General features: G+C 38.1%; 1 protein-coding gene across 1 annotated transcript; it reads left to right on the plus strand.

Annotated features, from left to right (window-relative positions):
- Nucleotides 1-64,546: 64,546 nt before the first annotated feature.
- CNGB3 (cyclic nucleotide gated channel subunit beta 3) lies at nucleotides 64,547-118,223 on the plus strand. Its single transcript, XM_072851163.1, has 18 exons — nucleotides 64,547-64,592; nucleotides 66,403-66,514; nucleotides 83,031-83,185; nucleotides 84,641-84,826; nucleotides 85,395-85,607; nucleotides 87,472-87,518; nucleotides 89,475-89,561; nucleotides 90,841-90,905; nucleotides 94,792-94,914; nucleotides 102,021-102,162; nucleotides 104,135-104,294; nucleotides 104,698-104,795; nucleotides 105,911-105,994; nucleotides 108,106-108,224; nucleotides 112,820-112,966; nucleotides 116,624-116,888; nucleotides 117,024-117,076; nucleotides 117,992-118,223. The coding sequence occupies exons 1-18, from the start codon at nucleotides 64,547-64,549 to the stop codon at nucleotides 118,221-118,223; spliced, it is 2,334 nt and encodes a 777-aa protein (XP_072707264.1).
- Nucleotides 118,224-121,896: the final 3,673 nt, after the last annotated feature.

Below are 121,896 nucleotides of genomic sequence, written 5' to 3' on the forward strand. Positions count from 1 at the left end.
AAAGAGAAATGCAGATAATTTCATCTGAGACTGAAGAAGAAAAGTCTTGCCCCAAGCCCTAACCTGAATGACTTCAGTAAACACTTGCCAAAACACAAGCAGAACTGCAGCTCCAAGAGCTCCCAAAGATGCACCAATCCCTAAATGATTTTTTTGGCCAGTTATCCAGGTTTGAAGTCCAGCTTAGAGGCTGAAACTGCTAGGAAGAATCTTTATTGTTAAATACATTTTAATAATTTACTTTAGGAATTTTTTTAATAAGTTTGATTCATTTTTCTAAGTCTATGGTCCTAAATCTATTTTAAATCCAGTTACATGTAACATGACTGAATAAACAAGGCAGTCCTCCTTACAGAGTTGGCAATTTTGTAAAACATCCTGCATCATCTCTTCCTGTTTGCCCTGAGTACCAAGTTTTCCTGTCTCCGAGCTGCACAGCTAGGCTCTGTACAGATGCCGCCATCCCCAGGGATGAAGGACCAGCAAGGAAAGCTGCTGCTTGTAACAAGGCATGGCAGGGGAGATGGGGATTTCCTAAATCTCAGTGTGCAACAATTCAATGTAAAAAGTGGTATCTCAGGGAAAAACAGAGGGAAAAAGTGGCTCTTTGCTAACCCATAAAAGCACCTAACATAAATACTCAAAGAATAGGACGGAGGTTAATAAATAAAATACTGCAGAGATGTTGGCCTTTGCTACAGACAGCTGTGGGAGCGGGGCAGGAACCACACTGCACCTGACATGGACCAGGCACTGATGTTCTCCAGTTTAGCCGGCAAAACTTCCTAAACTTCCAGGTACTACTCAGCTAATAAAATGTTTGTCTGTTCTTGTAATCTTTACAAATCACTAATCCCTACTCACACGAGAGTCTTGGCTTTGATCTCTCTTGTCTCTGAACAAAGAGCAGTTCTGTGAAAGTAAACAATTATAGCAGAGAAGCTGAGATCATAATCAGGCCAATTAATGTGAAGTTCCCATAACTTCCATCAAAGTGCCAATCATGCGTTGCTAATGACTGGAGCCTCATTCTCCCATTTGTATCTTTTTCTCTTTTTTTCTCCCCCTTGGTCTTTATTACGTGCAATCCACTAAACATCACCCAAATTTCTTAATCATAACACATCTCTTAATTAGACTTCATCTTAAAAAATTATATTCTGCTGTGATATTCCTGAACACACCACTAAAATGTTTGTAATGAAGTCAAACACTTTGCTCACATCATTGCAGGGTGGATCCAGGCTCTGTCTTCTCCCTGTTATATTTAATTTCAAAGGACTTAAAGATTCCCAGTGTTATCATGGAGCGTCTCCTCCCAAACCACAGCCAGCATCCTTCACTGGACATCTTCTAGGATGTCAGAAGCAGAAAATGCTTTTATTTTAAAGCCTAAAGAAAATGGTTACCCTTTTTGGACATAGGTTTAATGATAATGTACTTACACATACACTTAGAGCTGCATAATTTTTTTCATAGTATTTACCAGATAACTGATGTAAATGACTAAACAAATTTTGAAGAATGGACTTGAATTTGTGTTTACAAAAAAAAAAAAAAAGAAATTTCATTTTCTCAGCAGGAGAATGGCACTTTCATTTAGTCTTTTCATCTTAACAATCCTTCATTTTCTTTATTTTATTATGGAATAGAAAACACATATTCCCCATCCCATAACCTAATGGATAAGGTAAACTCACAGAAGATTTGAGTTTGAATCTCCTGACCAGGAGGAACTGAAGTTCAGTCTTCTTTGCCCTGAATGCTTTATATTCCTGTATGCTTTATATGCCGATCTCCTGTCTATAAGGAGTGATATCCCTAGTGACATACCTCAAAAGAAAGCAGCTGCCATATTTAAATCTTGTCCAAATTGATACGTTTGGCATACACTGATAACGCTTACTAGATTTGTATCAGGGGAGACAGACAGAGACATACCTAAGCTCTGGACCTTAACCAGACATGAAACCAAACTGAAGTGTTTGGTCTTACTAAAACACTGTGTTCCTGTGCATTTCCAGACAAGCCTTTATTAAAAAATGGTGCACCCTGGAAACTTAAGTATCACAATCCAAGTAAAAATCAGCTAGGATTTTTCAGTCACAATATTTTGAATCGAGATTCAAGCCATAGGAGTCTCAATTTATGGAAAGGTTAGGATGTTGGTTGAGGAATGGCATAATTAAAATCTAATATATTCTTTCACAAAGGAAGCTGCTATGGATGAACAAGAAAGAATCCTTGATGTCAGAGACAATAAAATATAGATTATTTTAGAAAGTTTAAGGCTTTTCTTTAGCTATTTTGAATTATAAAATATCCTATATACCAAACATAAACATTAATTTGTAGAAAACAGTTTCAGCAGAAGGTGAAGAAGCACACTGCGATTATAGAGCTGAAGAGATCTAATTTCTCTTTATCCATTGCTCTAGAAGGTATGCATCATAGAATTGTGCAAGTTATGTTTAACAGAAGCCTAAAGCTGTTGCTATCAGAGGGGAATTTAGTCTTTTCCAAAGCAGCTTATTGTAAGTGAAATTGGTAGAAGAGTGGAAGAAACCTGATAGGTTTTCCCTGGGGGTGGATCTTTTGGGGCTTTGGAGGGGGGTGCCTTATGAAAGTCAGGATAATTAAATTGATCCAAAAAAAGGTGAAGTTTTCTGGACAGTCTGGTTCATTAGGAGTGTTTCCTCTAGAGGTTTTCATTCTGCATTTGTTCATAAGTCTGACATGAAGACATCATAATAGCCTCAAAGCAGAAACATTCACTTTTTTATTTTCTGTAGTATCTCATGGCCAGGAAGACAGAGCTCCCGCACGGGTAAAGATGATAATGCAGGACATTTTACCCTGTGAAGTAGGAAGATATACGAGGTATACACTGCCTGTAAAAGAAGGTATAAATCTCATAAATAAATGCAAGAGAACTGGAGGGGAAATCTAGAGGAAATAGAATTAGGTACTGGGTTTTCAACTCATTCAGTTTCAGGCCACAAGGACCTTTCTCACTGTGTCAGTAACAGGAAAATATCCTGGACATTTTGCTAGCATTTCAGAAGATTAGACTGAAGAAAGATCACAAATACCTTATAACCAGGAATCCCAAAACACTATGGTATAATTTGAAAAGAGGTCCTAAAAATGTACAAATATATTTCACAAATTTACCAATATCCTCGTGCTTGTGACTTGTGTCACAATTTAACAGAATAAGCCTGTTCTAGCCACTTTTAATAACTATTATTAAAATTTAGGAAGCAAGTGCACTTAAGTAAGCATGTTACTATGCTAATTGTGTTTGTTAGTAAAGTAACTAACTTAGTCAAAGATAGACTACAGTTTCAAGGTAAGGTCATAAGGAAGACTACATTCATAAGTTCATAAATAAATTTAGCAGATAATCAAATTAAATTGTGAGTCTGATGCTACAGGGCAAGGGATCCTGCTTTTGCAGTGTACATTTTTCCATCTACTCTGCCTCAGGGACCAACTTTGTAGCTTCGGATTAATCAAGTAAATGCAAGTGGTTTTTTTTTAAAAAAAAAAAAACACAAATCCAAATCCTCTTATGGCTTAAAGATTGTTCCACTGAGTCATACTGAGAAGTTTCATAATTTGAAAAAATCAATTAAGCAACTATAGATTAAGGAATCTTTGGAGAATACAAAATCTGAAACATAGCTAGGATACATTCTTGGAAAACACACCTTCACCTTCTAGCAGATTTTAGTGATCCACAGTCAGTAGTAGCAGTTCATTATAGAAAAAATACTTTGATGAATGCATTTTCTCTGCAAGTTTTTAACATGTCTGTTAATGTTGGTGTTTTCAGCATTTCCTAACATGATCTGGATTTCTGACTGACAAAGAATAAGGGAAATAACAGTAACAAATTCATTACTTCTCAGGATGGCATCTGTCCTGAAAATACAAGCTGCCTTTTATATTTTATCAAAGTAAAGTCTATGCATAAACAATTAAAGTTTTCCCAGGTTTAAATCATATTGGCCTCAAATCTCACAAGGGTATATATTAGTACTAGAGTGGCATATGGAATACTATCAGCACCTGGAAATTTACAGAGAGAGAACATTTTTTGAAAAATATCCCTTGTATAATATAGAAGACGGATGACATTCTCATCATAAGCAGAAACAAGCTGAACAGCTGTCCACCCCAGAGAACTAACTTCAAGAGACAGAGACATCAAGACATAGTTTAAAAAAAGTCCATTTCATGAGTCCAAAAAATATTGTATGCCAGCTACAGATAGATAGGAAACTCTTTCAGAGGCAAAAATCACAGCAAAAGAAAAAACGTCAATACTACACAAAACACCTAAGCTATGACTATATTTGTTTATCATTAATTATTACATTTCTCTCAAGTGTTTCAGGTTATTTCCAAGCCTTTCATTACCTCCTTGGGAAGGATATCTTTATAATATGAATATTTAAGGAGCCTAAAAAGCTTCTTGGAACTATTTGTTCATTTGGCAAGGCAAAACCAAAACTTTTTATGCAATGCTTCCTATGTCAGACATAGCCTTTTCTCATAATACAAAACATATTAAAGATTTGCCAGCTTACTATGTATCCAGGTCAGAGAGTAAGAATGAACAAAATTACTCTTGCTTTGAGAAATAAAAGTTTGTAAGAATTAGAAAATATATATTAAAAATGAGATTTTTATGTGACTCTTTGGACATATTACATGACTTTGGTATTATTCTTCCATGAGAAGATTATGGCAGCCAAAGCAGCTATCCAGCTGCACACTGGGGTTAGTATTATCAGCATGTGAATTAAATGGTCTAAAAAGCATGACTTTATCTGTCTTCTACTGGACAGACTTTTCTTGACAAAAAGGCACCAGAACAATCTGTTTTCAAGGAGCTTTCAAGAGAAACTGTTACTTTTATAACAATGAGCAATAGTGAAATTTCACAAGCAATAAATTGGGTTAGGGAAGAGGTGATCCCATCCCTGTATATCCTACAGGGCTAGTTAAAACATTGTAATGGAAGACAATCCTACCAATTTGGAGCCCATGGTACAGAGCAGAGCAATCATGACACCAGCAGTTCCAGCCATCCAAGCTCCTGCAATCTTGGTGTGCACTGAGCAAGAGAATCTAGTCATGGATAGCATGAGTGCCTACACATCAGGTGTACCTAAGCATGGCATAGGGGAAATATCTTGTTCAAAAGTCTTGTACCCCCCATCTGTAGGATTGTGTAGCTGTCTCTGCTCCACAGTTCTCCACACAGCCACAGATGGTCAACTGTACAAACCCTACAAACTTGCAACCCCATGCAGCGGAAAAATGTTTTACTCATAATAATGCTACTGCCAATTAATAGTAAGTGCATACAATGACCTCAGACAGCTCTGGGGGCACCTGTGAAATGCTCACAAAAGTTTAAAATGCTTTACAACAACTCTTGTCACAAATGGCAGACCAAATTTTACAAATGTGGAGTTAAAAGACTTTCTGAGCAAGAATGAAACTAAGCAAATTCAGAGGTGTCCATATATCTGAAATTCAAATAGTCTGGCAGAGAGAAGCCTAGGACTGTTTAATTGAGCACAGTGTAATATCACAGGGAATACCTGAAGCAGTATTCAAGAAGTACTGAAATAGGATCAAAGACTATAGAGGGATTACAAGGAGCAACACTTCATAAAATGAAGTGCAACATTTAAGAACCAAGTTTCAGGAATGAAACTCATAAATCCAAATTAGGAGCCTAATTTCCTTCTTTGTTGAATAAGAAGACATAGATTCTTCCAAATATGGTTCACAAAGCACATTATGCTAAACAAGATGACATATCCCGAGGCAAATGGAAATGCTGGAAAGCTGTCTCACCTCTTCCTGTATTTAGAAGACGTTCTTTTTTCCTGTTTCACCTGTCAGAGCCCAGACCTGGAACTAACCAAGACATGGCAGAAACATTTGAAGTGAAATTCATGTTCACTAACTTGGGAATGTATAGCATTTTTATACAGGCCTGTTTAGGGGCCTGGTTGACAGAGTCCCCTGGGAGGCAGTCCTGAAAGGCAAAGGAGTACAGGAAGGCTGGACATTATTCAAGAAGGAAATCTTAAAGGCGCAGGAGCAGGCTGTCCCCAGGTGCCGAAAGACGAGCTGGCAGGGCAGAAGACTGGCCTGGCTGAACTTTGTCTGGAACTCAGGAGAAAAAAAAAAAAAAAGAGAGTTTATAACCTTTGGAAGAAGGGGCAGGCAACTCAGGAGGACTACAATGAAGTTGTGAGGTTATACAGAGAGAAAATTAGAAGGGCCAAAGCCCAGTGAGAACTTAATCTGGGTACTGTGGTAAAAGACAACAAAAAATGTTTCTATAAATACATTAACAACAAAAGGAGGGCTAAGGACAATCTCCATCCTTTATTGGATGCGGGGGGAAACATAGTGACACAGGATGAGGAAAAGGCTGAGGTACTTAATGCCTTCTTTGCCTCAGTCTTTAATAGTAAGACCAGTTGGTCTCGGGGCACCCAGCCCCCTGAGCTGGTAGACAGGGACAGGGAGGAGAATGGAGCCCCCATAATCCAGGGGGAAATGGTTAGCGACCTGCTACACCACTTAGACATTCACAAGTGTATGGGGCCTGATGGGATCCACCCAAGGGTACTGAGGGAGCTGGCGGAGGAGCTCACCAAGCCACTTTCAATGCTTTACCAGCAATCCTGGCTAACTGGGGAGGTCCCAGTTGACTGGAATTTAGCTAATGTGACACCCATCTACAAGAAGGGCCAGAAGGAGGATCCGGGAAACTATAGGTCTGTCAGCCTGATCTTGGTGCCAGGGAAGGTTATAGAGCAGATCATCTTGAGTGCCATTACACGGCATGTACAGGACAACCAAGGCATCAGGCCCAGCCAGCATGGGTTTAGGAAAGGCAGGTCTTGACTAACGTGATCTCCTTCTATGACAAGGTGAACCACTTAGTGGATGAGGGGAAGTCTGTGGATGTTGTCTACCTAGACTTCAGTAAAGCCTTTGGCACCGATTCCAACAACATTCTCCTGGAGAAACTGGATGCTCATGGCTTGGACAGGTGTACTCTTCGCTGGGTAAGGAGCTGGCTGGATGGCCGGCCCCAAAGAGCGTTGGTGAATGGAGTTAAACCCAGTTGGCAGACAGTCACAAGTGGTGTTCCCTAGGGCTCTGTGTTGGCGCCAGTTCTGTTTAATATCTTTACCAACAATCTGAACAAGGGGATCGAGTACACCCTCAGTAAGTTTGCAGACAACACCAAGTTGGGTGGGAGTGTTGATCTGCTTGAGGGGAGGAAGGCTCTGCAGAGGGATCTGGACAGGCTGGATCAATGGGCCAAGGCCAATTGTATGAGGTTCAACAAGGCTAAATGCAAGGTCCTGCACTTGGGTCACAACAACCCCAGGCAACGCTACAGGCTTGGGGAAGAGTGGCTGGAAAGCTGCCTGGCAGAAAATGACCTGGGGGTGTTGGTTGACAGCCAGCTGAATATGAGCCGGCAGTGTGCCCAGGTGGCCAAGAAGGCCAATAGCATCCTGGCTTGTATCAAAAATAGTGTGGCCAGCAGGACTAGGGAAGTGCTTGTCCCTCTGTACTTGGCACTGGTGACGCCGCACCTCGAATACTGTGTTCAATGTTGGGCCCCTCATTACAAGAGAGACATTGAGGTGCTGGAGCGTGTCCAGAGAAGGGCAACGAAGCTGGTGAAGGGTCTAGAGCACAAGTCTTATGAGGAGTGTCTGAGGGAACTGGGGTTGTTTAGCCTGGAGAAAAGGAGGTTGAGGGGAGACCTTATTGCTCTCTACAACTACCTGAAAGGAGGTTGTAGCGAGGTGGGGGTCAGTCTCTTCTCCCACGTGGCAAATGACAGGACGAGAGGAAATGGCCTTAAGTTTTGCCATGGGAGGTTTAGATTAGATATTGGGAAAAATTTTTTCACCGGAAGGTTTATCAAGCATTGGAACAGGCTGCCCAGGGAAGTGGTTGTATCACCATCCCTGAAGGTTTTTCAAAGACAGGTAGACATGGCACTTAGGGACATGGTTTAGTGGTGAACATGGCAGTGTTAGATTTACAGTTGGACTTGATGATCTTAAGGGTCTTTTCCAACCTAAATGATTCTATGATTCTAATTGTATGCGTCCTTTAAAAGCAGTAGAGATAAATAGGTACTTAGAAGAATGTTTCACTGGACTCATTTAAGACATCTATAATAGCGACCTGTGACCCATGTGTTAGAGGTCAACCTAGACAATTAGTCCCACTAGAAATATCTCAGGCTGGTTGAGATGAATCCTACATCCACTATCAAAACCAGTGTGTATCTCTCATATTGTCTATGCCCAAGTAAAGAAAGTTAGTGAAGTAGCAAAAACTAAGTGATGAGTAATAGTATCAACTTTCCAATTAGTAGATAGTTCTGAGATTATTCTTCTTGTCCATTAATTGTTGTGTTAATTAGACTGCTGACAGAGTTCAGAAAGCCAGCAATTATGGAGCCTGAAAAGTCTCAGGAGGAAGAAGTGAACCAAGGAGAACAGCCAGCAATTTTTTTTAACCAGTCTGCCTTAGTAAAGAGGAGCATATTAATTTTCCATACCTTTACCAAGTGGCAAGCTCAGGCATTTATTTTTTTTTCCCACTGACCTGTTGACACACACTGCACCAAATTCAACAGAACCTGGCAGTTGTTTAGAAGAGTCTGAAACTCCAGTAGCACAGCTGGAGTCCTGGATTCTGATTGGGCATGATAGAAAACATAAGCGTCATCAGGTCTCTGAGTAGAAGCTTCTCACCTAACAACTCCTTTCTAGACTTAAACAAAGAGTGACACCAGCAAGGTAGTGTTCCCTAGGGTCAGCCTTTCACATAGAGGCTTCTTGTTGGTGAGTTTGCTCAACGCCTTAATGTTTAAAGCTACTTCTCACCTGTGTCTTTCATGACACAAAAAAATACCTTAGATACAATATTGGGATAGAAGCCATTTATACCTTCTTGCTGAAGCTGGGTGACTATGTTAAAAGAGATTTACATGGTCAGATACAATTAGTAAGAGGTTGCTAGACTCTACAGCTCTACAAAGCTATCTTAGACTCTCGTTCATATTCGCATTTTGATCTTTAATGGAATAATATAAAAACTCATCACATAATGCCTTGTAAACCATTTCTTTCAGTCAGATACTTCAAAGTATAACCTTGTCTCTTTATGAGAAGAAAAAATATTGTGAAACCACAAATTTTTTATGTAACTTTTGGACTAATTGCAGGAATTGACAGAGGAAGTTCACTGCAAGACATAAATATACACATTTTGGACATCCTGATCATATAAAATTCTCAAACCCCTATGTAGTAATGAGAAAACAGATCAATTATTTATCCTCTCTCCTGGCTATACACACTGAAATTTCTTAATTAAAAACAAACAAATGTATTGAATCTATACCAACCTTCACTTTAATTGACTGTGGACATTAAATGATTACTGGGAAAATACATTGCAATTTTGCTTGTATGGATTTTTTTTAAAAAAAGTAATTTCTTAGTATTTCAAGTTCAAGGTTTCTTTTGGGCTAATTAGATCCATTTTGAGAGAGTTCCCTTCTTGTCATGATACTCTGAGCCAGCAACTAAAGAAAACAGTAGAATTTGTTAATGACAAGACAGAAAACTCAACAAACACTTTTTGCTACAAAAATGGAACTCGTCTTTTCAAATTTTTTGCCACTCTGCTGTGCATGGCAGTAGAGATCAAGAAGGCACTTACAAATGATGGAAAACAGAATGTCGGTAGGCAGTGAATTTTTACAGACGTGCTTGACTAGAAAGATTAATTTATGACTAAGGAACCTTTTCCTGGGTTTGTTCATCAAAGATAGCTGCAAGGTATAATACACAGGAATAGTTGTCAGTAGAGGGGTGAAGCTGCCTAAGTGTTATTTTAAGAACAAAATTGAAGTGTTTCATGGTAAAAGACTTAAAACATTTTATGTTCACTTAGAAGCTTTTCCAACATTATAAAAACAATGCACAAAGGAAATTTTTCTATCAGAAAAAGTATTAAGGCATAAAGTCTCATTCATGAGTGTTCTGAAGATACTTCATTTAAAGTCTAATAGTTTAGCCTAAATAATAGAGAGGCTATTTTTAAAAAATTGAAAAAAGATTAAGAGGTACATTCCAATCTTACTACATTGCAATAGAGTGAACTAACTGTCAAATGTCCTCATGTAGATGAAAGATATGTTGAAAGATAAATTCCATCTTGAAAAAGTTCTTTAATGTAATGAATATCAGGATTTTATGCATATGGTAATTGTGTAGTTTAAGCATAATGAAAAACCCTTGGGGGACAAAATTTTATGAGACCAATGAAACCTCATTTCACATCTTAAAATTGTAGTTATTTTCACTTATAAATTATTCATTGTGAATACTTTACATCTTTGTTAAGCTGTTGGAATATGGGAAGAGGATTTTTTTCTTTATGAAACTTCCCATGACAAGCACACACCCAACATTACACCCAACATTACCTTAAATAAATATATTTATTTAAATAAATATATTTAAATATATTTATTTAAATATATTTAAAAGAATATACAAAACAAGTGATTCACAGTGCAATTGCGCACCACCCGCTGACTGATGCCCAGCCCGTCCCTGAGCAATGATCGCTGTCCCCCAACCAACTCCCCCAGTTTCTATACTGAGCATGACGCCATATGGTATGGAATAGCCCTTTGGCCAGTTGGGGTCAGCTGTCCTGGCTGTGCCCCCTCCCAGCATCTTGTGCACCTGGCAGAGCAGGGGAAGCTGAAAAGTCCTCAACTAGTGTAAGCATTACTTAGCAACAACTAAAACATCAATTTGTTATCACCATTATTCTCATATTAAATCCAAAACACAGGACTATAGCAGCTACTGGGAAGACAATTAATTCTATCCCAGCTGAAACCAGGACAGAGTTATACTCACCTAAACTAGGGTCAGACTACAGTTAAGGGGTGATGCTGTTACATAATACTAACCGGTGGACAACTCTGGTGGTCGCACTTCTACACACACACTCCCCTTTTGTTTTTCTCAGCTTTATAATATGTCCGTTATGAACTGCAGTGGGTCTCGATGATAAAAGTATCTGTGTAAGAGGCTGACACTGAGCAGGAAAGCATCAGTTTTGAAATGCAAGGAAAAAAGTCTTTGTTAGATTCTCTGCATTCAAACCGTATATCCCATGGGCAGTTCATTCCCATATTTCCAAGATGGAATTTGAAAGCTAGTTCTGAAGCATATGTAATTTCCTCTAGGAGCACAACAAAATTAAAACAGAAGAAATGTCCTGGGTACCAAAGATCACTGGCTTTGGCTACCCCTAACCTTATATATAGGCAAATTTCTTTGAAAATCTGGGAGATGCACAAAGAGAATTCAGAGTCCCAACAAAGACCATGTGGGATGGATTGTCTACTGTTACTGGCTAATGTACTCCACTGCCTTATATCAGGTCCCCGCCATGTAAAATTCAGCCTGTGTTGTCACCAGACAAAAAAAGAAATATAATGTGGGGCTTGTACAATTGCCTTGATTCAATGGGCTTGTATGCTTGGACATTTTTATGTTCTCAAAGAATTCCTGTTCACCTCTTAGTTTCCATCAGGAAGAATGAAATAACAATGAGGATATTAGGTTTTATTATTTTGTGTATAAATGCAACAAATACATTTCCACAAATAAATAGTTCAAAAGCACCATTCACAACTGGCTTTCGGCATGAAATAGCAGAACACACAAAACATTTTGGAACATTAGTCTGGTTTCACACAGTGCTTTTCAAATGCTGTGATAAGAGGTCTTTTCAAAATAGAAGACTGAATGATGGAAGTGTATTGACTGAAGGCAAGATCTGCCTTTTTTGTTATTCCATATGTCGTTACAAGCTTTTGACATTAGAACAAGTTTTATATAAATGACTCTGCAAGTACTCTGCAAGAACTGCCTTTACTCTAAGAAAAATATCAGAAGCCAGTCAAGATAGCAAGGCAAAAAGCAGCCTAATTTAAAATCTTTCAGAAATACAGAGCCCTCCTGGTGAGATTCTCTATGACAAGGTCTTAGATATGTGATCACATCCAAAGCCCAAGTTCTGTATAGAAGTTACAGCTTCAACTCAGTCACCTTTATAGCCCTTCTCTTATACCAGAATTGAATTATATCTACTAAAGAACAAACTTTATCTCTGTCTCTGGCTAAAGAAGCAAGTGCTGCTGAGTCATACAGAGACTTAACCAAGACAGTAACAAGGGCAATTCACTTATAAAGCATTCACTTGGCAAAGGCAGCAGAATACCGTAATCAAATTCAATAGGATTACACCAGCAATTAGGCCCAGAGGTTTAGATGCTCTGCCATGCGATACCCTGTAGATTTGTACATCTACAAAATGCCTACGTGGGAGATTTTAAACACGATCAGAATTGTACCATTTTACATTGTGGTATAATGGCATAAAAACTACATTACTGTAGAGACTGGATTCCCTTTTGTATAGCCTTTCTGGTTTATAAATTTAGGCCTCCTGGTTGAACCTCTTGCATCATGGAGTCCAGTCTGCTGTCCAAGTCAGCCACTTATCACTCTATCATTAGTGTATTTAGCATCATCTACAAAGCAGCTAGTCTCTTTGCCCCAGTGCTGTGATCAGAGGCAATTCCAGAACCTCCCCGTCATTGCAAATCCAAGTTTGTTCATGGCCAGTCTACACCTAATATCAGGTAAGGTAAGATAGCACAAACACACAGATACCTTAATGATCTGTCTTATGTTTAACAAATATTTATTATACACAAAATGCTTTTTGAAAATGAATACACATAAATCCAGGTTATTACATAACTTCCAAAGCATCTGAGGTTCATTAATGGCTATTATGAGTTCTGCTGCTCTTTTCTGTTGGTATCTTATCACGTGGGTACCAGAGCCCAGAAGCTTCCTCTTCTATTCTGTGGTAGAGCACAAGCATTTTTCCTTTATAATGGAGAAAGGCAATCATTTCAATGATACACTAGAGACCACATGCTGAATCAACAGCAGAGAAAAGATGAGCTTTCCAGCATTCACAGCCAATCCTGTTTGATCAAAAGCTCTGGAGAGCCCCGCCACTTTATAAGTCCCTCATAAACACTAACCTCATTGCACCATCTCTCATGAGGATTAGTAGGGTGCTGGAGAAGGACATCTTGTTCTTTCAAGATCTTCAGAAGTATCTTGCAAAGTGGAAGGGTACCTTTAATCATAAGAACTGTCCATCCTCAGATTTCTCATCTCATTTCCCTCTGAGCTCAGAGGTGGTATGCAAAGCATTCGTATAGGTGGCCAGTTTAGAATGGTTGCCTGAGACCTCAGAACTGTCCTTAGACAAAGAACAATCCCTCGAAGTATAACTTCCTATCCTCTAACACAGAACAAGCTTTCAAAGTACAGGACAATCAACAGTTTTCAACTTGTGAAGACATTAAGGGTACAAAAGAGAAGGCTTAATGACATCCCATGCTGATTTACTTTTGAGGGAGATATATTAAATGTTCATATATTAAATGAAACTGAGGAGATTCACATCAGCTAACTTCATACACTTAGACTGGTATGCATTTAAAGTAAGTCATCTGACCTGTTTTAGGAGATGAACTGGCCTGTAAAGACCCTTGGTTCTTTATTTCTGTTTCCAACAGGAGTCTGATATGGTAATCTAAGATTTAGATGTCTAGGCTTTAATTGCCTAAGTTGTAAGAGGTGACTCTCACGGGCAAAGTACTGACACTCAGAAGAAGTGCCTCCAATGGTGGAATTCAGCATCTCTAATAATTTGCCTTCTCCCCAGTACCACTTAAGGCTACCAGTAACATTGCCTCAAATGCTGCATATTTGAACCTGGACTACCAAAAAGCATATAGGCGAATTAAGGGCTTATGGAAACAAACACTAAACCCAGTAATAAACCAGATTTCTTCCTTTCTTCAGGTGTTTCTGTGCATACTATTGTTGGTCTACAGGCTTCTCAACTCTGCTGTCCCTAAGACTTTTTACAGGTCTGAAGATTTTAGTTCGGATGTTTCTTCCAATCAACCGTTTCACGAGCATAACATCTTCAGGAGACAAAAACCCAAGTAAAACCTAGGGTTGAAACTCAAGTCTCTGGAGACAACAGGCTTCTGTGCCAAGTTTTACAGCACCACAGAGCAATCCCATATTGTCATCACTGTCAACAGCAGACAGTGGGGGAAAACAAGGCCCTACTGTCTTCTATATCATGAATCTGTCCTCAAACTTAATACCACAGGTACTGTCACTCACTAATTTTAAGACACAGAATAAACCATAAACCAGGATTCTGGCACTGACAAGAGGAGTAAAAGAGCATCTCAGATCTGAACAAAGATCTCCCTCTTTCTTGTTCTGGATAAGAAGGTGTTTGTCCCTGTATTTTCCCCATGACAATCACTGATTTTTCCAGTGGAGCAAAGGAAAACAAGGAGGAGAACTGAGGAGAACAAGTCTAACCCCACTGTACTCAGACAACACCTTTTTACCTTATTTTTACAAGACTTCTAGGTCAATCCAGATCCCAGCATTCAAGTCCAAGAAATTGCATAGATGTTGAGAAGGATCAAGCAACCTGCATGGTCATGTAATATTCCCAGTGTACTTTGAATATAATTATAAGCCCAGCAGGAATTCATAAGGCATTGCACAGAACAGCAACAATTATTCTTAACTGTAGGCCCAGCTGGCTCCCAATCTTAAACCAGAAAGAGTTTTGCTAATAACCATAGCAATAGCAGAAAAATAAATACCTTTGCTCAACACAATCATTGTTTACTTGCATCCTCTCCACTGGTGTAATTTAATATGAACTCTTTATTCTATCTGCTCTCCTCACGTCTCCCAACCAGGATATCCAGGACGTATGACACTAAGGGATATTTTGAATAACTGCTCTGCTCCTGCACTGCAGAAGATTCACAGAGCGGAGCTGAGAACACTGAATTAAAAAGAGACTCATGAAAATCTGTACAGGTGTCTCTTATTTAATTAGTTTACATTATAGATTGAATATAAACTTGTGTATCAAGGTAAGGAATATCATCAGCGATGACAGCAATGGGGACTGTGATTTGTGTTGGGAAAGAAGATTTCAGAGAAGGTATCTAGAATTTAATTTTTATAAAATGAATAAAAAAATACAGTTTGCCAGTCATAACAGTAAAGTTTTTAAGGAAGGGGGAAAAAAAGACTGAAATTTGAGTGCAACTGAGTCAGAATGTGAAATTTGAATGTCTCCAGGCTGTTAATTCAGGAGAGGGTGTAGAATGGCAATTGCTAGAAATTAAATGGAAAGTAAGTTGTGACATTCTGTCAAACTTCACCTGCAAGTGCGGAACATTTATAAAAATAAACTCAACTCAACCCTTCTGTTTCCACAAAATATGAAAAATAGAAGACTGAGGTTATTTTTGCAGTGTAATAAAAATGAATCTGTTTAATAGATCCAAACTGAAAAACATGTTTTGCAATTCTAACTAGTGTATTTATCACACTTACTATATTCAGGAACATGGAGTAACATTTTCAAAAGTGTCCAAGATTTTTCACTGGCCAGACTTTGAGTTCTCTTGAAAAGTTTGGTTTTAGTTTAAATGAAATGTGCAGAACAGCAGTTCCCAGCCATCACTGGTCCTTGAGTAACAATTCTGAGAAAGCAGTATTTTGAAAGCAGCCCTGTATTGTGTCCATCCCTCTGTGATCAATTTTAACCTTTCAGTTCCCTCTGACTGTGAGCAACATCACAGGATCGTACACGGTATTCCCCCGCAAGGTATGAATTAGGACTATTGCTCTGAACTAGCTTCAAGAGAAATAAGTGTTAGATAGGTTAGTTTTACTAAAGATAAGTTAGACTATTAAAACTTTACTTTTGCTATTTACATTTGAACAATTTATATTAATTGTTCAAAACCCAGTCCTGCAAGCTAATACATGCAGATGGATTCTAGTTCTTATATTAAACCCCATTGAATTCTGTGAAGCTTTTTTCAAGCATATAGTCATATGACTAACACTGACTTAGAGCTCTTTGCACCACATTCTTTCTGAAGCAAAAACAGACAGGCAAGTACCATTTGTCTGTGTATTTGTCTTTTATTGGCTCTAATGTAGCAACATTACTGTCTAGATTCATTGTATCACCTTATGTTTGTTTACATGCAAAAAATATATGTACTATAATGGAATTCTTTAAGATAATCATCAACATGCTTCTCTTCATATAACACATCTTTAACTCACTCTCAATCCTCCTTAGTGCTTTTTTCCCCAGAGTTTTGCAATAACACATTTTAATTTTTTTGATATAATTATTTGGCAGAATACCATTGTAGTGACTTCTGCAATCTTTGCAAGATCTTTGGAAAGTACTATTAGTTCTGTAAGACAGGGCTTTTTGTGACCTAGGGTGAAGATCTCTTGTTTGTTTAAAAGTAAAACACATTTTTTCAGGAAAAAAAATATTGCGCTTTGTTTCCCATTCAGATTAGGGAGGAAGGGAGCACCCAGAAAGGATGTTTTAGAAGTTTCCCTCAGATGGTATGCACTTTGCAGCCATTTCTGGTGAGATGTTAGTATGCAAATCAATTATTAGTCAAGCTTTGACCCTCCCTCTCTACTTAAAATTTTCCTGGTACGATCTTTCAGTTATAAGTATAATGTTTTACTGAACAGAATATGGGCACATGTCATTGCATATATCTTGCATATAATTATATGCTTATAATGGGGAAGAGGAATTGAGATGAGGGAGTGGACTGGTTTACTTACTGCACCAATCTTAAATCAGTATAAATTTCCAGTGTAGGCAACACCTTACCTGGCTTCGGCAATCGCACTGTAGTGTGTAGGAGCTTTTCACACTGCAGTAGGAGCCAGACTGCTCTAAACTCTTGCAAGCTCTGAGAAGGCTTTGGGAAAACTAGGACTGAGACTGAGAAAGCACAGCAATGAGCAACACTTGAACTTTATGAGCAACCAGCAAAACCCTTATTGAAAAAGACCAGTCAGTGGAAGTAGACTACACAGCTAAAATACCTAGAAGGACTTTGGCTTTGTGTGTAAGAAGAGTATAACCTACTTCCATATTCTAAAAAGAAAAAAATGCATTAAAGGGGCTTGTATCCAAAAATAAAGACCTGTCTTTCATTTACAACACGAGATCAGTGTTGCAACTCAGCTATATTCCTAAACGATGATTAGATCAAATGCCAGGATCAAGTGATCTAAATCTCTGTGGATGACGCAGAAAGCCAGAATTGCACTACTGAACAGGAAACATATCCTAATCATGCTAAATTCGTGTGAAATTAGGCAGGCAAACAGCCACTGCTATTCCATTTCTTGCAAATAGTCCATTAAACTGCTTGTAAATAGCACCCCACCTCCCTTCAGAAGAAAAATGAAAAATAAAAAAAGTACATTGAAATAAGGAAATGACAGAATTAAGATTGCCCATAAGATCTTGATAGGCTTCCCTGTGCATAGTCATAAGACTTCTTGGTCCTCAGGACATCGGTCTCATTCATCCCAAAAACGACAGTATTAAGTGAATGAGCTTATATACCATGTCTTGTTTTGCCATAACTGAAAAATATTTTCTAACAATTTTTAATTCACTAACCTTAAAACTCTGCTCTAAAGGGGATTATTAAATTCTTCTAGTCGCCCTGTGATGCTCTTCCTTCTAACAAGTGTTTGACAAGTAATATTTTGTTTTCTTAAACTGTCCCTGACTGACGATGAATGAGGATAATCCCCATTTTCAAAGAGAGAAGGCAACGAGATATCCCAGCCAAATCTCCCCAAATCTGCATGCCTGGTTTGAGGTACTAAACATTTGACTCACCTCTTAGCAGCTTCACTGAGCACTGGCCTGCTCAGTCTGTAGCCATCAGAGGGTTACAAGCTTCTGCAAACTGGAACCCAAGGCCTTCAGTCAGGCTCCCAGGAGACAAAGCATCAGACATTTGGGGATCAAAATGATAAGACTGTTTTTACTGGTTTGCTACTATCAAAAGGAGCTCTGTGGACAAGGCAGAATCAGCAGTTACTTCTCCAAGGTGGAATTCATGTCATTTGGAAGGGGGCTCCGTTTGCAGTGCCATCTGATTCAATACTTTCCTTATAATCAAGGTAGGGAAGCCATAGACTGCAGTCTCCTTCACAGACACTACAAACCTGAATCATGACAAAATTAGCCACAACCCTATACTACACACTGAATAACTAAAAAGCAATCTTAATCCTGCCATATTCTGATTTACAACTGTGTAGCATTATAATCTCCAAATTTAAGACTTCAAGCATGAATGCCTAGGTTAAAGACAAAAACCCCCAACAAACAAATCTCACCATGTGCCACCATGCATAGCCTTTTGGCAGTATTTTGGAAATGCATTAGGACTTGCATGGAGTCCTGTATTAAAGTACTCTCTCTTTCCAACCAGCCTAATATATTATTCACTATCCCTCAATGTACAGAAACAGCTTTTCTAAAAGATATGTAGAAGTGTTGTATATAGGTTTTATTTGATATAGGATTGCCTAGTTGAGGAAATGTGAGTATCTTTAGCTGCTCCAAGCAGGTTTGGAGTTAAGACTTTAAGGCTTCATAGTCCAGAGAAACATGTCTCCCAAACTTTTCTGGTCATTGCTTAGATCTATTTTGTGTCAAATCACAGAGACAGTCACTTGAAATGGTCTCACCACAGCCTCAAGTTACTCTCCTGAAATATGCCTAAAGCATTTTCTCCAAGGCTGGCCTCTAACCCTCCGACCATAAAAATCCCTTTGAAGCTCCATAGGAGGAACTACGGAGTCTCTTGCTTGTGTTACTCAGAAATCCAGTAATTAGAGAAGCAGAACTTGAAAGCATCTCTGTAAAGCTTCAGACGGCTGCTTCATTTTCTCCCAATGCAGCTTTATTAGGCATGTTTGCTGCTCATAGATTCTGTATGTTCTGTTCTGATTTTAGGACTAGATTAAGGACTTCTTGGGACCATTAATTATTTCAGATAGTACACAGAGATGCAGGCATATTTTCTTTCAAGTAGTATAGCAGATGCTGTCACAAACATGTTGCCCAGATCCCCTGCACAACAGGGGATGACAGCTAAGTTGCACCCACACAGTCAGTCCTCTGGCTGAAGATGCTAACACACAGTAGAGAAGGTTAAATTTCTTTTCAGAGTGCTTTCCATCAACCTATTAAAGTGGGTGACAAGATCTCCTGGAGGCAGTGGTAGAAGGCTATATACCCATGCAAAAGGGCAGATATCATGTCCAGGAGTCCAATTTATCGATTACACTCAATCAAAACTAACTCATTTTCCACTACTCTGTACCAATATTTGGGATTTACTTTCTTTATGTCTTGGTACAAGGTGTTGGTGTGGGATCACACAGGATCCTGTATATCATATTGTTTAGAGATGGTCACAGCAAAACAGTATTTCTGTCCTGTTCACCATGGCATTTATTGGTAAAAACCATGTCCCACTCCAGACTGACAATTATCTGAAGAAGTGACAAGGCAAAGTGAATTGATAAAATGTTATTTCTAATTCTTTTTGGGGAATCAAATCTGTCTCAAATCATGGTAATGTAAATTACTGTGGCAAATGTGACATCTCTGTCTGAGAGCATGTTAATGTAATTTACTGTAGTGAATATCACATTTCCATCTGCTAACGCAATCTGTTAAAATTCACTAAGATTATTATCTTCAAGAGGCAGAGGTTTTTAATCTTTCAGGTTGTTGTTTTTTAAGTTCCTTCTGATGGAAATAGTATCTAACATGTGATGCTGACTGACAACATTTGATTAAATTAAAAATGGAGTATGTAAATTCCTAGCTCTTACCAGCTCACTGTAAAATAGCAGCTGGTGGGAAGTTAAGGCCAGAATTTCAATAGCTCAAAACATTCTGTTTCAGCCAGGATTTCATCATGAGTGGTAGATAGAGACCAAGATTGTGAGAGTAATATGATAAATTTTATATTTGCCTAAATTATGTCAGCTTTTAACAAGTCTTTGTTTATTATCAGAGATCAAAAAACCTGCTCCCAAGTAAAATATCCTACCTTGAGAAGCTATGTAAAACTAAAAAAATAAATAAAAAGTAAAAAAGGAAAAAAAAAAATTTAAAAAATTAAATTAAAATAAATAAATTAATACAGAAATAAATAAATAAATAAATAAAAGTAATAAATAAAAGTAAAGAAAGACTTCAGTGGTTACAACTATTTCATTATTATGTTTATGCAGTGCTTAAAACAGTAGGATACAACCTGTAGGTACTACCTCTGCGGAAATCAGGAAAAAAGAAGCTGAAATATCTCAAGGAATCACATATCTTTCCTAAGAGCTACCCATTCTGTACCCATAATGCTTAATCTATAACAATATGGAAAGATGGATATTTTTACTATTAATTGAGTTCCAAACCCTAATCTAGGGAGGATGTGTCATGTAACTACACAAAACATTACAAGATTCTATATCACAAAAGTCTAAAATGGGTCCAAAAAGCATTACGTACACATGACCATATAAATGCTGAAATTTGTGTTGAAAACAAATTTCACTTAAGATTTTTTCACTTTAGCAGCTGACAGGTATTATGATCTTAAATAGAAAAATATCCATTAATATGTATTAAATAGCACCTTTAGGAGAAAAACAGATAGGGTGCAATAGCACTTCAACAGCTTTGATTCGTGTCCCTTGCACAGATTAAAACAGCCAAGTATCTCACTCTTAGCCACTTTTCCAGTGTTTGTCTGGTTTCCAGCCAGACTAGCTAGGGAGCACAGAGGCCTGAAGGCTGAAGTCATAGACCACAGAGCTTTGGAGTTATGGGGACGAGGAATAAAAATACTATTATTAAGATCAGTAGGAAAAGAAACTAAGAGGTACCTCCTTTCTGGATGGAAAGGTTGTTTAATTTCCCTTCCCCCTTTCCCTTCAGAAGATGGCTTCCTTCCTGGTGGTGATGAAGCACAGAAGAACTTCACAAAGTCAGCTTTCAAAGTGAGACATCCAAAATACATATACTCCCTGTTCCAGCCTCACTCTTTCTAACTGTATCTGGCTGCTGGGCAGCTTCTTCACTTTGGGGTATTGACACCTGCTGGCCGGTATAAAAATAGCAAACCTTTTTCTCGGGAACACAGTCCCAGTGCTGGATGCGTATGGTTTCATATTCTTTCTCTGCCATATGGTAGAAACTTTCTAGTTCAAACTGGTTACAAGACAAAATCATAATTTTAAAACTATTACATCTTTAAAATATATCTGTTTTGGAATTTGTTGTACTACTAATGCCAAGACACCCTGAACAATGCAAGTGTTACCAAGTCTTGCCAAATACTCCAGTATGCTATAAACAACAAAAAAGTTCCTTGGTTTCTGATTTTCACGGATTTCAATAAATCCACAGAACTGTGTACTCCAGGCTTTGCTGGGAAATAATTTGAAATAAAAGAAAAAAATAAAGCTCCATATATTGACTCTATAGATTTCTGTTTTTCCTATGTATATGGAAATCTCAACATCCACCTTTTCAAATGTTTTTTAGGTGTTTAGCTGTACAATCTAAATGATGGACAGCATCCTTTTAAACATGTACACAAGTTAAATATTTTCAGTAGAAGACTGGAGAGATTTATGAAAGAAAAACCACTGAGGGTCAGTAATTGCACAGGAATGACATTTGGCTTAATCTAAAAAGGTTTGGAGTTTGAGAGATCATCAGGGGAAATGCAATATACTTGTTCTTTCTGTTTTCACTCTTCATACAACTTTTCCTAGGCATCTGCTTTTGATTATTCTCAACGACAGGATATTGGGTCAAACTGCCTTTTAGTACGATCCCATATGAACATTCTTAAATACTGGAAAATGTCTATTAATGAATACATGCTACAATAGATAACTGCTATGACCAGCGTCCTACTCCTTGCAAGCTGGGGCTTACGGACAGATTCATTTGTATTCCTTTGTGATCCCACTGAAGTCTGAGTGAGGCTCACAAGAATTTTCTACTTAACTCTACATAAAATAATATCTCAGTAAGTGCTTTCCCTAATTATAAAAATAAACTTTACATTAGATATTCCACTATTGGTACTTGCTCACTTATACTTTACAGACTGCATGTTCAATATTCAAAACTGTAAGGCAAACACATTAAGGGTGTAAATTCGGTTCTCATCTTTAGCATATGTTAAATCCCTGTACAAACTCTTTTACTGAAGAGATTAAAGATTAAAATTGTTTTAATTAACTGCAGAATAATCCTTAGAACATTGGTATTGACTTCACGATCTCCATCAGTTTTCTTCAATATTTCTGAATGTTCCTGTATAAACACCCCTAAGAAGGGTTAACTTTGTTTCTCTCGATCTCTATTTTGGATAAACTATTGTATTCAGAGAGTATAAAAATTAATTACCCATGCTGATGAGGAAGACTGTAATCTGATTGTCATCATATTTTCACTGCAGGCAAGATGGAACCACTCGTTTTCACCATTTCAGCTCCCTTCGTCTCATCCAAACAGTCTGAGCTACTGTAAACTGGAATGGCATGACGCATTACTGAAGGGGCATTGCAATGCAATACATTTTTAATGTCAGCTATTTTACATTTCAATTTATACAAAATCTTCTCTACCTTCTCTAGCATTAGTAGACCAGTTTCTTACTCTATTTCATAAGAAGAAAGAGGAGGAATTATAGTCATTGCTAGACGAGAGGCAGGTATTGAAACATTAATTAGAATGAGAGAAAAGGGGGGAGGGAAGAAAATCTCTTTGTAATCTTCATAAGTGATAGTAAAACATTTAAATGAGCAAAAAATGTAAATCTGCACTGTAAGCAAATAGAAGTATCATGCTTCTCATTGTGAAAAACTCAAAGACAGGACAGGACAAATAAAAACCAATAATATGCATGGGATATTAACAAGGTGAGGGAAAGAAGAATGCTAAGAAGGAATAGTGGTCAGGAGTGGGTGAGCTGACAGTCAACATCCTGAACAATCAAAACCACTCTGTGTTTTGACAGACTTGTAGATGGAAGAAACATCCTTTCAATACTCCACAGAGATTGAATAAGTTTCTTCATCATCACCAAGAAGATCTGCCCATATAAACACTCTTACAAATAAAAGCATAAATAAAGCTCAGAAATTAACTGATTCCTTGCAATATCTGCTCATGTGAAGGAAACACTGATTAGTAGCTTAGCAAAAATACAAACAAACAAAAACCTACAGGGGTGGTTGACTTCGTAAAATAAGTACAAATCTAGAATACATCGTGATAAAAGTGACTGCAAACCACTGTGCCTGGAAATACAGATTGTAACTTACATGAATCACTCTCTTGTTCATGATGTGCTTCTCACTTGCCTTACTTTAATTTGCAATTCTTTTACTTATATGGTCAGAGTATAACACTGTTTCACCCACATAGTTGGCACCAGTTTCCAGGTCTTGCTGAAGCCAACCAGAATTGTCAGAATGAAGGTAAAAGAAAGTTAATACAACACCATGACATCTGGGGAGGTAACTCAATTTCGTCTGGTTTTAGAAACTCTCTGAACAATCAAATGCTCTTGGTTATCTTTCCCTGCTTCTTAGCTCTACCATTCTTGCACTAAGAGGACAGGAATGGCATTTGGTTGTGTGTCATAGCTGGAACGGGCCCAGACGACACTTAAATATTCTCTCTTTAATCAAAAAGAGTTCTGGGAGCATTGTTGATTTGCTAATGTTTCTATCATCCCTGTTACCCCTACTGAGACAAAGGAACAAGGAGTGAGCAGACACATGAGTTTAATGCACTGATCTAATCCAATGCTAACATACCACCTGAAACCTGGTAGCTCAGTTTGCAGCATTTATTTCCACAACACTCGCAATGGGAGAATAGTATTCCTCACATTATTCTTCACATTCCTCAGGGTGAAAGCAAACACGTGCACTGTTTGTAATTTAAAAAAAAAAAGAAGTATGAAGCACTGGGTGACAATTAGCTGGTATGGAAGCACCTAAGAAAGAAATGCAAACTACTAACGTCATACCTTGAGAAGCATCTGCATACGTTAAGTTTTGCTAATGCTTGTGGTCAGAACTCTTGGTTTCCTATCTGTGCTAACAACTGTGCTCCCTGTTTCACATGCAGGCCTGTTTGGCCTTCACAAGCTAGGCATCCCAGCCCCATAGAAATGCTAAGAACACAGCATCAGTGCAGAAGTTCGTACAAAGCATAGCAGTTTCAGTTGTTCCCATTAAATACATGGCTTGAAGAGAAAGGAGCGCTGCCAGACTTATGCTCTAGCCCAGAACTTTCCTCTAGGGAGCAGGACACCTGGGCTTTCCAGATATCAAAGAGAAATGAAGTCCATATTTTCCATAAGAGTATCCTAACCACCAGACAAGTAAGGCTAGGGCACTACCCCCAAAAATAAAGATATGGTTACCAAACTCTGTTCTCATGAGTATATGGGGGCTTGCTCAGTAACTGCTTGATTTAAAATTTGTACAATAACTTTAGGAGCAAGGACTGGTGCTCTCCTGTAACACGGTAGATGTGTCTAGAACACACAGTACCAAGGAGTGCATAGACCTTAAACTGACTGCTTTGTTTGGTAACCACGAATCTGTTACATGCCCTGAATAATATCACTTTGGTTTGCATTAAAGGAGACAGGGATGATCCAGCCAGTCCTGCACAAATGCATATCCTCAGTACCTAAACTCAGGTAAGGCAGAATGTCAGCATCAGCAAGCTGCTACTGCATGGCACAATCTGTTGGCCTATTTAGGCACCTGGCACTTGGCATGTGCTTGTGAATCTCAGGCTAGGTCTTGACTTAACTCAGGGTTGAGAATTTCACTGTTGGATCCAGCCTCCAGGCTGAGTTTTTGGAGACATGCATCACAGTACTTAAGTTTCTTTTTGTGTCCAGAACTTCTGAAACGTTTACCAATATCTACTTATCTGTATCATCAAGCTGATTTAAAAATCAGAGATATTAATTTTAACTGCTTGGTCCTACAGTAGACTCTGAATTATCCTTCTGTTTCAGTGGTTCAGAATTTTAAAACTTGATTTTAATTACCCTTAGATTATAACTTTCATATCTCTTCTAACATTAACAATTTGAAGAGACATGAGACTGCCAGAGGGGAGAGGAGAAAAGAATGGATTTACAAAACGCAATAATAGAACAGCTTATGAAGTAAGAAAGGTCCTTTGTTTAATTTGTATTCTGTATTTGATTACATATCTCTCTGCATGCAGGCTCTGCTTTTTACCTTTCTGGATTTCCAGGAGAATTTTTTTAATAGCACATTGACCTTTTGCATATAATATCGAGAGAAAGAGGAAAATGTTTAATTAAAATATTAATTTCAATCACTACAAAGGTTTCATGCAGCCCACAAAATATATATTAAAATGAAGGTTGTTAGTCTATATGGGTGATGTGGGGTGTAATACAATAGCTATCTATAAGCCTAATTTATAAAATGTGGGCCTATAAGCTCTATTTCTCTTTTCTCTGATAAAAAATACCACTTTAATGAAACAGGAACTTTTCATATTAATTTGAAGTTCTTGCTTTCTGAAGAATTTTGCATGTGGTAAGGGAGAGAAGAGGGAAATAAAAACAGAGGAAGCTGAAGTTTAACCCTGAGTTTTCAGCATGTTGAGACAACGAAGCTGTCTTTGCCAAAACTGTATGAAGAGATGCCTAATGGCCTGCACCATGTGGGTCTTGGCTTTGGGAGTGTCACAGGAGGCAAAGTTCAGTATTCACAACAGAGCTGCATTTACCTCTAACTATAAGCCACTGAAAAATTGCACAGAATCTGCGTATGGAGATTTAGGGTAATTTTTTCTATTACAAGGAAGTTTCACTTAGAGTGGAACATTAACTTTTTCATGTTCTGACATCACACAAAACCCTACACTTCTGATTATGGCATTTTAGTGTTTGTGAACTCAGGTTAAATTAAGTGGTTTAACCACTACGCATGATCTTCCTCTGCAAATGAAGGGGTAGGACAGAATTATGACTATGTGAGTGTCTTGGATAAGTGTTTCTGTATTGTTACACAGCTGGATCTAAATTCATTCCTCTCTCTGAACTCCCTGGATAAACAACATTTGGCTTCCTAGCAACCTCATTTGTCCTAGATCATTCAGACACATTATTAAAACTCAGTTCTAAAACAGTTTGGTTTGGAATTATAAAAAATAGCTGTGTTGCAGATGTATAGTTTCTTTTGCCGTGAAACTCTTGCACTAAGCAGCAGAAACAAGCTGGAAGAGATGCTTCAAGTACTGTACTCTGTTAATTTCTCTCCTGCTCCTTACACTCAGTGAAAGGATGTTGCAGATATAAACCAGAAAAACCAAAACCATCCCTTACCCTTTGTGTATAAAAGAAACTTAAGGGGGGGTACAGAGATGTCATACTGAAATCAGTCCAGCAGAGGTTACCCAGATGGACAGTGGGCTGAAGCTCATGGCATGCAGAGTGAAGCTGAGAGCCAAGTTTGTTCAGTTTTCAGCGAGAAGGCTAATGGTGATCTAGCTGGAGATGCTGCCTAATGGGGCAGCTAGACAATAAAGTCAGACTGTTCTTGGTGGTGTACAGCAATAGGATGATGGGCAATAGACATCGGTATTAGGAAAAAACATCACAATGAAGCCACAGGAACAGCTTACTCATCTGAGTAATCTTCATCCTCGAAGGTATTCAAAACTTGACTGGACAAGGTCCTGAGCAAATGTCCTAGGCCATCCCTAATTTGAGCAGGGGTTGGATGAGATGACCTCAAGAAGTCCCTTCATTATTCTACAGTTCCAGCTTCTGTACATGCTACTGTTGCTGAAGCAGGTGTGTTTCAACTACACAGATGTGCTAGGGGATGCCTACTGTACAGAGCAGGTCCCAGACTCACATCAGTAAAGTTAGTTTTGGATTCTGCAAGTGACTTCAGCAGAAGCAGGCCCAAGGCTTCAATTCCAACTATTTGCATTTATTCATCAGTGCAAGTTTACAAGTTCTGATGCTCATAAAGAAATGCTTGAAGTTGCTTCCTAACAGTTCTGCTTCATTTAAAGTATATGCAAGAGTAAAGTAATCCAAATTCAAGTGACTTGAAACTACCATTAATCTCTCCCCACGATGAAATATTTTGTTTCATTTAAAAAACTAGTTTAATAGCTTTGCTTTTCCATCCTGCATTTGCATCCATCCTTATACTTCATTTTTTCCATGGTCTTTCTCTGACACTTCAAAGAAAGAAAATAGAGCATGTAGTGTAATCAGACTAAGTTTTTCTTGGGTACGTACTCTTCATTTAAAAAAAAAGAATTGGTGCAGAATTTATGGTTTCCATGGATGCTACTATCCTATTGAGTTCTATACCCCAAATGATCTCTTAAAGCAGCTCCAAGAAATAGCCAAACGCAAGAGCCTATGTACTTCTAAGTTGGGTTTATTACATTTGATATTGCAATTCTTGGATTATTTGTTGCCATCGTTTCACACAGATATGCCTCAAACCTTAATCCAACCTGGAATGGACTTTTGCAAGCCACACAGACTTTAGGATCCCAATTTTTTATGCAATGTCTCTTGCATCTTTTTGAAGACCTTCAATTCACTAAGCTATACAAAAGAACAGATGATAATTTAGACTGTACTGACACAAAAAGACCTGAAATTTCTTCCTACAATCACACACAAGGAAAAGGAGAAGAACAAAAACGTGGGCACGACCAGCACAGAAGCATTCCCCAGGCATGGTGCCTGGTGATCAGAAGCAGCATCAGTGTAGAGGGAGTAAGTTGTTGTTCCAGCACCTACAAGTCAATGGGAATATCACCAATTATTTTAGGCAGAGGAAAAAGTGGCATAGCTACACTGATGGTATTGCACTCCCTTGTAAGCAGTATCTCATTGATTGCAAATCACTGGGTTTCAATATATTTCCAAAGTAGCGTTTATGTAGTGGTGCCCAAGCTTCATATTCATTCCTCTCCAGGGTACGCTGCCACTCTGAAAGACTGAAGAAAATCTGCTTTCTCCCTGTTTTTCAGTGTAAAAGATGAACATATTAAGTCTGTTAGAATTTATACAATCAGATCAGGAAACATTTCCTGCCTGCATTTGGACAGTGTAATTCCAAGCTGGCTTTTGTTTAAGCCCAGTACTATTTTCTATCTGAAAATGTTAGTAAATAAGGTGTTTCTGCATGTGTAATGTGTTATTTACATCAGTTAGTGACATTTTTAAGTGGCAGGTAATTTGTTTCTGGTTTGTTAAATTGTTTTTGGTTGAAATTTTGCAGTTCAAAATTTCACATTATTTCCCTAAAAAAGAACACTTTAAGAATACCTATGTAAACACTTTCTCACTACAGCTAAACATCATAACTTCTGGGAAATTATATGCAAACATCACAGGTGTAACTATGGGTATGGTTCTGACTAGGCAACTAACGTGCTACTGTCAAGGACAAGGATGTAGTACAAGCTAGATGAGATGGAGCTTTGCAACACCAGGTGGCTCAGTGTGCCTTATGGATGTACATCCAGCGGAACATCTGAGGTAGAATTTTCTAGCTATCTATGCATCTGTGTTCTCTGCAGTCCAGTTTCCCCAGCTGAGAATTCAAAACCTGCTGAATTTTACTGCTTCCAGTAACTTACCCAGTCTAGTTCCTCCACAGATATTTTGAGTATTTCTAAATTTCACTGGACCCTGACTTACTGGTGTGTCTGCAGCTGGACCACATGCTACTGGAGCAGGAACTAGCACCATTCAGTTTTAAGGATGAAAGTATTATTACTGTTTCTACTTACATAAGCCTATTCCAGCACTGGGTGGAGCTTAGGTAGAAAAGAGAACCTGGGCCAAACTGTAATGATATCAAATACTACTCTAGTGGCAACTGATTTTTTTATGGTGACAAACTGGAAATATACACATTTTTTCAGATGAGAAAGCAGAGCAATTACACTACTCACACAGTGCAAGGAAAATCGAGAAATACATCTGAAACCCTGGATGCTGAGGTACATGACCTAACTGCAAGACTACTGCTCTTCCCACATTAAAAAATTGTAATGACCATCTTTCAAATACAGAGTTACTGGAGAGACCAAGGGGAAGCTGTCCCAGCCTGAGCAGGACTAAATTTTCGCTGATCTTACATTCTCTTTTTCTCACTAAGATGAGTGAGGAACTTCATATGCCTACCTGCCATCCTTTGGATCTCAGTATGCAGAGCTGCATAGCTCATCTTTAAATGTTTTGAACACTAGAAACTCAAACTGCTAATAATTCCCTTAGGTAAGTATAATTTTCAGAATGTGACCAATGTATTTACTCTATTGAATGTACTCTCTGAAGTAAAGTGTGGCAAGAGAGATATCCTGCAGAGACTAAAGTAACTATATCTACTTCCCATGGGTAAAACTGCCATCATCTTTTCTGTATTGCCACTAACTGGCCTGATTATCCTCATGACAGAGTCAATTTTACACTGGAACAATTCCACCATGTTCAAAGAAGGTTGTCTTCATTTAAGTTTAATCTGAGGACTATCAGGCTCCAAACATGTATAGGATGATTTTCTTTTAATCCACAAAAAATTATAAGAAACTTAAACTAGGTCAGTTTGAATCTTAAGCTATTTGGTTTTGTCTCTTTTAAAAGGAAAAAAATAATCTTTTAGCACTGAAGAAGCAAAGTCAAGAGGTTTACCCATCATAATAATTTGCCTTAGACAGACTGTCTTGTGCGCCCTTTACTCCAATGTTTCTAATTTCTTCCAGTTTCCTGCTTTTTTACTCTACTTCAAGGGAAATGAAATTAGCACTGAACAAAATCTGTATTTTTCAGGCTTGAGGTCTCAGACACATAACATTTTTGAACACTCAGCAGAAATTTTCCAGGGTTATAACAGGTATTACAGTAGTTTATAAAGGCAGAACTGCAAAACAACTAGAAAGGATTATTCAAAATAAATTAAAATGAAACATGAACTGTAGTACTGGGATATACCTTATATTAGATACACTTCTTAGACTTCCAGGGCTTCCTTTTCTCTTTCCAAAATGGTGATGTGATTTTGTACGTGGAAACAGTATGATTTTGAGCTTTGAAGACACAACACTTGATCCAAAGCCCAAATTATTACAAAAAGATAATAGGAATTGGATGAAACTCTTTAAAAAAATATTTCTAAATACATACATTTCTATATTTAATTGTTTTTCTTAAAAAAAAAAATAGTGTGGCCATCACTTGCCTTCCAAGTTATTTTCTAAGCAGAAATAGCAAAACTCAGTGATCTCTGAATGTGTGTCCCACAGCACCTCTCCCAAGGACAGTAAATTATCTTTTCCTTTCCTCCTCCAGGTCCCAGACTTGTCCTTCATGGTGGTGTCCTGCCCCACCACTGTGACCAAGCACAAGCCACCATGCAGTTGGTTGATTCAGAGCTATGGACAAACTGGTAAGTATTCATAGACTTCTTGGCTGGCTGATTTCTCTTTCATCAGCTCAAGGCTAACATCTACCTGCAGCATCAGCAGGAACACAAATTCAGATATCTAGTTTTGTGGGAGTTTTATAACTTTCAGTTTTTGTCAGATTTGGCTAAACTGGACAACATAAAAAAATTATTGGGGTGAACTAAAGACAGGTAACATGACTGGATAAGCCTGATTTTATTAAAAAGTGAGGCTGAAAGCATTACCACTTTGTTATTGCAAGCCATGCTGTTCTGTTACACTTTGAGTCACATTTGTATTGGGTAAAGAATTGCAAAATCACAGAAATCTTGAACAAGTATATGCTGTAAATCCCAATAAAAGATTGTTTATCATCCTCTGGAAGTACTTTCATCTTCTGGTTCTGTGAAACCTTTGCATGATGTTGTAAAAGCTTAATGCAATGCTCCATGTAACTTTGACCTTAAATTAAAGCAGAAAAATGGAAATGCTGTGTTTGCAGTATTATTTATTTGACCTGAGAATGCCTTGGGATTTATTGTAAATTTGGAGGCTGCAGAGCTCTGGAAGAAGCTTTTAGCAATTTAACTAATTTCCTGTCTTTCGACATATCCTGAAAGGTAGAGATACTCAATTTATTTTTTTTTTTTTGCCCAGACTTGAGCCCTTTTATGCTTACGTTGGCAAACACAAAACCATTTATAAGCAGAATAAAGAACAACTTTCCAAGAAATTAGTGAGGCTCACAGATGAAAGGGCTAGAGCAGTTACCTATAAAGGATTGCATGTAGGATTATTATTACTTAATTTCACAGTGAGTGATGTCTTCAGAAAAAAAAAAATATTGTTCAGCATGAGAAAATAGAATAGTACACATGAAGAATATTTAAACCTGTGGAAAAAGGAGTACTGAAGAACAGCTACCCTTATATAAAGTAATATCCTCCTTGTCCATGAGCATGTCTGATGGTCAACTGGCACACATTTCCCATGGGAACTGCTACCATCACTTTCTTAATCAAATCAGTTTTATGGTTGAGAGTACTTTTCTTAAAATTTTGTATCATAACTCAAGGAGATTAACCAATTTGAAAAAAGACTGAATTATTCCTGACATAGACTTTTTGCCATCCAGTTCTGATATTTATACTTGTCCTGGTTTCAGCTGGGATGGAGTTAATTTTCTTCCCAGTAGCTGGTATAGTGCTGTGTTTTGGATTTAGTATGAGAATAATGGTGATAACACACTGATGTGTGTTAGTTGTTCCTAAGTACCGTTTACACTAAGTCAAGGACTTTTCAGCTTCCCATGCTCTGCCAGGTGCACAAGAAGCTGGGAGGGGGCACAAGCAGTACAGCTGACCCCAACTGGCCAAAGGGCTATGCCATACCATATGATGCCTTGCTCAGTATAGAAACTGGGGGAGTTGGCCGGGGGCAGTGACCATTGCTTGGGGACTGACTGGGATTGGTCAGCTGGTGGTGAGCAATTGCATCGTGCATCACTTGCTTTGTATATACTTTTTTTTTTTTACTTTATTTCAATTATTAAACTGTTCTTATCTCAACCCACAAGTTTTCCCACTTTTACTCTTGATTCTCTCCCCCATCCTTAGCAGAGGGGGGGGGTAGTGAGCAACTGGCTGTGTGGTGTTCAGTTGCTGGCTAGGGTTAAATCATGACAGTTCTGATATTTATACTAAAAAGTTGTGACAGTGTGCTTCCCCCGCCCCCAACCTTTATCTCCTGAAACCCTGCTCAGGTGATAACCACCAGTGGTGATTGTAATGGATGCATCTGGTCACAATGGCTGCATCGGCTCAAAGTGGATTCAGGAGACAGATAACAATGCAACAGCCTAGGGCTATTGTGCAATGTGCCCACCGAAGAAACTAAAATCTGTGGTCGGCATGCAAATATGACTATCGGTCAATCATCTTATCCCCCATAAATAGTGAGCAGCCCAAGAGTCCTTTGAGCTCTCCTGCACAGCAGTGGGCTGTATGCCAGGATCTCCTCTTGAGCAGGGATACCTCTCAAGGTTACTCCTCGAGGTTGAGAGATTCCTTGCGGCAACAGATCCTCGGTAAGTGACTAATAGCATGCTAAACTTTGAAATCTTAGCTAAGTGATATAAAGGATTGATTGCGCATATATAATCCTTTAGACATAAACCATTGACCAGGTCTGGCACTAGGATTGGATCCAGCTGCTCCTAGACTCCTCTCTGAGAAGGAGTTTAGAAAGCAAGGGGGTCCTTTTCCAAACCTCATGACTCAAGGGGAGGGTCTCCCTGACAGTTTTGTCTGACCCTGTCCTCTATGCAGTAAATGATCAAGTGTACCTTGCCATCGAATCTTGTTAAAACATTGTCGCATTGAACTTTGTTAACTCCCTATTCTATATCAATAAACTATATTTTCACTTCTCTCTTGCGAGTGAAGTGCACTCTCACTCCATCCACGACAAAAGTTTAACTGTACTGTGAAAGTTTTAAATATTTTTTTTTTAATTGTAGCAGGAACTCCTACTTCTAGAAAAGTGTGAAAAATCTGCAGCTACCTTACAATAACCAGTAGCTGAGCAGTTAAGGTGCAAGAGGTGTGTGTGAGTGTAAAGATTCAAGTTTCTGCATAACATAGTCTGAAGTTGCCCCCAAATCTCACTGACAGAAAAATTGGACAAATGATTGTCCATAGAACTGAATGATTCTACTTTCAACTGCCTGTCTTCCTTGTGTAGCCCTTAGTACTTTTATACAGGTTACAAATCAAGATACAAACTTAATCCACATAACCACAAGCAACCTTTCTAACATTAAAAATAAAAGTAATTTAAAAAAAGGTCTCTCTCCTGCTCTTTTCTTGTTGAAAAAATTCTTCCCTCACTTGAAGAGAGTTTCCTGTCATATTCTGTATGTTCTTTTCCAGGAAAAGTTCAGTTTTGTGGAAGCAACATGTTCTGATGGAAAAAAGCCTTTTCACTTGAAAATTCCCCACTAGCTCTAATTCAATTCCCTTCCTTGAGGTCATAATGAGAGTTACAATATTCATTCCTGCAATGCTTTCACCATAACTTCAAACTGGACATGCTGCCATTCTAGAAGCATTATCCTGGGTCCCTTAAATTGCTGCCCCAGAGGTATTTTGCCCATCTAAAAGCCAGTTAAAGCTGAAGCTTTCACTCTCCCTGTACTAAAATGCCTGCTCTTGAAGCTGATGTGAGCAGCAGCCACAGAAACCGATTGACATGGCAAAGGTTTTAAAGCACTCACAAATCTCAGATGTGCTGCGTGTCCTTCAGTGCCACCTCCTGCCACGCACCACGTTTATCACTATGCAGAAATGCAGAGGGTCTCAGAGAAGCCACCCCCCACTCTCCCCAGCCCTGAGACCACAAAGCGGTAGCAATGGGGCTGATGAGACAAGGCACAGCCTGTTGCTATCTGTCCCCAACTGTGGTGCCTCTTGCAATGGAACACAACCATCCCATGGATCTGGGGGAAGTCACAGCAGTGAAAGATTCCCGCTCACCCCTACTTGCAAGGCAGTTTTTCTTAGTGCAGAAGCTGCTGCAAGGCAAGACACTGAAAGACACATTTCTTTTCCTCAGGGCCTGCTTTCCCTCATACACTGCTTCATTACAGCTTAATTGTGACTTTGTGCCATTATAAGCTCTTACAGGTTTGTGCTGCCCATATACACTAGGAAGTCTACATGCCCCTAGAGGTAAGCTGCAGAAGAAAGACGGCTGGGCTTTGTCTCTCCAAATTTGTGGCATAGTTATAAGAAAGAGTTCTACAAGGTACTTGTTCCAAATTCATAATTTTTCATTGTTTCCCATTCAAAAAAAACATCTGGTGTGAAACTGAACAGAGACATATCACCATCCAAGTTCAATCAAAACCACAAGAAATTCAGCATACAATCAGCAGCATTTTATTACTTTGCATAGCTGGGAGATGTAAACCATTGCAAATACAGTACTCGATATATATGGTATATGTAATACAATGCCATGTAAAAGCTTATTTATGTGACAGTGGCCTTAACAATAAGTAAAATGGACTTGACAAGGACAGACTTAATGATGTGGCACTCTCACTTCAACTCCTATTCTGTCTCAGGACAGTGGGTAAGAATTCACCCATTCTGAAATGGGTTCTTCTAGTAAGAACTCCCATTAACCTCTTGTGAACCTTTTATAAACTGAGGAGTATTGAAAATGTTCTAAACCAGTAAATGATGAAAATATGAAATAAATGTTGCAGAAACACAAATCTGCTGGCATTTGTTCTTTGAAATCTTTCACCTTGCATGGATTTGAAGACAAGGACTTTCTTTCCTTCATAATAGGTATAATTTGAGTGATTGATTGTGTGGTTGAAAATTGAATTTAGTATTTTTTAAATATGCTCTGTTTAAGAACCCAATATATTTGAGCCTCCTTTTGTTTATGGCTCAGTAACTGCTCCACTAACTTGCTTTAAAAGATGCAGCAATTTTTTCCCTTTGCTTATTGTCAGTTTCTCTAGAAAACTATGTATCTTGTTTAATGATTTTCTTCTCAAAATGTCTTTCAAGTAATGTAAAACTTTTTCTTTCAAATAAACAAACCTATATGAAGAAATCCTAAAAAAACTCTTATCCCAAGGGACTGCAAGACTTATGTTCCTATCCAAATACAAATTCTCATCACAGACTCAGTACAGTCCATGATTCACAAATCCTATGGGATTATTGGAAAGCACTAAAAACATACACACAGGCATACTTTTTGTCAGTAAAAACAGTGTGAGAGGAAACTACAGAGAACAGAGATCACTCTAGACAAGGACGTGACTCCAAAGTTTATGGCTTCACAGAATGAAGCAGAATGCACAGAGAAATAAAGAAGTGTTTTATTTTCTTAATATGTTTTTACTCCCAAGAAGACACTTACTGAACAATTAAAAAACCCCAAAACAGTGGGAGAACCCACTCACTATGACTAAAACACAGCAGAAATGGAGGGACAGTCTTCAAATTTAAGACATATTTCAGGATTAAGATGCCACTGTAAGCAGGTGAGAAGGTGAAGCTTCTTCCCCTTCTTCTCACCAGTAGAGTTTGGGGCATCTGAATTCATCATGACTGTGACATCAAGTCACATTTACCTGTTTATCCTAATGTCCAGCCATGTATAATCATCGTGTGCTGTATAGAAAATTCTCCCCTCACAATATGCAAATATCTCAGTATTTTTACCTTCAAAATTCTGTGGAAATTGCTCTCTCATCTTGGATTTTTTGTACTAAACATCCAAATAGCCTCTTGGCTCTTCCAGTCTTAGCAGTCTCATTTTCAATAGCTTATTTAATTGCTAATTCTATTCCCCTTTTAATCATTCATGCCATGTTCAATCCATGCATGGAACATAACCTATTCTCTTCAACTAAGCCTCTGTTAAAATCCTATTTCAAGTGAAAACACTTCATTAATTTTTCCACATATGCACATATTTCTTGAATTTATGAAAATATCCTGCCTTCTTTGTGCCTATCTTTTATACCATTAACTCTTCTTAGCAGAGACCATGTTTAATTTGTCTATTCAGAGTTATGGAGTCAATTTCTGAAACTGAATAAATATTTGTACCTCCTGTAAAAGCATAACATCCTTTATATATGTTGGATCATAAACTGAATTCTGTATTTTAGCATTGCATGGATTTCATGTCTTTTTGAGCTTCATGTATGTACTTGGCACATTGATGTTAGGAAGTATGGGTCTGTTAACAAACATGGTGCATTTTGAATAGCTGGTCAAATGAGAAGATAAGTGACATAACATGCATGCATATTATGGAGAATTTTTTTAGTTCAACTCAGACAACTACCTTTTGGAATTCTAAGATAGACAGCCAGTTGAGAGCTACATAAGCAAAAGAGGTAGTCATCTAAAACAGCATGGCACTGCCAGCTACCCTTCCTACACTAAGCTGTCCTGACTTCTGCATCTGAGGAAGTAATAAGGATGTATGTCAGCTACTAATAGGAGTGAGGAGAGATATCTCCCAGTGGCAACCTCAACTCTTCCATCTGTTCACAATGTAGGAGCAGCAAACTCAACCATCTAGTGTGCTCTCATCCTAGCTCACAGCCTTGCCATGACAACATGGAGTAGATCCTCTTCCTAGAAGAAAAACTCAATTTTAACAACATTTCTGGTAGACCATGAGCCAACATTTTCCCCCCATTCATAGTACCTGTATCTAGTAACTATGTCTGGTACCTGGAGCATATCAATTCATTAGATTAATCTAGCATCCAAAGTCAGCAACCATTATAGAAGTATTCCTGTCTACCTTAATAGTCCATCTTTTCTCAACTGAGAGTACAGGAAAAACAACAAAAAACCTCAATGCCATGTTATTCTTTGAATTACCTGTGCAGAGGTAAACAAACAAAATATTGAACAGCAGCCATGGCCTTCCACTATACAGAAAGGAAAAGGCATATAAAGATGGTACAGGAGAACTCTAAACTACAAATTATGCTAAGAGCAGGACTTGGTGACTCAGTCCAGAACACAGAAAAGCTGTGCATCTTCTGAGATGGGAAGGAAATATAGGAGGACACTCTCATCCCTGGGTACTACTGCAGTATCACACTTTCTGTGCTATGACTTATAGAGTTAACATGCACCACTGAACAAAATTTGCCCATCTGCTAAAGAAGAACTCTTGATATTTATGTTCTTGTGGCTTTGCTACGAGACCTCTAAGAGACCATGTCAAGTAACTTCATCTACAGGCACTCATCTGAATTGCCCAACTCAAGAATTCAGTTGTCCTGATTCCTTTCATAATGTTGTGAGAAGAAAGGCATAAATGAGCCTATCTCCCTTCAGGAGGTCTATTGCTCCCCCTCCAGGTAGTTGGGATGAATCTCAGCCTCTGCACTCAGCTCCCCAGTGGTACTGCTTTAAGACACAGCAAAGAAATGAGAATAAACATGTTAAAATGGGCAAGTATTCAGATACTGTGATAACGGGATCTCACAAATGCTGAGGAGAAACAAACACAGGGATAAAAATAAGCACAAGTTTATGGAGAATGTTGCAAAAACCTTTCCCTTGCAATACATTCTGTTTATATGAAATACAAAGTTTTCCTTTCTCTTCCTTCAGCTTCATAAATAAAAGGAAAAAAAATTCAATTCTGTATATCAGTGATCCTTTCTTTATAAAGGATCATCTGTTAAAGGCATTGTGATTTTCTACTGAGAAAACTAGCATGTAGCCAAAGAATGGAGTAGAGTGATTTACAAAGAAAATATATATATATATAGACTTCCCATATGACCTGCAAACTCTTGTTCCTAGGCTGTTTCCATGATATGACAGCAGGCTTTAACCATTATCATTCAAAACATACTTCTTATCATACACTGTCCACAGATCAACAACATATGTAGTACAGCAGAGAAGAAAAAAATATCTCTAAATTGCATAAAATTGTATTAACATGGAAACCTGAAGGATAATATCTCCTCTTAAAGAAAATGTAGCAGTCAAAAAAAAAAAAGAGTGATTTGCATTCCTGAAACCTGCATTTCAAAAAATAAATATATATCAAGGCAAAAACATCTCCCTAGGATATTTCTGTCACTATATACTTGCAAAACAATCTCCTTATTTGAAAATATTTTTTTTCTGACTACAAAACCAAGTTGGAAGAAACTTTGTTGTGTTCCAGAAGTAAAATAAACCATATCAAGTAAGAGTTTTTAAACACAGTGCTTATTGTCAAAAGAATCCTTTTCCAAATTGTCATTTTCAAATGCATTGGACAGGTGTGTGACAAAGAGTAAGTCAACATAAAAAAGGAGAGCAAACAAGATACACAGCAGGATTAAGAAACAATTAATACAACACAAAGAGTTGGCAAGAAAGTGACTGATGACTTGGAGCCTGCTATTTATCAAAAGCTAAAGCATAGTAGGTGGCTGAGGTTATTGTATTTTTCTATCAGTGACATCTGGTTACTTGGCAGATTCTGTAGGCAGTAAGCACCTCAAAGCCATTTTTAGCTTTGCATGTGGTTAGGCTACTGAATCCAATGGGAATGCATAAACTCTTCTGTGTAGCTTGTCCTATAGGACATATTTATCTCATGTTAGTGTGCTACAGAGCAGTACAGCAAAATCTGCTTGCTCCTACCCAAAAAATAAATACTTAAAGAAACATCTATATTAAAATGTCTGTATATTCGGTATGAACTACTTATTTCATTTAGAAATAGCAAGATACAATTTTCAGTCTATGTTAAAAGAAACTGTAAAGACATGACATTATCTTACCAAACAGGCTGCTCCTCCTGTGAGTCCAGGATCATACCTGCACACCTCGAAAATATTTGTCACTGGTTTTACCTCTTTTAGTCCTTCAAAACCAATACAGCTGAGAGTGTATGAAAAAGATTACACTTTTGTCCAGCTGACAGTGGTGCAATTATCTGACAATTTCTCCATCACTTGTGCCTGAGGGCACCACTAGAGCAGGAGTAGTGCTGAAAGCAGAGCTTGGTTATTTGTGAGAAATGGCAGGACAAATCAGTAATTTAACTACAGGCTATGCACATTTGCAGAACAACTTTGGGATGGGAGAGTGGTAGCTGAAAGTTTGACTAATGCCTAAGGTGAAGGTTGATTAATTTCCAGAGGACTGTAATACATATCTACCAACTCTAATAGGGAAGCAAGACCTGATGACGCAAGAGGCCCCTTCTCGTGCAACATTATCTACTAGAATAAATTAATACATGAACAGTTTTAAGTACCATTCAGGAGGAGAGTAGAGACTGCAGCAGGAGGCTCTAAATCTATAGCATTTAGTTGTATTTCACCAGACCTGGTCCCTAAGCATTCAGGATTACATTCACAAAAGGTATTTGTGTGTGCCTCATACTGTAATAGTCATTCAGTGTTCATTGACTTTAAAGGGAGGTAAGCAATGAAACCTCTTTGTAGATCTAGCACTTAGCTCTTGCCAAAGAGTAGAGCACTTTCTAATTTACTGGTATGAAAATAATGCATGAAGCTACTTCCCAATCTTTTATTGGGCTTTAGCGTTACCTTCAAAACTGCTCAATATGTATACTGGTAAATAGCAGGATTCTTGAACTTGTGACCTACTAACTACTTTTGGTCAATAAGCAGAAAAAACATATCTAGTGAACCATTGTCATCCCTTTCTTGGTGTAAACAAAGTTCTTCTCCAAACACCTAGCTGATGAGCCCTAGCTGTGATTTGCTTTGTACATTAGTGGTCCAAGTAGCTCCACTGACCATTAGAAGTTGCCACTGCTCTTGCTAATAGAGCACCAATTGGGGATCCCAAAAAGCATCACCATCAGCACGTACGCACTGCTTTCTCTATGACAGATTTGGCAGAGCAATAGAAAATATGTTACGGAAGCTTAACAGAAAATAAATTAGAGTCAGGAAGCAGATGAAGGAGACCTGCTATAACATCTAGTGTGATTTTAAGCAGGACACAGCCCTGGAGCACTGACTGAAGAAGCAAGAGAAGTCTAGTTGTCTCACAACAAAGTGATACTGGATCTCAGGATTCTCTGGTGTTGGCATGGTAGGAATCAAGATAAAGCACCTAAGGAAGAATGTAATGTTTAGTGGTTGTGGAGGAGCTGAGGAGGGAAATCAGAAGATTTAAGAGACATTTTGCAGAACAGGAGAAAGGAAGAAAGCAATTTTGGATGATTATACAAGTAAAAATCAATAACTATATGACTGATAGCAAGGTTCATGGGTTTTCTGGGTTGACATTAGGTTGGGGGTGAAAATGTGGGGAAGTTTTGCTAAACTACTGAAGGAACATGTTTCTTACGATACACAGGGGTTGAGAATGCAAAAGACAAGGGTAACTCGAGGTATGAGTAAATACTATCCTCCATGCTCATACACAGGCACATAGAAGGAAGTAGAAGAATGGGATTATCCAGGAGTTCACAGTGCTTTGCTTCTAGTCCACCTCCATCAGTCAGATGCCCATAAAAATAAGGGGTCTTTGCTAAAGACCAAATAGCCTTGTATGAATAAACAGGAAAGTTGTAACTAAGAACTTTTCCAGGATTTCATCTGAAGGAAAACCGACTACTGGTCTGCTGCTTTATAACTCTCTAAAATTATAGTTTTTCCAGAGACATATAAATTTTCTGGTTTCCCTGATAAAATTTACTGCTCTTCATAAACTGCTTAATCACAAACTTACTAGTGCTTTTGATTAATGACTGGGGAGAGAAAAAAAGTCATATTTTATCTGAATAACCAATGGCAGTTTTGTAGCAGTGAGAGCCATAACCAAGCTAACTCTGTAACAGAAGGGAAATGGCTTCTTTCCAGCTTTTACAGCACTGATTGAACTTTTACATACTAAATAAATCTCTTTTCCTACACTGCTAAAACTTTCATTGTTCCAAGAAGAAGCTTAAGCCTGAAATGATAGCAAATACATTAGTAAAGTCTAATACAGGGGAAAAAAAGCCCTATATTAACCACTCCTTTAAACTCTTCAGGTGTTCTGTGGATTTTTTTCCTCCTTAAATAGAAGTAGACTTCCAGCACTAGTGACCTTAAAAAGCAAATATTTTATTGCATCTTACCACCAAGCATATTATATCACCTTTGAAATCTCTTTATCTAGGTTTATCTTCAGCACACAGTAGTTCAGAGTCTAAGAACATTCAAGTATAACTCCTAACACTTAAGACACAGTCTTCCAAAGACTTATGAACATGGTGAACTTTAAACAGATAAATAATGCCATCAAATTCATTTTTTTTCCTCACAATTTCAGTGAAGGAATTTAACTGTTTTAAAGTTAGCCATACGGACATAACTCAGCAGACCCAGAATCAAAGAGCACGACAGCTGATGGCAAGTAGGAGAATCACTGGTGTAAGTAACTGGCTTGCACAGCTGTTGTATGTATACAAGAATCACTCCAGTGTTATGTGGGGACACAGGAGACAGACTGGTATTTCAAATGGGTGCAAGCTAATTTCAGTACACTGAGTTGAAGAAGGTTAAGTTACCCTTCTCCTTAAATTATGTGACAGCTGTGTAGAGGTAACCTTAAAAGTAAAGAAAGATGTTTTTGTGGAGAGGTTGGAATACTCAGGTTAAAGAGATGATCAGCTAAAACGAAAAGAAATCAGTTAAGTTTAAAAATATTGTTGGGCTTAACAGGGCTCCAAGGGATGTTGTAGGATTTTCCTATCCACAGGATAGAAGAGTCAGAATTAGAAGAATTATTTTTAATTAGGAGGGCATGTGTCACAGATGGAGTGAGAGTGCACTTCACTCGCAAGAGAGAAGTGAAAATATAGTTATTGATATAGAATAGGGAGTTAACAAAGTTCAATGTGACAATGTTTTAACAAGATTCGATGGCAAGGTACACTTGATCATTTACTGCATAGAGGACAGGGTCAGACAAAACTGTCAGGGAGACCCTCCCCTTGAGTCATGAGGTTTGGAAAAGGACCCCCTTGCTTTCTAAACTCCTTCTCAGAGAGGAGTCTAGGAGCAGCTAGATTCAATCCTAGTCTAAAGGATTATATATGCACAGTCAATCCTTTATATCACTTAGCTAAGATTTCAAAGTTTAGCATGCTATTAGTCACTTACCGAGGATCTGTTGCCGCAAGGAATCTCTCAACCTCGAGGAGTAACCTTGAGAGGTATCCCTGCTCAAGAGGAGATCCTGGCATGCAGCCCACTGCTGTGCAGGAGAGCTCAAAGGGCTCTTGGGCTGCTCACTATTTATGGGGGATAAGATGATTGACCCATAGTCATATTTGCATGCCAACCACAGATTTTAGTTTCTTCGGTGGGCACATTGCACAATAGCCCTAGGCTGTTGCATTGTTATCTGTCTCCTGAATCCACTTTGAGCCGATGCAGCCACTGTGACCAGATGCATCCATTACAATCACCACTGGTGGTTATCACCTGAGCAGGGTTTCAGGAGATAAAGGTTGGGGGCGGGGGAAGCACACTGTCACAGCATGTGCTAGTAACAATCTATCAATTTAAGATTTGCAAGTGGAAGGACAGCTTTTCATTCACATTGCCCTGAAAAATCTAAGTAAAAAGGGAGCATGAATTCTTGACAGCAGTACCTGAACATAAGTAAACCCCTTCCTGCAAGTATAAAGTGAATATAGTAGGTCAGCTAAATCAATAAAGGACTTTTTTTGCCATGAAATGCTCTTCTTTTTAAACCTATCTCACTGTTTAGCGGGAGTGACTCTTAATGGTGAAATACTAGCTTCTACAGCTTCTCTGAGAGCTGATGTTACCAGAAGCATAATCATGTTATATTTGCAAATGAGAGGTCCAGTAGAAGCAAGAAGTGGAGCCTGACTTGCTCATAGAGTCATTACTCTTCTACCTTTTGTTACTGAATCAAATGAGTTGCCATATCAAATCCAATCATTAACACCAGACCGTCATGAAGTGCAGGCCAAACAGGTCATGAGTACTATACAGGCCAGGCTTATTTGAAGTGTTTTCCTTTTGATTTTCACTCCTACAAGTTTCACATTTTTTATCCAGTAAGTTGAAATGAAATTATTTGTATAAAATTTCCTGTCTTTACAGTAGAAGCTACCACCTTGCTCTGCCTTTCCCAAATTATGGAAGTGCAGGGCTAACACTTGCTCATGGTCTCCCTTTTTTTGTGTTTCAGTTAATCTTTGAGCTATAATCTATATATCTATATTGATTCAACAGATGTTGAGAATAGTTCTTTTCATCTTTACAAAAGGTCAACCTAGTACTGCAGAAGAGTGGGAGCTATGAATATGAATCCCTTTTTGTCAGAGGTCAGAACCAAAGTCAGGTCCTGTATTTGAGCTTAGGATACAGCCCCCTAGATAGCTGCATTAAAGAATTCTCACTACTCTCTTTTAAAAAAGAAGATGGGAAAAGAAAGCAGAAGCCAATACAGCACTCTGAAGAAGTTAATCATGTTAGGCACTACTTGTTTGAACCAAGCTACTTACACAAAAACTGGATGTTTGCCTAACATCTGGTTTTTGTAATGCACTATCTCATCAGAGTGAACTGGGCTGTTAATTTGCCTTCAAAGTACCATTAGTAATGGATTAAAAATAATAAGAATCCCTGTCCCTTCCACAAGAGGTTTCCCCATCCAAACAACAAATCTGGCATTCATCACAACTGCAAAAGTACAAAAAAATGCTAGAATTGAAAACAAATAGATTGGTCTCAATCCATGCATGGCAGGGAAAGCCTCCTCAGACAGTAATTACAACTCTACATTTAAGTAGAGAAAAATACACAAAGGAAAACCGTAAAAGTTTGATGGACTGGTTGAAACTGGGGCAAGTCCCGATTCAGTGCTTTATCAACTATATCAAATTAACTCCATACTTAAAGAGGTTTTTTTAAAGAGGATTTTTTTTTTCTCCACTAAGCCACTGTTTGTGCAGTGCTCAGTTCTCAGTTTGTTGCTATGTTGTTGACTAGATTAGATAGCTTGTGTTGGTGGCATGCTTTAAATATTTATGTTAGCAAAAACATAAGGTTTAACATCACTGCAGTGAAAAGAGGATGCTCTGAGGGTACATAGAAAATAGGATGGGTTTAGAGGAATACATTACACACTTCTGAGAGCTTTCATTCTTTTGATAACACAGTGAATTTCAGCTTTCCAGAAGAGATGCAATTTATAACCATATTCCTATTTCCATTTCCCTCAGATAGAAGTGTTAGCATTATACAAGTTTTAACATTACTGGCATGAAACACCCTAAATGCATCACCCTCTTTTCCTTCCTTCCCCACAATGATCATTCGCTTACAAGAGAATAGGAAAGTAGTGGCCAGAGATGTTTGTCCTCCACGCTTATTTCTGCTCTTCCCTACAGGCACCTGCCTTGCACCTCTGGGTCCTTTTTCATCCAAATTAAGCCATGTGTTCATCTCCCCAGTCCCTCTTCAAGAAAGTATGTCAAGCTTTTATAACTAAAATAATTGAAAAGTAAAGTAGTCTTAGGAAAAAAAGTAATTGGACTGCATCACTTGTTATCACATTTGCTTCTGTTTCTTAAAATTCTCAATTTTATTAAAAAGTGAAGCCCACAAATATTGAACATGAAAGTCCAACTCTATCCTGATCATCTTCACATATTTTTCAGTGTAAACAAAATAAAAATATTTCCTTCTCTAACTCTTTCCCCCTTCCCCCCTTACTCCTATAAGATAATATAATTGAGGAATTGAGGAATGTTGAGAGGACATTGGTCAGACACCAGGCACCAAGAATGAGATTATATATTGAAAACATTCTGAACAAGAGGTACTTATTTTGGGGGTTTTTTAAAAACAGAAAAAAAATCCTTTTTTTTTAATGTGATCTGCTTTTCATCTCACATTAAATGGTTTTGAGTTCCAAAATAGAACAGGTTCTAGACCTAAACCTTACCATAATTTGAGATTCAGTCATGGTTCAAGAATTTCTCTGCTTTTCATGTACATTGAAGTTTCCTTTTCCTGATGTGCTCACATGTATGAATGTTAAACTGTTTTATTACAGTTTTATTTAAGGGAATGAAATTGCTTTCTACCACTCTGCAAATAAAAATACTACCATCCTTGTTATCCATGGGTATTCTACATAAGAGAAACAATGATTAGCAGTTTAAAAAGTCAATCATAAACAGCTAGTTGTGTGTAAAAAATACATGAACACAGTGACTAGAGAATAACTCTTACATTCTAGCTTTGAGTATAAAGTTATATGTAAAGCAGTGGTTCTGAAAACAGTATCACAATATCTTTTGTGAAAAAGATATTCAAATTTTTTAACAGCAAGATGCATTCCAGGTCGCTGCTATTTTACAAGACTAGAAAACAAAGCAGCAGAACTGCATCTTCTTTTTTGGGAGTGTTGGCATTTTACTGAGCTTTTCAACAGCCTACTATTTCAGTGTGTGCTTGCATGGTTCAGAGAAAAATCTTGCTGATCCTACCAGCATTTGGGGGAAAATAATTTTACCAAAGTGACTTACTTTTCAACTTCTTGATGTAGATAGCCTTCAAGCAGAAAAAAACAACTTGTCCAGTGGTTTTCAGTAAAAGTTTTTAAATTTGGTGCACAGCCAGCCCATGCAGCTCCATGATGAAATACAAGTTCTAGTCCAGGAGTCAGCCCTTTCAAAGGGAAAAGTTGTCTGCCCTCCCTGTCTTCTTCCTGGGGCTTCCTACTGAAGATATTCAGCAGAGGAGCCCTTGTCAACTTCCCTACTGTAAACAGGTGCAGTACATATTCACAAAAAACGTAGCAGTACAGAATGATGTTTGAGCTCATCTCACATATTTTGAGAAAGTGTGGCACTTGAACTTCATATTTTGAACAACTCCAGTCTCCCTAGAAGTGGCTCCACATGGAGGGCTTCCCCTGGGAAATATCCAGCAGATCACATACAGGCAATGTCCCATCTAAAGGATGTGGCAGAGAATCTATTCCCTTCTATAGTAATCTGTTCTTCTCCATGGAGATGCATGAAAAATGGGAAGAGAAAGAGGACTATGACCTCAGTAGTATAAGATTACTAAACGACTACATGTGGCATGAGAGCACTGCTTTTTAGGTTGGTTGCTTCTGACACAAGAATGACCTCTTACACATTCCAAATCAGTACTGCTTACCAACTAAGGTAGTGAGGCGACCCTAAATTGCCAGTTTGACATTATGTGGTCTTCCAGGAGGCGGTGCATGAGGCCTAATTCTTCCAGTGACCTAGCCCATGGCTGAGACTCCTCCAGATAGGTCTCATGACCACCTTTCTGGAGGGGCTGTTCCTTTTTTCCCCTAGGTCCAGAGACTCATTTTGGCAATTCATTTAAGTGTGAGAGAGAGACTTTTGAGCACTACCCTAGTTGATAAAGCTTTCTCATGTGATGAGTCACATTTTAGGCAATAGCACGCTGTTACTAAAGAAATTCTGCCCATAAGGACACATAAGAAATACAGACATAAACATCTAGTGGTGGTGCCTTTTTTGTTCTGAGGGGAAAAAAAAGAAGCAAAAAGACAGCGAGAAAAAAAAAAGGCCAAACATGCTAAGGGAAGTGTACTTTGTACTAGTATACAAGAACCTTTCCTCACCTTTTATTATGCCTGCAGACCAATGGCATAATTAAACATAAGGGGGCTTACATTTTTCTTCTGTCTTATGCCCTGTTCCTTTGATTCACATGTTACTTTCATCAAAAGAGGTCACTAGCAAGAGGTGGCATCAACCATCATAATTCTGGCAGGCTGACAGTCAATTTTGTCACCTCCTCCAACCCGCCCATCACGTTATGGCATGATAATAGTATCACACTCAGAGCCAGCCAGGATCTGTTGAAGGCTCCAGAAAATGAGTCTTTAGGATATGGCTCCTAGCTTAACTAAGTAATTTTATATAGAGGAATGTGAAAAGGAATAGGAAATATCGGCACCCTGTCTTTTCCAGCCTATTGCCGCAGAACTGTTCCCATCTGTTTTTTCTTGTAAGTTGAACAAATCCTGTTAATTGGATTTGACATATAAAACTGAATTTGAAAGGAAAAATTAGAGTCTGCCTTCCTTGAAGGTGAAAACAATCAAGATAATTGTGTATTTCCAGATTCCTCCAGACCAGAAGACCTATTACTGCCTCAAACTTAGGATGCAGAGGCTGATTCTGGTACATTTGTGCCAGGGTATAAACACTGCCTTATGAAAAGCTTTATGAGTCAGTGCAATATTAGCTATATTGCAACAGCGAAGAATCACCTTTTAAGTAACCTTTGTTATTTCTAAAGATACCTCACTGAATGCTACAGTTATAATGCATACATCTGGCCATGACTGTGATAATATGCTTAAGGAGACATATTTCCATTAAAAGCATGAATTAATTTTCTTTATCAAGGCATAGTTAGTTAGATGATAGTGTCACCCGAGTTTAAAAAGGAAGACTTTGAGTAGATATGAAAAATCTGTGCTCCAGAACTGTTTTTTTCTGAGGAAAAAAAATCTTTTAATAAAGTCCTCAAAATTAAGGAAGACAGATAAATTAATACTATGATTTTTGTTAATCCACAAAAATAGGCAAAATTTTCAAATCTTACATTGTGCAGAGGAGAAATTATGGTAAGTGCTAGATTCAGCTTCTGTTTGAGTACTATCAGAGAGCTCTAAAGAAAGATGTACTACTCTTAGCTGTCAAGCTCCTTGAATCACGGAGAGAGAGGGAAGAAAGGTAGCTATGAAAAATACCTGCACATCACATTTTGCATCGTGGGAAGATCTGAATAGAAGTGAAACTCAGGCTTTGATCTTTTTAACGTGCTACACCTGATTTAATACAAAAATAAAAACTTCAGTTGATATCTATTGATCTGTACATTCAAACAAATGGAGCAACTAACACTGCCTGTTGAGGAATGCAAAGCAGTCCTTGGAATTCACTCTATGCTTACTAAGTACACTGGTAGTTAAATCTGGGCTCACAGGGCTTTCAAGCATTTTATAAGAAGTACCAGGGGGGAAAAAAAAACACCAAAAAAACCCACAACACCTCCAAGAACAGTCCTGAAGAATGTAATCTCTTCTCATTATCCTAATTATCCAGAAAAAATAAGTCATGCTTCCTCTGATATATTCTTATGATTTAAGAAGTACTGCACTCTTTAATACAGCTTCAAATGGGGTGGTGGAAAAGAGTCCTGACAATTGTTTTAGCAGTGATTACAAATCAAGTGAACGTACAGCATTTAAATGACCTCAGTTTATAAGACAACTGCTATGTTTCATGGAGAATAATCTCTTGTGCAAGTTTAGAACATAAGATCCAGTCTGTGAGTGCCTTGTTTCAAATTTACTTTTGGATTTAAAAAAAATCCCTTGAAGAAAAATGTTATCAAAAGTTTGGAAAGCTGATGCATATGCCAAAATTTTAAATAGAAGAGCAACATTTCCTTGAAGGAAAAAAAATGGGAAAGGGCGTACATCATTAATAAACATAGGATGTACTCCACCTGTACCTAGAGAATGTATGAGAAAGGCTTGAAATCCCTGTACCCTGTAGGGTTTACCATAAATACAGCCTATAGTAAGCACTGCTCAAAGCCAATGTAGATAAGAAGCTAACTGGATACAGGCTATCTGCTTTGCTGCTGCACTCTTAATCTTCTTACTTAACAGTGCATCATGATATTCGATTAACTGAAGTGCTTTTAGCATGTTCAGAGCCTGGTAAAAATAACTAAATAGCCATAGTACGTAGAAGAGAAATGAAATATTGAAGCAGATTAATCATCTTACCAGGGTCAAGAGGTGAACTTGTATCTCCACTGGTATCAAAATATTAGGTTTGTTGTGGTCTGCTTATTATTTACAAAATCACATCATATGAAGGGGTTTCAAACGTTTATTTAATTAGTCACAGACTAAACCAATATAACATTCATTAACTGCGGATGTCAATAGTTATTAACAGTTCCCAAAGGCATTTTCCTTTTAATGTCTGCTACATTCCTTTTGCATGCCTTTTAATTATAAATTAAAACCAGCATAAACACTATCATAAAAAAAAAGATAATTAAAATATGTTGTTGCTTGGCATTTGTTGAAGAGACAAATGTGCATAATTTTGCAGAAATTCTTAAGATACGTATTTTCCTTTAATAAATGCTATATATTTTCACTGTATTATGCTTTATGCACAATTTTACCATTTTTAATAAACAAGGAACAAAATTACTTATTCTAAAAAATTTTAATAATGAATTTCCTTTTTATAATGAGAAAACAGTTGCTCTCTAAAAGGCTCAGTCTGCAGGTATAGTTTGTATGTGGCAATTGATTAAAGTTTTCTGTATTAACCAATTTAATCCACTAAAATTTCACATAGTAACAGAAAAACTAATTTGTTTTCTAGGATTTCTTCTGAGATCCTTCTGTTATGAGCTGATGTAAAAAGAGGCAGAATTTCACATCCAAAAGAAAAGAAGCTACCTATTGTCCAGACCTGCATAAATAAGTGAAAATACTTTAGATATTCATTTATAATTTAGTCATTCAAACACTAAGCTTAAACAGACTGAAGCATTAGCAAGAATTGCATTGCTTTTAAAGTAAACCAGAACACAGACCTTAATAATAAGGGAGGTTCCAAGTTCTTGCTGCATCTAACAGCAATGAAATCATGCATGTGAGGGGGTTCCCAGTTACAAGACTGAAGTCCAACTATTATAAGGTCTGCCTCATAAATGTCGATATAGGAAAAAGGCTTGCAAATTAACTAATGACAATTGTTGGTTCATTCTTACAGTTACTACTATGGTAGAATAAGGATTAGAAACCATTCTTGCCATACAATGGAAGCTGCAAGGAGGTGGCCATTGGGACATTTTCAATACTTCAATATAATTAGTAAATATGTAGTTATTTGAGTTGGAAACAACTCAAAGAAGTAGGTTTCTGCATTTCTTGATGCCCTGATGACCAGCATAAATCAATTATAAGCTGTTAGCTCAAATTCGGAGCTTAAAGTGAAGGCATAGACTTGTAATAAATAAAGAGGAATTAAGGACAAGAGAGATAATTAAGTTGTAAAGATCCTTGTTAACAGAGGTTGAATCAACACAGCACTAGATGTATTTGAAATTGAGTTTTACCTATAAACTAAACCGTGCTTGATTTTATAGAGATTTATATAGGATGACCCAAAGCCTACAGACTCTCAAAATTATGTCCTAGTTGTAAACTGTATAAAAATTTATATTTTACTAATTTGTAGGACATTCATCTAAAACTTAATCTCATCAGAATTGTAGCTAAGACTCTGCATAAAATAGTATTGTCTGTAAATACATTGGAAAATGAAAGATTAAATTATTTCCATGTTTTAAAATAAGAAGGGTGGAATAAAACCAGGTATAAACTTGCTAAAACAAACCCCAACAGAAGACCTTTTAGTGTCATCCACTCAAAAAATAAAAAAACTTAAAGTTCAGGACTGCAAAGAAATTAAACCTCTTGAGATCTCAGGTCATCTACTGGGTAGCTGGTGATTATTGGTCAATTAATCTTTTTCATTTCCTGGTTAAACTATAGGTGTCTTTAGGACTTAAAACTTCATTTCTAAATATAAACTAAATGCTTAATATCCAGTACATAAAAGATTAGATACTGATTTATTCTGATTTATTTTCATGCACAAATTCAGAGAAGAGTGTTCACTCTCCTCTGAATTTGTGCATGAAAAGTTGAGTCTGTATATAGTGTAACCATCAAGGCTAGAAATAACTTAATCTACACCATAAAGCAAAAGTACTGTGGTGAGAAAAAGCCATCACTGAAACAGACTGTGCAAGGAATTTCTTTAAGGCATTAATCAGACCTAAACCTGATTAAGTGTCTAATTGGCTTGATTACTGATGGCAAGAAAACATGTGCTATATACCTGTTCATGGTAAAAGAGTTATAGAGGCTTCAGGAGAGCTGAATGGGCAAGATGTTTAAAAAACTAAAAGCAGTATTTTCTAGAGCAAAATTATCACCTGAGGAAGCAGACTGCAAGAATGAAGGTGTCCCTCCACCACCCAAGGCATCTACAGGCCAGGTATAGTTTTTATTGTTTAGTATAGACTCAGTAATATTACCTTTTGTTTAGAAAGTATTTATGTAAGTAAATCCCAAAGGTTAGATTTTCAAACATACTTACTGTGCATGGTATCAATCTCTATTTAGCAAAATCAAATAAATGCCTTTATTCCCTTCCTCCCTTTTCTTTATGAAGGAAATATAGGTTTCCTCCTTTGGCAAGTTGCTTTCCAAATAGGGCTAACCTGAAATAGTACAAGCTTATGAGAGATCTTGATCAACATTGCAAACAGAGAATTAGAAATACTGGTATGGCTGCTTTTGATGTGCTGATGTATTCCTCTTCATCTTGTTCCCTGCTGGCAGAAAATGTCAGTATATCTTTTCTGAATATTGGAATGGCATACAGGTATATATCAGCCTGCTTCCCGATAACTGTTGGAAAGCAAAGTAATTTAGTAGCTTTTTTACAAAGTATTTTATTTGGCTTGGTTTTATTAATATAACTCCTGTTTGAAAAATACAGTAGGTCATATTAGTCTACAGTCTATATTTTTTATTCAGTAGTTCTTTACTGTAAAAGTTAACCCATTCTTTTCATTTTAATTAATGGAATATTTTAAAATGAGACAGAAGGATAGATACTCCTTCACTTGTTACCTTTGAATTTTTATCTTTTCCCAGTAATGTCCTAGAGAGTGTTTTGTTTTTTTCCAGCTTGACATAATCAAAACTTTACAAGGCAAAATGGCAACAATTTAGGGTTTCACCAAATAATTAGGAAAGTGAAATGAGTTCTTTAGTATCAGCCTGAGCTATTAATCTGAATGCTTGCTTAATGAAACAATTGAAACACCATTATAAAGTTAATTATAACTAAGCAGTGTCTTTTAACACGTTCACAACAGTCGAGCATATACAAAGACTCTGACTTAACTTCTGGGAGCCTTGATTTACATGTACAGGAGTTCCATAAATTTTACAGTTTTAAGTAAAACTGATAGAAACATAAATGTTCGTAGGACTGAATCATTTCCTAGAACTGATGTTGTTTTGAAGCTCATAGGTTTGTACAACCTCAAGAAGAGGTGCAGTTCAATCCAGCCCAACTAAAACTCAAATTTTATTTGTCATTATTATAAATGTGCAAAAACCAATTGTTTGATGAGCAGGCATATCCATACTGCCATCCACACAAAATGGAAAAAGTGTCTCTGTTCAACAAACTTCGTATACTGCAGATCTGCAGGCAAAGTATTGTTCATGCTTCTCTTAAAGTTCTGCACATCAGTTTTCTTGGGTCAATAAAACATTGTCTTGAAAGAAGAAAAGTCCTGAATCTCAACAGCTGACTTCTGTGCAGCCCTGTGCATTCTTGGCAAAATGCTCTAGGAAAAAATACATATTTAGATTTCCCTGGAGACATGGATTGCTCTTTTCGCCAGAACAATTCCATACATCAGCGCAACGCTCAGATCCTATCACCATCAGCCTCCACTATTATAGATACTGTTAAGATGGAGATAGATGAATGGGTCAAGGATTAAGACATTTTCTGCCTGAAAGGAGATACCATCTAAAGAGAAAATAAGAAATGCACATAGTATCTGGTAACTGTAGAGCACTATTCTCACATTCATGTTCTTACACTATTAGGAGGAAGCCTGAAACAAAGAAAATATTGTGCAAGTACCTCTAGTATGCACAGAGATTGATTGGGCTTTTAATTTTCATTTATATATGTATAATATCTAATTTAATTATTTTTATATGTATATTAGAACTTCAGTGCCAGATTCTCTGAATAAAAGCAGACAGGAAAAAACAAATACTTCCACAGAAAAAGACAAACCCCCAATAAATCTCAGAAACTCCCAGAAACAAAGAGAAGGTCAGTGAGTTTGGAGAGGGAGATGGAAAAAAAGTGCATGAAGACCTGAAATCTCCCAAAGTCAAATAATTTTCTGTATGCTTATACTATTGTCGTGGTTTAGCCCCAGCCGGCAGCTAAGCACCACACAGCCGCTCGCTCACTCCCCCCTGGTGGGATGGGGGAGAGAATCGGAAGAGCAAAAGTAAGAAAACTCGAGGGTTGAGATAAAGACAGTTTAATAGGTAAAACAAAAGCTGCGCACACAAGCAAAGCAAAGCAAGGAATTCATTCACTACTTCCCATGGGCAGGCAGGTGTTCAGCCATCTCCAGGAAAGCAGGGCTCCATCATGCGTAGTGGTTACTTGGGAAGACAAACGCCATCACTCCAAATGTCCCCCCTTCCTTCTTCTTCCCCAGCTGTATATACTGAGCATGACGTCATGTGGTATGGAATAGCCCTGTGGTCAGTTTGGGTCAACTATCCTGGCTGTGTCCCCTCCCAGCTTCTTGTGCACCTGGCAGAGCACGGGAAGCTGAAAAGTCCTTGACTGGTGCAGCAACAACTAAAACATCTCTGTATTATCAACACTGTTTTCAGCACAAATCCAAAACATAGCCCCATACCAGCTACTATAAAGAAAATTAACTCTATCTCAGCTGAAACCAGGACAACTATCTAATATCTTTCCCTGTTAATCAGCATGATAAACACCAGGCAAATTCATTCTATCTGGGATAACAAATGCTCATAGGCTTGATTAGCACTACACTGTTACATAGTACTCTGAACACCTAAGACTCCCCATGCACTTCTCACTCCCTCCTCCAAGGGCCACCCTGTGAAAGGCAAGACGAACCAAGATGAACATGAGGACTTGGTTCATGGATCTAACCCAGTAAGTGTGGGAGGAGGTTAACTTTTTGCAGTAAAAGTTGATACTGCCTCTGTATTTCATAAAGATTGAGATCTGTCATTGTGGTAAGGTAGCTCAAAACATATCAGGTCTATTAGCCCAGCAGAAGGTTTAGGCAGAAAAATGATTAATTCAGAGATGCAGACTGGCTTGTAAGTGGCAGCACTGAACAAGTCAGCCTTGACAACATGAAGGAGGCTCTGGGAACATACAGTGGCAGAACTCCAGGCTAAGTAACTGCAATTGCACAGCAGATGTGAAGACATCTTTTGCTGTCCTTCACAAGAGGACAGCATCCAAGTCCTCTTGTGAGCCTATCTGGAAAGTCTTGTCCAAGAATACACACAGAACACCCCGGAACAAAGCTCAGTGTGTGTCAACTTGGTTAATCAAATTCCTACGAGAATGTTGCAGACACCAAACCATGCTTATCATTCTCAACAACGAACGTCTACAGTTTCTAATCCTGTTTATTTTTTTAAGGGTGAAAATAAAAAAACAGATGAACCACAGAAAGCAGAGACCAATAAGAAAGCAGAACCCATACCAAAGCAACAAGGTCAGTAAAAAGCTCTTTATGAGTATTCCATTATCTGGATAAAATATATGTACACTATATAGGGCTGTAAATAAAATTGTTCTTCTTCCAAATGGTTAGCCAGGTGCTGATCTTGGGTTTTATTTGTAGAAGAAATTAAGAACTCCGAATTCCCATTGACCCCAAACCAATGATTTGTTACAGAAATACAAGCACTATCCAGCAATAATAAAAGGCAACAAGCTTTCAAGCACATAGTCCCTTCATGAGCTTGTCCACTTTAATCAGCTAGTCTAACAAAATCTATTTCCTCTTACTGTAAGTTAACTTCTTAGAAACCTTACTTTAAAATTAAGGTATTTAGTAGCTTAAGAAAGAAAACTGTATATTTTTAAGATATCTTTTGGGTATACTTCTCATGTATTAAAAAACTACAAAGACGAGACAGACTTTAAAATATCTGACATTCAAATCTTTCATTGGAACAGCCATTCAAAACTTTTTCAAAAAAAGCAAACAAACAAATAATTTTTAAAAAGCAATGCCATTAAAAATGATTTGCCATGACTATTCAGAAGACATCCAGGACTAGAACACAGGAACATAGAATTCAGGGCTGTAATACAGCCCTGATTGCTGAAAACAGTGGCAGCTGGCCATGGCTATTCTACCCCCTTCCTCCCCCACCTCCCAATAGCCAAGCCTATTTTGCTTATACCAGAGCTAGAATGACTGCTGCAGCAGCCACCAAAATAAAGTCTCAGGATGGGTGAAGCAACAACTATTGCTGGGCCATGTCCCCTCCTCCTTCCCTTACAGCATCAGTAGTGCAGCCCTTTCCTTTTCCATCTTCCAGTACTGGAGAAAAACACCAAGTCCAGTTTTCTTGTCATCTCATGCTTTTCCTTTGGGTTCATTTCACTGGAGCAGCAAAGCAACGGCTGAGGAACGTCCAGCTTTCTGTGATAAAGATGATTTAAGGAGAGAGGGACAACTGGAAAAAGACTACAAGGAAACTTGCATAATCCTTACTTGTGCTCTGTGTAATCGTAACAAGTATCACAATTCCTTTCCTCATATAATGAGACTTTAAACAAAGTCCATTTAATGCAATTATATTACGGCTGCAGCACTAAATCAATGGAAAACAAAAATCTGACATGAATTCACTGTAGCAATAAGCCAACAATGGAAAAAATCAAGTCTGATGTTTCGTGGCTTTTTAGCAACATTATATCACAGATGCTATCCCATGACAGAATGAAGTATCATTATAGAAAATTTTTTTGTTCCCATCCAAAATCTGATGTAATTTTACAGATTAATGTAATTCATAAATCTATATTTTGGGGTACTATACTACTTTTTTTTTTCCCCTTCTAAAATATAAAAGAAGTGGTGGTATAGAAGCAACTACCTTATCAATTGCTTTAGGAAAATATAAAAACATAGGCTCTGTGTTTGGGGTTTTTTTTAAATCCATAGTTTTCTGGAAGGTGCCTCCATTTTCACTTTCAAACAAGCCACAAAACAGTTTCTCCTTTTCATGTGGGTATTAATGAGTTAGATAGACAACAGCTATACAAGCCAGAGAACTTACACAGGCACCACACCTCAGGAGAAGCTTATGAATTCCAGCACCCTGCACATAAATCCTCACCATCCCAGCTGAATAAGGAACTCCATTATCTCTGGGCAGAAAAGTGAGGCTGGTCTCAAGCAGTTCACAGGAAGGTCTAGCTAAAGACTCCTGCAAAACTTGGTGAACTTTGTATCAGACCTAAAATAATGTGAACAGCTGCTAGAAGAAGACTATAAGAATATCTGTGGGTAAGCAAACAAGAGACCAGAGAAAGCATTTTGTAGTGTATATACAAATTTGGTGAGAATTATTAAACACACAGCCAGGGCTCAACCAACCCTAGTTAAGGGAGATCAGTTAAATGGAGAAGTTAAAAGTAGTTAGAGAAAAGCCCTTCCAAGATCTTATTAGTTTCTCTGGTATAACCAGAATAAAACAGACCAGTAAAGCCTCTAATCATAGTCCCATTTTGCAGCTCCATAGTCTTGAAACACAAACCAACAGATTGAGTAGAGCTTATCTTCACCCCCTTCTTCTCACATGGCCAAAACTAGCCATCACCTTCTTTTCTCCTAGCACTTCACAAGGCAGCATGATGTTCCCAGCACAGATGAGAACTCAGCAGGAGGCACGATTGGAGCCTGTTTGGTTAAAACTTGGCCACTTATATCACTCAGCAACACCTGGTACTTTTGGCATCTTTGTTGGCTACTCATTGCCTCATCTCCACCTCCTCTGTTGCCCTCTCTCTCACTAGCTTGCTTTGTGATTAATTCTCTGCATAATTACTTCACTCTGTAATTAATTCTCTGTGCTTAGTCAGTTTGTTCCATAATGGATTCATTTTTTAATTTATTCCCTGCATTTCTTTATGTACTTAACAAAGTGTGATTCACCTAATTACAGGTTCTCTGTGATATTGAATCCAATTGCCATAGTTTCTTTGCATATTTATCGCCTCCCATAACTGACTGGCTATACAAATGCTTCACTTGTTTTACACACTGTTGTTCAATAGCTCTGTTGGTGGTTATGCTATTCGGAAGGCCACATCCAGCCTCTACCTTCTAGCTGGTGTCTACATGATCATTCTCTGTATCACAATTTCTTTCATCCTCCTAGCAGCTCCTTCCAGTATGATTCTTTCCAACTCATCCCTTTTCTTTCCCTTTCTCTAAACACTCTCAGCACCATATTTAAGTACTGCTCTTCTGAAGTCTGTCCTCATCTCCTTCTCACTTTTTCCTCACTAGAACTGGCCTGTTTCCAATATTCTGGTTTTTGGTCTTCCTACTTCTACTAAATCAACAAGTGCCTCAAAGATTTTTTCCAGATTCACAGACATATTTACGCAGCTTTTACTAAAGTCCATATTGACATCGCTTTGCTCTTGGTAGGACCTGAGTGAGAAAGATAGACTAAAACTATCATAGGTATTTCTATACATGCTACAATTGCACCTCTGGATCATAAAGTAGGCAGAACCTCCCATCTGGGAGATTATCATGTTAATTTTCAGTGATATTTAGTATCTTCAGAGCCTAGATGCTTTGGAAAGCACCCAGAGGATATATAAAAGGTTATATACCCGCCTGCAAATTAAATGCAAGTGCCATTCTATAAAACATGATATTTTGGTGCTTTTGACAGAGTCAGAAAATCTATATCCTACATGAGAAGCCCAGACAGAGTAAAAAAAAAAAAAAAACAAGCAAACAACCAAGAATTTCTATCAGCTTTCCTGAATGTGTAGCACCTCAAAGGAAGGGCTGCTCAAAAAGAACTTCAGTCCACTCCAGACTGTCTCCCAGTGACTACACTTCTGTTTAGGTACTTGAGGAACATTCACTTTTCCTCTAAATGTTTGACTAAAAAAAGAAAAGCAGCTGATAGCTTCCACCTTTCCTATATTAGCTTAGCTGTTTTACCTCCACTCTTTCATAATAAGGGAGTTCAAACCCCCATTCCAGTAGAGTTCCATAACTACCTATGTAAAGTCTAGACTAGAGAGATGTGGGAGGAAATTCTGTGGCCTTCCTAATTGCTGGGTCATTGTGCAGAAAAGAATGCAAAGACCTGTGAAGTCTGAGAAGACAGAGTACAACACAGAGCTTGGAACTAATCTAGAAGTTAATTGAAATACTAACCTTGTAGGAGGAATGAAGAACTTTGATTTCAGTATGTATTTATATTACAACATTGTTGAATCTTTAGAAAAAGGAAAAAATAATTCTCACAATGGGTATTTGACCCTACCACAAATAAACAAGGCCCAGAGCCAAGATTTCCTCTTCTCAGAGGAAATCTTTGATCACTAGCTGCTGTATAAAAGATGGTAACTCCCTCTTCCTGTAGATAGAAATAAAGCATATATATTTATTGAGGGTACCAAAATCCTGTTGCTGTGAGACCCCAGCACATTTCTGCTAATTAGGCACCAACTAACTCTACATGGACAACAACTGAGTTATAAGCCCCTAAGAAGGGAGCTTTGAATTAAATGTGAAATTTCTCAGCTAAAAACTGCCTTTGGCCTGTTATGAATCTGACTCTTAAGCTGCTTTACAAAACCTGTCCCCTAGCACCTCAAAATCCAGGGTTAAACAAGTGGTTTGTATTTCAAAAAGTACAAATCAAGTACAGTATTTTGATGTAATATGCCCAAGGAACCAACCCTGCCAATGCAAAGAGACTTTTAAATAGTAATCTTATTCCTTGTCTTATTATTCTTTATACTCTTCACTGGCACTCAGTCAACAGGCTATTATTTCCATAAAAAGTATTTTTTAAAGATTACCAAGAACTTGAACATGTTTAATCAGCTTGCTTCCACTGCTGTTGATGTGAAGTCTTTTAATTCCTTTCAGATCTTCTTTTTTCACATGAGTCACAGGGCTAAATGCTAGGAAAACAAACCAAGCTTCTTCATACAATCTTTCTTCCTTTACATGGAAAATGAATTTTTATAATACTTTTGTTAGCCACTGAAGCTGAGGGTTGAGTTAAGATGGACCTACTTACTGATTGCTTTACTTCAGCCCCATTGATTTCTGAACTGCTTTCCCCTGTACAGAGAATTTGTTCAAAAACTTTTGCTTGGAAAGTCACAAAGGTGTGTAATTTGTAATGTCAGAGCTGAAGCCTCTTCTCTCCTTTGTCCATCGGTTTCCTGTGTGTTTATTTTTCTTGACATCCTCATGACCCTGTAGCCATCTTTCAAATGTTTATGGACATAGCTCAAGAACACCTCTGGGAGGCAAGGACAATCAGGCAAATTATGAACTATGTCAGAAGTATTCCAGGAAGTTTGTAGACCAGTTCTCTCATTCCCATTCTACTGCTTCAAATGCAAAGTCAGTCTTTACTCCTGCTATTTAAGAGAACCTGCTTTCTATGTTATTTGGCAGGCAATAACATTGAAGAGCCTGTTTGAGTCTTCTAACCTATTTTGAAAATTTTAATAGTTTGCAAAAAGAGGAAATTACAAAAAATCACTGATTTTAAGTCCTTAAAGTTATATTTCTAAGGGATATATGTCACTGAGATGATAGCTAAAAACAGAGTACTCAAACATTAGCCAGTCTGCCTCCTACTAGCAGGCTCTATGCATGTCTTTATAGTGTTTCCCATTTCAAACCATGCTGTCTAACCTCAAGTATTTCCATGCGCGTTAAAATTGCCAACGTTGTTGTTTGTATATTAACTAAAATAGTTTTATCATATGAGCACAAACACCAAGCTACACAAGGTTTTCAGGCAACCATTAAATATACATATTCAGCAGAACAAAGATAAAGTATTCCTTTATCTTTGGCTTTTTCTCTCCCATGACTAATTCTTTTCTGTGTTTCTGCTAAGTATTGAGAAGCCAATCAAGACAGTTCAGGCCAATGAGATTTCCAGGACTTTTTTCTTTACTGAAGGAATACAAAAGAACAACATTAAATGTTCTTTAAATAAAGATTTCTTACATTAATCCTGGTAATAAACATCAGAACTGAGTGTGAAGGTTTACAACTGTATTACATACATAGCAAGTCAATTAACTATATTTAGTACGACACTATCGTTGTGAGATAACATAGTATTTTTTAAGCATCAGTTTATTTTAAAATGCCTACATTTTTGTAAAAGTCACTAAGAAGTTAGCAGTAGAAGAAAGTATTTGACAATATATTTAATTAATATAAAATACACACTATACTAGGGTGTTGTGATGGAAATACTGCTTCCACCAAAGAAAAGTATACAAGCGAGTCAATGTTTTGTAAATGGTCCTGTAAAACAATATATTGTGTATTCAAAATGAAGTGATAATGATCAAGTTGTGCTAAAATGTGGTTTTGTACAGGCAAAAGAATAAGCCCAGGGAACTATTTGCTTTTTATATGAGGACCAAAAGTAACTGCTAGCCATTAAAAGTTCTGCCTTCACATATGCCCATACCAGCCCAGAAAAGGAGCGGAAGCATGGATAAGGTACTTGTCAGACTTGCTAGTACAAGGCAATGGAGCTGACTGGGAATTCTGGGGAAGAAAGTCTTCTCTTTCTGAAGTACGGCAAAGCAAAAGCACTTTTTCTGTTCTGTGCTCAGGAATACATTTAACTTCTTCTGTCTAGCTGCTGACATTTATTCATACTTTTATCTCTAAAAACTAATCTTTTATTTGACATTTTGCTTCTCTTCATTTTTTGCAATAAGGATAATACATTTGTGATGCTAAAGGCCAGTTATTATGGCTATGGAATGTGTACCTGGAAACAACTGATCCAAGAAATAGAACTTTTAAAGCCAGCCTAGTGACTGAGAGATTTATGTTTTATTACTTTCTGGAAGAAAGTCCCTTCAGATTGGCTGACTGCTCCAGAGGCACACCTCCTGATGCTGAATAACCAGTAAGGCTGGTGGTCTCCACAGCACGAAGTGATTTCTTTCCTGTCCCTAAGCCTCCTGCTGCTGTTTGCATGGACAGAAGCAGAAGTCAGATAGGAGAGAAGAGCCTGCTTGCTCAGGCAACCTCTTCCCTTGCTTTACCAGCAGGCTGGCAGCTCAGCATCTCGGTCTCCACATTGACCTTTGGAGGGAATAAGAGGAAGGAGCTGTCCTAGCCAGGCTGGAGAGGTGGTAATTGTCTTTTGCAAATATAGAGCTTTTGGATAACATCAGTAACAGCAGGAATAGGACTAGGAAGTAGAATAATGATGAATTAGGGTAAAATGACTGACTTAATCTGCCCTTCTGTTTGTTAAGTACTTACTATGTTAGGAAATAACATTTTATGCTCTACCAGTGGAAGGATGATGATAATATTCATGGCCACAAGATAACACTTATCTCAGTGGATCCATGAGGTTTTAGAGTCCTTTTCTGGCATTGCCTATTGCCAGAAGAGAAATCAGCAGCACCTCTGTGGAGCTAGGCCTATGACAGAGATTTAGGACAGTGCGTACAGTGCTAAATTTTAGAAACATAACAGGGGAGTTGGTCCTACATGAGCAGGTTTAAACTAAAAACTTTGCCAGCTTCTCCAATGTTATGCTTAGCCTCACAATACTCTGCTTTTTGTGAAGTCTAAACTCCTGGTTTCATGTGATCATTACACAGTTTTAATAAAAACTCCAACATTCAGCCTTTTGAGTTGCAGAGGAAAAAAAACCCTAAATTACCAATCAAAAAGGCTTAAAACCCATAGATAAGTACAAAGTATTCTCTTTTTTGCCTTACTGCAAAAATGGGAAATACTCTGCTACAGGTTATTCTGCAAGCGGGGTGTGTGTGTGTGTGTGTAGCAGCAGGAAACCAAATGAATTTGGAAAGACCGTCAAGGGTCTCTGTTCAAAATTGTGAAGTGAAAACTGAAGACAAAAAACTGCCTTACGGACAAATGAACAAGGGAGCTGAGCAGCCTCAGAATAAGTTGGATATACTCCCCTAACTTGCAGAGATTTTCTGGCTGCTCTAACCTAATCCTGCAATACTGTTCCAATGTTGTTTTACTGGAAGTATGAAAATAGGGGACAAGAACAAACAATGAAGGTTTAATAATACTAACCTTCAGCTGAGAGCACCATCAACCTGACTAAGACAACATAGGTAAAAGACTGACGTCCCACCCATAGCCTTTTTTTATTACTTTTTTGCCTGGCCTAAGTCTCTCCTGGAAGAACAGAGACCTGTGGAAAATGAGAAAAATCTGAAAGACTAAGAGAGGGAAACAAATTGGTCTTATAACCTGCATCTTGTTCCTCGCTCCTTGCTATCCTAGGCAGATCACTGGTATGATGAGATTTCAGTGGGCTCTCAATTTAACCAGCTACCTTTTTGAGGGATTCCATTAAGCAGTGTTTTGCCCACAAAGTTATACTTCCACAACTGGCACTTTCCCCTTCCATCTTAAAACAAAACCAGCAACACTGATCCCAACTCAATTTTAAATTATATTATTCTTATGGGGAGGTCAAATGATCTAGAATATATAGACACCAGCGGGCTGCATTCCTCAGCTCCCACTACTAATACATTGGCAACTTTACCTACCTATATTCCAATATAATGGGAGTGGAAATCATTTAGAAAAACTCAAATCCCTTATTTTCTGAAGTAAGCGTGGATCTGTCTGTTTTGAAAATTGCTATAGATATTGGTGCCTTGGCATAATTCTGCCTTTCTCACTCATGATGTCTTTACCATGACCAAAGGTATGTAAAGCCAATAGAAGATTTCTTTGTTGTCCTGTAAGCCTTGCCATCTACCTGATGGATCATTATTTATTCAAGAAACCAATTGTTGTACTCTAAATGTTCCCTAAAATGACTACCACATTGTTCTTAAAGGCATTCTTTGGGGCTGGCCTCAAAAATCAGAGGGGTATGAGCTAGATTTAAGCAGTGAAGAGCGACTAGGCTTTTTTAAATGTAACTACACAGACAGCCCTCACAATTTCACACAGAAAGAAACAACTAAAACTTGACACACAGCTGGCAGTGGTGTTAGGCCGTGATATCCTAATCCTAACGCAAATAAGCCCTGTGCTGGTCCTGGATATTTATGAACTCTAAAAACTTGTGGAAGTTTGGAATATTCATGGGATTACAATGTTTTCCATCAGTCTGAGTCCTGTCAGCATTTAATGGTTGGTGTGGGTTCAGGCCTCAGACTGAATAACTTGAGAGTATCTAGCAGGCTGAGAAGCCATTATCCTTCTGCAATGGGGTGCTTATATGCAAGAACCATATTTTTTTACTTTGTGGTCTTCCCTTCCCATACACATGTTGTCATTCCAGAGATGGACTGTCTTATTCAGGAGCGTGTTACTCTTAAATAGTGTGTCTACACTGGCATTTTATTTCAGATGAAGAATGTCCTTCTGAAACAAATGTCCTGATTGTTCCCCACTGTGCTCTGTTTTTTCACCAAAAAGCCTCTATGCTTTTTGCATAGAATGCATGACTGGATTCCTTTAGAATGAAACTAAACCAGAAGAAGCACGCCGTGAGTGAACCTACTTTACTTGAGCTGCTGCTGATCATTCCTTTCAGAGGATCACAATAGACCTGGTTTGAAATGCACCTGCCTCAAACAGATATAGCTTGGATGCCAGGCCTTCAGTATCATTTCACTGTTCTGATTGTTCCTATCAGGTTGTATTCTCTGCTAGTATAGATGTAACTCGGGGCAATTACTATAACAAGGAAAATTCCCAAAGTGAGATAACTACAGAAATGTCGAGATTAGCCTTGCTGTCACTCTTGAGTATGTAGCTTTTTGGCTGGGCCAAGTCGTCAGGGAGAACTGGGGAACTACAAACCATGAATTCAGAAGGGAGCATAAACCACAGCAAGTGCTGAAATTTTTGGCTCTTGCATCTTATTTTCTACATCATGTCATGTTGACCACAAAACCACAGGAAGATTGTGTGCCAAGGAAAGCATAGAAGAGAATTTTAACAGGTTAAGGTTCAGTAGCAAACCCCACAAATTAGTCAGTTATAAATAGGTGCAAAACCCCTTTATTTTCTGTAACTGCAGCTCCTCTGCAATTTTCTTACAGCGGACGTCTATGAAATTCCTAGGAGAAATAAATTTTATTTCACTATGAGAATGTATTCACTGTGCTAGAAGCCTGAACCCATTTTAAAATTCTTCCTTCCTAAAAAAAGTCGTTTTGAGTGGAACTCCCAGAAAAGCATTTTGAACCCCTGTAATCAAATAGTAAGAAACTCTTTCATCCTTTCTTGAACCTTCCTGGGGACAGGAACAGCAACTCTTGGGAGTCCTCACTTCCCTCAATGTGTGCTATTCTGTACCTTGAAAATTCCCTGGAAGATCCTTCAGGTAAGATGAAACATTCCCTAGTATTATATTTTCAACAGACTTTTCCTCAAGATAGTACTGCACTACTAACTGCTGCAGAAAGGAAACAATAATCTGCATTTCCCTTAAGCGGCCAAGATACTGTTATCAATTTAAGCCATAAATACAATCAAATGTCAGAGTTTTAAATGGAATTCCTCACAAAAATCTTCCCAGCTTACAGGTGATAAGTAATACAAATCCTGCAGGCTGTCTCTTCATACTTGGTAGTGCTACATTTCTCCAGGGACTATTTGAAAATTAACCCCTAAACTTGCTAAGTCAAAACCCAGTTGACCAGCACATTGGGGAACATGGATTTCTTTGCCTTCTCTTCAGTTTCTTGTCTGACTCTGGCTTGAGTATTTCTGGCATCCACAGATACCTCTGTCTCAGTCTTGTCTTTGATCCTGTTTAAAAAATGAATTCCTGTAAGAGTAGAAGGGCTCATACAGGGCATTTCTGCTTCTTAACCTAAATACTAAGAAAAAATACTAGAAATGCCCCACTGGTCCTGTAATCAATTGTCCATCTGGTAAAAGTCTGGAACTCAGCTCAAGAAACATTGTGTCTGTTCTTAATATATGCCTGGAAGAAAATATTATCCCAAATCTGAATAAATGGTGGTAGGAGGGTAGTTTGGTTTATCAAGTGCTGTAAACAAACTGATCTGTTGTCCTTCACTAAGTTTTGTTTCAATGCCATTTCAAGCAACCACCTTCCATCTGAGCAGCTTAACAGTTTACTGTTGTAACTGTTTTTACCCCTCTGAAATTAATAACAGCTTTCTAAATATGGAGATTAACTATCACAAAACTAATCTTACACTACCTATCCAAAATACTCAAGGTTTGATTCTCTTTGAGCTGTCTTGAATTTAAAATACAGCATACACAACAGGATCCTGATTTATTTGCTATGATGTTTTGCTGCCAAGATTTTTCCTCTATAATCATATTACTTAAAGTATTTATGAAGGCTGAGTTTGTTCCTCTTTTATGCAAAGTGTCAGGCTGATGAGAGTTTTCAAATTATTTTTCAGAATGAAAATTTAAAATAAAGATATAGGACTAATTGTAAAAGTTAATCACATAAGGCCACTTAAATGACAAGAGACTATACCATTTGCATAGTTTGTTTCAAACGCTAGAAACCTCCCACTTAAACTCCTTTAAAAAAGTTACTTGTAACAAAAATGAAGAAATAGACTAGCCAAAGTTCTACATACTCACATCTTTAATGATATATTGCAATCATAATCAGCAACAAACAGGACTGTCATCGCAGCTGAAGCAACAAGAGGTTTAATGCAATTCAAACACTGGAGTATAAATAATGTCATTAGCATTTGCTATGCATAAGCAAATATGCTACACTTCTTTTTTCTTCCTGTATTTCACAAGGCATTTCTGGATAGATCTATCTATCTGTCCTCTACATATTTTTTTAAGTAAGCACACACTAAAATTCTATCATACTGCATGAGTTCTTGTCACTTATAAATATAGAAGAGCTCTGTATTGACCATTGTTGAGCTGGCTATGGATTCATCTAATTTAAAAACCACAAATAAGTTACGTATTCTAAAAGGTACACTCATCATAAACATGTCTTGTACAGCTGGCACTGAAATAGATTTATGCAGGAAATTATTCAAAGGTCAGGTCCCAGAATCAGTGTCATGTAGTGCTTGTCCACTGAAGAAATAATGGCAGCCAAGCTGTGATTCCTCCAAAAGTATTATCACAAATCTTTAAAAATTGGTATTCAAAAATTAAAACCTTTTTTCTAGATACAGTACCAGGAAAAGCACCTGAGCCTTCAAAAACTGAAAACTCAACTGAACCAGCTAAGACAATTCAACAGGAACAGCATCAACTCAATGATGGGAAAGAAGATGCTAAGTGAGTAAATTCAATTAAAAAAATCTGAGGCGTTTTTTCTGACACCCTGACTTAACATTTCTGTGTGCCATATTTCAGTTATTTAAAAGTCCCTCCTGTCCTGTAAGGATCTGAATAGCTTTATTTCAATTCTAAGGCAATGAATGATATATATGAGCTATTCATTTAGTATGCGCTTTTGATAGTTTGTTGTGTATGCCAACCTAAATTGCAGGAATAAGGAAAAAGATTTGCTCAACTACACTTATATACTAATTCTAACAATGCTGCTGCTCAGTTATTATGACTTTACCTAAGCAAAGGAGTAAGTCCCAGGATGCTGCCCTGAATAGCTGGAATGCTTGTCACATCATTCTGACTTAAAAGCTTTTTACCCTGCACATTTTTTTGCTGAGTTATACCATTAAATCAGCATTAGTCTCCACAACCAGAAGATTAGGACTGTCTCTTCCTGAGAAGAGACAAATAAATTAAACAGTAATGTTCCTTCAGGGGAAAATCTAGGGTCATTCAACCTTTGGAAAAAACTTAGGTGACTGTTTGTTTTGCTTAAATAGAAATAAATATGAAGTCTAGAAAACAATAATCTTGCAATAGTCTACGTTTATTACAGAAGCATAGATTAATAGAATCATCAAATCATAGAATCATAGAATAGTTTAGGTTGGAAGGGACCTTTACAGGTCATCTAGTCCAAGCCCCCTGCAATGAGCAGGGACATCTTCAACTAGATCTGGTTGCTCAGAGCCCCGTTCAACCTCACCTTGAATGTTTCCAGGGATGGGGCATCTACCACCTCCCTGGGCAACCTGTTCCAGTGTTTCACCATCCTCACTGTAAAAAATTTCTTCCGTATATATAGTCTAAATCTACGCTCTTTTAGTTTAAAACCATTACCCTTTGTGCTATCACAACAGGCCCTCCTAAAAAGTTTGTCCCTATCTTTCTTATAAGCCCCCTTTAAGTATTGAAAGGCCCCAGTAAGGTCTCCCTGGAGCCTTCTCTTCTCCAGACTGAACAACCCCAGCTCTCCCAACCTTTCCTCAGAGGAGAGGTGATCCCTCCCTCTGGACCCACTACAACAGGTCCATGTCTTCTTGTACTGAGGACTCCAGAATTGGACTCAATACTCCAGGTGGGATCTCACCAGAGCAGAGTAGAGGGGCAGAATCACCTCCCTTGACCTGCTGGCCACGCTTCTTTTGATGCAGCCCAGGATACGGTTGGCTTTCTGGGCTGTGAGTGCACATTGCCGGCTCATGTCCAGTTTTTCATCCACCAGTACCCAAAAACTGTTCTCTGCAGGGCTGCTCCCAATCCCTTCATCTCCCATCCTGTACTGATGCTGGGGTTTGTCCCAGCCCATGTGCAGGACCTTGCACTTGGCCTTGTTGAACTTCATGAGGTTCACATGGGCCCACTTCTTGAGTTTGTCCAGGTCCCTCTGGATGGCATCCCGTCCCTCAGGCATGTCAACCACACTGCTCAGCTTGGTGTCGTCTGCAAACTTGCTGAGAGTACATTTGATCCCACCGTCTATGTCAGTGATTAAGATATTAAATGGCTTCATAGAACAGCTCAGGTTGGAAGGCTGCTCCAGAAGGAATGAGGTCCAAACTCCTGCTAAGAGCAGAACAAATTTAGAGGTTAGACCCAACTCCTAAGTTAGATCAGGTTGCCCAGAACTTTGTTCAGTATGATTGTGAATGTGTATCTCCCAGGGATGGAGTTTCCACAGTTTCTCTGGGCAATCTGGTCCACCGTTTGACCATCCTTATTATGAAAATTATTACCTTACGTATAATTAAATTTTCCTTTGCTCTAACCTGCTTCTGTTGCCTCTCATCCTTTTGCTGTGCACCTCCAAGAACAGTCTGGATCCATGTTCTCTATAACCTCTCACTGGGTAGTGGAACACTGCAATTATCTCCATCTTCTCAACTTTTCATCTCCAGTCTGAACAAACCCGGCTTTGTCAGCATCTCCTCATATATCCTGTGCTTTAGTCCCCAGTCATCTTAGCCCTCTGCTACTGTTGCACCATGTGGTCAGTGCCTTTCATGTACAGGGGAGACTACAGCTAGATACAGGTGCAACCTCATAAATGTCACACAGAAGGAAGTAACTCCTCCCTCTCAATCAGCTTGCTATGCTTTTTCTAAAGCATAGCATGTAGTTAGCCTTCATTGCTGCAAGAACACACTGTGGATTCATATTCAGTTTTTTGTCCACCAGGACCCCCAGATCCTTTTACGCAAAGCTGTTTTCTAGTCAGTCAGCTCCAAGCCTTTACTCTTGCATGGCGTTATTCCATTCCAGGTATGGAAGCTTGCATTTGCCTTTGCTAAGCTTCATGAAGTTCCTGCCAGTCTGTCCCCCCAGCCTGCTGAGATCCCTTTGAGTGGAAAATAATGGATACACTCAGTCCAGAACACGGTAGAAACTCCTCCTGCTTGCCTCTGCCTTCTGTTATTTTGATTATCCTGATGACACAAAGCAAAATTCTTTTCCCTGACATAGTGTTATTTAATTTATAGAGAAGATTATCTATTTCCTCTCCTTCATGAAGACAGATTTTGTACTGCAGTGACAAGGAATAATCAAACAAAATACTAAAGCATACGTCTCTCTCTATAAAATAATACATGCAATTAAAAATAACTCTGACTAGAATGACTGGAAATGTTATAAATAACTTGGTAATTTCAATGTGAATCAGCAGGTCAACAATGAAAACCTAGATAAAGCATCTCCCTTTTTGTCATTATAGGATATGTTATTAGATGCTTACACTTCCACTGGTAAATCCCGTAACCATGGTTAACATAATTACAATATGCTTATGAAACAAACAGGTATGCTGCCTATTAGTAGAAGACAAAATCTGTCTGTTAAAAGGAAATAAAAAATGTTTATGTTAAACATTCTCTTCTCAGAGCTGTTCTGACTCACTGTCATGTGTGCATCCAGATATATCTAGTCAGTCTAATTTGAGCAACAGCTTCTAAAAATACAGTAAATCTTTGGTAAATTCTACTGTCAAAACAGTTACCCACTAAATTATGCAGTAGAGCTTGGAAGGCATGGCGCTGGTGTCATTGCATTGGTGTGAAACTAAAGTAAACAGAGCTATTATATGACTTTCAGAGCTGGAGGGAGAATAATTTTAAAAATTTGCCTTTGAGACAATTTAATTCATTGCCCCTGAAGATTCACGGGAGTCTATTCAAACACCATTCTTGACCAAGGTCACTACCTTATTTAGTCTATGTGTTCAAATTTACTCACTAGAATATTTTTAAGGAAATCAACTACCTTTATCACCTGAGAAACGCTACATAAATGTGTATGCATATGGAGAATTTGAGTCCAATAGCTACATGTAGCTACAAAAATAGCAGTAAATTAAACATGCTCAAATCACTCGCTAGCACTGAGGCCAACTAGAACAATACAAAATACCTCCTGAAAAAGTGTCAGCTGTGACTTATCTTTGCTCAGTGCTAATTTCTAGGTATTCCCATACCTGGGAATTATTTGGAAAAGTGCTAGTTAGACTAGTCAAAACCATATCAAGGACTGTTCGTACAACTCATCAGGATAGTCAACTGAGAGTCGCATTGTCCAGGAGTTTTCCCTGTCACTTTAATCTACATTTGGATAAGGTCCAAATGGAGATTAGTAACAAGTGGTGTCCCTCGGGGTCTGTATTGGGAGCAATACTATTTGATATCTTTATTAATGGCATAGACAGTGGGATTGAGTGCAGCCTCAGCAAGTTTGCAGACAACACCAAGCTGCGTGGTTGGTTGATTCACTGGAGGGAAAGGATGACACCCACAGAGACCTTGACAGGCTTGAGGAGTGGGCCCATATGAACCTCATGAAGTTCAACATGGCCAAGTGCAAGGTCCTGCACATGGGTCAGGGCAATCACCAGTATCAGTACAGGCTGGGGTATAAATGGATTGAGAGCAGCCCTGCAGAGAAGGAGTTGGAGATATTGTTGGATGAAAAATTAGCTATGAGCTGGCAGTGTGGGCTTGCAGCCCAGAAAGCTAATTAGATCCTGAGCTGCATCAAAAGAAGTGTGGCCAACAGGTCAAGGGAGGTGATTCTCCCCTTCTACTCTGCTCTCATCAGACCCCACCTGGTATACTACCTCCAGCTCTGGGGTCCCCATTACAATAAAGGCATGGACGTGTTAAAGCAGATCCAGAGGAGGGCCACAAAAATGGTCAGAGGGCTGGAACACATCTCCTAGGAATAAAGGCTAAGAGAGAGAGGGTTGTTCAGCCTGGAGAAGAGAAGGCTCTGGGGAGATCTTATGGCAGCATTTCAATATATAAAAGGGGCTTATAAGAAAGATGGAGAGAGACTTTTTTCCAGGGCCTGTAGTCACAGGGCAAGGGGTAAAGATTTTTAAACTAAAAGTGGGTAGATTTAGATTAGATGTAAGGAAGAAATTATTTTATGATGAGGATGGTGAGACACTGGTTGCCCAGAGAAGTTGTGGATGCCCCATCACTGGAAGTGTTCAAGGTCAGGTTGGATGGGGCTTTGAGCAACCTGATCTAGTGGAAGATGTCCCTGTCCACAGCAGAGGGGTTGTACTAGATGATCTTTAAAGGCCCCTTCCAAACCAAAACATTCTATGATTCTATGATACTGTTATGGAAAGAGACATAATTTGGTTGGTTGAATTAAATCAAGGTTAGTGAAATTGTTGGTAGAATTTTCTTAACTGGAATTTCAAATTTTGTCCAGCTGTATTTCAGGGAGCAGCAAGGGCCAGCTGCTCCCTGAGAGAAGGGGAGATGAGAGCCAAGGGTAACCCCAGTGCAAGCAGTGTCCGTACCAACAAGGTGCAGTCCCATACGGTCTGAACATAGCAAGCAGAGCAGGATCCTAGTAACAGGGTCCATCAACAAGGCAAAGTGATGAACCAGGTTTAGGGTCCATCCAGGGAGTCCAGTCAGGAACAAAAAGACAGGATCCGAGAGAAGACTGGAGACAAGGCTACAACATGGCTCCAAAGTCCACCCAGGAGACAGGACCAGAGACAGAACTGGAGCTAGACACACTTAGGCATAGCTCAGGTAGTGACTAAGGCCTGAGCTTAAATGGACACTCCAGGCCTGTGGACAGAGGGTGTGGGTGGAAGTCCCACTGGAGGCTGTCCAGGGCCATTAAGGCCTGTTGGTGTACTCAGGATCCTGGTACTATGTTTTGACTTAGATAGACTATTTTCCTATACTAATCATCTTCTAAGAGTCAAAGTTGAATAAAAAGTCACTTGATCTGCACAGTAAGAAATCATCAGTATGCCCATAGGCTGTGAGTAAGGTACACAAGGTAAAGTTTGTGTATATATATCTGTTCATAACCCAAATACAACTAGAGCACCTCAACTTTCATGGAAATTATGTTAATAGAAAAAGTTTCACCTTATCTTCTGTTACTGTGACTTTAATTTTTTATAATGCATCTGTGCAGGCTCAGATACAAAGAGTAAGGAAGAGGGAAGAACACAGGAAGAATCCTGTTTGAAACAGCACATTTTTCATTTAGATCAGACCTGTGTCTCTTCATGCAGAATTTCAGGGGAAGGTAATAAGCTTCCACATAAGGACCTTAAATTTTAAAATCTTGGGTAATATTGCTTTATGAACAATTATACTAATGGAATTAACTTATCTGAAATCAGTAAAACTACTTATATGTATGACAGTTTGCAAGATTGTGTACCAGCTGTGTCCTTCTTCCAGTTCAGCTGCATTAGAGTAGCTTTTTACTCACAGTGCAGCACAGCCTGTATTATCTGTTAATAGGAAAATATGTTTTTCAACTTCCTCTGAAAGAACAAATAATTTTTTTCTCTTGCTAAGTGAATGACAGCTTTGACAAAAACTGCATTCACTCCTGAAAATTCCCATAGAAATTATTTGTCACAAGAAGAAAAAAAAATCTGTCTTTCCCTCTCAGCACTTCCTCATTTTTCAAATACAGTAGTACATGGCGATGGACATTAATAAACAGTAGAGAGACACAGCACTTGTCTCAGCCACCTGAACACTATGTCTGAAAGAGAAGACACACAAGAACGGCTGATTTGCCAAGGCACTGAATTACGGCCGAGTGACTGAAACTTTTAAAGTCTGTTTCCTAATGGCTTAGATAGGATTGCACACAAGTCGGCCCTGTCTGCCAATATATTGTTTCTCCCCTCCATCTTTAATGATAACGTAACAGAATGATAGGTAATTTCCATGAACAGCTATTTGCTGAGCAATAGTAATCTCTGGGAGGGAGGGCTAAGACTACGCTGCCTCTTCACAGCAAGAAATGAGGAAACAGAACAAGACTCAGGACTTAATTTGCACTCTAATAGAAGACAGTGGATTCTTATTAACAAGGAACTAGCACAAAACATCATTGCAGCCTTTATAATACATCGATATTGCTTTCTGTTGGGGAGGGTTCATAAAAACAAGTATGTGCATACACGATCCCGCACTTTTTTGAAATGAAGTGCAAGCATTTCACGTGAGATACTGCACAGCACTTAAGCAAACATGGCACATTGCCAGGGAGCCACAAGGACCAGCCCCTGCCTCAGGGATGGGGAGCTAGCAACATGGTGGACAGGGCAGGGGCTTCCCCAGCCAGGGCCCAGGCCCAGCCCCAAGCAAGGCAAGCAGGGCAGGCCCAGGGGCGGCAGCCAAGGCCAGCCCAGAGGCCGGATCACCAGGCAGGTCTGTGGTGACAAGGCAGGTCTGGGGCCCAAGCCGGGAGGCAGTCAGCCGGTCAGTGCCTGCTGAGGGGACCTGGGGTCAGACACAGCCCCGGGGACAGCCGGGCAGGTCTGGGCAGAGGCCAGGCGGTGTCAGCCTGCGGGTGTGGGTGGGTATCGGTGGGGCCGTGGCCAGGCCCAGGCACAGCTGCACCTGCCGCTCAGCTGGAGCTGTATCTGTGGGCCAAGCGCTACAGCCGCCACTGAAAGCAAAGGTCTCCAGACCACCTTGCTCTGCAAACAGAGGAATGTAGCCATTTGTACACAAGAGACAACGACAACATGCTTTGTGAGGGTACTGTCTGGAAAACAAAATCTAACAACAAAAAAAAATTAAAAGGACATGATTTAGATGATCACAAAGGTGACATAGGAAAGGCAAATGCGAGACCTTTGTATAACCGTACACTGAAGGCTGGGAACCAACACTGAGCCTGTGGCGCATGGTAGCTGATGAAGAGGAGGACTGTATAAAATTTTTTGGCATGTAAGAGTAGAAGGGAGACAGATGCCTAAGGAACAAGTAGTAGTGGATGCCTGCATCAGGGGATGAGACAAAGAAGTTGCAGGAAGTCCTAGAAAAAGTAGAGTATGGAAGAATGGTAAACAAAGCATCTGAGAGCATAGGTCAGAGGAAATGGAGGGATGCCAAGAGCTTCTATGACCTCTTCTCTCCTCTGTGTCTTTTAAAAGCCTTTAAGCCTGGCTGAAGTTGTAAGAGTGTTTCATCTTCCCAGATTACCAAGGTGATTACAATGTACTATTTATACTAAGGCAGTACTCTGAAACCCCAGTCAAGGATCATGAACCCTACTCTGCAAAATGCTGTGTAAAATGACAATCCATGTTTTCAGGCCACATATCCAAGAGTACATAAAGAAAAAAATACAGCTGGTAACTGGGACTTCAGATCCTTTTACATTTCACCTCGAGATCTTACATATTCTCAGTTATGTTTAGAGAGGAACAAAAAATTATATCTGATATGCCACCTTCAGAATCTATGTATTATGAACAAAATGTTCATATAAAATGCACTAAATAAATTTTAATAAAAGATAAAATTTATACAAAATACATTTAACATTCCCACACAGTAAACGTACTCCTCTGATGCTGCTTTTGCAAATGCAGAAACCCAGCTTTCAACATTTTCAAAAAAAGGGAGCTCAGTGTTACAAACTGCCATGTGAGCACAGGTGGTTCAGGAAGACTGAGTTTTGTGCTTGTAGTTTGCCTTTTTCATAGCCATATCCTATTACCTAGTAGGTTATACCAGTCCTTCTCAGGCCTGTAAAGGAGATTTTTTTCCTCTCTAATTTGGCTAATAGCAAAAAAAGATAACAAAACAAACAAAGATTAAGAGGCAATTTGCTATGTGGTGCATAGCCAGGTTAATAAAGAGAACTCCTGCTGGTAGCATGTTCTTAGTGAGTAATGCACTTCATTTAGCTCAATTACCTCAACCAAGAAAATTACCGTGCTTATTAGTGCTTGCCATCCACTAGTTGCAACACATCAATTCACCAAGCAGATGCATCTTAGAGAAACTATGTCCTATCACATGAACAAAACCCCAGCACCCTGGTGAAACAGACCTAGTATCTAGCCTCCGCAGAGTCTCCAGAAATCCTTGGTTACTGTAGGAACACCAGGGACCCAAAAAGATGACACTCATGGCACTAAACTCTAATCAACTTGAGATAAAGTAAAACAAGGCCAATGTGGGGCACTTCTGAAAAATCTCAGTTTAAACATAGTTACAAGCATATTTTATAAAGAAACTAATATTTTTCCTTAGTTGTTTCCAGCTAATAACTGCAGTACTTGAAACTGTAAACAGATGGAATGCATGCAGTACATTTTGTAAGCCTGACTGAAAAGACATTAATGTATTAAAAAATCAAAATACTTTTCTTAGCGCTTATATTCCTTCTGCTTAGGTCTCTCTTTCAAAGCTTGTCACTTTTAGTGCTTGGATTTGAATTTCTGCAATGGCTAAATTGAGAACCTGCAAATTAAATAGAAAGGTGATGGTGTGCTGCCTGTACCAAAATGGATTAAACTTGCTGTAATCATTGCTGAGATGCATTTTCCTACAGCCTTTAAATTCTATCTGTTCTGCAGGATGTAGTAACCCATGCTATTTAATGCCATTCACTCTGCACGACAATCAAGTAGGTAGCCTGAAGTTAAAAATGTAGTGAATTTGGAATTTTTTCCTTTAAGAGTAAATGAAGCGAGTAAAGGGACAAGAATGTCATTATACAGGCTGAAATGCTGCCTTTTTTTTTCTTTCATTGCATTATTTTAAATTATATATTCATAATATTCATATATATTTATTTCTGACTGTATAAATGGGAGAAATTCTTTTTTTTAGAATATGTAAGAGAACAAGGGTATAGTTTGTCATACTTTGCTACTGACTTATTTCTTTAATTAAAAGCATTTTGTGTAAATCCTCCATTGACCTAACATTTTTCGAAGTAAGAAGATACCTTTTTTTGTGAAGGAAGAAATGATAATTTATTAAAAATATTATCTCTGCTATTATCTGTTGAGTCAATTGTGGGGAAAAAAGCAAAGCAATGAGCATTGTGACAGGTACACTAGTGTGTGTAATAATTGCACCAAAAAATTGCAAATATATCAGTGTCTTCATAAATCTAAGAGAGAAATAAATCTAAGACATAATGCTTATTATCATTTAGTAAAGGAAAAGTGATTATTACTTCATGACTAGTGTAAGTATTCATGCCTATAATTAATCTTGTCCAATACTTTTTATTAAAATGCAGTCTCCAGTTATTTACTCATTTTCCAAATATTAGCTATTTCAGATTAAAACATCCCATTTTGTGCAGCACAAGAGAAGAACAGAGGAAACAGTGACAGGTGCAGATATGAGGATCAGATGAGAAGTCAAAGGGGTCTGGCAGCCCAGTCTTGTTGAGTGCCCTGGATAAATGATACTCGAGAGGAGACATGTGATGATCTGTTGTCCACAGGGAACTTGCCTACTTTGTTGCTGAATTTGGAAAAGAATGTGGCAGGAGCCTGCAGAAGGAGAAGGACGGTCTTAGATAGTGGTAATTGAAAGTCATCTCGGAGGAATAGGTTCTTTCTCTCTCTCACCAAGTTTCTTTGTGATACTAAGAAAGCTACATGAAATGACTTCCTGCACAAGTGGCTGTATAGCAGTTTACAACTAATGAAGGTAGACTTGCAACAAAGTTGCTTGCACCGAGCTAATTTTATATAATTACCATAGGCAACAATAGTACATGGCATGAAGTTCAGTATATTGTGAAAGTCTGCCGGGGTTCCCAATAGAGGAGCAACTTTAGTTGCCACTCAAGCTGAATCTATGCCACCCTTTCCTTCTCTTTTATTTTTACCCTTGCTAGTTGAATTAAAGCTTCCTGAAGTGTATAGCAGCTAAAAGATTCTTATTCAGGTACTCACACCTCTGCGCACTGAAAATTATAAAATTAACTAATGTTCTTAGTCATCATACAATTATTTCCCTTTTCCCAAATCTTTTTCCTTTGCAAAAAAAAACAGTAATAGAAAATGAAAATGTTCTAATGGCCAAAAAGTAAGACAAAAGAGAAGGGACTATGCATTTTATCCCATGTTCACAGTGGATAGGACAAACTGTACCAAAAGAGATTTAAGCTGAGAAAAATTTGTACGATGAGGCTAGTGTAGCACTAGAAGGAATTCTTTAGGAAGATTATGTAATAGCCATCACTAGACATATTTAAGAACAGGTTAGACAAGAATCTGTCAGGAATGGCACAGGTATACTTCATCCTGCTTTGAGCTGTGGGGACTAGGATTACAGGATGTCTCAAAGTTCTCTACAGTCCTATGCTTATGTGATTTTCCTATGCTTGTGTGATTTTTTTAGGACCTGTATGAAAACAAATGAGAAATGAAAGCATCTATTGAAAATTAAATTTTTCAAGTTTGAGACATTTTATTGCAATTTTTTTTAAAATTCACAATGGGAAATATCATAGTGTTTCCATTTTAGCTTTTTATTCCCTGTGTATTAATAAAAACTGAAGAATAGAAAGTTTGAAGAAGGATTTGTGCTGTGCTCATGAACTCTGCACAGCACTGGATCATACTCTGATTAAGACTTTTTTTTTCCTTAGCCATAAATTATTTTATGCTTATATAAATAAGTGATGAGTTTGCATTTAAATGTGTTCGAATGTAACAGATGTTATGGGTATATGATAAGAAATATCTTTAAAAATTCCTGATAAAAGGCAGATGCCCCAGACAGATTTGATCACTTACAGATAAGCCCCAATGACACAACAGTACCAGATAAGGAAATAAGTGAAGCAAGACTGCCTCACTTATTATCATATGGCTCTTTCTTAGAATATTATGCTTTTGTTCTAAAGCGATTAGTGTCAGAAATTATGCTGCCCTTATTTTTTACATCATAGTAAATATCCAGTGCCATTAGACAATTTTATATCACCAGTGACATTAAAGAAAGGTGCTTTTTCAAAGTTAATTGATACTTTCAACATTCATCCTACTTTTTTTTGCATAGTTCATACTGCAAAATTACTAATTACAATAAAATCTTATTCACATTTTAATCTGCTACCTCAGTGAGAGTTCCATGTGTTCAGCATTGAGACAGACTTCTCCTTAGAGAGTACTGTAAAGAAGATTAGAGGATTCACAGCCTGCTGTGATTGAATAACTAGGAGGATTGTCAAAGAAGCTGCTGTGACAAACCTTTGAACTAAACAGGAGGAATGTCATGCAGCCTAGATGATTAAATTTCAGTCTGCACTGCATCCAGAAGTTTGTTCTGAGTCCAATGCCAGTAGATAACTCTGAAAGACAGTGGCTTCCTTGAACATTGTTCCTTCTTACAATTTGTTTCTAAAGGGATGTCTGCATTATGTAGCATTAGATTTGTTCTCGTTTCTATTACTCAGTCTAAATAATTCAATTTTTCCTGTATAGGAATCAGTCCTACTTTTTAATCTTCCAAATCCAATGTCCTATCAAACATCATTAGCACACTATTACATTTTGTACCAACATCATTAAAGAAAATACTAAAGGTCACTCCTGAAACTCCATAAGCTTCCTGTGCAGGTAAAGGAGGACAGGCTCCTTTTGCAGGCAATTCAGAGCAGAAACCTCTTAGTAATTCCGAATGTCTCCTCAGAGAAGCCTTCTATTGACTATAAAGGGAGCATAATCAGAATAGCTAAAGTTAGCTTTTTGGAATACCCCTGTTCCTGTACCAAGCGGATGACTAACATATTTTTTTCTGTTACAGAGAAACGTTAGGTTTCCTAGTCATTTAGGATGTGTGAGCTTAGACTTGGAACTGGGGACAGATAGAGGGTTCCGGTTTCTACATTACCCACACTGGGATTGTCAGCACAAATTGAGGATGTGTTTTTGAATCAATACCTTTCATGATGCCTAGAACTACATTTTTCTACCTCACTGAAATCTTTCTCAGCTATACCATCATGTTTTGTGAACATTTGTACAGCTATGCATTGTCATATCCTTCTGAAAATTGGTTATTTGAATTAGAGATTCTCCATAATTTATTTAAGACAACAAATTATTTTTTCAAGACATAGGTTGTAAATATGATCATAAATCATAATGTCAGTGCTCAATAAAAGCACTAAAAGTTCTATTGCAAGATCAAGAATTTTATTTCCAGGTAGACAGGAGAAAGTTTCTTAAGTGCTGCAAAAAGAAAGGTTATAACTGAAATCAGCAAAAAGTGGTATGGATTTTTTTCAGGCAGCAGCATACATTTATGAAATACATTTTCTCAGGGGTCACCTGGTAGATAAAAGATGGAGTTGAACTCAGGTATTTGGTGTTCTTGGACAAAAAGCAAGAAAGAATTAAACTCTAGATTGCAACTTAGAAAAGGGTAAACTTGATTTATTCTGAATTAAGCTATTGCATTTGTTGATCCCTGTTTTGTTTGAACTCTTAACACAGAAAACTTCAAAGCCACAGTTCTAACTTAACAGATGTTACATACGTTAGCACACTCAACACAGTATTTCCATGGCCTGTTCTTTCAAGGCCATTTTCTTCCACTATGCTATAGGTGTCTAAACCTTTTCTCTTGGCATGGGGAGAATTAAGACACTGTAATTTTATTCACTAAACAAACAAGTTAAAAAGATAAAACCTACAAATTAGAAACATAAGAAAACTACATTATTATTATTATACTTCTATTGTTACACAAGTTGCTATTGTTAAACAAAATATGTTTGAGGTAATAACAAAACTATGTGCATAGTACATGAGTTGTGGTCCTGACTTTTTCATTTCCTAGGCCATGTGAAACTATTACTTCTGCAGGCAATAAAAATTTCCGCTCTGTAAAGGACTATGTGGTGTAGTAATACAGACCTAGGCCTATTGTAACATATTGCATAGACGTCAGAGATAAATTTGCTTAAAGAATAACATATCAGCTTAGAGACAAATCCTAGCACTCAGCACAGCTCAAGCACAGGAAACCGAAGGCAAAGTATCTTTCTGCCCAGCTAAGCACTGTGTTAGTAAGGGAGCAGATTTACCTCCGATTGTGCAGATCTGCCCCTGTATGCCACAAACTATTCAGGCAGAGACAAACCAGGAATTGATCGATAGCCACAAGTTTGATCATCCTCTGAGAGCTTTCATACAGAGAATAAAACCAAAAAGAGCCCGGTATGAAATCAATACAGTCTGTAATTATAACCGTGAGGTGAGAATGAACATAATTATGGATTCAAAATGAGGTATTATCCCCTTAACAGAGCATACTAAAAACATAAGTCAAGCTAACCTTTCTCACAGGCACAAGATCTGAAAGTCTCAGGAGTAGCAAACCAGAACCAGAAAACATTGCAATGTAGTATGATGGACAAATTAAAATTATTAAATGTGGTCTCTTCAAAGAGAATTACCTTAGCAGGGTCTCTGACCTGGAAAATGTACTCTTGTTCCTGCCGGCTGTCATGTTCTGCTGGCAGCTATGTGTTTATGTACATGAATTTATAAAACATATATTAATAGAGTTAATAAAAAGTTTGGCACATGAAACAGCATACACATAGTGAAAGAAACATCACCAAACAAAAAAGAGAGGAGAAAAAGAGGAAAGCCCGTCAACTCTGCCGGGGAAATGAGCTCAGGCCAGTCAGGACGTGCTGAGCCAGACCGTAATTTCCACCAAGAGTGCCGCATGCGATGAAAAGCAGCTGCACGGCACTGGTATCACGCATTCATGGCAAAGGACCACCTAATGCAAGAGAAGGAATGAAGTTTGAACGGGCTTCATTAGCCAAGGCAATTTAAAGTGCACCTCCACACGAAGCACAGGTACAATGCACATCTTCAAATTAGCAGTATTCAACATGGAGCCTCCTCCATCTGTATTAACCAGAGAAAATTTAAAGTAAGCATTTCATTACTAGAAAATAATAGAGAAGGAGAAAATGCAAATCAAATGAGAAATAGGGCAAGTAAAATCAATTTCTCATTAACTGTGGGGCAAATAACTTTAAACAAATTCACACAGTTTCTAATCAGTACCAAATAACAACATGGTTTCTTTGGGCGACACTGCAATGATACAGCACCAATTTTATGATAGAGGTGACTTTAATTTTTATTGGAAAGGCTGTGAAATAACAAGAAAATCCCACACATCTTATAGCTTATTCCTAGAAAGCAGATAGAAGGGGCCTTTGGCATGACACTTGTGATAAGTGTATTTTACTATAAGATAGCTAATACCCTGAGCAAATACAGCAACAGCAAAGACTAAAAATTATTTTAAATTCTTTGCATAGAAGCTGAAAAACTAATTGTGACATGTTAGCTCAAAACAAGAAAGGATTTAATTACACTGCAGATGGCCTGAGCAAAGGGAATATGTGACACAAAAGGAACTGTGATGAGATTACAAAGTATATCAGAACAGTTTGATTAATCTCTTGTCTTGGGAGTTTTAAGAAATAGACACTACAGAAGACTTAAATTAGAGGAATGATAACCACATACTTCCAGACTTCTGCTTCTTCTGCTTTTAACAGTTTATCTCCATTTTATCCAATGATTTTGTGGCTGAAGGATTTTCACATCCTTAAATCATACTTCCTTGGGCACTGTGATATGTGTTGTGTCTCCAGAAAACTGGGCTTCTCAAAAAGCTACATGCATCCCACTCTGACACTCTCTTTTTTTAGTTACAGCTCCTTCTGTTAGGAACTTCAAAGTAGGTTTAGGTCTTGAGGAGACATGGTGTGTATTCAGATATCACTTTGGAGTGTTTTTAATTTCTTCCCTACTCAGGATGCTGTCATACCACTTTCCCTCTACTCATCTCTCAGAAGGTCTTCTCAAGAATTTGTAAATATCAGGCGTGCCTCACTCTTGGTCTGCCGCTTCTCCTGCTGTAACATCCACATCCCCATGGTATTTGGGACAGAGCTGAAAAACTGACAAGAAAAAAAGAACAATTCTCTGCTGTACTCCCTGTATTGGGCATAGCTGGCAGGGTTTCAGTACAGGGGTGGCAGCTGTGACCTGCGTGGGTGGAGGCATGGAGCTGCCCTGCGCTAGTCACAACCATTTCCAGCCAGCTCTGACACCAGTGTGTGACACCAGCTGAGAAGTGTTGAGTCCAGGATACAGAAGAAATCCCGTATCCTGGCCTCCACATAGAGGAAGTCCAAATGCATGGCCCAGCTACTAGCTGGGTGGTACTCCAAAAGAGCCCCAGTTTGCATAATCAGATACTAGCAAATAATTGAGGATGAAATTTCAAAATGGTTGATCAAGAAACACCTTCAGCTAGATTTTCTAATTGTCTGCACAGTATGCATAGACTCTATTAAAAGCATCAGTTTCGGTGCAGAATGTGAGAGTGCAGGTGTTTGAAAGTGAATGGTCCTCAGGTTTGAAGAGATGCTGTGAGTGCTGGAATATCAGCTCCGTGTAACTATGACCCTGAGTAAATACGCAGTGGGGAACTTCTTAGTGGAAACAGAAGAAGCTTCAGCAGGAACACCATTGATTTGCTTCCACTTGGTAAAACATGCATTTTTTTTACCTCATTACTCATAAAAACATTATCATTTTTTTACCTGGATATTAGCCGATATCCATTACAAAAACGAGATTCAATCAGTTTTCCCAAGATTAGGAAGCATAAAGTAAGCATAGACTCTCCTCCCCTACCTGCACATCACAATCTTAACACAGTTATGTCCTGTCATCATTAGGATATTACCATATAATAATGAGCACATTTTTATGCACAAGGTGGTAAGACCATGCCTTGTATCTTAGCAAATACACAGGATAAGCTCTAGGCCTTACATTAGCAACAGTAGCACTTGGTGAAAAGCAGTGGTGGGAAGTCATTAGTGTAGTGGGCTATACAGCACAGGGCACAGGACCCGCTCTGCCTGAAATATCATGTAGACTGCTGCACATAGCCAGCAATATCAGTTGACATAAGCAGGAAGCAAGAGCAGTTAACTTAGGTGTCCACTTACCATGAATTAAGTGATGTGAATAAGCACTGTGGCCAATAAAGATGCAGTTTTAATGTCTGACTTCTGCTCAGAAGTAGAATTAGCACTGTTTCCTTCCAGTGCTTTCCAGTACATTAAGCTTTTTCTCTTTTGTTTTAATTAGCACACAGAAGCCAACACCTTCAGGTTTCCAAACAAATGAGTATGCTGATGCCCATCTTCAAGAAATTGTCAGAAAAATGCGGGAAAGGGCAACAGTCTATAAGGAAAAGCTGAAAGACCCAGTGCTGTCCTCCCCTGAAGGCAGTCCTACAGCTTGTAAGTGACTCCAGAAATAGCTGTGCATTTGTTGAGTTTAAAGATGAAAATTATTTTGTGGGAACAGAAAATACTGTGATAAAATTTTCAAGTAAGTTTAGCATGTTTACACACTGAACTGGATCAGTTTGTGCCCATTGGAGTCAACTTGTCCTTATTAGTCTACAGTAAACCAGTCCTTAGGTATATGCTCCCTTTGAACTGCATCACTAAAGAATTTGGGGAAAAAATCTTGGGCAATGTCTAGAATCATCCCTGTCAAGCAGTTTTATATATTTTAAAATAGTTCCCAGATACGTTTATTCATGGGGATGAATCTGAAACATATGAAGAAACATTCATATCTTATGAGTAGATATCAGTCACTCTGAGATTAGATCTGCTGTGTAAAAGAAAATAAAATTTTAGCCATGGCAGCAATCTTCCAGACACACTGAGGACTCTAAGTACATGTTTTGAATAGAGCAAACTCATCCAAAATTAATTAAACATTTAATTTTGACAAAATATGAAACATAAAACAAATGTGATATTTTTCCTCTTTAGAGGAAAGTTTGACCTTTTTTTTTTTCCTTTTCACAAAGAACTGAGTGTGGTGATTTTATATTCTGACATTTTTTAGAAGCTGTTTATTGCTTACCTGTTTTTTAATAAGCCGGAAAAAATAGTGCCTGAAGTATTATAAACTATACCAGCTGATAAAAGAGTTACTTTTTTTTTATTTTTATTTCTTTGCTCATTTACCTCTGTTATTTTCTTTGTAGAAGTTACAATCATTTATTTCTTAAAACATTATACATCCAGTTTGCCAGTTTACTGCTGGGACTGTGTATCCTACTCAGAGGTAAAGCCACCAGAATTAATGGAACAAATGTGTGGACAAAATTATCTGGCCCAAAGATGGAAGAACTGGGCTCAAAGGAGTGCCACAAGACTTTTGTAAGCCTAGAAACATACAAAACCATAGGTTTCCCACTAGTTTCAACTGCTGCATCTTACATATCAGTTCTCAGGAGAGGGGAGACATCAGCCTATGGCACAGAAATCTTTTCTTGTCTCCATCCTAATTGCATGCATTATTTGCAACAGTCATGTAAAGAGAAATGCCCAGTTGCATTCATGAATGCCGAATTATGAATTACCTTATTTCTTGTCAGTCTTTTATAGCATTAGTTGTGGGCACTGTCCAAGGAAATACAGTAATACATATATTGCACTCTGTAACATGAAGTGCCCTGTTCTTGATAGAAGATGTACATGATTATATCAGTGGTGATTTTATTCTTCAATCTGTTTTCTAATGCGTTCAGTATTGTAATGAATTGTAGCTTTAGTCACTGCCAAGTGTTTTTAGAAGAGTTTTTAACATGATGAGGCTCTTGTGCATGTTAAAACAGGGTGTAGTAATTCAGACATTATTAAAATGTCACTCTTTGTGGCATTCTGTGTGGCTAGCACCATCAAAGAAGAAGCCTCCACCCCCACCAAAAGAAGAAAAAAAAGAAGAAAAGAAAGAGGACACAGAAGCAAAGCCAGAGGAGGGTCATTACTGCGATATGCTGTGTTGTAAATTCAAAAAACCTCCACTGAAAAAATACATGGAGTATCTGCAGCTACCAGACAGCATAGACTCATACACAGGTAAATTAAAAGCTATGCAATAGAATAGGGTAAAGGTGTATTGAAGTGACCTAGTATTACATAGTACCCAGGAGCCACCATAAGATCCACATTCCAATTTGCAACTCAGAGGGATGCATAGATCCTGCTCTAAAGAACATTTATTCCAAACAGGGAAAAGACATGAAAAGAGACAACAGTTGTAAAAGACGGTATGCACAAAGCTGGTATGCACACCAACCACAATTAAACCCCAAGTCTTCTGATTCTTGATCTAGAATTTGTCACACTCATTAGGTTCAAATAATTCTTTTGTCAGTTATAACATATACCAGCATCATGCAAAATGTATCGAGTTTCTTCAAATGCATTAAATTCTGTATGCTCTCATAAATTCATGTTTTTTCCCTTTTGCAAACTCTTGTGTGACTCCTAGTTCCAAACTATATCACTTTAGCAGCCTGTGCCATTGAAGAAGGGAGAATGGTAGGTTGCTCCGGGTAGAAACATTCCCAGAGAATAAATGTGTTTAAATGAATGAGAAAAAATTCTAAGTTCATGCCTGTAAATTCAATGTTTTTTCTTTCAGATCGCCGTTATGTAGCATGGCTCATGCTTGTGACAGTCGCTTATAATTGGAACTGCTGGTTTATTCCCCTTCGCTTTGTGTTTCCATATCAAACCCCAAGTAATACAATATATTGGTTTACCATAGACATAATTTGTGATATCTGCTACCTGTGTGACTTACTGATTTTCCAGCCCCGAGTGCAATTTTTAAGAAGTGGAGATATAATAGTAAGTATTGGAAACGGGATTTCCACGGGTAGTAGTTGTGTATTAAAGTACATTATAGAAATTCCCTCTAATCTGACACTTTTTTTCCTACTATGTCAAATCTATGTAACATTTTTATTTATCAAAGGATACTTATGTTCTTCTTCATTGACCTTCCATTATCCTATTTTGGAAGAAGAAAACATATCCATTGTCTACATTCTTTTAAAAAAATAAAAACAGATTTGAAAGTAACAGATAAGAGCAGTCAGAACAGGCATAAAGCTCTTTCTCACCAGGAGTGAACTGGTGCAGCTTCACTGGAACCAGTGATTATATGACTATGTACTCATACATGTATGCATGTGTTTGTGTGTTTGTGTGAAACTTTCAGCTTTCTATTCACCTGGTGCAAGAACCACAGTTGAAGACAGTACTTATTCTGCTAGGGCTGGACAGGATATGCTTGTTCTGTTACAGATTGTGAGATTATGGGGGTTTTGCCAAAATCAGAGCAAATCCCTGTAATTTCAGGATGCTTTGAAAAAAATTTGTTTGAGATATTTTATTTTTGGAAAATACGTACATTCAATTTTGCTTCTTGCTACTATTTTTGTGTTATCATTTTATAGAAAAATGCAAAACAAAACTCTAAGCAAGTACCTGAAAAAAGGTAAAAGTTTGCCTTTAATATATCAAAAGGGCATCTACAACATTAACTTTTCTTTAAAATCTTCCCTACTTTTGATTATTTAACTTCTTATAAAAGAAAACATAATGCAGAAAAAAATGAGTTTAGATAACTTCAGTGTGACACTACTGTGCCCAACAGACAGAAAATTCAAAATTATATATCCTCAAATATAATTTGGAACTAGCTTTAGTTCAGTGCTTTTACATAAAATTTTACGCACTGTGCATACGAGATATTACTGATACCTTTACAGAGGAATCTCAGATACAACTGTGCAAATATAGTTTGGATGGATATTAAATGCAGTGCAGTGTAATGTATTTTTCCATGCCAAGACATTCAGTAACTGGAATCTTGCCTAAATCCTACAAAACTCAAGTTTTATGAACAAGGTTAAAACTCTAAAGTAGGAAGCTTACCTTGTATTTCCCTTGAAGCTGTTTGTACAATTCATAGATTTTAGTGCGTGAAGAGATCATCTACTGCCTGATCTTCTGCATTTAGTTTAATGCTTAAACTGATAATGGTGAAAAGTTGGCATGGAAATATCCTTAAGATTGTAAAGCTATTTTTAAAGTGTTCCTGGTATAAATACAGAAAGTATAATAATAGATACATTTCTTTAGATACTTGTGACTACCCTTTCTTATTAAGGTATTAGCATCAGTTCCCATGGAGAGCTATTTAAAAATAAATAGCTAATCATTACTAATGAATGCAATGTTGATTATTATACTGCTAATAATGCTAGCTTTCAAAGAGCTAATTTGGTACAGCACCATCAGAAATGTTCTTTGCATTTTTCTTGGAACCACTGAAGTCAAATGGAGTTTTTGGCCCTGAAATTGAAGGGGTTTGGGTCAAGCACCAACTGGTACAGATGTCTCAAGAGGAAGACTTGTGGGAAAAATGTAACATACTTTGCTAGACCAACAGCCAGACTTGGAAAAAGTCAGACAAACCCCAAACCTGATTTTTTCAAGTAGGTCTAATAAAATCTGGTCTAATGTAAACTATTCTAATAAAGTCTTCCTACAGATATTTCTCCATTCATACTTTTAGACCATCATTAACATAACTGTCATCATCCCTACTATCAGAAGAGAATTATTATTATTGTCGAGTACCAGAGGCTCATTCTTGACATTCTGTTCTTGACTATGCCTTTTTCTCCTTTCGTTATCACTGTAGTCAGACAGAGTGGAAATGAAGAAATTCTACCATAGCTCTATGAAGTTTCGGGTAAGCAGATCCTGTGTTACTGATGTCAATATGTTAAGTTCTGGCTGTAGGATTTAACAGGATTTTTTTCATTTACTGAAAATCACAGTTGGTTTAAGAACATCACCAGAAGGCATTGGCTTGATGGCACATCAGTGCTCACCAGCTGAAGATTGCCATCTTCATAAACAGTGTTTAACTGTAAACCAGAATAATTATAAATGCAATTATAAATACTAATTCTGAATAATAATAAATAAAATAGAATTAATAAAACTCTGTTTTGATGAATTTATGCGAGGTCATCCCTGCACACACTGAAAGACAATAGCACAGTTTGCCAGAGATTCATTAAACAAAATAAAAAGTCTTGAAGTTAGATGATACCTCTATTCAGTGAACTCTTATGTGTGGTACTCAATAGGTCACCAGTCACACAAGTAAACAAAAATTCAAACTAAGATTTTTGATGCTCATTGCACTTTGTAAAAACAAAGATGCATTTGATTTAGGAGAATTGTTCATTTTGTTCCTCGATATTGTTTTTGCCAACAGAGGATAGGTAGTCTATTGAATTCCTGATACACATACAGCTTTGTGACACTGAGCCCACATCTCTGAAACCTCAGCTATTGCCCCCTCCTCTTCTGTAAATACTTTTGCACCTGCCCTGTTTCAGAGATAAATTTATCTCAGTGACTGTGGTATCAGTATTTATATACTTGAGGTTAAGCTATCCAAAAGTGCAGGATATATACTGTACAGGTAAGTGAGTAGGACAGAGTCAAACTTACAGCAGGAGAACTAAGTGGATGTGTATGATTTTATTTTAAGTTCACACTTGCAGTATGTTTAGTGCTCTTGATTTCTGCAGAAACCAATAAGAGTTGAGTGTTCTTACTACATGAGAGATATAGATACAGATATAATCTGGGAATTTGTCATATGATTAAGTACTAATTAACAGTTTCTGATATTAAAGCACTTCTGACTAAATTTTGCCTTCTCTTAGACATATGTCAGAGAAAGGGAGAGAGGCCATAAAAGGCTGTTTGTCCTCAATCAATTTTTTTGTTTGCTTTGCTTTTTTCACAGAGTTCAGGTATTAACTGCATCTTATTTGCATGGAATAAAAGGTCAGTGCTGCAGGCTAGTTGCTGCCAACACAAGTTATGTCTCTCAGGGCAAAAGCATTTCTGATTACAGTGAGATGAAGCCTACAGTTCCACATCCCTCTTTTGTTCCCAAATCATATCAGCAACAGAGCAAGGCATCACAGGTTCTTTAAAAAGGCAAAGCCAAGTTTGCCACAGCTTTCCTTCTCTCCACAGAATTCTTGGAAAGAATAAAGTGGGCAAATAAGAAGAGTAATCACACAGTTGATGTACTGCAGGGAGATGTTGAAAATCTTAGTGATATGGGAAGGAGAAGCATCCAAATATAACAAAAGGCAATATCTATTAAAAAAAACCCCATCCAAACGTATTGTCCTATCATGAATCTCCTGTTTGGAACACACAGCTTCTGCAGGTTGCAAGCAAGGAGTCTAATTCATCATGTTTCCTCAGAATGCTTTAGGCAGCCTGGTTTTAAAAACCGTAGGACTACTAAGAAGTGCTTGTGGAGTGCTCTTTCCACCTCCACTCACCAGCCACATGCCTACCATTTTTGTCTTGTCAGAACTATAATTAAAATAACAGAATGTATTAGTAATCAAACATCTGAGATACTGTTAATAATCCCCATGAAACAGATTAAAATCTCAGGCATGGGGGACTTAAAAGCAAGGCAAAGCAAAGCTGTTCCCATTTTCAAAGAGAGAATCTTGCCTGCCAGTACTTTGGAAGTTACGGGCTTAGCATGCTGACTGTTCAAATATTATACTCAATCATGATTCAATCTAAGTAGGTTTTTGACAGCAAGTAAATGCATTATGATTATTGTGAAGTTTAAATTGACCTCTCTGCTCTTCAACAGCTCGATGTGATATCAGTATTGCCATTTGAAGTTTTATATTTCTTCTTCGGATTTAACCCAGCATTTAGAGCAAATAGGATGCTAAAGGTAAGATCTGTGTTAGTGATGGATGGCTAACCACACATAAATGTTTTACAACCCAATGGAATGTTGTTTATAATATTTAGGAATATGAAATTTAGGAATTGGAAAATACAGCTACAATATCAGTAAACAAACCAACAAAAAATACAAGATATAATCTATCCAAATTAAGCCCTTATTCTCTTATTTTTCTTCTGACCTTATTATTTCCTACTTTCAAAAGGTGTTTTGTGATTAAGGCTGGTTTGTTTCCATTATTTAAATTAGATCAATCTTAAATTATCTGTTTAGTTCTCAAAGATTAAAAAAAAAAAATTTAAGATCACTAATTAATGCCGAAGTATTTTACTCTTCTGTTGGTAATGTCAGGTGCTTAAAAGCAAGGGAGGCAATTTTAAGGACAACATAAATGATACACAGCATATTTAACAAGTGTAAACCCACTTTTGTTATCGAGTCCAAAGACATCTGGAGTTGTGCAATGAAGACGCTGAGAAGGGATTAGACAACAGCCCTCTCCCTGCATTTCATGGTACCTAGCAGGCCACTCTGTGGCTAAACACATTCCCCTTCACACAAGCAATATGTTTACAAAGAATTGGCTTTCATTTAAAGTTGGAGGGGGAACAAGAACTCTGAGAATAAAATGAGGGTGCTCTTCACTTCAGTTTTCAACAAAACTTCAAAATTCCATAAATCAGAACCAAAACAATATGAAAGAATGAAAAGTTAAGCAGTACCCCGTATTAGGCAAACAGACATGTACTGAACAAAACCAGAGAAAAAAGCTACATGTGAATATTAAGGGCTATCACTAAAGGTAAACTACAAATAATTAACAGGAGGAATTTGGTATAGCAGCAATTGTTACTACATGTTATCGTCTAGTATGTGGTTGTTGATACATATGATCACTTACTGAGAATTACTGGAATTTCAGAGTAAAAAGGGATTTTTATGTGTGTAATTCTCTCTGATAAAGTTGCCCAAGCGATTATATATGTTTGAGGAAGTAGAAGTCATTCATCTGCAGCAGTCTGACCTAACAGCAAGGTTGTTTCTATAATCAGATTAATGGGACACTCAACGCCCAAAAACAATGTTTAACTCAATTTTCGTCTTTGCTTTGCAGTTCACCTTTTAGTTAAATGTTTAAAGAAACTCAGACTACCAAAAAACCCATTATTTTCAAAATGTGTATGTGAACTAATGCCTGTACTATTAGAAAAAGATGTGTGGTGAGGAATAATGATTGGATTACTTTCATTTGTTTTCCATTCAGCATAACACATTCTTTGAGTTTAATGATCGTTTGGAAGCTATCCTGGACAAAGCATACATCTACAGGTATGTGCTTGTTAAACTCTTGTAGCATGCAAAGCTTGGCACAGAATGCATTTCATTTGATATCATGACTTGTCAGTGAAGCACTGGATGGAATATGATACATCTTTAACTGTTCAATTTAAGTTTTTTAAAAATATTTATCTTTATTGTAATCATTAAAATAATAAATGTAAAGCTTTACTCACATATGAAATCTACCTCAGTTCAGCTGGCCTGGTTCAGGCAAAATGTTAACCAAATTGAAGCTCCTGACAAAATTTAACCAATCAGAATTATCAGAAGTTTTTTTAGTGAAAGAGCTAAAGAATGGTTTCTTTAGGTTGCTAATAGCAGTGCCAAACCCTCAGTAGCTGTTTATTTGTACTTAATAAGAGTCATGAGCTTGAGCCTGTGTCAACGTTTTTCTTCAAATATACTCTCACCATGAACCTGGCATATACAGAAGCTTGATCCTCCACTGCATTGACTAAACTCGGAATGAGAATCGATTCAGCACAGATCTCAGTGATTATAACTGTTGTCCGCTGCACTATGTTCTCACCTTCTGCATTGAGTAGAATAATACTGGGACCAACTCAAGCAGCCATTGGACATGGATATGGCAAGTGTCATAGGCCCCTCAGCAGTCAGTGATGCTGCTAAGACCCAATGAACCCATCTACTCTGTCACCATTATTGTCATCTACTGTCAGTGTCATCAGCTGTAGTTTATCCTGTGCAATTCCTACACCAACAGATTTTTTTCCCCTGTCACAGTTTTGGGGCATATATTGTTCCTGTGTACTGCTGCAGCAGAAATAATAAGAATCTGTTTATCATCTTATTCTATTTCAGAGATTATTGCACTTAAATGGTAGACTTGGTATTTGTACGTTGCAAATGAGATATTTTATGAGATTTAGAAACTAGTTCACTCGAAAAGGAGTTTGAAACATCATCTGTTTCATATTTTCATGTACCTGCAAAATAAAACAAAACTTAGAAATTTGAAAGTTCTGCTAAAGTATTTTTGAGATGCTGACCTCCACAAAGCTTATTCTTATGTCGCCCTCTCCTTTCACTTATTGAAGAGTGTTTTGTGGTTTGGGATTTTTTTTCTTTTTTTAAATTCTTGTTGTTACAAGAGAAGGCTTGTCTGAATTTCCACAAGATGAGGAAATTGGTTTTCAGTTTCTGAATCACTGCCTCCCTATCTTCTCCAATTTCTAATCTCATTAAAAAGAATGAGTTTTCATCTCTCTTGCTTATATTTTTAAACTTTTTCTAATGTTGAGAACTTTTAAAATTAATTAATTAATTTCCATATTACTTCCTTTGCTTTGGAGTCATAATTCAATGCCTTTTTTGTATCTCCTATAATATTTGCAGTGAGTACTGGGAGATACAGATTTTTAATATAGATGGTTTTGAACCAAGTAATTAGCTTGTATGTAACAGTAATGTTGTGTGTATATGACTTTCAAGGAAATGGGAACAAATTAGCAAACCCATTTTCACCCAAATAGGCAGTTTTGCAAGGGACAGAGTTTCACACTATATAAAAGTATGGAATGGGAAATGGTTGTTTAAAGGACAATCTGAGAATGAGATGTGTATATCTTCAAACTACCCTAACTTTGAAGGATGTGATTTATGTATCAAAAAACAGAGAAGATGTTCATTTAGAAATGCTAAGACACACACAGCAAGATCTCACTGGTCCTGTAAAATGTATGAAGTAGCTGGAAAGACAGAGCCAGTTACTCTGCAAAGCTGTTCTGCCTTGTTAGTTTAGACAGTTTTGTAGCATGGTATTGGTTGAGTGCCACATCCATGTGTTGCTGCTTGTGTCTTTGCTTCCTGGTCACAGGCCCACTTACACTTTCCAATATTAAATCACTTGCAGAATGTAAACTGCAGAATGTAAATATTACGAATTGAATCCATTTTCTACCTCATACTCTTAAGAGGCCAGAAACCTGAAACGTGTGAAACAGAACACTCTTCATAGCTAAAATGCAATTTTAAATCCCACTGAAGATGTGCAGAAAAACAATGGTAGAGCACATGGATGTCAATATTGCTCAGCATATATAGGTTTAACAGTATTGACGCTTTATTATCTATAGGCTTTCCCATCAGTGCACTGCTAAGATTTGTGGTAGAAAAAAAATGCCTGCATACTGAGCTACCAAAATGTTATATTTTGTATTTGCAAAAATACCTATTAAATATGTCATGCCATGCCCTGATACAATGCTTTAAAACATACTTCAGAAAACACTGATTCTCAGTTTTTGAGGTGCTCATTGGTAAAAACATTTATATGGCAGAGATCTTTTAATTGGCTTACCAGAAGGCATTAGGGTAAGGAAAGAAAAAGGACAAATGGAGAAGAGCGGTTGTTATACAGAAGAAGAGTATAAATGGGAGCTAAAAAATATTAAAAAGATGGGCTGTTTGTGCAAAGTACTGCATTTTATTTGAATGTAACAATGCTGTTTTGATCTGAGATCCTGGTATGGTCACCATTTGAGCGATAAGGCACCAATTAACTGGATAATGTCAAACTGAACTTCTACACAGCAAGTGTACATGCCTGAGTGGATTCTCTTCTCAGACTCATTAGTTTGAGTTTGTAGTAATAGAGCTAGCAAAAGTTACTACATCTTATCTACGCATTGTGGTAGATTCAACATGTGCCTAGGGAATATATAATATATAGTACCAAAGGCTTCCAGAACCTTTACTCAGACCTCAGGAGTCCACTTGCATGGATTCAAATGTGCACAAGACACAGCATGGTCAATATTGCAATATTACTATATCACATCAGCTATCTGCTGTTCTCAATAGCTTGCAACCCTAAACAGACCTGTCCTGGAAGCACACCAACATTTAAACAGAGAAGTGACATTCATTTGTCAACATCCTAAAGAAGAAGAGTACATACAGGTAGATTGCTCAATGGCGTGGAAAGGCAAAAGAGGGCATGCAATGGCACCTGAAGAACCAGCACAGGAGTGCGTAATAGAGAAGCACCCACAGAGATATTATCTCCCATTAACCTAGTTTATAGACCTAACTTAGAACTTATTAAATTTTAATAAAACCATGGATTCAGTTACTATGCACCACAAACTGCATTGAATTCTAGCTGTAGAATTCAGATAAACTCATTATGTACCAGCCTCCCCGTGTTTAGGCAAGTCCTGCACTTTCCTGCTTATTTATCCCTTGCCTGTATGAATATTTGAATGGAGAGATAAATCCAGGAGATCTTTCTTTTGATCCCCATGCACTGAACAGAGGATATACAATGAGATTATTATTGTATTAAACAGAAAGCTGCTTGGTGCTTAAGTAGTTCATCATTGGTGTTCTTCAAAGAACTGGTCATAAGCATAAGAACAGGGATTAGGAATGATATAACTCCTGCTGTAGCCACTAAATCATACTATTTAGTGCATCTACTGCAGGCTTCCTAGCACAGCTCTTGTAAAGCAGTTCATTTCTGACCTCAGACATTTCTTGTCTTTGGTTCACAAGTTTTGAGCCTATCTTGAAAAGAGTTTGGCAAACACATTAACCCTCTAGACTTATTAATATAGCTTCAAATTTTTGTAAATATTCATAGCCAATTAAAGAAGTGGATTATAAAGTCCTCAGGGAACCATAATTTAAAAATTACATTGTGTCAGATATTCTAGGAAAGATATTTATTTGACCTTGGACAAATGTGAGAGACAGGTAACTGCCAGCTATTTTTTTCACAGAGTCAATACAGGTGGGGAACTACTTAGTGGATGCTTAGTATAAACATTGTTGATCCAAAAAACCAATCGGTTCCACATTCAAAGGAAGGAAAAATGTTAGTTGTTTTACAGGAATCTGTTGACTTTTATAGGGTCATTCGAACAACTGGATACTTGCTGTTTATCTTGCACATTAATGCATGCCTGTATTATTGGGCTTCAGACTATGAAGGACTTGGCAGCACTAGATGGGTGTACGATGGCAAAGGAAACATGTAAGTCCTTTTCTCTTGCAAGAGATTTTTGTTGATTTTGCTCCTTCCTGCATCCCCCTCCTTTTCCCATGCCTTTGCTTGCAGGGTATGCCCTTACTTTACAAGTGCCTGGACAGCAAACTTTTAGCACCATGACTCCTGATTAGCAGCTTTCATTACTAACACATATTTGGAGGGCAGGTGCAGTAAATAATCAGTTCACCACTTTCAGCTTTTATAGGTATATGAGTCAGTGCTAAGCACTAACTTAATTGAACATTTAGAAAGCAACAAGGGTCATAAATTAAACTTACTGATTGCATATGCACATGGGAACTATTAGAAGGATTGCAGAACAATCCCTCAAAGGAATCAGAGGCACAGATGTTTTTTTCTGCCACACAGCATTGTGTCATTAAAATGCAAGATTTTAGTCCCTCTAAACACCACGGTGATTGGTCTGAAAAAGTTCCACCCACTTTATCTGATCTTTTGAGAAGGTCATGCTTAAACATGTGGCAGAGTGTCTCCAGTGGGAAGGACTGGATATTGGCATACTTTTCCACAAACTCCTTGTGACAGCAATAGGCTGGATGCCAAGTAAGGGACATTCATTAAGATGATGGAAAGAAAGCAAGAGAAAATAGCAAAGTCATAATATATTTTGTGTGTAGTTATATAAAAACATATCTAGTACGTTCAGATGTATGAACGTTCATTTCTTTCAAAGGCCATAATATAGTTAAAGCCACAGAAGCTCAGTTTGTTCATTAATTACATTCTTTGCAAAACCACATGTAATATACTACTGCTGTCATAAATCACCCTTTAAACAACATTTCACATTTCTCTTGGAGACACGCTTCTCTTGCTTGTAATTTTGTCAGACTTCATGAGTCTGGTGTGAAGTCACTACCTTGAAGGATAAGAAAATAGCCTGTGAGAGTAAAACACACTTTGTGTAAAGCAGCATTGATTTTTTACAGTTAGGGTTCTCTCTCAAAAAAATGACATGGCTGAAGTTTCTGCACACCACTAAAATACACAGCTTGAGGATTGCAGTCAGACGTGTGCAAGCAGGCACATGGAGCTCAGTGGGACCACTTATGCAAGTAAAGTTATACACAGGTATTTATTCGCAGGATCAAGGCTTCCAGAAATCTGACAAGAAAAATGCAGAATGAATTTCCATTATAGCTATTTTTGTTAATGTCATTCTTGGGAATACTTGCCTCATAATTAAAAAATAAGGTAACTAAGACTGAGCAACTTGATAACTCCAAAAGTAGAGCGCTTACTCAGTCTTCAAGTTTTTAATGTTTCTTCAGAACAGCCTAAAGAACAGGCAAGAAAGTCTTCCTGTTTTTCACCGACAAGAATATTTTACATTTCACTCAGGGAAACAATTGGCAGGAATTATTTGCTAGCTTGATCACAGACAATGCAGTTGTGCCCAGAGGCAATCATCAGGTTTTTTGATATTTTGTGATACCTTTTCCATGAGGAGACAAAAACACTTCTCAAATGATGTCACACTGAAATCATATGGGATTTAGGGCAGAATTTTTTATAAACAATAATAATAAACTGATAATTCAAGGTCTGCATTACATGAGATGCTGAAATAAAATGCATATTAGAATATATCCATGTAAGCCTCATTAAGCCATTAATCTACCTCATCTTGATATTGGTTGGTGAATGTATGACTTTATTCTTTTGCCTGTATCTAACTCATACTAGATTATATGGTTCCATGTACATGCAACCCCAAAGAATATCCCATGTTGAGCTGCCTTTCGTAACATATAGCTTAGTATCCCACTAACAGCAAATGCCTTCTGTATGGGAGGGTCATCGCCTTAGAGAATCAGGCATGACAAATTATCTGATTGTCGAATATTTGGGGATTTTTGATAGAGAGGCATTGTGTGAACATTAGTTATTATTGGAGATGCAATGTGAATTTAAATGTATCAGACAAGATACTTCTAGGTATATTCATTTCTCTGGGAAGCAGGAATGAAGAACAACCTGGGAAAAATCTGTCAGAAAAAGTGACCAGAACTGCAGTATATATTATGGCACAGCAGTGCAGATGTAATTAACTTTCGCAGAGAAGTCAGAGTTGCTAATATTTGAAGCAAAATATGCCATTGGTCTCACGTAGAATGGGAACACATTCAGAAAGAAGATAAGAAAAACATAGCTTCTTAGCTAATTTAAAAAAATGACAGTAAGCAGTTTGACAAATAAATCAAAGTTCTAGTGGTGTCAGTTTACACTGACCCAAAGCAAACGATCTGGCACTGATTTAGTAGCATGAAGTTTTATGTAGAATCCCTTCTGTGTCCATAAAATGTTGCTAGTTATGGCTAAAACCAGTTCTTAAAAATGTCAACACTTCTAGGATCATTTTTTTTTTCCTTTCCAGGCTAAAAAGAATACACAGACAAGTCTCCCTTATCAATTTCATTATATATATGTTCGTGAGCAGGCATACTAACTGGTGAACTTCAATTTATAACTAACAAACAGCTGTACGCTGCACTCAAACCACAAGCAAAATTATCAAAGCAGCTCTTTTGTCAAATTTCTGCTAGCTGTATTGTTTTCCAGCTTGTGTTCAGACTTTAAAGTGTTAGTGCCAGTCCAATAAGATTTGAGGTCTTTTGCATGGCAGCCTTCAATCAAAGCCTTTGACCTGAGGTGCAAAAGGCAGTCAACTTTACCCCCCTGCAACGCACCCAAATTAGCCACACAAGATGTTCCCAGCATTAAAACTGCACTCATGAGCTTGGTATAATTAGGCAGACAGACCTCAGTCTCTCCTAATGCGGAAGGATAGCATCCCTGGTGCAACACCATAGCGTAGAGCCTATATAACCACGGCAGAAGGATATTGAAAAGGTCTCTTAATTATAGCTAAGTGAACAATTTGAACTATATGTGTGTATTTACAATCTAATTTAACTACCTAAGTAAGAGGTCGGTCTCCCTAATTCCTCAGGAGAATAGACAAATCCTCCAGAAAGGGATTCAAGGCAGGAACGTAATGTTGTTGTTCTGAATTGTCCCATGGAAGTATCTGTCTCTTACATCACTGCCCATAAAGGAAACGAAAACTAGGGAGCTGAAATTCTCATCCAAACCTCCCTGGTCAGCATTAAATTTAGGTAAAACAAATCATTCCACTTTGCTCATGGTATATTTCTTCTGCTGTTTGCAAGTCATCCGCAAGTAGTCTGCAGAATTCTCCAGCACGTTTATTAATCAAGACATCTATTTGCATCCTGATGATGTTTCTGTATAGCTTGCTGCCTTCCTGCTCTGGGCACAGACTTAGTGGATATCTGGAAGTCCCAGAAAATGGTCACTGTACGTGTCTAGAACAACTCTACTTCTTTGGTATGCATTGCCCAATATGCAGTAAGACTGGTATATCTTAAAAGGTGTCTTGTGGATATCAGCTATACATTGCACTTGCAATAGGTCTGATGTGTCCACTCGCAGTGCTTTCTACACATAGGCAGTTTTGTGCCTCCAGGCAATCTGTGAATGCACAGCCCAACTCAAGTATGTCAGACCTAATGCTTTCAGACCTGCTACTTGCAGCCATACTTTTTAGATAAAAGCTTTGTCGTTCACACGATCCTGTCTGAGATCATCATACTCACAGCCACCTGATTCATAAGTCACTCAAGAAAAAGAGGTACCAAGAAGGAGGTCAGTAGAGTACCAGTTTATAAAGGCCACTTCTTTACTTTGCTTAAGCCTGTCCTGGTTGTAATCTGAGAGGACTCAAACATGATAGCCCTGAAATAATGCTTCCCTGGGCTGAAATGAATGTGTGAATACCACCTTAAAATCTGATAGCCACATGCACAAAGATTTGATTTACCTGTATTAACCAAAACCGTGTAACAAGTTTAGCGTATTCTGAAATGGACTTTTATGAAAAAGATTTCTATTGGCATAATATTACAAGGTATCTTATTTGCAGTGTTTCTGAATGTTTTCATACCTAGGACTTATTTTAGGGAAAAATCTAGTAGTTTGATTGCCTGAAGGATAAACATACTCTCTATGTTGTGCAGAGAGAAAATCCCTTTCTTGTCTCATGTTGTTTGCTTCAACAGTAATTTTATAGAGGGCTAGTAAGCCGTATGGTGAGCAATGATGGTTTCCAGACACTAGCTAGTAGGAAGCGGAGCTGTTAATACTGTTTGAAATACGAGTCTGTTTTTTCTGGCTTTCCTTAAGAAAAGTTTACAATCTAATTTCTTCCCTTCTTAGGGAAAAAAGCTGCTTTATATTTCAACTGTGTAACTTTCATTTCAGATTAAAATTAAAACAATAAAATGCATAAATGGAGAAAATATGAAACCTGTGCCTAAGAGATAGTGAATATCATGTGACTTTGCCAGTGGAAAGTTTCTTTTGAAGTAAAATTACAGAAGAATATACTGTATTAACTATGTCTTCAGAAAGGGGTGGGCAGATCTGAAAAAAATCTCTCCCATTTTGGATACACAACACTGCAAAGAAGAATGTGACCCCTAAATTCTTTTGAGAAGCTGCTTTCATTCTTTGTAGACATTCCCAGAATGAAGATTATATTGTCTGTCATGGTGGACTTAGCAAGCTTGGCATCCAAGGCCATTGGGGGTGAGGGAGTTGGTAAATTACTTTCTTTTCCTATAGTAACTAGAACAGAAGTAATGTTAATTTCTTTACTTTTATATTCATAAATTATACATGTTTCAAGCACTACAGCATTCTCAGTTATGGCAAATGAATATGATATTAATATGCTTTATATGATAATTCCCCTCAGACAAGCTAGAGACATCATTTTATGCTTAAATCTGCAATTCTTCCAAAACAGATCTGAGGCTTTTTCTTACTATTTACTTATGCTACAGAAGTCTAAGAGAAAGCTGCCACTTACGCATACTTTGCTGGAAGCATGCATAGGTGATGATTCTTTTTGAACCCAAGTGAAAATACTATAGCGGTGTAATCCAGCTGTTCATTTTGCACACCTAACAAGGAAAAATTACATGATGGCAGATATGCAATGAATTTTTTCACTTAAAGACTCTGAATGAAAACAGCCAGTTCTGGCTGTTAAAATCTAAAACTAGAGAACTATGGTAAAAGTGATCATTGTTACTGCATTTCATTAATCTGCAACCAAGACAAAAGTGACTTTGTAATGAAAAGCAAAAATTGATTGCTTGGTAAAGCCTGACATTTTAGGTGAAAGACTCGGAAACACTTTTGAGTAATTTAAATAAAAACCCTAATTAGAATTGGTTGTTATTCTATTTTCTCATATTTGCCCAAAACCGACCCTCCAATTGTATTGTTACATGGACCATTTATTAATAGGAGTGGAGTTCATATCTTAGTAAGAGAGGAGTTTAAAAGTGGAGGCCACCAAATGAAAATGTACATCTGAAGTCTGCAAGCAGATCAGGTGGCCTCAGATTCAGGGTAGTCATGAGAAGATGCATGCAAGACTGTCTATTTCAAAACAAACATCTCCAAAACTATTTCTTCTGTGGTTTTTTTTTTATTTCAAACTCGGTAAAATTCAACAAACAGAAGGAATCTTCATTGCTTCAGAAGCAATAGTCATAGATGAAATAATAGAAAATCTCATTGTACAATTAAGGAAAACGAACTTCCACTCTTAATCGGTAGTGAAGCTGAAGCCTGACTGTACAGAGACTTAGGAAGTCAAATTCAAATTAACAGGGGGCCTTTAAAAATATTCCTAAACCAATTACTTTTTAGCTCAGAAAAGAAGGAAATGATAGCACATTCATGACAATGATTTGAACTAATGAATCCCAGCTGCACAGTATGGGGAATGCTGTGTTACTAGTGGTGCCGTGTTTTAGAACAAAATTTGAAACAGAAGCTTAGAGATGCCAAGGCACTTTATATATATAGAAAAGAGAGTTACTATGACTATCCTCAAAAAAAAAAAAAAAAAAAAAAATTCTGTCCAGGTCCTTTTTTGTTTTCATAAACTTGTGCTATCATACTAATAGAAATATACCACTTGAATGCAACAGGCTCTGTCGTGCACAAGGCTGTACAAAGAGGGCTGTACAAACAGGACAAAAAGTCTTTGGCCAAAGAGCTCACAATTTGGGTATGAGAAGTAAGAGACAGCAGGGAAGGAGTCAATATAAGCAATACGTTGAAGCAGTCTTAGTGACTGACCATTGCTCACTGCTATATTTGGCTTCTAGATCGAGAGAGTTCTGAGAACAGTCTTCAAGGGTGTTAACAAGGTGGTTTTGTAGCCATTGATGGACAGCTCTTCCCAGGCACGAGGGAAAGTAGTGACGAAGGCAAGAAAGTGTTTGTTAAGGTGATAGAAGGGGTAGTGGAGGCTGGCCACTAGGAGAAGTTAATGCAGGAGTCAACCTTTCAGTGCTGAATAAGTGAAGTGGCTTGGAGAAGCTGGATTAACATTCAGATTGTGGAAACATGTAACTTCTGTTTGACATAACCCAGGAGGCAGAGCCAATGAAGGGTGCTCAGAAGCAGAGTGGGAGGAAGACCAACATGGTTAAAGGGGTAGGAAAATGAATGGGCACAAGAAGGACAACACTGCATTTGTTGTGCCCACCATCAGGCGTCATGCTGGTGTCATCAAGTGAAGCCATGGAGGAGACCTCCAGATGCACGTGCATCTAGTATGCTACAGATAAACTCTGGGAAGTCTCTAACACTTTTACACTGCTGTTAAAGTCATGGCATCTTCACTGGTACTATTGGTAGCTACTGGTAGCATTCTAACGCTGTTAGAATGTCCACCTTGGCAATTTGTTACAGAAGTCTTCTGTAATGCTGCATAGAGTTACTGGAGAACAGTAAGTAACTGCTGCATTTTCCATATATTCTTATTGTACTGTCAGTGAGAACATTCAGCTCAATATGATTTACATAACTGTATCATTTGTAAAATCATAACCCTTTATAAAAAATGCCAAAGGTCTTTTGGACTGAAAGGCATCACTGAAAGGCCCAACTCAGGAAGGTATATGCTTAACTTCAGCCACATAAGTACCTATAGTCAATAACAAAAGTGTTGTCTGTATCCACAGGTACCTGAGGTGTTACTACTGGGCAGTTCGTACTTTAATCACCATCGGTGGCCTTCCAGAACCACAAACCCTGTTTGAGATAGTTTTTCAACTGCTGAATTTTTTCTTGGGTGTCTTTGTCTTCTCCAGTTTAATTGGTCAGGTACATCAAGAAATCAATAACTAGATACATTCAAATTACTGTAAAGTAGCGATAATATATTCAACTCAATTAAGTTTAGTTCTGGGAAAAAGTTTAGCTTCCATCTGAATGTCCCTCTATTTAACTGTCATCCCTACTTATTCTTCTGACAAATACATGTGTTTAATCTGTTCCCAGTTTTGTAGCCCTTTTACACACAAGCTGATTTAAAGCCCAGACTCTGCAGGACACAGATGATTCTTGGAACTATGTATAATTCGTTTTTTCTTCCTCACAGCCAAGGAGACAGTTCCTTAACATTCACACTGTCCTGTTAAATCTGATACAAACATTATAATTGTAGGTATGATATTAATATGTACAGATTATTTAATAAGTCATGCTCAATACTACTGCCAATAGAATGCTGTTAATGGAAATCCCATTATTTTTGTCAGACTAGAATTCTGCTCTCTTCTGTAAATTACAATATAATTCTTAACCTGAAAATTAACTGTTTTGTATTTCTCTTGGTTCTCATTTGGCAGGAGGAAAAAAAAAGCGCATAGCACAGCAAATCAGTTATATTTCCAAATGAATTTAACTTAAATATTTCTGGCTTATAACTATTAAACTTGGGCTTTGGATCCATAGGTTTTAAAATACTTTGCCTACAGAAAAACAAATGCCATGGTTCCTATTTGAGATTGTGTCATATCGAATTCCTGTAGAAATCATTCCAGACCTTTTGATTTGTACATGTCTGTTATTGGAAGAATTATTATGAAATAATAAAGATGAAAACTGAAATTTAATTTTTATTTTGAATACAGGATTCAAAAAGTTCAATCAGTTAAAAATTGCACATTCTTGCTGTTTAGAAGTGCAAGTTGAAATAATCATCACAAAACAGACTCTTGCCTATAGGATTTAAAATTCATCCACAAGCAAGAATTACCAAAAATAAAACAAAGTAGTTCATATAAAATATTACTTCTGGAAAACTATTGAATTCAAGTATATTGGATTAAACTTCAGAGTTGGCATATTTATATTTTTTTCCTAAATTGATATAACTGGCAATGAAAGCACCATTCCCCAAGAAGATTCTGCAGATTAGTTTTGTAACCAGTATAGTCATTTGCAGACTCAAACCTTAAATCTTAACACACAAAGAGCTTCTTTGCAGTTTGGTATAATTCCTGTTTACAAAGAGCTCTTAAAATTGCTGAGTTATTCCTGGTTTAGCACACTTGCCTCAAAACTGTTATTCCTACTGCAATCAATTGCATCTCTGTAATAAAGAGCAGAATTCATCCCACTGGCACACTAATCCTTGGCCACTGCAATATGAAGCCATTCAACTAAAAATATGTCTATATAGTTATGCTTTTGAAGAAGGAATATCTATGAACATTAACTCATCCACTTTCTAAAAACTAAATTACACTTGTGTTGGAATGTTAAATGATGTTCCTGCACCAAAATCTTCAAGGACAACTTTCAGCCCAAAGTGCATTTTTAGGACTGATCTAAATTCACTTAACTATTTAAACAGTGGCAGGACCTTAATTCTAGTGGTGCCAGCTGATGTTATTAGAGACATTTAGCCAAGTTTGCTTCACTTCTGACTTGCATTGCACGGCAAATTCAGAGTAGCTGTATTATAGATTTTTAAGAAATTAAGCATTTTTAAGAAATTAAGCATTATCTATATTTTTCATCCATGTCCAGAAATATGAGACAGAAAAATAAGCTAAAACCCACAAATGATTCCTTTAAAATCATAAATATAGACTTTCTAACACAATTAGATTAAATCTGTAATGCTTCTGAAAAAGGAGACGAAACACCTATTCAAAATATGCAGCTGAATGTATAATTAATCAGTGATTTTGCAAACAAGTGTTTTATTCTTTTTATATGTTGTTGACAAGATATTCAAATCAAGACTGTTTTTGCTGAAATGTGTCATAACAAGTGATGTTTGCAGATGAGAGATGTAATTGGAGCAGCTACAGCAGGACAGAACTACTACCGTTCCAGTATGGACAACACTGTCTCCTACATGAACACTTACTCTATTCCAAAAGTGGTCCAAAATCGTGTTCGAACCTGGTATGAATACACATGGGACTCTCAGGGAATGCTGGGTAAGGCTTTCCAATTCCAGTTACATAGTAACTCCAAGTGAGAGTGGTTGTATAGATACAGATAGAGGATGAAATTCACATTTCTTGTTTTCTGAATTGCATGTAAGAAGTGAGGAGGGTATTCAATTTACTTCAGCAAATAAAAAAAACTCCAAAGCAATATGACACTTATTATTTCACAAATTCTATTAATTTATATAATGTTCTGGTTATAACTTTAGACAGGATATGTAATTTAAAAGACAATGTCTTAGTAAAAGCATATTAGTGGCTTCTTCATTTGAACTCATAAATGCTAGAATAACTCCATTAAGTTATTTTTCTGTACAATGCTCATTTTTATGGACATTCTTTCATTCTTCCTTTATATTTTCTAACAGAGTTGGGTTTTTTTCTTTTACAGATGAATCAGAATTACTGGAGCAGATGCCAACCAAAATGCAACTAGCCATTGCAATTGACGTGAACTTTGCTATTGTCAATAAAGTTGATTTATTCAAAGCAAGTAGTTTTACAGGAGAATGCAGAAATGTGTGGTATTCCCGAGACAGAACCCTTGTTTTGTGCATCTTGCAACACTTAAGAACATGTTTGTTAAAATGCAAGGCAAAATAGGTCTAAGAAATATTTCAGTCAATGAAGACATGTCAGGACAAAGCCAAGTATCTGCCTTTGAAGTTTTTGTGTCAAACCAGAGATTTAAAAAAAAGCAAATGAGATTAAGACACAGTCCTGTTGTATCGACATATTAAATCTGATGTTATGGTCAGACTGTAAGTGATTTCAGAGTGTAACTATTCTCAAGAGTCGGATGCCGAAGAACATAATTTTTAATACAGTTCACCTTGCCTTGCTATATACCGCCTAGCACTGCCTGAGACATCACTAATGCTATGTGTTCTGGCAACATAACTTTGATGTAGTGAGTGCTTTTTGTTTGATTTCTTTTTGTTATCTCTGTTTTCCAGAGATACAATTTAAATGTGGTACTTAAGATGGGATTTTTGACAACAAAACCAAGGAGACACTGCATTTTTAGAAGTAGTCTCGACATACAGTAACCTTAAGACTAATTTGTTGTTAGGATAATTGTAAAAAAATCACGATATCTCTGTATAAACATGATGTATCTTCACAGTTTCTGCCACTTTTGCTGAAGACATGGAATTCATAGATTCATACCAACATTTGACGTGATCTGTTTTTTTTTTCTGCTGGATCGGTAAAAAAAAAAATCACATGAGACCCATAAAGCTGTGAACATAGCACTAACTGAACTTCCACACAAATTTAGATGTACAGAAGCTTACTTTTTAAAAAATGGAGAGATGATCAATCCAAAGGGAATTTTATAAGTATCTGAAATGACAATTCTTTCAGTCTTTTCTCTGCTCTAAAAGCTGATCCTCATGATGTTTTGAGTTTGCATTCCACTCCTCCAGCATTTAAAAGATTTAACACATCTTCCTGTTCTGAGATCTGCAATACAGTAGGACCAAATGCATTTTATTCCCTGGATCATTCATGTGTTGTTGGGTTTTGCTGCCCAGTGTAAGCACTAATAATCACTTGTGTTACTGAATTAATAGAGCAATCAATTCTAACTATTTTAACAGGGGTGCGATACCCAGATGATATATGACATGCTGCTAAGGTTGAAATCCATTGTGTATTTACCTGGTGACTTTGTCTGCAAAAAGGTGAGCATCGTTGTCTCTTTCAAATAATAATTATAGTATGTATTTTAGAAAAAGAGTTCAGATATCGGTCAACAGTGTCCTTTAAACAAAATTAATCCTGAGTGAATTAGATAGCATAAAAGCAATGAAGGTACTCTGTGTAATAGTAACAAATGTGCTCTCAAGTTTCAACCCAGAACAAGACAATATGGATTTGATTACTTACATTATCAAACATAAAATTATAGTAATATGGGAAAGTCCTTAATGTAAATATGGCTTATCTAATGATACATCATGAAGTTTTAATATTTAAAATGGAACAAGCTTAATTTTTTATACATATATACATACAAACCTAGCCTGCAGATCTCAATCTATGATGCTTTGCATGTGCTTCACTTGTGTATTCAGAAACTCTTAAGTGGAATTATCCAAGAATGTAGAAAATACATTGCATCCCATACCACTCGTTACAGCAGGATCTGATCTTGCTCAACCTTCACTCACAGCTCTGAGCCATCTCCAGACTTCCAGCTGAATGCTGTCACACTGTCCCTTAGCAAAGACATCTATCTTCTCTTAGCATTTTGGCTCAAACATGGCCTCACACAGGTAGATAGCTCAGCTTCTGACCAAGTGAACCCAAGTCTCATTTCAGAAGGCATGTAAACATACTCATAAGGCAGTGTTGGATGTAATTAAAGCATGGGGGAGGGTGACGTATCAGTACTGTTACTGTTCTGGCAAGTAACCCACAGTTAATACCACACCCAGAAGTGACCATCAGAACCCCTTAACTTGTCTTTAGCAGTTCTGGTCCAGGATCTTCACTAAGGTCCTGCTCCCTCCAAGAGTTAAGCATATGATCCTCTTCCCGAATGAGGAGTTAGTTCCACTGACTCCACAGTGTAGGAAGTTAAACATTTGTGAATGCACTGAAGGATCAGGTGGGTGCCTTCAAAGACCAATCCCAGAATTACTGTTGGCTAGGAAGGGTGGAAGAGTAGTTTGGTGTGTTTGCTTGTACAGTGCACAGCATGAAAGGATCTTAGACTGCGGCTGGGCTGCAGCTACCACAACAGAGATAATAAATGACAGTAGCAGGTCTTGGTCCTACAGTTAGATGCAAACAGTTCTCAAAAAGGATGGATTACAAGAAATGGAAGTATCATTTTATTCCAGCTTGATTCAGAGCTAAAAGGCCGCTCACTTGTATAGATCTACTATGTGGCCAACAACCATAGTAATCCTATTAATGCTGTAACATGTGGTAGGGAATAAAATTCTGTTGGAACTACCTCCTCCTTGGATGTATGTTGGCCTCATCATACTTTACCAAGGATGATGCAAGTGAAGAGATAAGAAGTGCAAGCCCTACGTTTTCAGTTCTGGCTTTGTTGCTATTGCCTTTTCACTTTTAAAATGAAATTGCTGCTTTGCCTCACTTACTCCAGCTGCACGAGTAGAAAAATATTTATTTGCCTTTCTTATTGAAATGTTGTGAGGACTGTTATAATCATGTTTGTGAAGTCCATTATATTACTCCAGTTGCCTGCTTTTTATTGTATATACTGATGTCATGCTTTGAATCCTAGTAGATCATGTGAAGGATAATAAATAAACTAATAATCTCTTAAACCATCCAGTGATTACATAACAGTAGACAGAGTTTTGAATGATTGTTGATTCTTATTTTCCTTTTAAATTAGCTAAAGATGATTAGAAATAATAGTGTAAAAACTGAAGCTTTTTAGACCATGAAGCATAGGCTTTTTTTGCACTTCTGTTATTAAATACACTGCTGAAGTACTTTAGTTTCTACCAGAATAGTTGATGGAAATGACTGCTACAATCCTGATTATTATCTAGTCTTCTTTTTCCAAGCTGGCCTAGATGGCCTTGCTCCTGTTCAAATATTGTTCCACATCACAATTAGATCTGCCAAAATCAGTCCTTGCACTTGTGCTCAGTGCTAGGAAAAGTAGCACAAAAATTTATTTCTCCATAATACCAGTAAACCTGTTTATGAGACAGTGGAAAGATATTTAAAGAATAGTTCGTCAGACAATTCTAAGAAAAAAAACACTGCCCTGCTAAAACATGGGCTCTTTATGTGTTTGTGTGCCCAGGGAGAGATTGGCAGAGAGATGTACATCATTAAACAGGGTGAAGTTCAAGTCCTTGGAGGCCCTGACGGTACAAAAGTCCTGGTTACACTAAGAGCAGGAGCTGTATTTGGGGAGATCAGGTAGGTCCATCACTATTTTTAACACTTTCTTTAGAACTGGTCAAATAATCAATGGTTGTTTGGTCAATGGTCAATGGTCAAATCAATGGTCTACTTCTCTGTGGTAAGCATGACAGCTACCATGGGGAAGCTGGGAAATTGGTAGGATCAACCAAGACGACACTGAGCAAGGACATGCACGTAAGTGAAGGAAAACCTAAGTGAAACATCAGAGACCAATCTGGCAAAATCTGAGACCAGTGTTTTGGGCAATGTACACAGGGATATAGAGACAGATTTCTCCTCCAGCATTTAAAAGATTTAACACATCTTCCTGTTCTGAGACCTGCAATACAGCAGGACCAAATGCATTTTATTGCCTGTATAGTGAGACTAGGTGTCCTTACACAGCAGATGGTAAAAATTATAATTCATTTCCAACAAAGAAGATAAAAAATCTAAAATAGCAAATAAGCCTGGTTCATTTGGGAGCTGAAGTAGGGATTAAGTTGCCAAAAATCAGGCATTCACATTTGAAAATGTATTTGTTTAAGAGCATACAAAACAAGAAAAAGGCTGACAGACCAGACTTTTGGGTATGAGTTTATCTGGAGGAGAAAATTTTTCTCAGGTGGTTATAAATGTTTTTTATATTCTCCATGTGGTTGCTATGCAAAATCCATTAACTCTTATGGGCCATGTTCCCCAATTAGCCAACCAAGTGCTAGATTTTAGGCATTGCATCCCCTGCTGAGGTTGGCCTGAGGGAAAGTAATAAAATACATGTGCTGCTGCATGTGATAAACTGGATTCTTGATTTCTTCCAGCTGCCTTCCTGTTATTGTTAATCCTCTTGCTGGTAGCTTTAATCTGCCTTTTGAAAAGCAGTAATCAGCTCTGTGCCAGGTTTACATTTATCTTCTACTTGTGTCTCCCTTTGTGGTAGGGGAAGCATTCCCGTTTATCCAGTGACATGTGTAGAGAACTTGCTTAGACCTCAAGTGGAAAACACCTGATATATCCCATAGATACAGACTTTTTTCATTGACTGGGAAAGTGAAATTATATCAGCTCTTTGAGAGAAGGTTATTTGAAAGGTATTTCTCTGTGTGACAATATAATACCTGAGCAAAGCCTCAAACCAAAATGCTGTATTGTAAGTTATGTGGAAAGGCTGAGAATGCACTAGTTTTCAGTAAGGACTGAATAATGAAAAGATAAAAGAAAAAGCTACAGCAGCCCAGATGTGTAACACGCATATAGTTTTCAATTATTTATTAGTCTCATACTTGGAGCGAGGACTTTATTTTTTAAACTGAGAAATGATAATGATTGGTTTTAAAACAAGGAAGGGATTTTCGAACTTTTGATCTAATACAGGTGAGCACTTGTTTCCATGTAAGAACTACACAATGGCCTTTAAAGATTCATTTCCCAGTATGTGTTACTCTTCACATAAATGCCAATATGGCCAGTAAAACCCTCAGCAATGCTATAAACCTGCACTTCTAGTCTTGTTTTATTCATCATTGACCTACTGCGGCAGCATACCAGTTCAGACACATAATTTGCATATAAATGACAGGCAGTGGATAAACTCAAGGAGAAAATACACAGCAACTGGCAGACATCTCCAAAATTGAAGAAAAGCAAAGACATGAAGCACTAAGTGTATCGGTAGAGATTTATCCTCTTCCTTGTGGCGAAGTGTTAAAAAATAAATAGTTTGTATAGCGCCTCTCTATCTAAGGTTTGTCAAGGCCTTCTGAATACTGTATAGCAGAAGAAAATGAAAAAATATTCTTTAATGGATGAAATATTGCTTCATTTAGCACATCCAAGTCTTCCCCTCAGTATTCATAGTGTGGTTACCACCTGATCTCAGACTGATTTCCTTCTGATTTCTGACTCAAGATTTGTTTAGAGAAATATGTCAGCTTCATTCCAAATGGTTTAACTATATGATTTATAAGACACTTGCTATTTAATTTCAATCTGTTCAAAATGTATGTAAATGATGCTTAAAAAGCCTCTGAGGGCAAAGGAGTTGAAGAAAACAAAAAATGCTTATTTCAAAAAATTTCCCTGAATTATACTAGAAGGCCAATGCAAGACTAATGTCAAACAAGTCCTTTGCCAATTTCATCCTTGAAAATTATTACAGAAACAGATTAAGTAATAGGAGTTGCCTTCTAATTAACATCTTACCCTTGTTACTACTTTCCTGTATAGATAATATCAGTTTGGGGAAGAAAAATAATCTCAGAATCAGAGGCAAACAGATTGCTGCCTTAATGAGAGCCTGTCTGCACAGACAATTGAGAAAGAGAGAAATTCAACTATAACACAACACTTCATTAGGCCAGAGAAATTTACACTTTAATCCAGATGTCCTCATTCATCCATTTACTGTTATTTCACTAGAAAAATTTCCTATCATAAAATGGTAATTCTGGAAAAATTAAAATATTTCTCCATTATATGTAAATTTTTCACAGGAAGAGCTTCAAATGTTTGGTCTCAGCTTTAGCCTTTCAGCTGTTTCATAACGTTAACTTTTATCCATAAAAAAAAACCCTAAAGGGATTACTTAGTTTTGTGAAAGATTACATTCTCCACTTTGGCCCAGGATTTCACACAAAGTGGCAGCTGCTGCTTTTCAATGAGCTCTGCTCTTTGGTGTTTGACATCCTGCTCGGAAGCAAGACCCAGACCTATTTCCCTTTCCTGACTTACCAGTTATCTCCGTAAGCACATAGGAGCCAGGCTGAGCCACCACAACCTTGCACGTCCAGCTGATATGCACGCCATTCCCTGGATCAGTTTGCTAATTTCAATGAACAGCAGCTTCCTACAGAGATCAGCTATTAAAAAAAAAAAAAGATAAGCTGAGTCATCACTCTGACAACTTTATACCTCTAAATTAAATTTTCTAGCATAAAAATTCAAAAGTTATCATCTCATACTAATATTACAGCATTTCAGGCTAGCAACTGGAGTAAAAAATGTAAGGTAAAAAAAGGAAATTTCTCTATTAATATAGATATTACATTATCAAGAACCATTGCAAGGCAAATGTAGTTATTTTTTACAATTTGGTCAATCATGTAACTCTTAGCACACTAGCCAAAACAGATTCAATGATGAAGTCCATAACGCTGTCCTTAGTCAAAGATTATTCTGTTTGAGCAAGGACTGCCTTACTTGTAAAATTCACCTCACATCATCGCCATAATGAAAAAGTTGATCTTTTTAGTCCTAGTCTGTCTCGATAAAATGAGCTTTCTGTTAGGAAAGCCTGAAAATGATCGTTCAATGACTTGTTGAGAAGTGATTCATCAGAACTCAAAAGCTGTTTGCAATTTTCTGTAGCTGCTTTTCTTATTGTGCAAATGGTTTTATTCTCTCTGAGGAATTGTACAGAATTGTTTAAAAAGAAGATGATATACTGCATTTTCAGCTTGAGTTCATATATTGATTGCTATCTTGGGTTGCAGAAAAAGAGTGTGTGTGTGTGTGTGTCTGTGTGTAAAAATAGCCTTGTACACACAGTTGCAGAAGTCTCATACTATCCTTTATAAATCAAATACAAGGTATTATCTGTATGATCTAATATTTATAAGTATGTTCTAGAAATATATTTAATATTAAAACCAATATTTATATATCCTTGATTAACATTCTGGATAAGTATTAATTCATGTTTTATGGGTTCCAGACTATCTTTTATTAATAACTTTTTAAATTTAGAAATGACTAAATATTCTCTAAAAATATTAACTCACTGGGAAATATTTGAGGGACAAATTTTAGGATAGATCTCCTTGAATACAGTGATAAAGCAATTTTAGTACTAAGAGCAAAATGCAACGTCTCTTGCTTATCACCACAGCTGAGAAGTGAAGTCTCTTCATTTCATTTGCTTAATGCAAAATGAGCAATTTAATTTTTATTTGCACAACACCTAATTTTTATGTGAATATCCTTCCTATGGGCAACTGCTGCTTGCTAAACTGGTCTAATGCCTTACTTTCAAAACAAAATAGCCTTCTTTTTCTGGCAGACACATTTGTAACTGTCAGCTTGAAAGACCTTCCTAATCCATAATATTCAACTTGCCAACATTCAAACGTGAGATGTGGTATGTGAGAAAACTGAAAACCAGAGTCCCACAGAAGTTATTCACTCAGGAAAATTAAAATGCTTGGAGAATCATTCATTCATTGTAAATAACTCTTTCAATAATACGGACTTGTGCTGCTCTACTTCTGATGTAAATCATTTTCAACAATAAAACTGAGGACATGCCAAGTTCACATGAGGACTAAAACAAATGCAGTCCTTGGAGTGGGTGTCTCTGGGGAGAAATGTCTCTGTCTAGCAAGACTTTTCACAGTCCTTAGCATCTACATATGCCTGACCAGTAGTGACAATTTGCCTTCCTGAGGCAAGAAGATATTTCTAATCCAAGCTGTAAAGGGACTTTACAGAACATCAGGTAGAACAGTTGGGTACGTAAGTGAGCTTTACGATGACTTTAATGCAGAACCACCAGCAAAGAGATTCCTCACTAGGGCAAGTAACGATGTGACTGATGATGTTTATTTTCATTCCAGCCTATTAGCTGCAGGTGGAGGAAATCGAAGGACTGCCAACGTGGTGGCTCATGGTTTTGCCAACCTTTTCATTCTGGACAAGAAAACACTCAATGAAATCTTGGTGCACTATCCTGACTCAGAAAAACTTCTCATGAAGAAAGCAAAGTATGTCCTAATAAGAGTTTTTAAATCACACTATTTAGCTGCAGAATGGACAGTTGTGGCTTCTAGACAGATTTGCATTCCTTTCTTGAAAGAGTAACAGATGTAAACACATTTGTATTTAGAGGTCAGATTTGCCTGGTAGTACCTAGTGGAAGTCATGGTCTTGGCAGGGATTCCACGGGTTGTGGAAATGTGGTAAGTAGAATGAAGTCCTGAATGTAGTTGCCTTCTCCATTATATTTAAGGTAACAAAACAAATAGGAGATACAGATGCATATCAGGACTCCTTACACAGTAAAGAAAGAACCTGCAGGACAGATGTCAGTTAAGGAGTAGGTTTTCAAAGATGCAACTGAACACCCACAATTAATTCTACAGAGATACACTTGCACAGACAAGGTATGCACTTCCAAAATGCACGCACAGACTTGTATGCATTTCCAAAACCTTCAGCAGTAGTTAGGAGTTGATTTAAAGGCCCAACAAGATGGAAGTACACAGATTAGAGAGGTGTGCATTTTGTTCAAAAGGATTCTGAAATGGGATTTCAAACCCAAACTGCTTTTCATCTTGCTTTGGCTGTAACTTGCTAACCATTGCTCCAGCTTTGAAAGGGCAAAATGTTGTTGGATTTTGTCATAAAATTATGACAAAATGAGTACCTTGCTACCTTGTAATAGGTCCAAATACATGAAACAGTTTGTCATTATTAGTATACTTCAGCACTCTTATTGTTCTCAGCTGTTGCCTTGCATTGCTATCAAAGGTTGGAAGGTTGCTCCCAGAACTGAAATTCCACCAGAGAAGACTAAACATAGCACAGGAGTGACATTTTGTTTAGGGAAGTGCTAGCAGATGGTTGTATTCAGCATGTTTCAACAGCCCTGGTTGTCAAATGACAGTATCCTGAGAATCATCACGTCCCTGAGGAATAAGGAACCTAGACACAGAATGGGCTGATTGCCCAATTTTCAAAACCAGCATCAACAGGTAGAAAGGTGGAACAAATCCACTGACTGATGGTCCCCAGCGTTTATGCGTCCTGACTTTTCCCCAGCTTCTTTCTAAACAGTTGTATGACCATCATTACTTGTTATTGCTGTCTATCTGTCCCACACTACCTTCTCCACTTTCTTGCCCACCCTAATCATATCCTGCCAAGCCATTAAATTCTGCTTCCTCCAAATAGCCTCCAGATAGATGGATAATAATCATCCATCCTTCATATTTGCACTCCCATTTGGGCCCAAAGCCCTCTCTAGATATCAGCCTAGATACAGCATATCTTGTTTAATTTTAAAGATACGCAGTACCTGCCCTGTGCTGGAGGCCATGTATTCTGCTCACCTGTCTAGGCATCCACTAACTCTTCCAAAACTCCTGTGCTCTATGTATGGTCTCTAGAAAAACTAGGCACCAACAGGAGATTTGTGCACTGTTTTGATAAAGATTGCAGTTATGTTCAGTTTTGGAATCAAGTTATCAGTTGCTCTGCTCCATGTTAGAGTTCTCTGTAGGATTGCATTGGCCATCCCACACCTTTAAAGGGCTCCTTGAAATAAACCCAAAGGAGTTATTCAAGCAAGAAATTTGTTCTATTATAACCTGCCTGATAGTCACTGTATGGTCTTTACATAATAAACCCATGCAAGCTGCTGAAGTGTACTTTTTAAATTCATGACAATAAAACTTAAAAAAAGTAAAATCTTCACTTCTGAAATTCCCAAAGTTACAAAGTACAAGATGCTGGAGGAAATTATAGTATTATGGGATTTACTGTACTTCAGACTACAAGTATAGTCCTTGTTCATAAAAAGCCTTAAGTCAGGGCTTTTGCAAGGATAGAAAAGTTGCCTTGAAAACTGTACTGTAACCTAATAGAAACTGAAAGCATGGGAACCCTCTGCTTTTCACTGGTTCCATCTATCTTGGAACTGTCATCTAATCTTTACCCTCATCATTTATTCTCACTTCTTGTTGTTATGGTTGCAAATCAGTACAGCTACAGAAGGGTGCGAAAATCTAGTCTGCCACATGATTGGCAGTAATTTTTATATCTTCAGGGTATCTTCTTCTACTGAAGAAGACCAAAAATAAGTACCACAATCTAACCTGACCTATGAGAGATGAGCCATACTGAGTTAGTCTGGTAAACTATTACTTCCACAAGCATCAGCTAGACTCCAAATTGAGCACTAAATGCTCTCTCTGAATTTGCATCCAGAAGGCCAGGTAAGAGACTTCCACCTCAGGTATGAGGCATGTGTCTCCCTCCACACTACTTCTCACCTTATAAAACTCTCATCTGATTTGCGACACCTTAATTTGAGTGTGCACTTGTTTATTCTCCAGGATATGGGTAAGCAATTGTCTGCTCATGGCGTGGATGAATGTATTCTTTGCTGGGTAAAAACTGGCTGGATGGCCAGGCCCAAAGACTGGTGGTGAATGGAGTTAAACCCAGTTGGCGGCCGGTCAAAAGTGGTGTTCCCCAGGGCTCAGTACTGGGGCCAGTTCTGTTTAATATCTTTACCAATGATCTGGATGAAGGGATCGAGTGCACCTTCAGTAAGTTTGCAGACAACACCAAGCTGGGCAGGCGTGTTGATCTGCTTGAGGGGAGGAAGGCTCTACAGAAGGATCTGGACAGGCTGGATCAATGGGCCAAGGCCGGTTGTATGAGATTAGGCAAGGCTCAGTGCCGGGTCCTGCACTTGGGTCACAGCAACCCCATGCAACGCTACAGGCTTGGGGAAGAGTGGCTGGAAAGCTGCCAGGCAGAGAAGGACCTGGGGCTGTTGGTTGACAGCCAGCTGAATATGAGCCAGCAGTGTGCCCAGGTGGCCAAGAAGGCCAACCAGAAATAGTGTGGCCAGCAGGACTAGGGAAGTGATCGTGCCCCTGTACTCGGCACTGGTGAAGCCGCACCTCGAATACTGTGTTCAGTTTTGGGCCCCTCCCTACAAGAGAGACATTGAGGTGCTGGAGCGTGTCCAGAGAAGGGCAACGAAGCTGGTGAAGGGTCTAGAGCACAAGTCTGATGAGGAGCGGCTGAGGGAGCTGGGGTTGTTTAGCCTGGAGAAAAGGAGGCTGAGGGGAGACCTTATCGCTCTCTACAACTGCCTGAAAGGAGGTTGTAGCAAGGTGGGGGTTGGTCTCCTCTCCCAAGGAACAAGCGATAGAACAAGAGGAAATGGCCTCAAGTTGCACCAGGGGAGGTTTAGATTGGATATCAGGAAAAATTTCTTCACCAAAAGGGTTGTCAAGCATTGGAACAGGCTGCCCAGGGAAGTGGTTGAGTCACCATGCCTGGAGGTATTTAAAAGACATGTAGATGTGGTGCTTAGGGACATGGTTTAGCAGTGGACTTGGCAGTGCTAGGTTAACGGTGGGACTTGATGATCTTAAAGGTCTTTTCCAACCTAAATGATTCTATGATTCTAACTCCAAATTAGAACAGTAGCCTCCAACTCTACCACAGCCTAGGGTAAAACCCTTACCCTTTCCAGCTGTGCTTTTGCCACTGGACCGGGGACAAAAAAAAAATTACTGGAAAAGTTGCCAGATTTTCATCCACAAATGTGACATTTTAGCTTTGCAGGAACTTTGCTCAGTTTCACAGCACTGCTGCATGTTCTCATTTCTTCCTGTCTCCAGGGTGCTGCTGAAGGAGAAGGGGAAACCTGCTCCAGGACCACCAGTAAAACAACCACAGGGCTTGGTCAGTCTGTTGGCAAAGAAACAGGAAACTCCAAAATTGTTTAGAGCGATGCTTGGAGGTAAAGGAAAAGAAGGCCTTGCTAGGCTGCTGCAGCTGAAGAGAGAACAACACATTCAGGTAATGCCATGGAAAATAGAGGACGTAATTCCAGGTGCTGAAGAGGGAAACAGGAAAGATACTGGGAGGGCCTGGGCAAACAGAGTAGATGAAAATGTAGACTTACTGCAATCAATGGCAAAAACTCCCAGTAGCTGAGGTATAATCACTGTACTTAATCTCTGTAAACACTAATACTAAATTTTGGCTCAAATCTTTTTGGACCTGGACTTGATGCAGAGCAGAGAAAACAAAAGCAAAGAAAAATCAAGGAAAAAAGCAAGCAAACAGAAATCCTCAAAGAAAGGATAAAATAGATTTTACAAAGACCCTAAGGGCATCTGATATTCTAATTTTATGTAAACAGCAGTAAATACAGAAATATCCTAACACAGTAATCTGATCCAGCTGACTCAAGCACACGGTGAACTCTCCAATTCAAAGTCAGATCCCTGGTTGTCACAAATCCTGAAGACAAAATTTAAAGTTTAGCCCACACAGCTAAAACTGATTAAATCTCTAATATATTGCACTTATCAGAAAACTGTTATTTTAGTTGATGAAAAATAACTCCCACATTATACTCTGTTCTGAGAAAGGTTAACGTTAGTAAGAACCTGCTCAGTTCTACGTATTTACCCAAAGGTGGCAGAATTCTTTTCTGTCTTTATAGCTGAACTGGCAGGGGTTGTTGGTTTTTTTTTAAGTTAAATAAAGAACTTTGCTTACACAAATGACTACAACACTATGACTGGAACAGAAACATTGCTCACTTTAATGTGTATTTGTGAACTTAATAGTAAATAGGCTTGGCCAAGGAACTGGGACACTGGGCAACATGTCAAGATCTACATAACACTCTTTCTTTCTAGTATTAGTGTAAGTACATAAAGGAAGGTAAGACCTAAAGAAGGGTTGTGTGACCCAAAACATGCCTGTTTCATCCTGCTGTATTAATAAGCAGCAGATACTATCACTATCCACAAGCTTTTCCTATGTTTTATGTTGACATTCGGATTCTGAAAATGCATTTTTCATTTAGAAACCAATTTTCAGCATCTAAATACAAATTTACATACGTTGCATACCATTAATCACAGTATCCATGCTGTGCCTTTCCACTGCATATAGGGAATAGAACTACTTCCTGAATTTCTTCTGCAGCACTAGAATATACACACAAATTTTTGTTTCTAGGAAACTCAAGCTGAAGAAGAGAATAAGCCTGAACAAGAGGAGAAGAAACCTGTGGAGCCCGCAGCCTCATCTGCACCCCCTGCACAAAAGGAAGAGCCAAATGCAGACGCTAAGCCTAAACCACCTGCAGTTATGCACAGAGGAACCACTAACGAGTCTCTGATCATTAGTATGTCTCCATCCCCCAAGGCAGGAGAAGGAGAGATCCTTAAAGTTGAAGTTAAAGAGAAAAAAAAGAAATAGATGGTGCTTTGGGCTGTGGTCCCATCTGTTGTCTTGCTGAATTCAGGGGGCTAGCGTGACTTTGCTTTTGGGTACAAAAGATTAAAAGTAGAGACTACTCGAGAAAAATCTACCCCAGCTCCTCTTCTTCTCTTCCTCCTCTCCTGAGACAACTGGACACATTATTTACACTTACCTCTTAACCTTGAGCCTGAAGAGAGAACTTCTCGTGTAATAGGAATTAGAGCTCGGATTGTATTTCAGGACCACTTGTTTCTTGTTTGATCCATGCTCTCCCTTATCTCTTACTCTGTCTTGTTCCTGCTTCTCCTCTTCCCTCTCCTGTTTATCCTCGCTGTCTTATTGCTGTTCCTGTTGTTCAGTTTGCTCTTAATTTTTTTATGTGTTCTTTTCTATTTTCTTTTCTGGTTTCCCATAGTTATCCTTTTTCTCATTACTGCCCTACTCTTGCTGAGGTTACTTATGTTTCTTTCGATTCTTCTTTCTCCTCCCCTTATAATTCTAATCAGTGACCTACTTTTGTGACCAGCTGTGCTGGTTTTGGCTGGGATAGAGTTAATTTTCTTCACAGTAGCTAGTATGGGGCTATGTTTTGGATTTGTGCTGGAAACAGTGTTGATAATACAGGGATGTTTTCATTATTGCTGAGCAGTGCTTACACAGAGTCAAGGCCTTTTCTGCTTCTCACCCCCCCCCACCCACAAGTAGGCTGGGGGTGCACAAGAAGCTGGGAGGGGACACAGCTGGGACAGCTGACCCCAACTGACCAAAGGGCTATTCCAGACCATATGGCGTCATGCTCAGCATATAAAGCTGGGGGAAGAAGAAGGAAGGGGGGACGTTTGGAGTGATGGTGTTTGTTTTCCTAAGTAACCGTTACACATGATGGAGCCCTGCTTTCCTGGAGATGGCTGAACACCTGCCTGCTGATGGGAAATAGTGAATTAATTCCTTGTTTTGCTTTGCTTGTGTATACAGCTTTTGCTTTACCTATTAAACTGTCTTTATCTCAACCCATGAGTTTTCTCACTTTTACTCTTCTGATTCTCTCCCCCATACCATCAAGGGGGAGTGAGTGAGTGGCTGTGTGGGGCTTAGTTACTGGCTGGGGTTCAACCACAATACCAGCGTGGCTCATTGCAGAAAGCTGTGATGCTGTGTTTTAAGTTGGGAGAGAGGGCTACAAAACAAAACCATTGTCAAAAGATAAAATCGTGAAATACACAAGGGGGAAACACATTGCAGAATTATTGCCAGCCTTTTGAAAGCACGAACATCGACTCCAGTGGTCTTTGACTCTGGTGAATAAACATGGCAAAGACTTAGATATTTCCCCCCCACCCCAGGGCTGACCTTTAACTTCGGGCTGCCTATTTACACGTTTGATCTTCTTAAGGGGGTTGGCATTAATATTACATGTTTGATCTTCTCAAGGGGGTTGGCATTAATAATGCTCTCTAAAGAGCAAGCACTTGATACTGCCTAACTTTGAAGAATTTTGGTATCTAAACTGGCCACTTTAAAAATAAAGGCTATTTTATAAAAAGCAGGATTTACACCTTCTGGCTCTGTGATGCATAGTTTCAACCAATGCTCCAGTTGTTCACTTCCATCACAGACCTGGACTGATGGCGCAAAGTGAGCCCCGTGCCTTACGGGGGCTGAGCGACATCGTAACCTGTGAACTGAAGGAAATCCTTTATGAGCACTGCAGCCAAGAGGGACACAGCTTCCTAACAAGGAGCTCCCACACTGGCGATCTTCTGCATCAACTCATCACAGAAAGGGATTCAATATTAAACAAAAGGCTGAAGCTGTGTTTTAAGCTTAATTATCAATTACTTCTTTCTCTTCTATGGGTTTGCATCTCCTCTCTCTCCCTATCCACTTTCAGTCGCCTCTGGATGAACAATTCTGGGAACTAAAACCATTACGCAGAGGCCAAGCCAAAAAATCGTAAGGGCAGGTGTCACAGCTGACCAGCCAACCAAGGAAGGCACCATGCCAAAATTAAACATTCACTTTGCAGACTATACAAGATCCTGAGGGCTATGCATTCTGTAGCCCTGTTCTTTAAAGCCTTTGAACTTCTCTAATCACAGGCAAAGCTGGCAGCCCAACCAGAATCAATGGGAGCTTTGCCCGAGTAAAAGCTGGATGACTGAATTCCATGTTGTATATTCCACACATCCTCTGACATGACCAAAAACCAAATCTCTCTCAAAAAGAACGTTCTGTCACATTAGCAGTGAGGTCAAGGTTTAACTGCTGTATGGGAAGAACCGTCTTTATTTGTATGTTACTTGTTATTTGGTATGTAAGAAAAAGGATGTCACAACAGAGGTAGAAAATGCTAAGATGCATCATAAAGAATTATTCATCTATTGTACATCCAGGAATGTCTCAATACAATCACAAAATTAGAAATATTGCAGAACTGCTTCACAAATGAGGCCTTCTGTGAATAATAATGATCTGTGAATTCATTACAATATATGGTTCTTGCATCTTTTTATCCAGAGAGAGTTGTCAAAACATTATGGAAGGGGGCAAAACCACATAAACCCCCATATTTTAACATTTTGATATTAACGAGTAAAGCTTTCTCATTGCAAAAGATCCGATCCCCTTCTGCCTACACAAATGCTGCCAGGTAACTTCAAACATTTTCACTGTGGGCATATTTAAGTTTGTCAATCACACACTGACATATATTACAAAGTAAGGGCTGAGACTGCAGCAGCAAGCATTACACTGCAGCAACAGAGCATCCCACAAGTTGCTGCTTTGCTACAGCTCTTAACAGCTCAGGATTGCAGGAAAGCTTGTCAATTCTGTCTGCAAAGTTACTAATATATACACAGCTCTTGAGTTCCTTAGACCCAGAATGAAAGAAGAGAAATGTCAGTATCTGTAGGAGGTCATGGCCACACAGAAGTAACACCCATCTGGTTTTCTCTGGGTCTGGAGCACAAGTCTTATGAGGAGCAGCTGAGGGAACTGGGGTTGTTGAGCCTGGAGAAGCGGAGGCTCAGGGGAGACCTTCTCGCTCTCTACAACTGCCTGAAAGGAGGTTGTAGCGAGGTGGAGGTCAGTCTCCTCTCCCAAGGAACAAGCCATAGGATGAGAGGAAATGGCCTCAAGTTGCGCCAGGGGAGGTTTAGATTGGGTATTAGGAAAAAATTTTTCACTGAAAGGGTTGTCAAGCATTGGAACAGGCTGCCCAGGGAATTGGTTGAATCACCATCCCTGGATGTATTTAAAAGACGTGTAGATGAGGTGCTTAGGGACATGGTTTAGTGGTGGACTTGGCAGTGCTAGGTTAATGGTTGGACTTGATGATCTTAAAGGTCTTTTCCAACCTAAACAATTCTATGGTATCCTACTTTTCTGTTATGGGACTATTTTCCCCTCCCCAGAATTCCTCCATTTTTATGGGTGGGAAGGGGCAGGAACGGTCCAGGAATCCAAGCTGCAACTATAGAGTTTTCACCAGAAGAAACAACACAAGAAAGGTTAAGACCCACTCTTTTTGTAAGATGTATTAAAACCTTTCAGGAACTAATTCTACCCTGTGGATGAATCTGGTGGAGAAGTTGAGTGAATTACTCTAGAGCACTTAGAAGATGCAACTTCCAGTATCAAACCTCACTAAGTTTCTGTATGGTATCAC

Source organism: Ciconia boyciana, chromosome 2, assembly GCF_034638445.1.
Source record: "Ciconia boyciana chromosome 2, ASM3463844v1, whole genome shotgun sequence".
In the NCBI taxonomy this organism is placed as follows: Eukaryota; Metazoa; Chordata; class Aves; order Ciconiiformes; family Ciconiidae; genus Ciconia; species Ciconia boyciana.

Excerpts from the sequence above, each read along its gene's own strand:
- CNGB3 (XM_072851163.1), top strand. The coding sequence starts at position 64,547 with ATGTGTGCTATTCTGTACCTTGAAAATTCCCTGGAAGATCCTTCAG. Across the intron at positions 87,519-89,474 it reads ATAGCTCTATGAAGTTTCGG|CTCGATGTGATATCAGTATT; the intron begins GTAAGCAGATCC and ends GCTCTTCAACAG. Across the intron at positions 102,163-104,134 it reads TCTCCAGTTTAATTGGTCAG|ATGAGAGATGTAATTGGAGC; the intron begins GTACATCAAGAA and ends TGATGTTTGCAG.